The 144,179-nt window shown below is 41.2% G+C and overlaps 1 protein-coding gene and 3 pseudogenes across 3 annotated transcripts; 2 read left to right on the forward strand and 2 right to left on the reverse strand.

Moving 5' to 3' along the window:
• The first annotated feature begins 28,826 nt into the window (after positions 1-28,826).
• Positions 28,827-30,012, forward strand: LOC143641139 (methionine aminopeptidase 1 pseudogene; annotated as a pseudogene).
• Positions 30,013-62,151: 32,139 nt separating this feature from the next.
• Positions 62,152-72,862, forward strand: LOC143641140 (helicase MOV-10-like; annotated as a pseudogene).
• A 1,087-nt stretch (positions 72,863-73,949) lies between these two features.
• On the reverse strand, positions 73,950-76,476 carry LOC143641136 (rho-related GTP-binding protein RhoC-like). Of its 3 annotated transcripts, none has more exons than XM_077108522.1 (4): positions 76,342-76,476; positions 75,300-75,381; positions 74,905-75,035; positions 73,950-74,069 (listed from the first exon to the last, which is right to left on the reverse strand). In XM_077108522.1, the coding sequence occupies exons 1-4, from the start codon at positions 76,474-76,476 to the stop codon at positions 73,950-73,952; spliced, it is 468 nt and encodes a 155-aa protein (XP_076964637.1). The 3 variants fall into 3 exon arrangements, with proteins under 3 accessions (XP_076964637.1, XP_076964636.1, XP_076964639.1); XM_077108521.1 differs by having other exon boundaries at positions 75,300-75,420; positions 76,321-76,476; XM_077108524.1 differs by lacking the exons at positions 74,905-75,035; positions 75,300-75,381 and having other exon boundaries at positions 76,321-76,476.
• A 3,271-nt stretch (positions 76,477-79,747) lies between these two features.
• Positions 79,748-88,577, reverse strand: LOC143641130 (protein phosphatase 1J-like; annotated as a pseudogene).
• Between the last annotated feature and the right edge of the window lie 55,602 nt (positions 88,578-144,179).

Consider the following 144,179-nt stretch of genomic DNA (forward strand, 5'->3'; position numbering starts at 1 on the left):
GCTAGGGCCTTGTAAATGTGACTTGACTATCCCCTCTCATCAGCCCATAGGCAGCGGGCCACAGACTGAGTAGCAAGTATATATCTGCTGCAAGTTTGGTCCTCAGGGAGAAGCATCCTTGCTGCTCCATTCACCTGCCATCAATAGAGAGAAATTCAAGATTGTATTTTCTTACAGTGTTTGCTCCTATTTCCTTTTTCCCAGCCTTTCTGCTCTCCATATGAGAATAAAATATCTCTTGGTGCAGTTTTGCATATTATTTTATAGTGTTATAGTCTCCACTGAATTTTTTTCTAAAAGAATATCTGGTATCCATTAAATTTTGTGAACTAGTTTTCTCTGCAGAAACTATTGTTTCCTCTTATGCTAATCTGATGGATAGAGCACAGTGTTGAAATAGACTCTTGGAGAAGGAAATACTATACAAAATGAATATGATCATTTTCTTTATTTTCTTAAATTTTACTTTATAGCAGGCATGAATGTGATTGAATCTCCTCATTGCCATGACTTGCTTCAGGTCTAGGGAGAACCTCGAAGCTGTGCTTCTCAGGCAACTCTCTCCTTTCCACCTCCCCATGTTAAATAACCAGTTAAGACCAAAAGTGTCCGATCAATTCCCATTCCCTTAGCCTGGCCTTCAACAGCATACATCAGCCCATCTCCCTGTTGCCATCATGCCAAACTCATTAGTTCTTCAGTATTTCTTACTTCAGCAGGCTCACATTCTCTGTGTGTATTATACTTTTCTTATTTTTACAGAGCTACATGATATAAACAATGCCAGTTGCTTTCACTCAACATGGTTTTGCAGCTCAGTCATATCATTGCATGTCTCTTGAGCCCATCTTTTGAATTGCCAGGTAGTATTCGACTATGTGACCATTCCACAATTTGTTTATTCATGCTTCTACCAGAAACATTTGGGTTTTCTCCAGAGTTATGCTATTATTAATATAACTACTATGAACATTCCAGAATGGTCTTTCATGGACATATGTTTTCATTTCTCTTGGGTAAGTTCCCAAAACTGTTATTGTTGACTTATTGTTTAGGTATATGTTTAACTTTATAAGAAATTATCAGTTTTACAAAATTTATTTTGTTCTCTCATTAGTAATTACAAAAAAAATTATAGTTGATACATATCCTTTCTAACATTTGGAATTGCTACTATATCTATGTATGTATGTATGTATGTATGTATGTATGTATTTATTTATTTATTTATTTATTTATTACCAGGCATTGAAATCAAGAGCACTCAACCACTGAACCACATACCCAGTCCTATTTTGTATTTTATTTAAAGACAGGGTTTTACTGAGTTGCTTAGTGTCTCACTGTTGCTGAAACTGGGATTGAATTTGCCATTCTCTTGTCTCAGCCTCCTCTGCTGCTGGGATTACAGGCATGTGCTATTGCTCCCAGCATGTTTAATTTTAATTAGTTATATGAAATGGTCTTCTTGTGGCTCTAATTCACATTTATTTCAGGAAAATATGATTATCTGAAGCTTAGTTCTTACCCAAGCAGAAGCTCAAAGGTCATAGCCATGAGGAACAAGATTTAGATTCAGCATACCCTACAGGTTGCAAACGAGAGGGGAAGGAAAAGGCAACTTGTTAGTACTCAAATCATGAAGTGAATAGCTTCTGGATGACATCATGAGATAAAATGCATACCAAGCTTCAACAACACATTCTTTCCCTTTCTGTGACCAGCACTGTTACATGCATGCATTCATATACCTTCCACATGTTCACACAGGATACATGTTATATGGCAGGCTTTAAATCTTTCCTCACATAAATCTGCAGTGACATAGTCTATTAAGAATTATCTAAAATATGAAAACTACTAGTAGTAAAAAGTGATTAAATATAAAAATTAAAAGAAATATGCTCTACTAAATATTCTATGGTATATTCATACTTGCAAAGGGAGACCTACAGGAGCTAACATCTACTTCATTTATTAAGCTAACATTGTCAGAATTATATGCAGTTCCCCTTCAAAAAATGTAAATCCAGTATCAATTAATAAACAAATTAACTACAATTAAGCTCGTCAAACTGCATGTACAGAATATGTTGAGAATAGTGAAGTGGTATCCTATTTTCTTTAGAAGTTCATTATGATTTCTATATCTCATTATGTGCCTTACTAAATAAATTTTAAAATTAAATTTGATTTTCAAATTGTAAAATATTTGTCTTATGAAATTTTATTTGTCTTAAAGAAAAAGCAAATATTCTACTCATCCATTTTTAAAAGTAGAAATGAGAAAGCCAGGTTTGGTGGCACATGCCTATAATCCCAGCATCTTGGGAGGCTAAAACAGCAGGATCATGAGTTTAAAGCCAGCCTCAGCAAAGGTGAGGCACTAGTCAATTCAGTGAAACACTGTCTCTAAATAAAATACAACATGGGGCTGGGGACGTGGCTCAGTGTTTGAGTGCCCCTGAGTTCAATCCCTAGTACCAAAAAAAAAAAAAAAAAAATAGGAGTTGCTGCAGTAATTCACGTGCAGGGCAGCATGAGAAAGAAAGAAAAAGTAGAGTAAGCAAAGCAACAGCAGAAAAAAGTCCTTTATTCTATACAAGCAATTTTTTTTATAGTATTATGAACACAGAAGACAGCCTTCCAACAGCAATAAATCAGGTCTTTCAGCTAATTAAACATAGCATACAGAAGTTTTATTTTCTAATCAGAAGTGGCCCGCTTCTCATGACTAATCTACTCTCAGCCTGGAGCATGCCGAGCTCTGTTCTTGTTTATAACAGTTAATAAATTTTTTCTCAGTGCCCTCTTAGCCCACTTGGCAGAACATCCCGTTTGCAGGCAAGTGCTCCCAAGAACAGCAGACACCTCGTTTTCAAGCATATCCGCTGTTATCTAAACCTTGAAGGAGCCTCTCATTTCGAGTAGGCCCTCCCAAGGACAGCAGACATCTCGTTTTTCAAGCATGTCTGCTGTTACCTCCCTATACCTTGACAAAATATCCCATTTGCAGGCAGACTCCATCAAGGACAGTAATAGTAATGCAGTCACATCTGATTCTCTACAGGAGTGAGTAATATAATGGGTAATATGTCTCATTTTCATTATAGAAAAAAAAAACAAGGTGAACAAGTAATCACAAATGTGAATAAGAAGAAATGGAAATAAGAATAGGTGGGTCAGAAATGGATAAGACACCTGGGGTTGTGGCTCAGAAGTAGAGCACTTGTCTAGAAAGTGTGAGGCAGTTGGTTCAATTCTCAGCACCATGTATAAATGTATAAAATAAAGATAAAACTCCATCAACATCTGAAAAATATTTTTCAAATGGATAAGACAGGACTGGACGTGGTGTATGTATTCCACACAACGTTTGGAGCTCTAAGCCCAGCACTGAAAAAAAGGATAAATATGTTCTCCTGTCCAGAGTTAGCTGGAGAAAAACACCGATGAATCAGACCAAAATGATGGATGTGATCATAGGTAAATCTGAGAACATGAACAGAGGACACAATGATTAGAAGCCAAAGAGCAGTTAAAATCATCTTGGGAATTCATGTTAATATAACAAAGGAATCAGGGCTATCAGAAGATTCACAGAATGCCATTGGCTTTTGAAACACCACTTATTCACCCCAATTTTCTTTGGTTCTTGTACCTATTACAGAAAATTGCTGTTTTCTGTCTTTCATTTTGTGAGTAAACATATGGGAAATGCTCATATTTCATATTTCAGAGATTTATTTTGGAAACTCAGATGTATAGGTTAAATTTTTATATGCATAAGTCCTCTGACATCTAGAATTCTGACTACCTTACTTATGTGCTCCTAAAAGATTAATATTCAAACATTTAATAAAGCACTTTGTCATTCTGACATTTAAATAAATTAACAGTTTTTGATCTAGTTAAGTCCCAGTAGTGAGAAGACACAGTGAAAATCCCTTAAATAATGGTAGAAGAAACATTCAGAGATAAGTAAGTCAGCACTCATCACATTTTACAACTGCTCTTTGACAAGCTATTTCAAAGAGTAAGATTCATCAGTCTGCTTTAAAAGAAGTCTTGCTCCAAGTTAAAGCAAATTTTATATAGTACATGCCAGAGGCCTCAGAAATTTGATGAACAAATAGAGCTATTATTCCACGTGTGTGAAGTCTTGCAGAATTATGTATATAACTCACCCATATATAGAAGACACATCCATTACAACATCAATCATGACACAGCAAAGTTCATAATACTGCATATACGTGGGGGGACTGTCTGCAGCAATGTATACATTGGTGAAAAGATTTTCCAATACCCGAATTCTTGAAAAAACAAAATTGTGGAAGTGTTCAGTATCTTTTAAGAATCAAAGTTAGCAAAAAAGTCAAAGACCAAAAATTATTAAATAACATATAAGTCTGTACAACACAATACCAAAACAAAAATAGTACTTGTTCCAGAAACACTTCTATTATCAAAGAATAAAAGTTGAATTATATCTCTATTTTACTAACATAATTGCATATGTTAAATGTTTTTCTTATTCCTCTTTGATTAAGTGAATCATTTTCTAAGAGATCACCAAAAAATTTAACAAAAAATTATCCAAACTCAAGCTATACATAATTATAATCCATCTCTGATTTGAGTGATCATGCTACCAGAAAGTTCTTATGTGGGCAATCAGTATAACACAAAAGATTTACAGTTTGATGTCAACATCTAGCATAACACAAAAGCCAAAGAAACCACTGAACACTGAATAATTTCAAATTAATGTTTGGAAAATATAATAGATACATATTAAATTTACTGGGATGGGAGAAGTGATCCTTTTTTCTTAAACTTAATCTTCAAAATAAGAATACAAAAATATAAAGCTAAGATTACATTTGGTGGCTGGGTGTGGTGGCATACATCTGAAATCCCAATGGCTCAGGAGGCTAACGCAGGAAGAGCAAGAGTTCAATGCCAGCTCAGCAACTTATTGAGGTCTTAAGAAGCTCAGGTAGCTCCTCTCTCCAAATTAAATATGCAAAAATGGCCTGCAGATGAAGCTCAGTTGTTAACTTCCCCATACCGAAAAAACTCCCCAAAACAAACAACAACAACAAAACACATTACAGTGGGAGAAGAAAGGAGGATACTTTTTAGAGGAAGATAGTTTGAATTTATTTTTTAGAATGTTTTAGTGGTAAATGGAAAAAATACCTTTATTTTATTTATTTATATGTGGTTCTCAGGATGGAACCCAGTGCCTCATATGTGTGAGGCAAGAGTTTTACCACTGCTCCACAACCTCAGCACTGAATTTTATGTTTTAAGCACTAATTTCCTATAAATGATTTAAAAATTTAATCCAGGCAAACTAGAAGTCAATGAGACTTTTTTGCATGGTTTTCTAGGGGAGTTACTAAAAGCTCTTGGACCCTGAGGCCCAGAGAACATTATTGAGCTTATAGGAAAGACACCATAACAGACTCAGGATAAGATAATTACTACATTGGGTTGCTCCTCTGCTTCCCCAGTAATCTGTTACTATCATTAAAGAACATTTTCTTGGTATGTTTAAATGCTCATTTGTATCAATATCACAAAAAATAAGATGGGCAAAGTTATTTCCTCTCTGCTTATAGAAAGCAAATTCAAAATCATTAATCTTAATTAGCAGGTGATCTTTAACAGTAGTTTCTTAATTAAATAATTATAAATAAGCATACTTTCAACTATTTCAAAGAAAAAGGGTGCAAACTTATAGAATAAATCCACCTAGCACAAAGGATAGAGTTTCATAAAAGTAAAGTGTTTAAAAACTAAGAAATATTAGAATCAGTCCAGACTTGAAAGTGTACCACATTTACAAAAGACCCTTGCTACTATTAAAGATAGTATGGAAATTCAAGCTAGACTTTAACACAAACATAACAAGAGATTATTTGCCTAAGGCAACTAGAGGTTGGGGTGGAGCAAAAGCACCAATTGATACATGTCACATGAATTCAATCACCAGGAAAATGTGAAAAGAAAGAAAAATAACTTCTCAATTTCACCAAGGTTACAAGATAGCTTGGAATTCAACAAAGAAGAGACCAGAATATTTCAGAACTAGGAATGGACCTATCAGTAACAGAAAGCTATGAGGTTGTAATGACAGAGATGGGAATATATCTTCAGGGCTCTCATATCGAACACACATGTTGTTTTTTGAGGGAGGGATCTCATTTCAAATATACATATTTTTACCTAACATGGATTTTTTTCTAGTCCAGCATCTGCAAGGTCATTACTGGCCTTCTGATGAATGTCCCTCTTTGTTTCTATTCTGTGAGAATCAGACAGACCATCAACTTTGGGAATAAATCCCTCAAAATTCATGTCTGGTTTAACTTTTTAGGCTTTTTTTTAAAAAAAAAAAATATTTATTTATTTATTTTAGTTGTACACAGTACCTTTTATTAAAAAAATTATTTATTTTTATGTGGTGCTGAGGATCAAACCCAGGGCTTCACACATGCTAAGTGAGCACTCTACCTCTGAGCCACAACCCCAGGCTCAACTCTGTAGACTTTAGAAACAGTAATGTGAAGTCTTGTTGAAGTCTCCCTGTAGTTATCCTGTAAGTCAGAAAAATCATTTTATAAAAAGAATCTTATAAAGGTCAAGGAGTTAAGAAAGTGTCAAACTAACTCTTTCCCCAACACAGAAAATATATTACACTATTTATTCAGAAATATCCAAGTATTCAAATATGCTAATAGTTAGTTCTTCCATTTCTCAAGATAAAAAATTAAAATCCCAAATTAATGCCTCAAATTTTAATACTGATAATATAAAGGAAAGGGGAAATGAACAATTCTTCTAAATAGTTTTTTAAAGCAAGCCCAGCTCTGCCATTTAATAGATGTGTGACTTTAAACAAGTTGCTTCAACTCTGCGATTTCTGTTTACTCATCTAAAAAACAGGAATTACAATATTAACTTCACAATGTTGTGAAGATTAAATTAGATCATGTATGTGAAAGTTCCCAATATATGGTCTACTACTCAGAATGCATTCCTAAATAATATATCAGCTATGAAAAGTAAGATTCTTAGGAATAGGGACAAGTACCATTCATCTGACGTTCTGGCACACAGTAGGCCCTCAAAAAATGCTTGTTGGACTAAATTCAATTTGGACACTCAAGGAAACTAATCACTCTAGTATATATTGACTCAGTTTTTTCTCATAGTCCATCTTATGGGCACTGACAGGATCTTTTTGATTAGTTGTAGTACTACTATAATAGCTAATAGTAATGTGTAGCAAAATTTACTGGAAAGCCAATGCTAAGTGTTCATTAACTAGGGCTCAGGATGTAAAGTAAACCTCCTAACCAAATGATTCTTTCAAATTACAAAGACATGCCTGTTCCAAAAGCACCTCTGCAATTGCATCAAATACTGTTATGGAATCTGGTGGTAAAGAAATGAGATGCAAACAAATGAAAATAAGATGAACAATTTTCCATTGTTTCTACATATTTTTGCCACCAGGGAAGACAAGTAAACATAATTATTTCTAACTATCTGTGCATCAATAACATATATCAATGTTCTTGTTCCCCTGAATATAATCTTGCTGTCAAAGGTTGGGTCAAAAAAGTCCATCGGCCCAGAAAAATCCCAAATTTGGAAATTCACAAAGTAGCTATTGAAAATGTCATCTTTATAAATCTTGTTGGTGCTCTCCAAATAGAATGGGTAACATCTTATAAAACACTACCTGCTAGGAGAAAAAAAAAATGTTATGTGTCTTCAACTTCAGAATTTAAATTTAAAACTCCATCCTGGATTACCATTAGAAAACTTGATCTTTTGGCATAAACAAACAAACAAACAAACAAACAATCTAAGATAAATACTTAATGTTTATAAATGCATTGGTACTATCTTTTTACTTAGAGCTCAGGAAAACACTAAATCATTTTCCATTCAATCTATTTTAAAGCTGAAATATTTTATGCTATTTTCTCTGCAACATACTCATTACTAGCTTTAGCACTCTATTGTACCCACATTGTTGTTGTTGTTGTTTGGAGGTTATTTTTTGGTTTTGTTTGTTTGCTTTTATTGGGGATTTAAACTTGCCCAACTCTAATATAATTTAATGAAACTTTTGTAGCAAAATTTCCAGAAGTTTGGTCATTCAAAAATTACTCCAATGCCTACCCCAGGCTCTGAGGAATAATAAACAAGAAATCTTCCCTCATTAAGTTTGCACTGTTGTGGACAAAATAAACAAGGAATATAATTATACAGAAAATGTCCAAAACATAAGGGGGACTTGTGGGAGCTGACAGGTTAGATAGGCAATTCTCTTGAGAAAAGAAATGGTAAATGCAAATAATAAGAATTACAATATTCACAATCCATACAGTCATAACATTAAATTAATTTGCCTCACCGTAACACTGTAGAAAAGAAAATGATTTCCAAGGTTTTGTAACAAATGGGAGGAGCTAGAATCAGTTTGCTAAAAACCTATCATAAATACACCCAAGCCTTTGTAGAGGTGAGAAGCAAAGTAAATAAAACACAGTAAAAAGCAAATTCAAGAGGGTACTTTTAAAAAACATGACAACTATAAAATATCACACATTTTCTTGCATAGACTTTTTCAACAGAGTTGAAAGGGGGAAATACTAGGTGTGCACAATAATAGTTTAGAAGTTTGTTCTGTGTGTAATGAGGGTTATACAAAATTACTTACAAGAGGAAGCGAAGGGAAAGGAAAAATAATACAAGGGGGAGAAATGAATTACAGTAGAGGGGGTACAGAGAGAAGAGGGAAGGGGAGGGGAGGGGAGGGGGAGATCGTAAAGGATAGGAAAGGCAGCATAATACAACAGACACTAGTATGCCAATATATAAATCAATGAAAGTGTAACTGATGTGATTCTGCAATCTGTATACGGGGTAAAAATGGGAGTTCATAACCCACTTGAATCAAAGTGTGAAATATGATATATCAAGAACTATGTAATGTTTTGAACAACCAACAATAAAAAAAAGTCAACTTTGCCTTTATTTTCCTCTTTACCTAATAGTAGATAGTCCTCCATTCATTTCTGACAGACCCAAAGTGAAAACAAATTGACAAATATGTATCTGCAAAACATTTTCAAAGTTTTCAAAGATGTTTCTAATTACAATCTACAAGGCGAATACCACCAGTAACTACACTCACCATGTCACTAGGATTTAAGTAGATGGAGTGACAGTACCCAATTTCCAAAAGTGTTGGAGCCAAGACTCTTCTGGAGTAGTAAAGTATTTAAATACCTGGTGCCTTACTCACAACCCTTTTGGACCCTGCTCCCTAGGGCTTGGCTGGGAATCCCTGCAAACTCAGGTCACCTAAAGCAAGCAAGGGCAGGAGATGGAATCCAACAAGTTCTGCTTGTGAGATCTGGAGAGTGTGTTTCCCCTCGTCAATGTCCCAGGACCTGTGTCCCCATGGGAGGTTTCGGTCTGTCTCCAGTCAGTTTTGCAAAAGTTCGGGATCCCCGTGCATTTGGCTCCATGCCCACTTGTGGGAGTGTGAGAGAAAGTGCGCTGTGACCCAGGTGTAGGCCAGCGTGACCATCACCCTCCTCTGTGCCTCCAGGTAGCGGCCACCTGGGACACTGGAGGGGAGCCAAGGGACGACAGAAAGACCCAACACCACCAACTCACCCTCTGAACAGAGGACTTGCAGCTGTGCAGCTTCCCCAAGAGCGGAATCCTCAGCTGTGAGCTGTTAGCGGGCCAGGGCCATCACCTCATCCTTCTGTCAACCAGAGAAGAAGTCCTTTGGGAACCAATCCACTCAGTCGGAACTACATGTCAGGGGGTCTCCTCCACCCCATACTGCAGGGACACGGTGGCAGAAACCAGAACATCACCGCCTGTGCCTTGACAGACCAGGACAGAACAAGCAGTGCCACAGCGCCCCACCTACCCACAGGCCTGCCGCCACCGCAACCGCCACTCCCACTGTTGCTGCCGCCAATGCCTCTGACCTGCCTGCCGCAGCTGCCTCTGCCTCCCACCCGACTGCCTCCACAATCACCTCCAACCCACTTGCCGCCACTGACGCTGCTTCTGACCGGCCTGCCTTGGCTGCTGCCTATCCACCTGTCACTACAGATGAAGCCCTGCACGCCACCACCAAGGAAGCCCTGCTGCCGACGCCCCGCCTCCTGCTGCGGACGTCCCGCCTCCTGCTGCAGACGCCAGGCCGCCTGACGCCCACGCCCCGCTGCCTGCAGCTGTGATACCTCGCTGCCTGCTGCCACCGACGCCCAGCCTGCCACCGACTCCAGTTCTGCCACCGCGGCCCCGCCTGCTGCTACCTTTGCCTCGCCTCCCGCCACTGAAACTACCGCCCCACCTGCCGCCAATCTGCCTCCTCAGCCTCCGGTGCCGCCACCGCCGCTCCACATGAACCCGCGCCCGCCACTGCTGCCTCCTTCCCGCCTTCAGCTGCCGCCTTCCCACTTGCCAGCGCCCCGCATCCAGCGGCTGCCCCGGCTGCCAAGGCCCCGCCTCCCGCCACCTCCTCGGCCTCGCCTGCAGCAACCTTTGACTCGCCTCCCGCCCCTGGAACTATCGCCCCTCCTGCCGCCAATGCTGCCTCCTCAGCCTCGCGTGCCGCCGCCGCTCCACATGATCCCGCGCCCGCTGCTGCTGCCGAAGCCTAAACCACCGCTGCTCCACCTGCAGCTGCTGCCTCCTCCCAGCCTTCAGCCGCTGCCGCCCCACTTGCCAGCAGCCCGCATCCTGCGGCTGCCGTGGCTGCCAAGGCCCCGCCTCCCTCAGTCCTGCTTCCTGCCACCTTTGCTGCTCCTCCTGCTGCCGCCACCGCCTGTTGCCGCTGCGGTCACCGCCCCTCCGCCTGCTGCCTGAGCCGCTTCTTAGGAGCTGTTGAGGTAGGTGTTGCCTTGCACGTGCCCCGAATCGCCTGACTCATGGTAGTGGGGCTGGGATGAGGATTCTTGAGGAGTGTGACCCTGCCTCAGATTCTTGCAAATCTTAGTCCCTCTACCCTTGGCCAGGCCCTTCACCACCCGCACCATGGTCCTGCCCTGTAGCGCAAGGCTCCTCAGAGTGTCTCTACATTCTTCCCAGATCTTGAGAGCACCCACAACTGGAGATGCTTTCTGGGATTTGGGGGAAGAACTGATTGTTCTGCTCCTCTAATTATACTCGTGGAACCAATAATTATTGATGCCTTGATACTGAGTATCCAACAAACGTCTTGAAACTGGAACGGATTTGGCCCCTACCTGCCCTCAAAACTGCTTTAAGATTAAGAGATGTCAGACCTCTGAGAAAATTGCCTCCAGAGATTAAAAAAGAATAAAAATAATTGGAAAGCAAAAATTCCAGAAACTCCTCAAAATCAAAAATTCTAGAAACTCCCCAAAAGCAAAACTTGAAATGACTACATCCTACATAACACCCTAAATGAACACAAGTGAAGTATTGTGTAGGCACACTATTGGATGTTTATAAGTAGTCTGGAGATGATTTAAATTATATGGGAGGTTGTAGGTAGGTCCTATGCAAAGTCTATCCCATTTTATGTGAGTGTTGAGCTTCCACAGATTTTGGTAATGGGTTAGGAGGGTCATGGAGCCAAACCTACACAAATACTGAGAGACAACTTATGTTGGTTCAAAGAAAATCTGATATTTCAGAAATGCAGAAAGTCAAAAGTAGAAGCCCTACTTCATTTTGGGGGCCTGTGAAGTACATCTTTTCCTAATTTTTCGTCTATGTATTGAAATATGTATGCGTACATGTTTTGGCTTTTCTACAAATATATTCACCATTTCTATCTCTTCCTTCCATTTGGGTCTTTCCTTATCATGACAGTGACTGTGTGTGAATGTGTATGTGAAATGAGTCTCATTTCTTTCTTTCTGTTATTGGTACTGGGGATTGTACTCCGGGGAGCTTAACCACTGAGCCAAATTCCCAGCCTGTTTTAATATTTTATTTAGAGACAGGGTCTCACTGAGTTGCTTAGGCTCCTCACAAGACAGGCATCTGGCATTAGATGGGCAGCATCAGGTGAAAAAGGTGGCTGCCCTGCCAAGGCCTCTGCTCTTTGGCTCAGTCCTGGTCTGTCAAATTCTGCAGAGGTTTTAACATTCTGTGTCTCAGGAAAGTCACTGCCTGGTATTACTAATGCGTCTCCCAGTCGGGATAAGGTAGGACTGCTGTAAAAACAGTTGCAAGGGACAACCCAGGCCCTGAATCCAAGCCACTGCTTGCACAGTTGGCTGTTTGTGTCTGTGGGTTCTAGTACCTACACACTAGAAATATTCAGGGAAGAGGAGCTGCACGAACATGTAGCCTTCTTTTCCTTATCATTATTCCCTAAGAATACAGTCCAACAGCTATGTATATAGTTACATTTTACTAATCATGATGATTAATATAGAGGTAACTTATATGGGATGATATATGTAAGTAATGTGCAAATGATGTGTCATTGTATACAAGGGACTAGAGCATCCCTAGATTTTGGTATCTGCATGGGGCTCTGGCACCAGCCCCTCATGGATACCAAGGGATGAGAGTCCAGGGGCAGTACCCAGATATACTCTGTATTTCAGTGTCACAGGGAGAGCACTCTACAGAGGTCGTTGTTTCAGTTGGTGGAAGTTATGAGCGCTTGCTGGGCTGAAGGCTGAGCCTGTGAGAGCTGCTCCTCTAACATGGTTGCAGATGCTGAAGGACTGCTTGCTGGGAAAATGTTACTAGAAAACAGGCCCATTTCCAGCTTTGTGGTGGCACAGTAATAACCCATCTTTGATAGAAAGATTGTAGCATCAACTCTGTCCATTCTGTTCCTAAGGCTTATTGAGACTTCCTAAGCAGTTTCTAAACTGGGGAGTCTGTTCCAATTGTGTGTCTGAGAGATTCAGGCCTTTTCCCAGAGGTTGATATTCACAGTATCACATGCAGGCAGCCCAAGCTCTGTGTTAGGTACAGTAAAGGACCCTGGAAAATTGACAGTGAAAGCTACTGGGACACCTGGTCCACCTGAGATGGGTAGGTGATGCTTTCATCAGGAAAAGCAGTGCCTTTTTGAAATCAAAATCTGGGTTGACCTACTTACTAAATGAAGAGGGGAGATGCCTACATTTCCATCTAGTACTCTCTCTGAATTTGGTATTTAGTATATAAACAAGAAGGTCTGGCCTGGTGTCCTTTTAATTCTAGAAGAGTGTGTCTCTTAGATACTATTTATAGTACAGTAAACCAGAGCAAGAATTTTCCAGAATAATAAGCAACATAGAGAGATTTAGTATCTGTTCACCAAGGCTGTTTTGAGGTTAAATTTCTAGTTTTTCAGAAAACTCTTAACCCTGCATGGTACCTAATTCAACTGTTGGGGTTTGCTTTTGTTTTCTTTTTCTTTCTTTCTTTCTTTCTTTTTTTTTTTTTTTTTTGGCTGTGATCAAAGTAATGTACATTCTCTAAGTACGAGATTTGCTTGATCATGGGCATGTGAGCATGAAAGACTCATCTCCACTAACAATGTGGCATGTCCCCAGACTTTTCTTTGAAGATGTTTGGTGGGAGAGCGGGACCTCACATGGGTCTGAGTGGGTGGCCTGTGCGGGGATGGAGATGAGCTAGAAGTGGTTCTGATCTGGCTTGCTCTCTCCTTCAAAACCCAGTGGCCTTCTGGTGTGCAGTGACTGCAATGCTGACATGGACAGTTACTCCAAGGAGCATGCCCAAAATTCTCAGCCCACATCCACAGACAGCAGACAGCACACAGCCAAGTGCACTGCATGGCCAGGAGCCCAGTCAGCCTGATGGAGGAGAATCTCCACTTCACCCTTGCAGTGGTGCCTAGGGATAGATGGAGTGAATGTTGCTAATCCACCACACACACCATGGGTCAGAACAGTTAGTCTTTCTTCCTTCTCTGAACCTCACTTTTTGTTAAAAGCAAATGTGGTCTTGTTCATGTTGCTGGATTGTTAGCTGAGGCTTTTTATTAAGGCAAAGGCTGCTGGTGTTGGGAGCTGTGCATTTTTCAATAGTGACATTTTAATTCTGCACCCTTCCCTCACCCAGATGGAACTGGGTGTGGACTACGTAAGATTTAGCCCTAGACCTGGGTGAGTTTTCACTTTGAGACCTGTAGCTAACCATCTTATGAGTGCCAATTCACTGAAAATTACATTGAAACAAATAAGGTCCTTAAAAAAATCTCAAAGTACATTTCTTTAGCCAAAAAGCTGAAGGGGAGATATTAGCCAAATGGCTACCTGTGTAACATGTTCCGATCAGAGGTTATCATTGTTTCAGAAGGTAAGCACATTTAGAGTTTGGTCCTCAACAGTTAACTTATTAATGTTACTTTCACAAAATATGTGAATCTGCTGCTTCTGAGAGGCAAAGTGAAACAGGAAGTATTACTTTTATGTACATAGTTACTTAGTTATAGAAATTTTGGTACAATGTACATTGAAAATCATGTAAAATATTGAAGTGTCTAACAAATGGCATTGAAGTGTCTATAATAAAGGTTGATTTATAAGTTTTGAGCATATGGCTGGGTTCGTTCCTTCTTTTACATAGATTACCTTATCAATTCAGTCATTCTGCTTTTAATATTTTTCCCAGTAGGGGAAATTTAGGCAAGACAGGATCATGTCCTATGGCTCCAGGGTACACATGACACTGTTAGATTCCTATGATTTCTCTCTGAATTTTTCTACACGTGCACTTTATTAGTAAAGCCATAAAATCCCAAAGTATAGTGACTTTTCCATCTCATCTTCTCACCTTCCAGGGATGACTCTCCTAAGAAAGAGGAAGCATTGCTGTTTCAAGCACTGGTCCAGGCCAGATCTGAGCCTAGAGGCAGAGCAATGGAGTAGGGATCAGCTTTTCTGAGGGACTGCATGCCCCTATTTAGCCACTGGGTCTGCAGATGCCCACTTCCTCTCACACACCACAAGGGTCACTGGACCATGAATTGGTAGGTGCCACCTGAGGGTCAGCCTTCAGAATCTAACCCCTGATCTATTTAGTCAATACACATTTTAGACCTAGGGGACTGTTCCTATAGGGCACTTCAATTCCCACAGGCATGGAATGCAGACTGGTCACACTCACCTTGGCCTTTTCTTTTATGCTTGATGGCAAATCATACTCAACTGCTCAGGCATTGGTAGATGTGAGTTTAGGGGCTACATGACACAAACACCACTGGATGAGCCACAAGGGTCTTCTCCTCTAAGAACAACAGGCAGGTTTGATTTCAACAAACTACTCTTGGATGGAGGATTAGAGGAGAACTCGTTGCTGGCATGACCCTGATTTAGTGAACAGACGCTCCCCCTCATAGGAGCCCCCACCTACAAATTTAAGCTTCATGGAGCCTATGACAGGAATTTAAACAGCGGCAGGTCAAAAACGCAGTCCATAACTCGAGAAATTCCGAGTTCCTCCATGCGCAGAACCCTGCCCGCAGAACAGCAACTCGCCACACATGGGAGGAATTGAGCCCTGCAGAGATCTGGCAGTGTAGAGACGCAGAGTCTCAGATCCTATGGAGGTAAAGCACACCAGACTGTGAACTGCGTCTCCACAGGGCACCAGACCCAGGACTGATGTTTGGACTTAGGAGAGAAATAGCCCAGTTCCCTCCTCCTCACTGGACATGAGGAAACAGGAGGTCATCATCTTGGAAAAATCTACTTCATCAACTTTTGGTGGATCTAAAGGGCAGTGAGATCGGCGACAGAAAAGGTGTGTGACCCCCAGCCCCCTCTTCCACACAGCTGTGATAACTCAGAAACTTTTCTCGCCAATTCTCGATGGGCATGAAAATCAAAGGAGTAAAACCTTTGTTGTTCACCAGTGTACACTTAAAAGATGACTCGTGGTCTAGCACATGGTAGGGTGCTTAATAAATATATATTGGTGAATGAAGCAAGCTCCATCTCCAGCACAAATGATGGCACCTGACCCTTGGGCAGCTAATCCACAGCCTTCTAGGTGACTGAAGTTGCAACCCCCCAAAGAATGAGTTGTATCCAATTCCCTGCTCAGGAAGTTTACTATTATAAAATTCACCCCAAGTTGCCCCTTGTTGTCCTCTTACCTGATGGGCACACACTCTGTTGATCTTACCCCTAGTGAGATGGTATGGGAGCTATCTAGCTCTGGCTCCATTCTGTACAGATTCATAGAAGGCCAGCAAGGAAAATCAAGGCTGGTCCTGGAGAAGGGAGAGAAAATGAAAATGCAGGAGTGAGTGCTAAAGGACTTGGTCTCGTGCTCAGCATCAAGAGCCCACTCCATGGTAAAAATGAAAGGGTCAACTGCCAGGCCAGATTGGTCCTGGGAGCCTCCCCAGCCCAACCTCATCTAGGTGCACTTGGGCAACTGGAGGCCCAAAAGAATGAGCCCTGAAAAAAGTCAGCAAGATAGACCACACTGCCAGACTCTGGGGCCCAGGTTTTCCTACTTTTGAAAGGTCATGGAAACCTTCAATGAGGAGCTAACATGTGAACTTGAATGTGAAGGAAGAATAATATTTTTAACAGCATAGGAATACAGAGGAAAGTTAATGTATGGATATAACTCATATATACATCTCTATGTAATAGCAGCCACTTTCTAAGAGCTTGAAAACCAGATACAATGGTTGTGCAGGACTAATCACACACACCTGGGATAAGAAGCTGGTTTATTATCAGGAGCTGACAAGGCTGTTCTGCAAAAAAGAGAGTGACAGCAGCAGTAAGGGTGGAGAGAAGCCCCAAATCCTCCTTGAATGTAACATTTTATACGCTAGAATCGTGGCCGCACACTAGGGGTGGCTTTAATTTTGACTGATATAGTAAGCATCCATTGATCTTAGAGAAAGCAAGTTTGTTTCTTGGGAAAAAAGACAGGCAAGCTGTTTTTCTGTCTCTCAGAGGGAGAAGAGGGATAGCATGTCTGTTTTATCTTCTCAAGGAGAGAACAGGGAAAACCAGTATGTCCCCTTCTCAGGGGCTGGCAAGTTGACTTGGGAGTCTGAGGCAGGAGAGTTGTAAGTTCAAGGCTAGCCTCAGCAACTTAATGTGGCCCTACACAGATGTGTCTCAGCATTTAGACACCCCTTAGTTCAATCCCTGATAAGAAAAAAAAGTCTCAACCTGTTTGAACCACTTTTTTTGTAATCAGAATGCAAATCATCATCATTGACATCATCACCATCATCAATGTCATCATCACAGTGGCCACACAGGGTTGTGAAACTACCAACTAAATGTATAGCCATCCTGCTTTCTCTCTTTAAATTTTGTGTAGCATTCTAAGAACAAAAGGCAGTGTTTTGGTCATAGGAATGGGAATCAGTAAATACATTATTGCACCACCAAGTGAGTGCTTTTTCTATTTGTGAGTGGAATTCATCTCTTGCTGCAGTCTGGCTGCAGCAACATAACTGGGAGGTGACAAAAACATGTATACATTGAGTGGCAGCCATTTATTGTACGACAAGAGGGGTATATATACATTACACACAGCTTATCTTAATTAACATAAACTAGATACAGCAGTTAGCCAATAAGGAATGTCCATGTTTAATAGCTTGTTGGTGTTACTTCACAAACTACTCCCTCTGGCAAAATGCCAGGCGCCATCTTGACTTGTTTACAGACTCTACCCATCTCTGTAGGATTGGCTCTGAAAACTTCATTTGCTTTTTTTTCCCCCAAATTTGATCAAATTTCCACCACACAGTTTCCCAGTTCCTTTCCTATGAACATAATATTAAAGCCATTAAACCACAAACAGCGGGCCATGTCCCAAGGGCTTGCCATTGCTGACTATTTTCAGGAACAGGAAGAGTTCTGCTGTTTTAAAGGTGAAAGACAAGGTCATGTATGAAAGAACAGGGAAATCTGATTAAGGGGAAGAGAAAGAAAAAATCAAAGCCAGGATCCTTTGGCATTCATACACCAACAGTATCACTCTGACAAGACACTTGACAGGAATAAAGAGAGTTATAGTGCTTCACTAAAAAGGGTGATTTGATATTTCTGTCCTGGGGATATTTGGAGATGAGGCAGGATTGAACTCAGAGGCACTCAACCTCCAAGCCACATCCCCTAAGCCATATTTTATCTTTTTTAGAGACTTTGTCTCACTGAGTTACTTAGTGCCTCACTTTGCTGAGGCTAGCTTTGAGCTTGTGATCCTCCTGTGTCAGGCTACTGAGCTGCTAGGATTACAGGTGTATGCCACCATTTCTGGCTTCTATCATAATTCCAATGTGAACTATATATTGACATTTAATGCCAAGCATAATTACTTGCACAGAGTTAGCACTGAATTATATTTGTGGAATAAATGATAGAGAAATACATATAATGTTGAAGAAACATTTGAATGTCTTTTTTGGTACTTAATAGTAATATTTGAAGAATGTTATTAGATGATGGACAACATTTGTGAGAAACAAACAAATTAGGCACTCTAGATATAGCAAATCACTTCTGTAGTTGTACCCTTAGGGATGAGAAGGAGTATGTCTGTGAAATCTTCTGTTCCCCAGCAGAAGGGAATTGACGATTGCTGGAAGGAAAATAAAAATAGAAAGCTGAGAATGGTGAAAGACATCAAACACTAGCCTGGGAATTGTGCCCTATTCACCAGACACTATAAATTTCCAGAGTGAAATAGGGTAATGCTTCATTCAGTAAAGCACTTCAGTGAGACCCTGTCTCTAAATTAAATATAAAAAAGGATTTCACCAAGAGTTCTCACATTCACTCTCCACACTCACATTGAACAAGATAAATTGAGAACTATTGAGTTCACGAACCAAGTAAGGCAAATACCTTGGCCATTTCTGACTCATTCCCAGGAATCTGCAGAACATTTTGTCGTAGACAGGCACTGGATCTCCCTCTGGGTTGCACTCAGAGGCACTGTGGCACTTAGTTCATCTGAAAATGGTGAACTTACCTCCTGGCAACACAATGAAACAATTACCAGGGGAAAAATGAGCCAGCTTCCTGCTAAAACCATGAAAGTCTGTAGGTAGCAGAAGAAATGACTAAGAGGTAGAATCCTAGCTACATTTCTGAAAAGATCAGCAAATAACTCATTGTGTGGCTAAAGGCTTGAGCTCTCTCTCTTTCACCTGGGCATTTTTTTCTATCATTAAAATGAGATTATACACATCTCTTGGTATTAGATTTACTTGTAATCTCCCATTCACCAGGAGGATAGCAGATAGACCTGTAGTTTAGTTCTGGTGATATCACTTAAGGGCTGTACATGTAGAAGGGAATTTATCTGATCATTATGAGTTTTAATTTCCTCATCTGTAAAATGAAGGATAAAAATACTAGAAATCTAGAGTTATCACATGGGTTAAATAAGAGCATAAGTAAACAATTTAGCACAGTGCCTGTGATGCAGTTAAGACTATGGTAGTTTTGATACTCATACAAGGGTTTTAAAGGGTTTGTCTCTAATTCTTTGTGACTTCTGGATGTAAGAAGATTTTACACATGAGGCAGAGACTTGCAGGACCAAGGTTCTGAATTACTCATCTAAACAGGTTCCTCTCACATAGATCTCTTTTCAATGGAGGCTCCTACCTAAACCTCTTTGCCAATGCAGCATAAATCAGTGACTCTATTGTGCTCCCCAAGGGCATCCTTCTCCTTGTGGATTCATCATTTCATAGTTGCTAAATCATTGCCACGCCACTCCCTTTTTAGTGAAGAAAAGTTCCTGGCTAACTTACTAAACCTAAGGCACAAATTGTCAGACACATCATGGAGGGATTTATAGTTTTACCTGCATAATAACAAGGAGTTTAATTATTTCTGCATACCTACAAGAACTTTTATCTATAATAGTTTAATTACTTATTTTTCTTCATGCTAGACTCTAACTTCCTCAAGGGAAGGGGCCATACCCTATTCAGTTCTGAAGGACTTGTCCATGGAAGGCATGATAGTTCAAAAGAGGAAAGAAATAATGACTTCAGAAGAGCTGAGTGACAACCTGTGAGATTGCGTGTTTTCAAACATGTTCATTTTTTGACTCCAAGCTAGTGATGAAGCATAAAAAACTGAAGGCCTTTCCAGCTTAATTACAGCAGCTGAAGGCAAACTGCATGGAAATGTATGACCACTAAGTGGCTCCAAAGGGCAGCAGCAGACACAAAGGCCCTAAGTTTACTTTTTAGGAAAAGATAATAACATTTTATTTCTCCAAATGTTAGGAGATTCAAGAGTGAAATAAATATGATATTGAGGAAGATTCTTAGGATGAGGGTCCTGAGAATGAACTACCACTTAATTAAATAGAGTGATAAATGAGAATGCAATTTAAAATCAACTAGCAAGAGGTCCCTAAGCAATTTCTGCTTGGCCTACAAAATTCAGTTACTTCATTATTCTAGAACTACAGAGCAATATTCATTTGTATACAGCAAACCAGAAAAAGAGCTAAAAGGGAACAAATGGAAAGAGAAAGGGATGCTCATAGCACCTACCTAGACAGAACTCAATTCCATCCCTAAATTTACAGATTCACACACATGTGTATATGAGCTCTAAAGTCAGAAGTGGGGGCAAACAGGTACACCTACTGAGAAGGGATTATGGTCTCTGAGGAGTTAAAAAACATCAATACTGGGTGTGATCTGTGCTATGGGAAGAGCACATAAAATTCATGGAAAATCGGGGAAGAAGGCTCACCTCCAGCAGAGGGCATTTCAGTGGAGCAAAAGAAACTGGGAAAGCTATAGACCAAATTTTATGCAACTTCAGGAATTTACAGACCCCTTGAAGCTGTATTTTAAGTCTTTCCTAGTGCTCCTAGTTTGGAGTAAAATGCTCAACCTAATACATCTCGCTTGCTTTGTTTTACCAGATGGAAAAAAAAAACAACCTAGGAGAGGGAAATCTTCCAACTCAGGACACTCCCAGCCAGGTCTCTCCAATCCTTGTCCCAGTACTTTTCCCATGAAGCCACAACTATCTATATACTTTAGTTTCACTTCTCCACATCACAAGGTCAATGACATCAGAATATCTCTTCAAGTCCAGGAACTAGAAACTCAGCAGTGGTTGTTGTGGGGCTTCATCACCAGAAAAGCCACATGCAGAAACTTTTTGGCTTGAAGTAGTTCTTCCCATCACTACTGCTGTCCACTCACAAGTTCCCTTAATATTCCCTTCTGAAACAACCTTCCTCTAAGCCTCCCTGGCTCATGGACCTTCAGTGAGACCCCTTGCCTGAATAACACCCTTTCCAGCAGGCATTCAAGACCTTTCATGATGTAGCTCTAGTATGTTTCTAGGTCTTATTTTCCTTACTCCCTATCACCAAGTTACGTTACACTCTTTACTTTTTTTCATGCCCATTATTAAATAGGACTTCCATATTCATTCAGGCATGTCCCTTTCCCATACAGTGGCCCAGGAGACTGGACATAGCCCCTGTGCAGGGCTGCTTCTAACGTCCTCTTTTCCACTCTACACTTCCTAGTGTTTCCTATTCCTCTGATTGTCTCCTGGGAAGGAAGCAAGAAGACTGGATCAAAGTTTGGCCACTTGATCAGCCCAAAAGGATTGGTATATAAATATTAGTCTCAGCTACTCATAAAATTCAAAATTGGATAAAGCTCTGAATAATATTTGTACAGAATTGTGTAACAAAACAATCGCAATGTGCTCCAAAATAAGATGTTATTCTTATGCAGCCAAACAATAATCTGTTATCATAATTATACAGAGAAATTTCATAAATCATGATTATCACAATCACCATCCTAACTGTGAAGAATACACTGTGTTGCTATTTACTATTATCTCAAGTCATATCCAGAGCACTTGCCTATTTCACTTCTCACAGTGATCTTTGGATGCAGGCTTTAATAATATATGCCCTTTTTGAGCATTCACTAAAGAATTGGTTGCACAAAAAGATTAGGATCTGAGGAAATGAAGGTGGGATTCATGGTGTTAGACATTCTACTGGCAAAGTACACAGAACACTCCATCACCAAAACGGAAATGTACAGATTACTCACTTGCAATGGCCCTCAGGACACATATCCATACCTATATTGTTTCTCCATACCTATATTGTCTGAAAGAGAAATTTTCCTTGAGATTTCTATTCATTGAGTGGAAAAACTACTACTCTTCAGAGATTGTTCACAGATGCTTAAATTAATGAAGAGAAGCTTTTAACATTTATATGCCTGATCTGTACATTTCTATGTAATAATGTTTCTACATGATCCAGCATCTGGCTCTGTGTTAGCTTCAAACTTTAGAAATATCATAATTATTTTTTACTCAAGAGTTTAGTAATCTTGACTTAAAATTTGGATAAGTGTTCCCAAAAGTTCTGTGTAATACAAAATCTTGGTCCGAGGGTGGTACAGGGAATTGTAACAAATCTTCAGGAGATGAGGCCTAGTAAAAAGTCCTGAGGTGTTTGGAAGCATGGTTTGAAAAATAGATTGGGAAATACCAATCTCCTCCTCCATCATCATCATCATCATCATCATCATCATCATCATCATCATCTCCTCCTCCTCCACCTTTTCCTCCTCCCTCCCCTCTATATTCTCCTTTTACTTGAGGTGGGAGAAATCCCTTCAATATTTTCTCCCTTAATAATGTGCCACCTTTCACAAAGGCCCAAACCAAGGGGCCACCAGATCTTGGAATTGAAACATAAGTCTTAAATTAAGCCTCTCTTGTTGGAGCATATCCTTTGGTTTAAATGCTATGTATTATAGTTACATGATTTCACTACTAAGGCTTACTCCTTTGAACTTGTCTATGAATTTATGTCTTACCGTTCCTTCTCTATATCATCTTATCTTATTCCTATAGTCTATAACCTATGCCTATGGCATTGATTATATTGACCAGTTCACACCACAGCAGAACTGGCCATGGGGCCCAGAGCACTTATCCTCCTTGAGTCTGAAACAGTCCCTGAAAAGTTCCCCAGAGGCCGAATACACAGCCACACTCAGTCTGGCCACAGCCTGGTTCGCTCTGTTGCAGGTATGCTCCATGTGGGGCCTCTCCAGGCAGCGCGGGCTGAGTCTCTGCATCTGCGCCCTGGAGCTTGGCTTCTCCCCAAAGCTCTGGGTGGCTGCCCAAGGGGGGTTCATGCTGTGCATGTCCTGGTGGCATGCTCCTGCCCTCTGCGCGTTCAGTCTGTGGCATTGGCCCTCTAGAGGTGACGCAGGTGGGCCATTGCCTGTCTGGAGTGCAGGGAAAGGGCTAGGAGCAGAGGAGCTGCTGCTTCCACCCACAGCCCGCCGTGGCCTGCAGCGGAATAAGAAAGGAGGTGAAGTCCGAGGGACATTGGTGGGGCTAGGGGCCCAGAAAAAGCAGGAGTCAGAGAAACCCAGCTCCGCATAATAGAGGGCCCTGCAGGCGGCTGGAGTTCAGGGTTCCCGTGCTTCCTGGGAGGCGAGGGCCAGTTGGGCGCAGGAAGAAGCCCTGAACTCCTTGGCCACAGTCACGACCCAGGCTGGAGGCGGTGGCCTGCGACACATGTGGCCTGTGCTCTGCCTGTTTGGCCACCGGCCTGCCGCGGCTTGGCCACCATCCTGGCCCGGCTTGGCCCACGGGCTGCCCCAGCTCCACTGTGGGTACCTTGGCCATGCAACTGGTGCAGCGGAGGTCGGAAAGCTTCAGCAAAGAGAACCATCAGAAATGGTGGGGGTTGCTGGTCCTGGGGCTCCAGAAGGTTAGTGCTGGGCCGGCAGCCACCAGAGACCTGGGGGAGGGACCTGGCTGGCCCACAGAGGGCGGGGTGCCTGTCCGTCCCTGAAGTCATACAGGAAGCAGGGTCCTCCCTGCTCTCAGCCAAGGCTCAGCCATGTCCCTGTGGCTGGCGGCAGGGACTCTGCTGCCTGTTGGTCCTGGAGGGCATTTTCTCGATTTGGTATGTTTTGATTTTTTGGCGGGTCCTGGAAGGAAGGGTTGGTTGTGGTCATAAAACTGGATTCAGGTCACAGTCCTTTCTCAAACTCTGCTGCGATCCATATGTTGTCCCCAGGAGGGATTCAGGAGAGAAAAAGACTGCACCTGGAATATAATTCTTCATACATTAAGTTCCTAGAAAATGAATGCAGTAGTGTGTTTTAAAGGTAAAAACATTTTCTCAGGCATTCCGAATTTCAGATTTTCTAATGTCCTGATTCTTAAAAGTGGACATTGGCTCCCTTAGGGCAAATTTCAAGCCATGCTTTTTAAAACACTGGGTGGAATAATTGTCATCTCATTGGTGCACCAGGTTCTAAAGTATTAAACTGATCTTCTGACATGTGTAGTCCAATTCTGTAAGGAGACAAAATCAATGTAGAAGTGTGCTGAGTGGTGGTAATGAACTCTGACCTGAATTAAAGGCAAAGGGAGAAATGCTTAGATAGTACTTCTATCATGAAGTGTGAGTTCAGTTACCAGGTAGGTCTATGTTGTTGGCAAACATAAAGCAATATATGCCCATTACTACTTTGTGGTAGCAAATAGTATTTACGTGTAGGTAGTATTGACAAATCATCTTCATGTTCAGGTCCATATTTGTTTCTTCTTCAGGATATGTTAGAGCAAAACCAAGACTAGCATCTAATCCTTGTCCTTTGCTTTAGTCCTATTAGGTAGCATTCATATGTTGTGCTTGTTTTCTAGGTGCTTGGCAAATATTATATTGTAGAACTCAACAATTGTGGTATACCTTTTGCTTATAAAATGTGTGTAAGAAATTTGACCATTTTTTTGAAGTATAAAACCAATTTCTATTAATTTATTAATATTTTTAATAGAATTAATGTACATTCCCACAGAAACATTTTAAAAACCTTGGGAAATTTTTGGTGAAGTACTTTAGATTATATTCAGTTTTACGCTATTTGGGACATTGTCACATGCACGTTTGTAGTGCCTGCTAAGAGTTGGAGGTATTATACCTCTTAAGTTGCTCAAGATTGGCTCTGGAGGAAGTTTTTGATTAGAAAATTACCTTGTTTTCTTGTTTGTATAGTTTTCTATGTTTTGATTCTCAAACTCTCTACCAGTTTTCCAAATATTCTCTCAAGATTTTTAGTTCCCTCAGTCGTTGTATCAATTTTCTTTTCTGAGACAGTTTCTTCCAGGGCCTTCTGACCTGAATGTGGACTGGTGATATTTCTATTTTTCTGACCTAAATGTCGACTGGTGATATTTTTGTTTATTAAATAGTTCTCATCGTGTAATTTTCCTTCATTTCATTCTGGGCATTCTTTGGCCATTCTCCCATAATGGTTTCTTCATTTCTTATATTCCAGATTTTTCTTTTATTAATATTTATATTCATTTTACAATAGCAGAACCCACATAAGCTTAATGAGAAAGAATATATGGGAGATAAGATTGTTTACCTTGGTGTATATAGGAGTATGTTACTATGACAAGTCATTGATAATTTGTTTGAATGTTGAATTCTGTTTTGGAAATTAGTGTTGTTTAGCTTTTAGTATTACTATTAAAATCTGGAAATATTTCACTGCTACTTGTATATCATCCATTCTTTTTTCTCCCTAACCCCCAGTCTTGGAGGAGGTTCTCTGTCTCTGAAGCTGTGACAGTGTTTATATTTGTGTTTGTTTGTGTGTGTGTGTGTGTGTGTGTGTGTGTGTGTGTGTTTGTGTGTGTGTGTGCATTTAATTCAGGAGCACTGTACCCTTGAGCTGTATCCCAAACTCTTTGTTAATTTTTACTTTTTTTTTTTTTAAATTTTGAGACAGAGTCTCACTGAGTTTCTGATTCTGACCTTGAATTTTGATCCTCCTACCTCATTCTTCTTCTGAGAACCTGGTGTTATGGGTGTATTCTGCTATACCCTTACAGAATTTGAAAATTGTCCTTTTTTTCTTGGAACTGGGTACTAGAATGACCATTTAGACTTATTTTATTGATAACTTTACCCTTCTTTTTTTGTGCCTGATGATTCTTTTTTAAGTCCTCTTTATGGTGAATTGTAACCCAATCAGAAAATGTATATAAATAAAAAATATACAATTTACAGAACACCAGTATTTAACCATCACTGAGCATGATGTGTGTTGAAGTTAGCACACTGTCAGCAATTTTCTCAGCATATCTCTTTAAAAGATACCCCACTTTTATGGTAGTCACTGATTTTTTTATGATTTTCTCATCTAATAAGGTGTCCCTAAATACCATAGTTAGGTTTGTCTGATTTTGAACTTTTTAAAGAGATTAGAATGAGTTCAATCATATGTGTTTTTATTTTTTTAATCTGGCTTCATTATGTTAATAATATTTTGAAGATAGATCCATGTTTTTATTATTAATGCTATTTTTTGCTACATGTTGTATGAATATGCCACAATATATTATTACACTCTAGTAATAATTTCCAGTTTGGGAATTATAACTAATAATGTTACTTACAATCTTCCTGGTGCATGTCTTCAAGTATACATGTAAGTAATGTCTCTCAAATAGTGATATGTAATAGAATATAATGTGAAATATATATATATATATATAATTTACTTTTTCCAAGCTACATTTAAAATTAAGTAGACAGAGATAAAGTTGATTTTAATGATATATTTTATTCAGCCTAATAAATATATAATCATTGCAACACATGATGGATTAAAAAAATTAAGATAATTGTCATTTTTATACTAAATATTTTAACTCTGGCCTGTGTTTTATACTCTTTAGAGCCTGTATCAATTCAGTGGAGCTACATTGTAGATGTGCATTATCCATATTTGACCAATGTCTACTGTATTAAATGCTTAACTGTAAAGAATATATATGTATATGTTCATGATAAGACACATTCTGACAGATTGTTAGGTGATTTTGTCCTTGTTTGAACATCATAAAAATACATACACAGAAATAGATAATATTAGATAATCACATACTGTGGCCCACTGTGGCCTATTATTGCATATTATTTTATAGTAAACTTGCCATGTTTGATTTTTAAGAGATGGGGTCCTACTTTGACTGTCACCAATCCCCTGGATTAAAGTAATCTTTTTGCTTTAGCAATCCCCCTTTCTCATTTTCCAAAATGCTGTGACTATATGTGGATAACACCACACCTGGTTATGCACTTTTAAAATAAGTAGCAAGACTCCAAAATTAAAAAAAAGTATGGGAGAACAAATATACAAATGAATAACAAACATGCTCATTATAATTATCAAATGTTATTCACTTTTCAGAATTGTATGTGCTATACTTTGATATGACTGGAAGAACTGTAAGTTTGTTTATACTAAGATCACCACAAACACATGAGTATCATGTTGATGTCAAGACAGCTACGACTTCATTATGTATTAAGGATTTTTTTCAGTTAGATTATAATCTTTTTTGGTGGTACTAGGGATTAAAGCCAAGGATTCTCTACCACCAAGCTACATGTACAGCCTTTTATTGTTATTACTTAAAAAAATTAAAACATTGTCTTGCTAAGCTGCCTAGGCTGGTTTCAAAACTTCAGTCCTCCTATTAGCTCGAATTGTAGGTGTGCACCACTGCACCTGGCTAGCTTCATTATAATCTTATGGGATCACTGTCATATATGTGATGTGTTGCTGAATAGAATCTCATGTGACTCACGTATGTATGAAATTGTGAATTTGTGCCATTTAATGCTCCAACAGCAGTGTAAGAATGTTCCTATTGCTCCAAATTATCATCAATATTTGATAATAATTTTGCTGACTGGTTAGTGGATAATAGTTTTCAATATTGCCTGAGTTGCATTTCCTTATTTCCTAAAGAGTTAGAGCACCTTCGTATGTATATTGGCTATTTAAATGTGAAGTGCTTGTATTTTTTTCTTTATTTTGTAGAACATAGATCAATCCCAGGCCTTGCTCATGCTAGGCAAACACTCTACTACTGAGCTGTATCCCGTATGCATACCCCCATCTTCTTCTATTAGGGTTTTGATACCTTTTTTTCCTATTGAAGGTTTAGGTGTCCTACATATATTCTGGATATGAATAATTTTGTTATATGTGTCACATCCATCTCCACTTCTGAAAGTTAATTTTTTTCTTCTTTGAGGTGGCTTTTGATGAATCTGAGTTAAATGTGGTTAAAGTGTGTTATCCCTTCCCTGTATGATTAGTAACATATGTGTTCTATTTAAGAAGTCTTTTTTCTACCTAAGGTCATAAAGATATATGTTTACATTATCAGAACTTTAATAAATATGTTTAGTTAAGAGGTATGAAAGCCTGCAAGTATTGATTTGTATTTTGAATATGAAGTAGGGATTGAGGTTGATTTTTTTCCATATAGGTGTCTTTAATTGTTCAGTATCATTCATCCACTTTGCCCCAATTCTCCGTTGTCTACACTCTCCCATACTCTAATGTCACTTGTTGTAAACCAAGGGTATAAATGGTCTTGCTTCTGAACAATCTCATCTTTTCCATCAATCTATTTCTCTATCCTTATGCAAATATCATTAATTGCTGCAGGTTTGTAGTAAATGATAACAACTAGAGAAGAAAATAATTGTGCTTCTTTAAAGATTATGTTACTGATTTTCTTAACCTTTTGAATTTCGTATGTTATTTTAAAAATTATCTTGTCAATACAGGCTGCTTGATTTGACTGCAATTTTGCTAACTTCCTGTGGGGAATTAACATAGCCCTTCAGAAAATATTAAATCTGATAATAACAAAAATAGTATCTTCCTCTTCCTCGGTGAGGCGCTCCTCCGGCAGGCAGGCAGCATGGCGGCCGTGGAGACGCGGGTGTGCGAGACGGACGGTTGCAGCTGCGAGGCCAAGCTCCAGTGTCCCACCTGCATCAAGCTGGGCATCCAGGGCTCGTACTTCTGCTCGCAGGAATGTTTTAAAGGAAGTTGGGCTACTCACAAGTTACTACATAAGAAAGCAAAAGATGAAAAGGCAAAGCGGGAAGTGTCTTCCTGGACTGTAGAAGGTGATATAAACACTGACCCCTGGGCAGGTTATCGATATACTGGTAAACTCAGACCACATTATCCACTGATGCCAACAAGGCCAGTGCCAAGTTATATTCAAAGACCAGATTATGCTGATCATCCCTTAGGAATGTCTGAATCTGAACAGGCTCTTAATGGTACTTCTCAAATTAAATTACTCTCATCTGAAGACATAGAAGGGATGCGACTTGTATGTAGGCTTGCTAGAGAAGTGCTGGATATTGCTGCTGGGATGATTAAACCAGGTGTAACTACTGAAGAAATAGATCATGCTGTACACTTAGCATGCATTGCAAAAAATTGCTATCCTTCTCCCCTGAATTACTATAATTTCCCAAAGTCTTGTTGTACTTCAGTGAATGAAGTCATTTGCCATGGAATTCCAGACAGACGACCTTTGCAAGAAGGTGATATTGTTAATGTGGACATCACTCTTTATTGCAATGGTTATCATGGGGACCTGAATGAGACCTTTTTTGTTGGAGACGTGGATGAGGGAGCACGGAAATTAGTTCAGACCACATACGAGTGTCTTATGCAAGCCATCGATGCAGTGAAACCTGGTGTTCGATACAGAGAATTGGGAAATATTATTCAGAAGCATGCTCAAGCAAATGGATTTTCAGTTGTTCGAAGCTACTGTGGGCATGGAATACACAAGCTTTTTCATACAGCTCCCAATGTACCCCACTATGCCAAAAACAAAGCAGTTGGAGTGATGAAATCAGGCCATGTATTTACAATTGAGCCAATGATTTGTGAAGGTGGATGGCAGGATGAAACCTGGCCAGATGGTTGGACTGCAGTGACAAGAGATGGGAAACGGTCTGCTCAGTTTGAGCACACGCTGCTGGTAACGGACACTGGCTGTGAAATCCTAACCCGGCGACTTGATAGTGCGCGGCCTCACTTCATGTCCCAATTTTAATTTCTCCTAAGATGACACATCTCAGTAATGCCTTCTTACTGTACTATGCATTTTATTGAGAGTACAGAAAGGATGAGGCAATTTTTTATCACTTGTATTGTTTTGATTATAGATAAGGAAGGACACAGCATTTGATATGTCTTCAAGAGCTTGTCTTGGGTCTGAAAAAACTGAGAAGAATAAAGGAATCCTTGTTCAACTCCTTTCAGTACCCCCTCCCCATCCCGGCCCCTGTCTCATTCTCTGCACACCTGTTTTCTTATTTGCCCCTTGAGCACTTTTTCTTAGACCTGCTTCTATAGTTGCTTTAATCACTGCCACAAACTGGCTATCAGGAGCCAGCTGCTTTTCAGGCGATTGTTGAAGATGAGAATCCTTGAAACTTTAGCAACACATGTTGCTCCAGATTTTTTAAATTATATATATATGGAAATATATATGCATACATTTTAAATTCCATGTATGTAATTACCGAACACTATGTGACCTTGGTTTGGGTTGATTCTGCTCTGACAGGGTTTTTTGCTGTCATAAGTGGATCTATAGTTTGTAGAGATTTAATTCCTAGTTGGGAATTGGCCTCCTCCCTTCCTAATGCTAATTATTTATCCTGGTAATTGTGTGTAGGGAAGCACTCACTCAGTGAGACTTTCTTTCCAATGTGGACTCTGTGTCAGTGAATGAATGTGGTAAAATTCACTTTGGAAGAAGTTATCAGGCTTTTTAAAGTCTAGTTTATGACAAAAATAGCTATGCTCCATGTGGTGGCTGGCTGTTGCGGGGCACAGGAATTTGTAATACTCTATTTCAGACCTTTATTTGGTCAGAAATGGGAGGTAGAAAACCTCCTTTTTTCCCTCTCTTTTATTTCAAGGGCATACCTTGAAGATACTCAGAGAAGGGTGGAGGTTGTGCTGTAGAGGGTGATGGGTAAAGAGTTCTGAGATGTCTCTAGCTGTGAGCACAGTAAGTCAGGTGGGCTGTGAGAGTAATCCTGACAGTGAAGAGAAAGGAACTTCTTTGAGCACTGTAACCTGCAGTAGGGATGCAGCTGTCCTTGGTTTGCTGGGAATTAAAAAATAAAAATAAAAAAACCACCTCACCTATGCTTAGTTGACTCATTAGCAGTGACCTCAGCTACCCAGTGTGTGTGTTCCTTTCAGCAATTGTCCAAATAGAAGTTTATCCAGTGAAGACCAATCAGATCATCAAGTGCTTGTTAGCGTGTACTTGATTACTGGGTATCTGGTAACTTTCTGGTAATACAGTTTGATGCCACTGACACATATACTTGTAAGAGAACATCTTTCCCAGAGTGCCTCAGACCTTATTGCTTTAAGAGAATTATGATGTTTTCATTACTTTTATTATTTTAATGATTTACTAAAGTGACTGAATCTGGTATAGACTTTTTGGGGGTATGTGTGAAGTTTTTATCAATCTGTAATATTTGTGAATGGAATGCCTTGTAATATGGATGTTAATATAATGTGTAAAGGGAGATTAAACAGTTTGATTATCCCACCATGTAGTCATTAACTTTGTTGCATTTGTTTGGTATTTCATAGGGAATTGGTGTGAATGGGGAGGCTGATTTTATAATCTAAAATAAAACTCATGACCATCTGAGTAAAAAAAAAAAATAGTATCTTGTTCTTAGAACTTCAATTTCTCTTAATAGTATAATTTTCTCCTGAGGAGTCTTCTTATTTTAGATGATTCAGTCCAAAGTACATGATATTTTATTCTATTATAAGAGCTATTATTTGAAAATTTTATCTGTTAGCTTTGTAGCTGGTACATAAAAATGAAAGTTTACTTTTCATGAATTCAAATAACTTATCTGTATAACAGGTGTATCTTGTATGGGAGTATTAATCTGGTGTCTCTAGAGAAGCTAAACTAATAGTCTGCACACACAAATAGAGACATTTAAAAATACATTAACTATAAGGGAATTGGTTCATACAGTTATGGAGGCTAAGATGTCCAAAATCTGTATTGGACAAGTTGGAGACCTATAATTATATAGTTCCAGTCTGAGTCTGAAGGCCAGACTGAGGCTTTCTCCTGAGAGCTCATGATCTGAGTTCCAGTGAGAGTCATAATCCAAATGCAGAAGACTGACACCTCACTTCAAATACAAACAGAGAAAGATTTCTTTATTACTCATTCTTTTAAGTCTATTCAGGTCTCTAGTAGATTAGATGAGGCCACCCACATAGAAGAGGGTATATTGCTGTACTAATTTTGCCAATTTAAATGTTTATTTTATCTAGAATAACCCTCAGATACTCAGACACAATATATAACCAAATATCTAGGCACCTAAAATCAGCTATCACAAGGCACAATAGAATTAACTACAAATTACTTTCTTCCTTACAAATTCTGCAACTAAAAATATAAAATCTGTTGATTTTAACAAAAGTAGTTGTCTGAGAAAATGCTCATATTAAAGAAGAATGGTTAAACAACAATGAGTTAAGTATTTATCTCAGAAAGTTAGCAAAAGAACAGCAAGTTAGCAAAATAACAGAAAAACAGAAGAAATAATAAAAATTAAGCAGAAATAAATAAAAAATACAATTTATATCAATGCAGTCAAGAGGTGATTCTTGGAAAAATTCACAAGATTGATAAACTTTTGAGGTACTAAATCAAGAAACAGAATGGACATACAAATAACTAATATTAGCAGTGAGGGAAGGGAGTTCATTATAGGTCTTTTAAGACTTATTTTAATACTTATATAAGAGGCTATAATACTTTGTTAATGTTAAATGCTTTTGCACTGACTTTTTTCAAGGAAGGTCCACTCAGAAAATGGTAAATCCTAAATCATAAGCCATTCATTAATTGGTATTCGTTGGTTTCATAGTGGGTACATGATCCAGATATGAGGGAGAATGTTTTGCTAAATTTTGAGAATTTAAATGAAAGAGTCAACTTCATGCTTTTTCTTTGTAGGCTGAATTTAATTACCAACTGAATGTTAAAAATAACTATGAGATTATTAAAGATTTCAGGGATTTTTTTGTTTATTTCTTGGTCATTGGTACTAATATCCTTTTAATACCATGCCATAAAAGTTTAAGAAAATACATGCATTCAGTTAACAAGTACTGATAAGACACCTAATATATAATAGGGAATGTTACTTATGGTATTTCTTATATCCAAAAAAAGGGTTCAGCATAGTTATATGATGACAGTGAGCAACATTATAAAACTTGAGTAGCACCTACTTAAAAAAGCATCTGTATGATTTGTGTAGTAGTATGTTTTTTTCAGAGGCACCTTTATTGCTGGGATTTTTTAACCTGGTGGCAGTATTAATTGACTTCAAAGTATCCATGATTTTTTAAAATTATACAAAAATACCCACAGACAGACAGACAGACAGACACACACACACACACACACACACACACACACACACACACACAAACACACACACTTTACTTTTTTGTTTTAGGAAGAAGAGTACTCAATGGCTGTGGGCTCACTCGGTCCAGCCAAAGCCCACTGAAGAGCTAAGGAGGTTGTGGTGACAAAGTCAAAAAGAAGCCTCTGGTGACCAGTTTCACAGAATTTGTTCCACATTATTATTGCATAAGAAAGCCTTTTATGCATAGTCTGTTACCTAGTAAATTTAGCTGAGGGCCATTATAATTCAGTGAGCAAGCAACACACTTAAAAGTGGCATCCAATGGGCTAAAAGTTCCCTGACAAAAATCAGAAAGAAAAGGAACACAATGTGCACGTGAGGGTGGCCAGGTTACCATGGTGATGGGGCTGGTTGTGGTTGGTGTTCCGAACCACAAATATCCGGACCAGTGTGTGGAGCACTATGAGCCCTCACAAAGGAAAGTAGGCTTATTTCCAGCTTACATGCCCAATAAATGGCCTTTTCACATATTTTCAAAAGATCCAAAAAATATATGAAAAAAATACACCCATTAGATAGACTATGCCTGACACGTAGTTGAGATGATAGAAACCAAAGCAGATGTATGAATTAAGTGCTGAATAAATTTATGTCTTGATTTTCAAAGTTTTTAAAAATATTCTACACATTAGGAAATTCTTTTCTCTTTCTGCTGATACTAGTTGTTATCTTTGACAAGGAGAGAGAGAGAGAGAGAGAGAGAGAGAGACAGAGAGACAGAGAGACAGAGAGACAGAGAGAGAGAAAGAGAGCTGCCCCTAATATGAAGAGAGAAAATCAAAAGAACTTAAAGGTTTTCCAGCTGTCTATAATTCTTTTTGGTAGGAATAACAGGAGACATTTTTATTCAATGGGGAAATAAAAGCATTCAAACTGAAATGTAGGCTACTTTAAATTCCTTTAGGAATTTGATATTTGGGACATAGGACATTTTTACCTTTATATATTTTTAAATGTTCAGTATAATGACTCTGAAAATTTTTCATAAAATATAGAAAAAAGAATACTAAAGTTTTCAAAAGTACTTACATAACTATTAGACCAACCAAGAAATGATGGGTGTTTAGGAGGGGGGCAATTTGTAGGATAAAGTTGACTTACCATAAATATAATGTTTTCATAAGAATAAAAATGAGACTTGGAAAAATCAATATGAAAGAGAAATTTGACTTAATGAAAAACTGCTTTCCTCAATTTTATTTACTTGTTTTGCAAAATGTGATAACTATATTTTTTATAGTTACTCATAATTTTAATTCTTCTTTGGAAGGTCTTAATTACAGAGCATGGTGACCTGGGTAATAGCCGATTTTTAGATCCAAGAAACAAAATTTCCTTTAAGTTTGATCACTTACGGAAAGAAGCAAGTGACCTTCAACGAGAGGAAGTAGATGGAGGTTTGAAGTCTTGGAGAGAATCCTGTGACAATGCTTTAAGAGCCTATGTGAAATATCATTATTCCAACGGCTTCTCTACTGTTAAGTATCTGTCTGCCTGTTTCATTATCAAAGTGTTATATTTCTTACATTTACCATTTCGCTTGGGAATTTTGGCCAACCAAACATCACTTCTTCCTTAGTTATGGTCTCTGTATTTTATTCCCTAAATCTTTTTTAAAATATTTTTTTAGTTGTCAGTGGGCATTTATTTATTCATTCATTCACTTATTTATTTATTTATATGTGTTGCTGAGAATCGAACCCAGTGCCTCACACATACTAGGCAAGCGTTCTACCACTGAGCCACAACCCCAGCCCCCTAAATCATTTTTTAAAGGAGTATAAATACATGAAAATTTTCTTTATAAAATCACAATGCATAATAATTTTGAATTTCTGTATGTTCTATTTCATATTTATCTTATTTACTTATGAAAAAAATTGCCTTATATCAAAAATTAAGTTTTTAAATACTTTAACTTAGACTTAGGGAAATATGTTAAAATTGTTGAGAGATTTGTTGTCCACATTTGTGTCTTTTTGGCATAGGCATTTATATAAAAATCTACTTCTGCATAGTTAATATAGTTTTCACTAGATAATCAAAACTGTTTTGAAATAAACTTTAGAAACCCAGAGTAATTTTATTTTATTTTTTACCATCTCTTGGGCTCTAACTGATAAATTTGGCTCTAACATGATTTCCCCTTTATAATATTGTGACAAGAAAAAATATGTATGGAATGTTTAATTTTTTATTTGTTTGTTTGTTTGTTTTGGTGGTGCTGTGAATTGAACCTAGGGTTTTGTGCATGTGAAACAAGGACTCTACCAGCTGAGCTGTATCACCAGCCTCAGAATGTTTAATAATTTTTTATTATTGTATTTTAAACTTACATGAATTAATAAAATCATGATGTTTTGAAATATGTATACACTGTGGAATGGCTAAACTGAGCTAATTAACATGTATTAACTAACAGGTTTTTTTTAATGAGAATGCTGAAAATCTAATCTCTAAGCAATTCTCAAAATCAATATATTAACTAGACTATTTTAAATATGTGATGATGATGAGTTAAATAGCAATATAGAAAGTTAGTTAAGAGCACTTACATTTAAACTTTAATAACTGGTTTGAGTCTTAACCCTGCCACCTAACTAGCTGTGTGAGCTTAGGTAAATGACTTAATAGTTCTATGTCTGTTTTCTCATTTAAAATGGAATTATTTCTTACCACATAGTATTGATGTGAAGATTAAATGAGTTAATGATGCATTTACAATGCTTAAAACAGTGGCACAAAGTAAGGCCTGCCTAAATGGTAGATTTCTTTCTTTCTTTCTTTCTTTCTTTCTTTCTTTCTTTCTTTCTTTCTTTCTTTCTTTCTTTCTTTCTTTCTTTCTTTCAAACCCATCTTGGTTGATACCAGTACAGAATTCCTTTCTGGAATCCAGCATTGCAGTGGGAGACTTGATACACTTTCTTTTAGATATTGGCTGTTCAATCCTAAATATACTTTCAGTTTGTCATTTGTTACCTATTCAAAGTTTGTCATTCCCCATTCTTAATTTGGAGAGTTTCAATGGCAAATAACCTCAGAGGTCTTTTTTATTTCTCTTAGCTATCAAATGAGCAACACAAGTGCTGGAATTTTTCTAATGGTGTCTACTGTACACTAGTTTTCTATATTCTTATCTGTCTTGCTTAGTAATCTATTTTAGTAATTTCAACTCATTATTACCTATCACATTTTCTATGTGACATTTTCCAGATAATTCTTATTTGTCCTAGATGGGCATCTAATCCCCAACATTTTATTAGGTGTGAGTCTGACATAAAATCTTTTTCTCTTTCCTCCACATTGGAAAACTTTTCCGTTATACTTGAATTTGAGAAAGAAAGGTTCTTACTCTTGGTTTCATACTATCCTGTGTACTTTAAGACAATTTCATATGACTTTGTTTTCTCTTCTTATATAATTCTCATTACTTAGAAATGTTCTTATTTTTTCTTTACTTGAGATAAAACTTTAATCATGATAATACCTCTGAGTTGTTTCTCTTCATCTTGCTGTTTCTCCTCTGTTTTCTTCCTTACCCTCCAAATCATTGGGCCTTCTTCCCCTACAAGTGTCCTGTCCTCATTACTTATCCACTTATGAGCCTTTGAGTTTTCCTTTAGTCTCCATCCTATAGAAAGTGCTCTCTGACAGTATTAATGGTTCCTGAATCACTTGATCCAGTGACCATTTTTGTGGTCCTTGACTTCTGTGGCTGTTTCATACTGAGCCCAGAAAATAGAAATGATCTTTTGCTTAGACTGCTATTATCAATACCAATTAATTCTTTTTACTTTGTCTCTAATTTTCTAATATCCCAAAACTTTTAAAATACTCTTGAAAGTTCATAGCCCACTAAATATAGGGAAAGTAACACAGACTTAGTGTTAGAAAAACAATATGTTTGGGTTTTGTCTTCACCACTTATTCTCTTAAGAGACCTTGGACAGAAACCCTTATGAACTTCAGCTTTACCTTTTGTGGATGATAAACATGCCTTTTGTTTTATTTTGTTGTAGTTTTACCAGTTTTATTAGAGCAAATAGAAGATAATATGTGAAAACATTATGTGAACTCTAAAATTCGATGGCTTCTTTGCATTCCCTAGTAATTGTTTCCATTTATTTCTACTGTAAGGAAGAGTTGGTGTTTCTGTAACTACTGGCTAGACATTTCCATCTAGATTTCCCAGTTTGTTACTGATACCACCATCTTCCTAGTTATCCAGATGTACAAATACTTTGTTTGTTTGTTTAACCCTTCAGTTACAATATATTGCTAAACTTATGCATTCTGTCTGCAACCCTTCCTTTTCATTACCATTTGATAATACCCTAGATTATGACCTAAATTAATTTATGTGGTCTTCTTACCAGCCTCCAGCTTTTCTTCCATTTTTTCCTGTATAACAGTATTGGTCATTCTCCAAAAATAATAATGCTGGTCATATTCTCCCAAAATAATAGTTTTGGTCATGTTGTTTTACTCTCTTTCTGCTTCCTGCAGAATGAGATCCAAAGTTTTTACTTATATATACTACTGTATGGTCTAAATCTACAATTCTTTCTCCCACTAGTCTACTTTACACATACCCTCTAACCTGATGACCTAATTGCCATTCACTTAACAAATCCTTGATTTCATGCCTGAGCTGTTTATTGGTCTTTATTCTCAGTCTCTGCTTATCAGAATCTTATCTGCTTTGTAAAGCTCAGCTTAAATGGCACCTCCATTAAACTCTAAGCCAGGAGCAATATTTTCCTCTATTCATTGTACCTCTGTCTCTGTTAGAATTTAACAGAATCTAGGGCTGGGGTTGTGGCTCAGAAGTAGAGTGCTCATCTAGCATACACGGGGTACTGGGTTCAATCTTCAGCACCACATTAAAAAATAAAATAAGGGTATTGTGTCCACCTACAACTAAATATATATATATATATATATATATATATATATATATATATATATATATATATATATATATATATATATATATATATATTTAAGAATTTAGCAGGATCTGGTTGTGAGTGCTATGTTTTGCTTATTCTATCTGTCTCAAGGATTTAACACACTGCTTATGTGCATTGTATATCATTTAGATTAATTGTGTTTTTCTAGTCTGATTTTTTTCCCCAATAGGTTTATGCTAAAAGTATAGATGGGCAACAGACTATTATTGCATGTATTGAAAGACACCAGTCTCAGCCTAAAAACTTCTGGCAAGAAATAGATATTCTGTTTTGTTTCCATCTAATTATTTTGTAGAGAAATCAGCAATTTTTATCTATTTTGAGAATTTTTTTTTGCTGCAAACTGCACAGCAGTTAATTCAGATACCAGACCAGGTGATAAGGAGATGAAGACAAGACAAATAGAGAAAAAGATGGGGCCCCATGGTTCTCCATCCCCTGATGAGGGATGGACAACCCAGAGCCAGTTCAGCATGTTTATTATATAGGTTTTAACATCAAAAAGATTCATTGTGAGAAATTTTCTTAAAGATAAAAAGAACCAAAGTGGAGGGTATAAACAACCCAATTAGAACTATCAGCTTGTGCCCATAATTCTCCAACTGTCAACAGCTGTAATTAGAACCCAAGGTTAAGAACTGATAAGTCCCTGGCTAGCATGGAATTTCCCTTTGAACAGGGCATTGCCACAGCAGCTGGGCAGTCTCAAATCTAGGCCTTTGAGCAGAGAGTTCCCAGGAGGGACATCGCCAGACAGATCAAGGATTATATAATTCATTTGCTGCTCCCAACATTTATTAATTTATCATACATCCTAGTCCTTTTTATTTTTGAGACAGGGTTTCACTAGGTTGCTGAGGGTCTTGCTAAGTTCCTGAGGGTAGCTTTGAACTTCTGATTCTCCTGCCTCAGCAGGGTACATTTTTTTTACTTACAAGATTTTAGTTCTCCATCTATGAATTTAGACATTATTTAGATTCCTTCCAATTCTAATTTGGTTTGGGGGTTTTGTTTTTTTGTTTTGTTTTCTCCCCAATATGTGGGATTGAACTGAGGGGTGCTTTACCACTGAGCTACATCTCTACTTCTTGTTATTTTATTTTTTTTTTATTTTGACACAGGGTCTCACAAAGGTGCTGAGGCTGGTCTTGAAATTGCAGTTCTTCTGTCTTAGTCTTGTGAGTCACTGAGATTAAAGGAATGTGTCACCACACCCAGCTCCAATTCTAAGATTCTATAGCCATATCTTTTTAAAAATTACTTTTATATTGAGTGAGAACAAATGATTAATATAAAGTTGAAATTGAAATTATTGAGTTTTACTTGGGTAAGTGTTAGTAATACTTGAGTTGATTATGTAACTCAGCAGCCTGTCCATTTTCAGAAGAGCCTACCATGACAGGATGGGCATGGATCACTTCAAAGCAAACTAAGGAAAAGTGGAAATCCAGATGATTTAGAAAATGATTATGGTCAGGCCACTTGGTTCCAGACTTAGGTTTGAGTATGCCTTGGGTTTATCAAATTGGAAATGACTGGTCCCCTCCTCCCCAACCCCTCAAAATGTTTTTCAACTTATGTCCTCAGTGGTAAATCACCTATTTCTTGTGCCTCTTTCTAATTCTGCAGCACTGTATGTGTATGTTTTAATAGGAATGGTCGTTGGAAATCAGAGTGGAAGTTCACTATTACACCACCTACAGCCTAGGTGGTTGGAGTACTCAAGATTCAGGTAAGATTCCAACATGTTCATTGATCATGATAAAAAGTTTACATTTTTGGTTTGGGAGTATGACTCAGTGCTTGCCTAATATGCATAAGACCCTGGGTTCAATCTCCAGCACTGCCTAAATAAATAAAACTTCACATTTTAAAATAAACATGCAAGTTGGTCTTTTTTCTAGAATTAAAATAAGTACTAAATTATATGCAGATGCAAAGAGAGGTGGATGGAAGTGAGTAGAAATAAAAGCCTTCCTGGGGAGGTAGTTAAACAGAGATCTATTTTGGGTTGATAAAGATAATTATGTAGAGAATACTCTTTGCTTGTTATTTTTTTTTATGTGGTGCTGAGGAGCAAACTCAGTGCCTCACATGTGTGATGCCAGCTCTCCATTGCTTAGCCAAAACCCCAGCCCTGTTTTATACTTGTGTGTGTGTTTGGAAGGGGGGTCCTGGGGATTGAACCCAGGGTCTTATACATGCAAGGCAAGCACTCTACCAACTAAGGTATATCCCCAGCCCTATACATATATACTTTTTAATATAGAATGTCTGGTCACACTTTGGGAGAAGGCTTATTTCATTTTTATTATCTTTTAAAAGTCACAATGGAAATTATTTGAAAGAGACTTTAAGATATTTAGGCCTAGCAAGACACAGTGGCACATACCTGTAATCCCAGTGGCTCAGGAGACTGAGGTAGGAGGATCTAGAGTTCAAAGCCAGCCTCAGCAAAATGAAGGCTCAAAGCAATTCAATGATTTATTTTATTAGAGATAGGGTCTTGCTGAGTTTCTTAGGGCCTTGCTAAATTGCTGAGTCTGACTTTGAACTCAAGATCCTTCTGCCTCACACTCCAGAGTTCCTGGGTTTACAAGTATGTGCCACTGCATCTAGACTATGTCACACTTATTTTTATAGTGTAATTTCCCATCAAATATTTGGTTTTCAGTGATTTTCTTTTAACTCCCAAATAGATTTTTACTGCCAGTCAGATCTATGTACCTCCTGCATATTGATGATATTTGTATGGCCATGTCTCATGCACGTGTTAAGTATTAGGATCCATTAAAACTCCTTGGTTTTAAGAAAGAAACTAATTTTTCATGATTTTTATTATTTTTAATGTTTCTAAAGTGGAATCTTTTTTATCTTTGTCGTCACAATGTCTGGCCCAGTGCCTGGAATCAAAAACACAAATTTTTTTTTTGTTTTTATTTTTGTTTGTTTTTAAATATTTTTTTTAGTTGTTGATGGACTTTATTTTCTTTATTTTTATGTGGTGCTGAGGATTGAACCCAGTGCTTCATGCATGCTAGGTGAGCATGCTACCACTGAGCTACAGCCCCACACAAATGTTGTTTGAACTTAAATTTTATCTGGTAAGGAAAGAGGTTTTGTTTCTTCTTTCTTTTGTACAATATTGAACTCAGGTTCACTTTACCAATGAATTATATCCAGCCCTTTTAATTTTTTTGAGACAAGGTCTCATTAAGTTGCTAATACTGGCCTCAAATTTTTCATCCTCTTGCATTAGCCTCTCAGGTCACTGGGAATACAGGCATACACCATCAAGCCCAAAGAATTCTTAAATTGGGCTGCGGTTGCGGCTTAGTGGTAGAGCACTTGCCTAGCACATGTGGGGCACTGGGTTTGATCCCCAGCACCACATAAAAATAAATAAAAAATGGGGCTGGGGATGTGGCTTAAGTGGTAGTGTGCTCGACTGGCATGCGTGTGGCCCGGGTTAGATCTTCAGCACCACATACAAACAAAGTTGTTGTGTCTGCTGAAAACTAAAAAATAAATATTAAAAAATAAATCAATCTCTCTCTCTCTCTCTCTCTCTCTCTCTCTCTCTCTCTCTCTCTCTCTCTGTCAATCTATCTCCCTTTCTCAAAATATAAATAAATAAATAAAGATATTGTGGCCAACAACAACTAAAAAATAAATATTAAAAAAAGAATTCTTAAACTTAAATATTCTGTGAATTTTACTTTAATACCACTATGAATTATCATTGATTGTGTTAATTGTTCAGAATTGCTAAACATGGATTGTGAACTTAAAAGATAGCCTAAAGCATGAATCTGTGCATTAAGTAATAGGATTCTATATGAACTAAACATAAACATAAACTTGATCAAATACTTCCTCACACAGTTCACTATTATGAAGATGGCAATGTTCAGTTGATTAGTCATAAAGATGTATAAGATTTAGTAACTGTTTTGGTGAGTATACAATATTTGATGTCTTTTTCACTTTTGTCTTTTTTACTTTAAAACGTTTTGTTTTGGTCTGGAGTGCAATCCATCCATTATTTGTTGTTGTTTTGTTTGTTTGTTTAGTTATATATGACAATAGAATGTATTTTGACTTATACGTACCTGGAGCATAACTTCCCATTCTTATGGTTGTACATGATGTGGAGTTACCCTGGTCGTGTATTCATATATGAACATAGAAAAGTTATGTCCGATCTATTCTACTGTCTTTCCCATTCTTAAATCTCCTCCCTTCCCCTATTCCCAGCCGACTCCCTCCTCCCATTCAGTGAACCTCTGCCCCCACCCCCACAGTTGTGAGTCAGCATCCACATATCAGAACACTTGGCCTTTCATTTTTTGGTATTGGCTTATTTCACTTAGCTTGGTAGTCTTCAGTTCCATCCATTTACTGGCAAATACCATAATTTCATTCTTCTTCATGGCTGAGTATTATTCCATTATGTATATGTATTGAGTTTTCTTTATCCATTCATTATTTGTTGAAGTGCACCTAGGTTGGTTCCATAGCTTAGTTAGTTAATTGAGATGCCATGAACATTGATGTGGCCATGTCACTCTAGTACGCTGATTTTAAGTCCTCTGGAACATTGCCAAGGAGTGGGATAACTGGGTCAAATGATGGTTCCATTCCAAGTTTTCTGAGGAATCTCCATACTGCTTTCCAGAGTGGTTGTACCAATTTGCAGTCCCAACAGTAATGTATGAGTATACCCTTTCCCCCACTAGGGACTGAACCCAGGAGAAGCACTTAACCACTGCATCATATCCCCACCCCACCCCCCTTTTTTTGAGACACCATCTCGATAAGTTGCTTAGGGCCTTGCTGTGTCTGGCCTCAAACTTGTGATCCTTCTGCCTCTGCCTTCCAGGTTGCTGGGATCATAGGCATGCATCACAACATCGAGCAATAGAAACATTTTTTTTTTGTGGGTGATAACTTTCCAAAGCAATAAATAAATAAAAATAAATAACTAAATAAATAAATAAATAAATAAATAAATAAATGATTAACATTAATTTATGTCTTCGCAAATTGTGTAATATCTGCCTTAATAAAAGTCAGCTGGATTCTCATATCAGCTTCATAGAGTCTGTAACCCTCACGGCGATAAAGTCACTGCACATCATGAAGTTTCTAAGAAACTGTATTGTAGAAGCATGAGAGTAAGAGTGGAAAAGGCAGGGCTGGGGCTGTGGCTCAATGGTAGAGCATTTGCCTAGAATGTGTGAGGCACCAGGTTTGATCCCTGGCACCGCATACAATAAACAAATAAAATAAAGGTATTGTGTCCATATACAACTAAAAAAATATTTATTTATTTTTTTAAAAGAGTGGAAAATTCAGACATCGACCTGGAATGTAACTCAGTGGCAGAGTACTTTCTTAGCAAGCCAAGGTCCTGGGGTGTGGCCCTGATAGCATTATTCATTTCATCTTTTTTTAAATATTTATTTTAGTTGTAGTTGGACACAACACATTTATTCCACTTATTTATTTTTATGTGGTGCTGAGGATCGAACCCAGGGTCTTGTGTGTGAGTCAAGCTCTCTATTGCTGAGCTACAACCCCACCCCTGTTTATTTCATCTTAAAGCAAAAATATTTTTCAGGGCATTAAGATTCAAAGACACAGTAATTACCTTTTCAGGCCATATTGTGATAGACTGGAAAGTACATGGAGTTTGTTTGTCTGGTTCTTAGTTTTGGTGAAGACCTGGATTCAGATTCTATTTTTATCATTCAAAAGCTGTATAATTTTGGTCATATCATTTGAGAGGATTCTTTTTTTGTCTGCAGAATGAAGGTGATGATAATAAACTATCTATTTCACAGGATAATTCTAAGAATCAAAGTAGGTAATATTCATTGGAATGCTGGTAAACTAGGAATTATCATACCAGAGTTAGTTAATATGGATCAAGTTTTAAGCATCTTTTTACTTAGTGCTTGCTTGTTTGTTGTGGTACTAGAGATTGAGGCCAGGGATTTGCTCTATCATTGAACTATTATCTCCAGCCACTTGTATTTATTTTCAAAATTTTTATTTTGAGGCAGGGTTTTGCTAAGTTGCCAACGCTGGCCTTGCAGTTTTGATCCTTTTGCCTTAGCCTCTGGAGTTGCCATTGTATCCAGCATAAATAAATTTTTAAATATATAAGCACTGCTTGCTTCAGTGACACACACCTATAATCCCTGAAACTCCAGAATCTAGAGGCAGGAGAAATGCAAGCTCAAGGCCAGCCTTGATGACCTAGTGAAACCATGTCTAAAAATTTAGAAAAAGGGCTGTACTCAGTGGCAGAGAACCCCTTTTGCTGTACTCAACCAATAAACAAAGAACCAAATAATTCATTCAGGTTTTTCTTCCTCTTTCTCCATTAGAATGAAGTCCAAACAGCCAAGGAGTTTATTAAAAACATAGAGAGTGCAGAAAATGAATATCAGGTAAGACTTGGAACTAATTTTTATAGATCCTAGTGCCATATTTTTCTGTTAATATATGTGTTAGACCTTTCTCTCTTTTAACTTGAATGCCTGTGCTGTTCAGTCAGACCTTTTAATCTGGCATTCTGCTTGAAATTCAAGTTTGGAAGAGACCATAGCTCTAGTTTAAACAATATAGATTATCTTCTTGGCTCACTTCTGAAATTGAAGAGGAGCTCACTAGGAATAATATAATCTATCCTGTCTTTTAATTTAAAAATGAGTGCCCCCCAGAGAAGCTGGCTGTCATGGAATTTCCAGAAAACTTCCTTTGCCCCCCCCCCAAATGGACTTGAAAAGCCTCAGTTCAAACTTTTGAAAACTATAGTTATGAGATGCTATAAGTGATGATCAAAGCAGTCAGAGGGAGAAGGATGAATGTGTCTTCCATTTAGCTACAATTTGTAGCAGAGCCTCCTTGGCTGTTGGTGGATCAGTCAATAGCACTGAAATACCAGAAGTGCTTTGGAGCAAAGGGTAAAAGTACTAAGCATATTATCTGTCTAAATCAGTAACAGAACTTCATGGCTAGGAAAATTTTCTAAAGAGTATAATGACCCCAGGATAGATGGATCTTTCTTCAACACTAATTGTAGCAGAATTAACAAAAAGGAAAAAAAAAGATTTACAAGTAGATGCAGTGATAACAGAAAAATACAAGGCACAGAACACAAAAAGATGAAGTCAATGCTATAGGTTCAACAGTATTTCATGAGGCTACAAAAATCTGTTAACTTTGAAAGCCCTGGCAAAATATCACTCTTGTTTATAAATCACTTATTTATCATATGACCACATGTTGAATCCTTTTCTTTCTACATACTGAAGAATCCTACAGTCAGCCTTTAAGTATTCTGCATTTCTTTGCCAAACTTGTAGCTGAGTATCTTGTTCCAGTCAATTTTGGTGTGGGTAACTGGAAGCTGCTGGCGCAAGGCCTGCCCATAAAATATGTTTGCTTTCTTTATTCCCTCATTGTCTTCTTCCCACTTAGTACCATTGTAGTTATAGACATCTACATTTTTAGAAGAGTTTGATTCATGTATTATTTTTTAAGTATCCAAGAACTACGGACATACTGTGGATGTAGTAGAGTATAAAACTTGAAAATGCAGATGCTGAAGAAATAATACATATCTTATGCTTTAACACTTTGTGGCAGGATTATACTCTAGGCAAATGAATCAACTCTGTAAATCACAAAAACTTAAGATGAACCAAAGTGAAAAGATAACTTCCAGGCAGTATCTTTGTACTGTGACCTATTATTTAAGGGAATACTAGTGTTTTCTAAATAGGATGTAAAACTTGTTCCAAATTACTCTTCCTCAATCCTGCCTGCCAAGAAATAAAGTGTAACTGTGATATAGCAACCCTTCCCAGGTATATTAGCAGGTATGTATCTGATCTCAGAAAACACAGGTGACATAGATATGATAGGACAACTGGTAATGGTGGATTTATTTACATTGTTTACACTTCTATGAGCAGGCCTTAAGGAAAGGTCAGTTTTTTAAAATCCAAGTAGTTCTTTCTACCTGTCTCCAAATACATGTCAAATAAGATGGGTGTTTGTGCTTCAGCTCTGTCTTTGCTCAGTAATACAGTCAAGCAAGAGTTTATTTCCAAGTGAATGCTGTGTAAGAATTTTTGTTTATTTCAAATAAAATATATTTATATTATTTGTCATTCATACTATCCATTCATATCACACTATCTTCTGTATCCGGTAGTTCAATAGAAGTATTCCAATTTTGTTCTAAAAGTGACTGAGCCTCTCCCTTTTTCGATGCATCTCTTCAACCTTTCTTCTCCAGATAAGAAATTCAATGTATTTGATCTTGTTTTAACTTTCTATTATTTCTTCTGGGATATGTTTTTCTTCTGTACAACTTCCTCTTTTGATTTAGGAATAGTTTGTTCCTTTTCATCTCTGTAGTAAAGTTTATAATTAGGTTAATCTGACCATGAACTCTGGTGTGCAGCAATACATGTTGGGTGCTTTGTTCACCTGGATCTGTTCAGTGATCTAAGAATCTTCACCTAAAGTTCAGCATTACTTTCTGCATTTTGGGGATGCTGTGGGGGGTGCCAGGGATTGAAATCAGGAGCACTGAACCACTGAGCCACATCCCCAGCCTTATTTTGTATTATATTTAGAGACAGGGCCTCACTGAGTTGCTTAGGGCTTCACTATATTGTTGAGGCTGGTTTGAACTCGGCAATCCTCCTGACTCAGCCTCCCAAGCCTCTGACATTACAGGTGTGCACAACTGGACCCAGCTACTTTCTGTATCTCTGAGCATATCAACAAAATTTCATTCTGTTTGGGCCACCAACCCTGTGTTCAGCCCCACTGTTTGGCCTGAGCACACCTACCAACTTCACTGTAATACCAGAATATCTTTAAAGTGACAACTTTCAGATACTTGATGGCTTTTTGAATAGTCATATCCTTGATGGTTTGAGCAGTTTAATGGTATTCTTAAAGTGAATATGCAGATTTAAATCTCTTGGATGATTTTGTAAGATTTTCTAGGTCACCTGAGTAAGAAATCATTCTTACAGATCATTTCTGGTTGCTTGCAGAAAGAGCCCTACTTTCAACTATTATAAATGCAGTAAATATCAAAGACTTGGAAAGACAGCTTTTTTGTTGTTGTTGTTGTGTGTGTTAGCAAAGTAGGGATCACTCTCTACCCAAAAGCTACCAGCGAGTCAAAGGTTTTGTTTGAGATTTATATTAATGCCCAAAAGGAAAAGTTATCTTCTCTACCCATTATGGATGGCATAATGGAATTTGGGTAATATTTCACATTGCCTTAACTTTAAATGCTGCTTTCCTATTCTCCGGGTCTGGCTTAGCTACTGATGACCTGTGGGAAAGACTTTTTATCCTGTTTCCCAACAGAGGACCAGAGGGATTTTCTTCACCTTCCACCCAAGGTCATTTCAAATTCCCACCTTTTTGAGGGACATTTAATGTATTTCATTCTTGTGCTGCAAACATTTTCAAACATTCTTGCCTTTAACTTGATAAACCTTGTCAGCCTATCCAAACTATCTTATTGATTTCCTTATTCCAGAAAGACTTTAAAAATTGAAATCTCAGGCTATCTAAAACCCGTTGCTTGTGTAAATGCTAGGAAATCAACCCCCCCTTGTCAACTCATGCAGAGACCCCCCTGACTTTCTTAACCTTCTTCAGCAGAATAATTGCTTAAATTGTGCCTGTTTTAGCACACACTGATGAAATCACCCTATGGTATCCTGGGCCAAATCTTTCCATAAAGGAGTTTCCTATGAGGCCTCACCTTTATATCTGGGTTTGAAATGACACTGCTGAAGGCTATTTGTTTCATCTGAGCCTTCATGTTTGTCTCTATTGTTTGCCTAGTTCTAGTGCCAGTTCTGTTTTATAATCAACCAAAGCTCTAGATGCTAGAATTATCTAAGTTCATGAGATAACTTGGCAAACTTTGACACATTCTAAATTCAGAAAAGACCAATTTATACATCTGAATGCCAATTTATTAATTTAAATTTCTATATAGAACTACCAAGTTGATGCCAGGCATGGTGGTGCATGACTGTAATCCCAGCAGCTCAGGAGGATCCAGAGTTCAAAGCCAGCCTCAGCAAAAGCGAGGCTCTACACAACTGAGTGAGACCCTGTCTCTAAATAAAATACAGTATAGGGCTGAGAATGTGACTCAGTGGTAGAGTACCCCTGAGTTCAATCCCTTTGACCAAAAAATAAAAAGGAACTATCAAGTGAATCAGAAACTCATAACCACCTTCAAGTTGTTTGGCAATCTACCCTGAGGAAAATCAAAGAAAGATTGGGGGGCTGGGTTTGTGGCTTAGCAGTAGAGCACTCACCTAGCACATGTGAGCCTCTGAGTTTGATCCTCAGCACCACATAAAAATAAAGATATTGTGTACACCTACAACTAAAAAAAAATATTTTAAAAAAGTATTCTGTTGCTGGGCACAATTGTACATGCCTGTAATCTCAGCAATTTAGTAAGAACCTGTCAAAAAAAAAGAACTGCATATGTAGCTCACTGGTAAAACTCCCTTGGGTTTAATCCACAGTACCAATGATAAAAGTATTCTGTTATGTATATGGATATACAGGTGATTCTCATTATTCACAGTAGTTATATTTTATAATGTCTGTGGACTTGGAATGGGTGAATACTATGACTTGTGCCTGAATAAAGCTAATCTGAGGAATTTTCACTGGAAAGCCTTCCTGTACTTAGGAACACTAAACAGTACTCAGCACTATCCTTTGGGACCATTTTAAGCAGCAAAAAGCACAAAGTGGCAAAAAAGCATCAAATGTTCCATGAAAAGGACAACTTTTTAATAATATGAGGGCTAAAACAGGCAGAAAAGGACACTTTTTATAATATGAGGGCTAAAACAAGGAAGAGCATCACAGTGCTGTGCCTCAGTTGGGAACGTGTGTAACTGGGAACTTGCCAATGTTCCACTGCTCTACATGTCCATGAAGGACCAGAAGATTACTGAAAGATGATGTGAGCCAGACTGGGTTCCACATAAATTTTACTAAATACATGAGTTTGTAAATACAGGAACCTGGAACAATGAGGCTCAACTGTTGCAGCTTCTCCTTTGGTCTATGGTAGACTGACCAATTTCAGAATTTTAGGTTTAAGAGCTATTTCTAGTTGCCTTAGGGAGTATAGTTTGAAAAAGATTGGAGAATAAATTCTGAATTATTCAAACCAAGTAACAGTTCGAATAATGAAAAAACAAAGCTTCTACCTGCAAAGCAGTGTTATTAGGAGATTTACTCCATTAGTAATGTTTGCCAAAGTTAATTTTCAAACTGTCTTCAGTGCTGTTTGGACTCACTAAAATAAACTGTAACTACTTTGAAGTGCAAATAGATTTAAGGAAGGCTCTGCAGCAGCTGGATGTGAAAAGTGAAAACTTAATGAAAGAAGCTGTCTGGATTTTTCCATGTGGTGGGTTTTTATATTGACCTGAAAACCTCTCACCTCAGTATTATGTATTTGTGGCAGTTATTGAGGTTTCTCTATCATTGGCTTGTGCAATGTAAATGATATTACAATGAATCTGGGATAATCCAAATGATAGTGCCCTCAGTGCTCTGTGCATGCTTCAAAATTGAAAAAGTCCTTTAATCTGGTGACACTCAGTTTTAGTTTGTTTTTGTTTTTTTAGTTTTAGATGGACACAATACCTTGATTTAATTTTTATGTGTAACTAAACGCCCAAATATGTGGCTCAAGGTTAAGAATCACCAGCCTTTAATGAATGAAGCCTGTACAGTGCCAGGGATGAAACCCAGTGCCTCAAACATGATAGGCAAGTGCTCTACCACTGAGCCACAACCCCAGCCCCCAGTTTTAGTTTTAAGAAGGTAATATTTGACCCTGAATGAGGCCATTTAGTTTGTGGGTGGGGTTTTCCTTCACCTGAAGTAGAGTGATCTGTGCTATAACAAAAAACATTCTAGACATCTAGAGCCCCCTGTGTGAAAATAACAATTACAATTTCACCTGAAGTAGACTTTCCAGATGAAACTGATTTTTAAAAAGTTCCACTGTAACAAAGCCACATAGTAACAAAATTTTTACCAATTTTAACTACAAAACAATTGAATTAAGGACATCCAGAAGATTGGTTTTCCCAGAGAAAGAAGGTTATGTGTTCAAAAGTAATGGGGACTTAGATTTGCTGGTCAGAATTGAGCAAGACCTTGGGTTTGGGTATGGTAGATAGTAGGTTAAGTTTTTGAGATGGTAAGCAATAGCAATTTTTTGTTCATCATCCGTACTCCTCTGGGGCTTTACCGAGTAGTTGGGGGAGGAAAAAAAAAAAGGGTAAAATCTTTGGCTGCACTCCCAGGTTTTTCTCTACTTTGCATAATCAATTTCTACAACATAATGTTTTCCCCTGCTTAATCTTCCCCATCCTTGTGCTTTGATTCTCACTGACATTACATTTCCTGTTGCTAAAGCCTGTTATTCCTTTTTCCTGGCTTTCCTATACTGTTGGCCTGGAAGAAGGTACATGGTTAGCCCAGCTGGAGAATGACTTGGGTTCTGGACATTTCCTCACACTAGGTTAGATTGTGTGGTCTCCTATGGAAAACTACTTGAGAACAACACAAGCTGTGATGTATTTGGAACTTCTTTATGGTGTATTTGTATATTTGATTTAATTTTTTATTTAATTATCATTATCCCATCCTATTGTGGGTTTCTGTTATTTCTTTCTAGAGGATAAACACGCAAAAGGCTTGTTATATTTGTTTTGGTGGTAGCTCCACCCCTTTATTCTTCTAAACAGTTTCTTTTCCTGGTACTGAAGCTGTTGCTGTTAACCATTTATTGCCTAACATTGTTATGTTATGTACTTTTCTCTCAGGGACCTAATTTTATTTTTTTTTAAGGGGCAACCCTTACTTAAATACTACTAGCAATTAAAGAGCAATACAGACTGAAGTGTAATTAAGTGCCCAAATATGTGGCTCAAGGGTAACAATCACCAGCCTTTCAACATAATGAAGCCTGTGCGGTGAAGAAAATGACTGTTTGTCCTGGCAGAACCCCTTGTCCCTCTCTCCCACATAAACGCACCTTTATCTCAGAGACTTCTAGTTCTTTCACCCCAAACTTCTTTGACTCATGCCTTCCTCCCTGTATCTAAGCCAGAGCAGGGAATATGGGGGAGGGGGCGTGACGACCACTTGGCTGGCATGCTGGTTTACATCTCTGCCAGTCTGGGGGAGGTGCTGGATGATCTGCCCTAGTCCAGCTGCAGCCGACCTAGGTCCCAAACCCGCCCAGAGCCCAATCGTTCTGCAAGGGCCAGGCCCCTGTGCGGAGTTTCCATGGAGAGCCTCGAGGGCAGCCCGCCCCTTACCCCCGGACCTGGCCCAGAACGGGGTCCAGTGCTCATGCGCTGTCGGTGGCCAGGCACAGTGCTCACCGTGGGGGAGGGGCGCCTGCCTAGGGGCCCAGCCTCATGCGAGGGCAGGAAAGGCGCTGTCTGGCTGCGCGGGCTTGTCGGGCACCGCCCCCTGAGTGTTGAGGGGCTGCGGTCCTGGGGGTCCACTGTCTGGGAGACCCACTGTAGGAAGGAAAATCTCAGTGAGCCCTGTAAAGAGAAAAGGGGACAAACTATGTAGGCACCAAACCTCCATTAGCACCTGTGGCTTCTCCACGGAGACCAGTGCCAGGGACAGCCTCCTAGAGGCCCCTTTTACCCTATGGCTTAAAGGTATTTGGTCTCCTTTTCCTGTTACCACCCAAGTGAAAATCAAAAAGACTTCTGTCAAACCACCTCTAAAACACCTCTATCAACAGGCTGCTGCCTTGGGCAGAAAACCAAGAAACAGTTTAACAGGAATGCATATGAAGAATTGTACAAATAAATACGGGAATGATATTGGGGGCTTAAGAACAGTCTCCTGAAAAAGACTGCATTGTAGCCGACGGAAAGGCCAAGATGGGTGAGATAAGGCTGCCATGGTTTTGTGCAGGACTTAGACTGACTTAATAGGAATATGGTTTGGGGTGGGCGAGGAGGTAGGGATTCATATTGACCAAATAGATCATATCTGGAATATTGTTTTTCATAATGGATGTCACGTTTTTAGAGGAATATTAATGGGTGTGAGCATCATCTGGGGAAGGGACAAAAATGACAAGGACTGCTGCATGCCCTCATAGGGTGCTAGGCACTTTAGGGATTTCAAAGAAGAAAAAATACACAATCCCAAGGGGAGCAATAAAGGCTGTGATATGCATGTAATATCAACTTATGCAATATACTATGCTATATGATAAAATTAAAAGAATGAAAATAGAGATAGTAAAAGGCTGGAGGCCACACACTTTGGGCCACACTTGTAATTCCACCAACTCGGCAGGCTGAGGCAGGATGATGGCAATTTTGAGGCTAGCCTCAGCAAGTTAGTGAGACACTGTCTCAAAAAATAAAAAGAACTGGGGATGTAGGAGCAAAACTCCCCTGGGTTCAATCCTCAGTATAAAAACAAAAGAAAGAAAGCAATTACCTTTGGATCACTTCATATCAATACTTTCTATACATGAATTAGTTTGTTTCCACAAAGTACATGGCTTTAAATACAGGTTAGCTACTTCTTTGGCAATAGAACTGTTGCAGAAGGGGAGAGACATCCGATCTCATCTTCAAACACTGCCAAGCACAGCTGGGGATTTATAGTCAGTGAGCAGATGAAGGGGTCAGTGTATAGGAATTTACCAAGAGGAAACATCAAGAGTTGCAGAGGTGGGAATCTTAGTAAAATGACCTATAGGATTCTTATTAAAGGCAGACCAAATACTTATATATCAAAGGTGGAGAATAAGGAACTGATCTTCAGCTGTGAAGTGTGATTTTATATCAAGTGTGAGAGAATTCTCACTCAGCCAACTTAGACTTGTAGCTAAAACTGAGATAGTCTAGAATAGGGTTCAGAGGAGTTTGGCTGTCATTTCATCAAGGAGAGTCTTTGACACTTTAAACTGAAGATAGACAATATGTTTCACTATAGGGAGAAAACCAGCTCTGTTGGATTGCAAACTGAAAACCATGGATGGGTGAATTGGGGGATTTTTTTAAGTAATGTTTAGGCTTCTGTTGTTGCTGCTGAGATGGGGTCTCAATTCAGGCAGGCCTCATATTCCTGGGCTTAAGTCATTCTCTGCCTTTAGCCTCCTAAGTAGCTGATACTACCATGAGCACTATTTATTTATTTTGCAGTGCTTGGGGTAGAATCCAGGGCTCTCCTGTTTTGCTCTTCCTCTCAGTGATATATTGTATGCACTTGTTTTTATGCAAATAAGATAGTACTCCCTTTAAATATTAGAATGTGATGTAGATGGTGACAATGACCTCGGGCTTGAAGGATAGATAAAATTTCAGTACATCAAGGAGGAGGAGGAGGAGGAGGAGGAGGAGGAGGAGGAGGAGGAGGAGGAGGAGGAGGAGGTTCATATCCTATTATAAGACCCAGTCAAAGAAACAGAAACGTTTGCCCTAAAAAGAGAAAAAAAAAAAAAAAACAGAGAGGACAAGGTAGTTTTTATATTCTTGAATTTTTTACAGACTGTCAAGGGAAGAATGTTATTCTCCTTTGTCACTCCAAAAAGAAAAATAGACCTTGTAGACCTTCTCTTCCTGCCCACCAGGAAGGGAGATTTCTGTTATGATTAAAGAGAACTTTTCTACTCATTTTTTTTAACATTTATTTTTTTAGTTTTAGGTGGACACGATGTCTTTATTTTTTATTTTTATGTGGTGTTTAGGATCGAACCCAGCGTCCTGCGTATGCCAGGCAAACGCACTACCGCTTGAGCCACATCCCCAGCCCTTCTACTCTTTTTTTTATTTATTTCATTTGTCCTGGGGATTGAACCCAGGGGTGCTTTACCACTGAGCTGTGTCCCCAGCTCTTTTTTTATTTTTTGAGACAGTATCTTGTTGATTTGCTGAGGCTGGCCTTGAACTTGCAGTCTTCCTGCCTGAGCCTCATGAGCCACTAGGCTTACAGGCGAGCCCTCTGTCTGACTTCAGATTTTCTGTCTTTGAGAATATTTGCATCTGCCTTCAGTTCTCAACATAGACTTTGAATATAGTAGATGCTCATTAAATGCTTACAGGAGAATAGGTAAGAGGGAATAGTATGCCATCATTGTCAGTAATTCTAGGGAATGTAGGTCTTTGGTAAAGTGCCCCTGGGTTCAATCTCCAGTACTGGTGGGCGGGGTGGAAAAGTTTTCTGTTCATGAGGAGAAGGAGTATGTTGTATTTATCATTGTTATCATGGAAGATCTGAGTGTGTCTTATGAAACGGCGGCTCTGGAAGCTGAGGCAGGAGAATCTGGAGTTCAAAGCCAGCCTCAGCAACAGTGAGGTGCTAAGCAACTCAGTGAGACCCTGTCTCTAAATAAAATACAAAATAGGGCTGGAGATGTGGCTCAGTGGTTGAGTGCCCCTGAGTTCAATAGTTCAATCCCCAGTACCAAAAAAAAAAAAAAAAAAAAAAGTTAGATTTAATTTTGTAGAGTGTGGAGTTGTGAATTGGGAAAAGAAATGATTGGATTTGTGTTTGATGATCCTGCCTATTTAGGGGATGAGTCAGAGAAGGGATGCAAAGCCAGAGGTAAAGACAACAGTCAAGAAGTCCTCAAAAAATGAGCAAAGGATATGAGCAGGCAGTTTGCAGAAGAAATACAAATGACTGATAGGCAGAAGGAAAGATCATTGACTATATTAGTGTTAGAGAAATACAAACTTAAAGAAGCTACCAATTTTTGTTACCAGAATGTACAAAATTTTACAAATTGAAAATTTCTGGGATTAGAGACTTGGAAAAGGGCATTCTCAAACTCTTGTTAGAACAGAAATTTGTACAATCTGTTTAGAGAGCATCTTGGTAGAACTTATTATCTAAGTTGTAAAGTCTCTTTGACCCAGGAGTTCTACTTCAAGGAATTTGTTGGTTATATTTGCCTGTAAGTACAAAGATTTTTGTGCAAGGATAATGATTGTAATGTTTTGAAAATCCAAAAAATTATAGGCAGCTTAACTGTGTATTACTGCAAAAATAAACACATCACATGTGTTTATATCCTGCTCTCCTCTGCAGCTGTTCAAAAGAACCAAGAGCCTCTAAAGGGTGGGGTCATGGAAGGGCACCATGTTGGTGGAGGTCTTCTGCAGAATTGTATGGTAGATGTATAATCTCATTGTGTGTGTGTGTGTGTAAAAAAAATCTATTTTTATATATGTACAAAAAATGAAATTTGTTTGATTTACCTCTCAGTTAAGCAAGCAGTTTGCAGTGAGGAGATGAAGGCCTTTATCATTTTATCTTAGGCATTTGTCCTGTTTAAATGTGCTGTTTTAACACTTTTGGTGACTGACCATTCATTTATCTCCTTATGCATTCATACTTATTTTACACCTATGAACCTCATATATGCTTTTTATTGTGGGCCTCTCAGCGTCTCACATCCCATTTCCATTTTCACATTCTACTCTACACTCAGGTAGTATCAACCAGGGTATTTTTTTGATCATTGTTTTTATTAAAAAGGGATTATGGGGTTGCAGATGTGCCTCTGGTGTATAGTGCTTGCCCAGCATGCAGGTCTGGATATGGTCCCAGCACTACCAAATAAATAAATAAGATAGAATAAAAAGGGATTATGTGATGCATATTTTCAACATCTCACTTTGCTTTTCTTACCTCTCTTTTTTTTCCTGGTACTGGGGATTGAACCCAGAGCCTTGCACATTTGTATTCTACCACTACGCTACATCCTCAGCCCTTTTTAAAAATTTTATTTTGAAGCAGGATCTTGCTAAATTGCCTAAGCAGACTTGAACTTGCAATCTTTCTGCCTCAGTCTCCTAGTAGCTGGGGCTACAGAGTTATAAGCACATGCCTCACTTTTCTTAATTAGCATTTTACATGTCTGCTTATCAATCTATCCCTCTATCTTAGTCTTTCATGATGCATTTCTAAGTAATTTATAACTATAATTTTCCCCTTAACACATAGGCATGATTATCATTGAGAGTTCAAATTTTATTGTGGTTTTCTCCCTGCTTTTCTCTCCCTCTCCCTTTCTCTCTCTCTCTCTCTCAATCCCTTTCTCTCTCTCTCTCTCTCTCTCTCTCTCTCTCTCTCTCTCTCTCTCTCTCTTTCTTTTTTTTTTCGTAGTGTGATTGAACTCAGAGGCTCTGGCTAAGTTGCTTAGGGTCTTGTTGAGTTGCCCAGGCTGGCCTTGAACTTGGGATCCTTCTGCCTCAGCTTCCTGAGCCTCAGGATTACAGGTGTGTACCATCATGCCCATCAGGGTTCTTCTTTTTTATTTTAAATTGTAGCACTGGGGTTCAAACACAAGGCCACATGCATGCTAAACAAGCACTCTACCACCAAGCCACTTTTTTTCTTTTTAGTAAAATTTACATTCAGCAAAGTGGACAGAGTTTGCAAACTCATAGAATGTAACACTTAAATCCCCCAGATGGAGATACAGAACATCTATTCACCCCAGAAGGTCCCTCATATCCTTTCCTAGTCAGTCTTCACGTTTACCCACCCAGAGGCAACCCTTGCTCTGATTTTTCCCACTAATTAACTTCATATAATAGAATCTTATACTTTGTACTCTTTTGTGTAAGGCATCTTGCACTCAGCATAATATTTTCTTGTTGTTATCCAATTTCATTGTCTTAATCATCAGTTGGTTTTATTTATTTAATCTATCTATCTATCTATCTATTTATTTTAGTTGTAGATCAAAACAGTATCTTTATTTATTTATTTTATGTGATGCTGAAGATAGAACCTTACATGTGAGAGGCAAGCGCTCTAGGGCTAAGGCACAACCCCAGCCCCTAAGGGTAATATTTTTGAGATTCACCATGATGTGTGTACCAGTAATTCCTTTTCTCACTGAGTTCCATTGAATGATTATAAATGAGTTCTGTATTGTGTATCTGTTCCTATTTTTGCCTTTTTTTATGAGAGAGAGAGAGAGAGAGAGAGAGAGAGAGAGAAATTTAATATTAATTTTTATAGTTTTTGGCGGACACAACATCTTTGTTTGTATGTGGTGCTGAGGATCGAACCCCGGCTGCACGCATGCCAGGTGAGTGCGCTACCACTTGAGCCACATCCCCAGTTCTGCCTTTTTTTGAGGTTATTTTGAATCTAGCTGCTATGAACATATTGAACAAATAAAATTGTTTTGTGGGCATAAATTGTAATTTCTTTTAGAGATAGATGTAGGAGCAGAATTAATGAGTCATACAGGGTAGGTATATGTTTAGTTTTCAGGAAACCATCATATCTTTCTCCAAAGTGATTGTATGATTTTGCATGCCAACCAACAGTGCAATGAGAGCCCCAGGTTTCTTGTCAGTGTTTGCTGTTGACATCCTTTAAAGTTTTAGCTGTGTGACTGGTTGTGATGCATTCTTCATAATGACTGCATAATATTCCACAGTGTGAGTGTTTACAGGTTAGTCAGCCACCATTACATTAATGGACATTGGTTTCATTTCCAGTATGAAAATAAATGTGGATGACTTCAGTATACCTGTGCATGTGGTCTTACGCATTGATATTTTTCTTTCTGTGGGATACTTTCCTAGGAATGGGTTCTGGATCTTAAGAATACCTATATATATATATTTTTTTGTTTTTGCTTTGTTTTTAATCTAGTTTTTTAATAGGATACCTGTATTTTATTTTATTTAACTGGGATGCCCTCAAACCCTTGGGCTTCAGTGATCCTCTTCCCTCAAGGTAAGGAGTAACTGGGACTACTAGTGCTCCTCATGCTTGGCTAGGATCCCTGTATTTTTATTGATCATAAATGTTTCCATAGAACTACCCCCAAAAAGCTCATAATACTTTACATTTCTACCAGCAATGCATCAGTTCACTTTTCCATAAACCATAATAGCAAGTAATATTAGAACTGTTTTTCACTTTTATCAGCCTAATTGGAATAAAACAAGATCTCATTTTTATTTTAGTTTGCATTTCTCTACATTTGGGGCATATTCATACTCTTTTGGTCACCTAAATTTGTTCTTCAAATTAAATATTCGATTTTTCTATCGAATTGCTCAGCTTGTCAGTTTATAAATTAAACTTAACCCTTTGTCAACTGCATTTCAATATTTTTTGGTTTTTATCTGTTGAATTTGTTTATATTACTTTTTTTTCATTGCTGGAGATGTAACCCAGACCCTTGGGCACTAGGCAAGTGCTCTACCACTGAGCTAGACCCTTAGGCCCTGTTTATCCTACTTCTTGACATACAAAATATTTTTTAATATTAAAAAAATGTTTGTTTGTTTGTTTGGAGGGTAGTGGGAATTGAACTTTAGTATCTGGCTAAAAATGTGTATTTTTTAATAAATTTAAAAACCAAGGTTTTCAGTCTTGGCTAGAAAGTTATCCCTAGAAACCTAGGTGACTAGATGTATGTAACACAAAGTGTGGGGGTTTCAACAATAATGTGTTTCCAGATGCACCTGAAATCTTAGCAGCTCAAGATGGTAAGGCAGGAGGGCCACAAGTTCAAAGCTAGCAACTTAGTGAGGCCCTTAGCAATTTAGTGAGAGCTTGTCTCAAAATAAAAAGGGCTTGGGATGTGGTTTAGTGTTTAGCCCCCCTCCCAAAAAAAAAAGAAAACAATAATATTAAGTTTGTGATTTAAAAAATAATAACAATGGCTATCACTTTATACCAGGGATAAATTAATTTGAGAAGGAGTAAGAGAAAATTATTTGAAAAGTATTTAAGGGCTCACATTGATACTAGAAGTTGTAAATATGAGTTCTGTATACCTCTGTGCTCATGCAGAAGTTTCCAAAAATAAATTTCACATTAAAATTTCAATTTTGTCTTGTCCCAAAAGACAGAAGATCAGATAATCTTGGGCCTCTGTCCTCTGCTGGCCACATGGTGGCTGGGGGTGGGGAGCAGTTGTTCCCCTGTAAGGCAGGCATGCTGTTTCCATTTTGTTCAGTCCCACAAAGCCCCCTTTTTTCCCAGCACTGATTGAGGAGCCCAAAGCCACATTTCAAAGTGCCTGCACTGTTGGTTTCTTACACCATGACATATAGTCATTCCTACAGGAATGACTCAGAAATGGGACTGCAGACGCTGTGGGCTGGGGCTATGGGTGTTAAGATACCTGGCTTTTGTAAGAATTTTAGTTTGTGTCCCAACCCATGAACCTGGTGATTAAAAGACTCAGGAGCCCTGGGTAAAGTTCCTGATGGTCTCTAGATTCCAGTTCTTTTATTACTGGTCCCCTCATTTGGTCCTGACATATAATTTTGAGAAATTTCCTGATTCTCCTCCCTCTATTGAGGGTTTCTTCTGTTTTCCCTTCCTTCCTGGAAAGATCCCAAACACTTTCTGGGTCATAAGTACCACTTGAGGACTCCCTAACATTAGGCACTGACACTGACTTTGGCCTGAATTCTCAATTTCTGACTCATGGAGGCAGAGCTGCCTTTGGACCAGAGGAATCTCAAACCCAGCATGTCCAAATCCAAATGTCATGGTCTGTTCCTCCACCACCTCCTCCTCCTTTCTTTGCCTCCTGTCTCAGGGATGTTTCCCAAAGCCAAGCCATTGATCTGGGTATCCTAGACTCCTTCCTCTTTCCAACCTCTATTGTCCCTCCTGGTAGTTACCTAATTCTGCTAATTGACATTCTAAATCTGATGGATATGGCCCCTCTTCTGTTCCTATTACTACCTTGTTGAGGCCTTTTTCTTTTAACCAGACAATTGCAATGGCCTCCTTCTAACTGGTCTCCTAACCTACAGTCTTGCCTCCAGCAAATCCATCCTCCAATCCTGATGCCAGAGTGATCTGAAATGCAAATATGTTCTTGCCACTCCCCTGCTTAAAACCCACCAACTGCAGTGGTTCTGTAACAGCAGGGTAGTCTCTGATCAGGGCTGAAAGTAAGCTGTTACTACTCCTACTACTGCCACTATTAGTACTACTATTACTACTAATATAAATACTAATAATAGTAGCTAACATTTATTGATCATTTTCCATTATGCTTTCAAATGATTATCTTTTTAAAACAAATTATAGCCAATTCACAGTTTTCTGAATGATACTGCTCTCGTTTGCCTGGGGTGAAGGATAGGGGCAGAGTTACAGGCAGGGGGCACCAGGGAACTGTTCCTAGCCATCAGCAATCTTATCATATGCCCTAGAAAGTGACCATGCTGATTTAGCTTCAAGAGTTAATAGGGATTACCATAAATCTTAGGAATGAAGATTTGCTTTCCATCCCTACAAAACATCAAGGGAGGGTGTCTGTCACCTCGATCTTGAACGTGTCCATCAAGTACACCACACGTGGGAGTGTCCTTGGGCTCCTGGGGTGTACCAGGAAAGGGGAGTGAAGGACTTCTGGCATTCAGGGTCAAAAATGCTTGATCTGGTCCCTGCCTACCTCTGCTGCCTCCTGCCACTCCCCTCACAATTCTCACTTTAGTGCAACCAAACTGTATGTGATACTAATCATCACTCACTATTCCTGAGGTCTCCTATTTGCCAGGTGCTGGGCTAAGTGGCTTGCCGCAATGCTATTATCTTGGGTGAGGCTCACAACAACCTTTAAAAGAGGCAAGCCTTGTCATTTCCATTTCATAACGGAGGGAAGCGAGGCTCCCAGAGCAGTAACGGCCCAAGTATCGAGGTCACACCCCTCACCTTGACTCACTGTGCCCTCCCTCTTTTGCCTGGGTAGTGCCCATTTATCTTTGGGAGACCTGTCCCCTCCCCTAGGCTGCCCTGGGAGCCTCAGAGGTTGCACTGCAGTCACACACTGGAATCTCTGGCTCAGACTAAGTGCTTCTCAAGGCAGGGTTTGGGCCTCTTGCATCTTGGAACCCCCAGCATCTAGCACACTGCCTGGCACCTAATAGACCTCTGTAAGTGCTTGTTGAGTTGACTAAACTGAATTCCAGACGCTGAACCTTGAGGTCATTGTCCCGCTGACCAGTTTTCCCTGTCTTCACCTCTCTAGGCACAAAGCTATCTGATCTTTCCCTTCCTGCTTGGGTCCCACCTGCACCCTTTGACTTCCGGGTGAAACTCCTCTCTCATCAGCCATGCTGCCCACACTCTGGACATCTCTACTCTCTCTCATCCCCTCTCTCACCCACAGGCAGGACCCCGTATCTACTCCTCTCAATCAACTTATTTGGCTCCCCATTGGCCTTAAGTCTTTCCACTGTTTTTTTTTTTTTTTTGGTTGTTGTTGTTTGGGTTTTTTTCCCTGTCCCAAAGTTCGCTCCCCACCCCCACCCTCCAAAAAAATCTGTTTCTTTATGTCTCTTCACTAAGTCCTCCCAATCAACAGCCCACAGTGGGGTTTTCTCCTCAGAAGTGCATAACCCACAATGTGCTATTTAAACCAGTTTTATTTTGCCTTGGGTAGTCCCATTGCCTTGCCTGAAGACGTTAAAAATTTCTCCTGTCCCCAGCCTGAATCTCTGTGTCCCTGAACCCCAGCCTGCTCTGCGGCAGAGCTGGTGTGTCCAGGACAGAATGACCCTCAGAGACCCTTGACCCCCCCTCCCCCCACACCCGTCTCCTTGCCCTGCCTTCTCCTCAATTACCTGTCTCCTCTTCTTCTGGCAGCTTTGGGATTCCCGCCCCTGACTTCACCTTCATGCTGTATGGAATGAAGATTGCAAATCTGGCCTACGTCACCAAGACTTGGGTCAAGTTCTTCAAACTCAACTGCTGGACTGACTCGCGGCTCCCAGAAAAGAGGAGAATGAAGCTGAGCTCAGATATCATCAAGCACCGCAAGTCACTGCTAGCCAAGAACGTTGATAACAGGTGTGTGTTCATGTGTGTGTTTGTTCATGCACACACAATTGCTGGTGAGGGGTGCTCAGGGCATGGGGGAAGGGCTGTCTAGCCAAGAAAAGAGTAGTTTGCTCAGGTTGTGGGGAGGCCTCTTCCTTAAGGAATGGGGGAAGCAGGTGTGGGGCTTGGTGGGAGCATGGCTGGCACTCTCCCCAGGGCATCCCCCAGCCCAGGCCGCTCCTGCCCTGGCCCCCACCCTTGACTCCCACTCTACCCAGGGCTGAGTATCTTCACGGGAAGCATGGGGTAGACATGTAAGTCCAGGGGCCACATGAAACACGAGAGGGGCAGCTCCTTATCCACCTGGATTTGAACTGCACAAAGGTGCTGACCCTGAGGCTCCAAAACGGAGGAAAAAAACCTGTTACCTTCACTCACCTATTTCTACTCTGCCGGACACCCCATTTTGCCTTCTACGATGGTGACCAGGAGCTTCCCTGCCCACCGGGCCCAGGTGAGTAGCTTTCCAAAGGGAAGAACTCTAGTGGGCAGGGCTTGTCCTAGCAGGGCTGCAGCTTTGGAGCACACACTCTGGCTGTCCAGTGGTCTTCTCTCGTGATGGGGCCGACTGGGTGAGTGTCGGGGTCAGCATGTTGGTGGGAGGGTCCCTGCCTTTCCTCCCCCCTCCCATTCACTCAGCCTTCTTCCTGCAGGTGAATGCTATGAGTTGCATGTGCACTGTAAGACCAGTTTTGTGGGCTACTTCCCAGCCATGGTGCTCTGGGAGCTGCTGGGACCTGGGGAGTCAGGTTCAGAAGGAGCTAGCACTTTCTACATTTACCATTTCTTGGCTGCCGTCACCCACAGCCATCTGGATGCACAATTGAAGCCCATGACTCCCTTCAAGTGCACCTGTATCACTAGAAACCCTGTGTTGACCCACCAGACAGAGGAAGGAGAAAGACCTGACCCTCCTCTGGGCTCAGAACCTTTTTTTGCCTAGGAAGCAAATTTCAGGAGAGTAGCAGGTCCAAGGACAGTATGAAAACATTTTTTTAAGAAGTGTTTTCACTGTGTAATGGATTATCAGGCAGCCCATTATAGACCGACACACCTCTCTCTCTCTCTCATAGCATTGGGGATAAAAACCATGCATGCTAAGCCCATGTTCTACCCAGCCCCCTCTCTTCTCTTTTTAAATTAAACAAAAATTTGTGGTACTGGGAATTGAAATCAGGGACAATTTACCACTGAGCTATAGCCCCAGTCCTTTTTATTTTGAGACAGGGTCTTGCTAAGTTGCTGAGACTGGCCTTTAACTTTTGATCCTCTGTCTCAGCCTCCTGAGGTGCTGGGATTATTGGCATGCACTGCCACACCCAGATCTCTCTATTTTTTAAAACAACTTTACTGAAATAATTCGCATATTATACAGGTCAGTGATTTTTAGTATGTTTATAGATATGTGCAATCATCATTACAGTCAGTTTTAGAACATTTTATTATGCCAAAGGAGAGACCCAATACCCTTCAGCTACCACCCTTTTATCACTTACTCACCTGCTCAGTGCTTAGCAGCCACTCACTTTATCTCTGTCTCCATAAATTTTCCTATGCTGGACATGTCATGCAAGTTGACTCATGTGTAAACATCCTTTCGACATAGCTAGCTAGTTACAAAATACTGTAGGACCTTCACAGTTAGATAATTGTTCACTTTTTGTTAACAATATATAGGTGCGAGGTGCAGTGGCATATGCCTATAATCCCAGTGACTTAGGAGGCTGAGGCAGAAGAATTACAAGTTTGAAGCCAGCCTCAGCAACTTTGTGAGGCCCTAAGCAAATTACTGAGACCCTGTCTCAAAACCAAAATTAAAAAGGGCTGGCTGGGGATGTGGCTGAGTGGTAAAGTGCCCCTGGGTTCAATTTCTGGTACCCCAAAACAATAACTATATATATACACATATAATATAAATTAATCTGGAAGCCTGCATACCCCCCAAAATTAACATTGGCTGTCCCAGGATGGTAAAAATGTTATTATAATTTTTTTGCCAGATTCTTTTTTAATAATGAAAATGTATTATAAATAATATTTTTTAAATATTCCAAGTATTGGGTTTTCCAAAATTGGTCCAGCCTTGGACAGAGCAGCCCCATGAGCTAGTGAGCTCCATGTCCTTGGGCAGAAGCTGCCGACCACCCTTTGGCAATGGCATCACAGAGGTCCTTGTGCATCCTCCATGGAGGGGCATTCCCAGATTTTTGAAGGTGACAAGTTCAATGTTTATGACAGCATTTCCCCCCACTTCTGCAGTACTAAAGGCTATGACTTGAAGCTAAGTATGGCACTGGGGACAGACTACCCACCCCCACACCTCAGGCAGCTGCTCCCCATCCTTCTTCAGGGAACAAGTGTCTTCACTGCCCCAAAGGAAATTTCTGAGATAAAGTAAGTGCCTCCCCTCGGTACCACACTCCCGTCTTCTCTCTCCCTGCTGGCCTCTTCCTGTTGCTTTGGATGTCTGTCCAGCCTCCCAGGCTCTAATCCTTCACCTTTGCTGAGCATGCCCACTTGCCAGGTGCTGTTCCAAATGGGTCTTGCCCATTCTGGTGGGGAACAGTGAGCACTGATCATTTCTTTTATTTTATATTGTACATTCCATATTGTTGTGAGTGCTTTGAATAACTCACATAATGCTAAAGTAAAACCAAAGCAGGACAAGGGGATGAATTGGTGATGTTTTACAGAGAGCAGTCAGTCCTGGCCTCTTTGAGGAGGTGACATTTGAACAGAGAATGACATTTGAATGAGGTTAGGGTGTGAGTCATGGAAGGAGGATCTGGGGGAGAATGTTTCCACCATAAGGTTTACCATGGATACTCAAGTCAGGTCTGAGGTTGGGTCAAGGACATCAGAGGAAATAAGAGTTGGGGCTCCCTTTTTCAAGGCCTCTTACCCCATCCATTTCTCTGTCCTTCTGGTCATCTCTGCTTCCTGGTGTGTTCCTAGTTGCAAATGGGAGAGGGTAGATACTCCTGGTGATGGGGGTGCTTGACCTGTCCCTTTCCTGCCCTTCCCACTTCCTCTCCCAAACATCATTGCCAGGGCCCAGCTGGAGACAGCCCTGATGTGGAGGAACTATGAGGTGAAACTCTGCTGCTGTACCTAGAGGAGCTGCGAATGGAGCATGACATCCGGCACTATGACCTGGAATCAGTGCCCATGACCTGGGAACCTGTCAACCAGAACCCCAGCCTGCTCACACTGGAGATTGGGGCTCAGATCAGGTGCAGAGAGGGCAGGCTCAAGTTAGCCAACCTGTATAGGCCATTTCTAAATACAGGGCAAACCTAGAAGAAGGATGAAATGGTTCCTGTCCCAGAGAGGTCAGCAAGGGGTAGGGTGGGCATCTTTTGTCCAAAATGGTGTCAGAGAAGGACATTGGGATTTTAATCTAGACTTTGCTACTACTCGCTGTGTGATCTTGGGCAAGATCCTTGCTTTCTCTGAGCCATAGGTCCCTTATCTAAAAAGCTTTGAGCTAGACTGGATAATTCTTAGGGCCCTTTCTAGCTCACAGATTTTGAATGTGTGTACCTTAGACCAGAATTACCCATGAGAATGAATTTCTGCACACAAATGCAGGTGGGAAGAGAGAACAAGGATGATCAGGGCAAGATGACTATAGAAGATGAGTTTTAACAAGATTTTAAAGGCAGTATAGAACTGAGCTGGTGAGAGGGCAGCTGAGTAGAGTGGGAAGTAGCTGCCAGGCCTTAAACTAGCACCCTGGAGTTCTGCACCTATGAACAGCTTGGGAAAGTTGTCTCCTTCCTCTCCCCACAACTCCTGTCTGGTGGGAGAGGAAGGGGAACAGGGAAAACGCAGTTCTCTGAGTCTTGGGTTAGAAGGTCAGAGCCTCAGGTTTCATCCCTCAGAGGTCTGGAGAGCCTGGGGGTTGGGTCCTTCAGTGACCATGCTTGGGACAGAAGCTTGCTAAAGTTTACACCCTGTAGGTTCCTGGTGTGACTGAGAGCTGTCCCTCAGTTCTGTGGGGAGACCACCTGTTTGCCCTTCTGTCCTCTGAGACACACCAGGAGGACCCCATCACCTATAAGGGCTTCGTGCACAAGGTAGAACTGGACTGTGTCAAACTGAGGTTTTCCATGAGGTGGGTGTGGGGGGAATGCTTCTTCAGTCTTCTCCCTCAGGCCAGGGGAGACGAGAGGCTTTCTCCTAAGATGAGTGGATCCCAAGCACAGGGCAGGGACTTTTCTTCCAGGGAACTTTGAGTTAGAGAGAGCTTTTATGGAAGTCTTGGAAAGAGGGAGTGGAGCAGAGGAAGGTGGAGGGAGGTCCTGGCTTTTTACTGCCTGGCCCACCTAACTGGAGCTCCTCTACCTTTCTCCCTATCCAAAGCCTCCTGAGCCGATTTGTGGATGGGCTGACCTTCAAGGTGAACTTCACCTTCAACCGCCAGCCCTTGTGGCTCCAGCATCAGGCCCTGGAACTGACAGGGCGCTGGCTGCTGTGGTCCATGCTTTTTCCTGTGGCCTCCCGTGGGGTCCCGCTGCTGCCTTCAGAAGCGAAGCTCAAGTGAGACTGAGGGCAGGGGACTTCAAGGCTGGTTGGGTTGTGGGCATTGGGGATGGAGTCCTAGAGGCCTCTGGGATGCTAGATAAGTTGAAGTTCGGATTTCTGGCCTCCCTGCCAGGCTGTATGACCGGAGTCTGGAGTCAAACCCAGAGCATCTGCAGGCCACAAAGCACATTGTTATGGGCACCACACGTCTAGCCCCCTACATCATCTTTGGGCCTCCAGGCACTGGCAAGACCATCACATTAGTGGAGGCCATTAAGCAGGTGAGGCTTGATTATAAACCTGGGACCTATATCCTTGACTCCCCCAGGTGGAGTGGTTCTGGCCAAATTCTGCTTTCTTTCATCACCCTGAAAGTTCTTACTTCTCAGCAGCCATCAAAAGGAGGTGGGGAGGGCTGGGGCTGTAGCTCAGTGGCAGAACACTTGCCTAGTATGGGTGAGGCACTGGGTTTAATCCTTAGCATCACATAAAAATAAATGGATAAAATAAAGGCATTCTGTCCATCTACAACTACAATTTTTTTTAGAGGTGGGGTGCTAGAGTCAATGTGGCTGTTGAGCACTGTTGGGTAGGTTGGGCACTGTGTGGCTCTTGGAGTGACCTTTTGCATTTTGGTCTTCATAGACTTGTGTGTTTATTGCAGTTGTTGTCCCACGTCAAAGTGTTAATTTGAGTAGCAGGGCTCCAGGATAGAACTTGTCTTTTATATCACTGCCTCCCTTAGCTGTGGGAGGCAGATGCTGCACTGCCCCAGTGTGAGTCACCAGAGTTTGTGAAGGTGCTTCCCACACTCTACCTGTCCGCATCTCAGGTGGTGAAGCACTTGCCTGAAGCTCATATCCTAGCCTGTGCTCTGTCCAACTCAGGTGCTGACCTTCTCTGTCAGCGGCTCCGGGTCCACCTGCCCAGCTCCATCTACTGCCTCCTGGCCTCAAGCAGGGACATCCACATGGTACCTGAGGACATTAAGGTAAGGGAAGTGCAGAGGGTCAAGGGATGGCAGATGTCTGGGAGACACTAAGGGTAAACCAGAAAACTAGGGAGACTTGGATCCTAACCCTTGGGTGGGTGAGAACCCTCCCTAGGCCTCAGTTTCCTTGTCTATAAAGTGGCCCATTGCCAGAGTGAGGGTGGGAATTGGTAGAGCCAAGCTGATGTCTCATGTTGCTTCACAATCCACAGCCCTAGTTTAATGGGGATGCGAAAAAGGGGGAGTATGCGTTTCCTGCCAAGAAGGAACTGCAGGAATACCTCATCTTAATTACCACTCTCATCACAGCCAGCAGGTGGGAAGTGTGTTTGTAAATAAAAGGGTAGTGGGCTGGGAAGATGGGGAAGGGTTCTCAGTGGGTGAGTGAGGGACCAGATTGGGTGAGCATTCAGGTTTGGTAGTTGGGTGCCTGGGGATGACCAGCCTGGCCTGACACCTCCCAGGTTGGTGTCGGCCCAGTTTCCCATCGATCACTTCACACACATCTTCATTGATGATGCTGGCCACTGCATGGAACCTGAGAGTCTGGTGGCCATAGCACGTGAGTGGCTCAGGGTGGGCTGCAGGTGTGCCACCCTGCATGGGGAGATCCCACCACTTACCTTTCTCCTCATACCACCCTTGCCTTCTAGGACTGATGGAAGTTAAGGAAATAGGCAATTCAGGAGGGCAGCTGGTGCTGGCTGGAGACCCGCAACAGTTGGGACCTCTGCTGTGGTCCCCACTGACACAGAAGTATGGGCTGGGGTACTCGCTGCTGGAATGGCTGCTCACCTACAATGTCCTGTACAAAAAGGGCCCTGATGGCTATGACCCTCAGTTCATAACCAAGCTGTTACGCAACTACAGGTATCCCCACACCCTCATCTCTTTCCACTGCTAACTCATGCCTTTGCACCCACTATGCCCCAGCAGGAGGCTCTGGTCTGCATTCCTCATTACTGGTGCTCTGCACCTCTGTGATGCAGAAAGGACTATAGACTGGAAGGTCAGAGGCCTCCTTTAGCTAGTGGTTTCATTCTGTACTAGTGAGATTATCTAGATATGGGGGTGGTCAGACACAAGGATGTTTCTGATGTCTGTCTCAGATGGCATTTCTAAGCAATGCAAGGAGAAATGAGAAAATGAATAGTTTTTCATAAACATTATCAAATTAGAGGGCTAGGCAGGATTGTTTGTTTTGCAGTGGTGGGGATTGAACCCAGGCTCTCACACAAGCTAGGCAAAAATTCTACCACTGAGTTACATCCCCAGCCCTGTTTTGTTTTGTTTTTTTAACAGTCTCTTTGTTGCCCAGGCTGGCCTCAGGCAGTCCTCCTGCCTCAGCCTCCTGAATGGCTAGCTGGACCTACAAGCACACAGAACCACACCCTGTTTATATACTTCTTTTACTGAATAAGTTTAGACATTAAAAATGCTTGGATGAGTACCATATAGGACAGTTGCAGAAAGGAAATGTTATTGTGTCATTACTTCTTTTATTTTTGGATTTAACATATTATATCAAATAAGGGTAATGCTAAGTGATACATTGTTTTTGCACTGCCCTTCCCTGGCAAAATTGAAAGCTGAGTCCCTAATTTCTTGGTTTCTTTTCTTTTTTTTTTTTCTTTGAGGGGTAGGGTGTGCCAGGGATTGAACTGGGCATGTGACCACTGAGCCACATCTCCAGGCCTATTTTTGTCTTTTTTAGAGACAGGGTCTTACTGAGTTGCTTCAGTGCCTTGCTTTTTGCTGAGGCTGGCTTTGAACTGGTCATCCTCCTGCCTCTGCCTCCCAAGCCACTGGGATTGCAGGCATGCACCACCATGCCTGGCAAATCTTTGTTTTTAAAAGTAATTTGAAAAAAATAATAATAATTTCACTGGTCACTAGATCCCTATAGACCCACAAGTTCTGCTTTATGTGGTGTGCAATGCCTGGCAGGAGAGTTTGCAGGTGAATGTGTCCTGCTATGCAGGAAGCAGGAAGCAAGATGGTCATGTGTGGGCCTAAAACCTGTCCCCCCAGGGCAGGACAAAAGTAATGCAGGTCTTGGTCTAGCTCTCCCTCCCTCCTTCCTCCCAGGTCCCATCCCACCATCCTGGACATTCCCAACCAGCTCTACTATGATGGAGAGCTGCAGGCCTGTGCAGATGTGGTGGATTGAGAGTGCATCTGCTGCTGGGAGGGTCTGCCTCAACAGGTGAGGCTGGACAGAGCAGGGCTCAGGCCCCCACCCCCATATCTTGACTGTTTACTGAAGGTAGGAAAAGGCTCGACTGGACACCAGGGTTCCCTCCAGTTGTCACCTTGGCCTGAGCTTCCTTATTCCCTGCAAGGTTTTTGGACTGGGAGGGAAGGGAAGCAGGGAAGTCCAGCTGAGGGTTTCTTCTGACCCTGTGACCAGGGATTTCCTATCATCTTTCATGGTGTGATGGGCAAAGATGAGTGTGAGGGCAATAGCCCATTCTTCTCCAACCCTGAAGAAGCTGCCACGGTGACCTCCTACCTGAAGCTGCTCCTGGCCCCTTCCTCTAAGAAGAAGAAAGCCCGCCTGAGCCCACCAAGTGTTGGAATCATCTCACCATACTGGAAGCAGGTCAGGCCCTCAGTTCCCAGCAAGGATGGGTCCTCCCCCAGGTGATACCTCTCGAACACCTCTGGCTTCTGCTGGCCCTATATCTCAGAAGAGTGCAGAGGTGAGCTGCCTCCTCCCTCTTTGCTCCCTAGCTCCTTGGCCTCCTTCCTGCCTGGTTCCTCTTGAATTGAGGTGACTCAATAAGAAAAAGATGCCTTTCCCTTCCCTCCAGGTGAAAAAAACCCCCATTATTGCATCACCAAACTTGACAGGGAGCTTTGGGGACTGGATGACATAAAGGACTTGAAGGTGACACACTACTCCACATTCACTCTCACCTTTGTACCCTTCTTTTTCCCAAATCAGAGACCTCAGCTCCTATGCCACTGCTTTAGTCTGGCCCATGTCCCTGTCCTACCTCCACTGCCTTGGGACAGAACTGGGTTTTTCTCCAGCCTGTTGCTCCTCAGAGCTCCAGCTTATAGTTCTGGCATGGAATCAGAAAGCCTGCATGTTTAACAAGCTCCCACATCACTGTGATAGGGCAAAGACTCAAACCTGCCCTAAGAATGAAGTCCAAATGCCACAGCCTACTCCCGCCTGTCATGTGATATTGTTGCCTCATCTCCACCCTCAGTAGCTTACCACTTGCTCTGAGGTGGTGATTTGAAGCTCTTAGTACACAGAAAAATCACTTGGAGGGCTTTTAAAACTGCCAGGGCTCCTTCCAGCCAATTAACACTGCTATGGGGGGAAGCTGAGCCAGGGCACTAGTATTTTTTACATCTCCTCAGGTACAAGCCTGAAACCTACTCTTTTGAGATTTGGAGACCTCTGCCTTGAAAAGTTCTGATCAGGAGGTCTGGGTTAGGGCCCAAGGTTCTATAGTCTTAACAAGTACTTGCTGATTATCTCCAGAAAGTTTCAGAAACACTGTTTGTGGTTACTGTGTTCTTTGCAACACTGTTTGCTTTGTTCTGATGGCTTTACAGGCCCGATCCCAGAGCTGGCTTCATTCTTGAGGTTTGTGCTTCCACAGCATGCCTCCTGTCCCCTGTGGCAGCACTCACATGTTAGAGTCTGTAAACAAGTCAGGATATCACCTGGCATTTTGCCAGAGAAATGTTAGAGTCTGTAAACAAGTCTGGATGGCGCCTGGCAAAATGCCAGAGGGAGTGGTTTGTGAAGTAAGGCCAGCGAACCATTAAGTTTGGAGATTATTTATTGGTTGACTGCTGTATCTATTTTATGCTAATTAAGATAAGCTGTGTGGAATGTATAAATACCACTCCTGTCCTACAATAAACGGCTCCTACTCCTGCTGTATCAAGGTACACAAGTTGTTCGTCACCCCCTGGTTATTTTGCCCAGCCAGCCGGGCTGTGGCACTCGCCCACTGATCGACAATTGCCCAGTGTACCCTCCTTGCAGCTCAAGCTCCATGGGGCAGACATTGCCCCTTAAGTTCCCCTTGAACCCACCTATTCTCATGCTCTTCCTCTATCTCTTCTAGGTGGGCTCTATGGAAGAATTCCAAGGCCAAGAACACAGCGTGGTCCTGATCTCTACTGTGCAAAGCAGCCAGCTGCTTTTGTGCACTTTAACCTGGGTTTCCTTAAGAACCCCAAGGTTGGAGGGCTGGTGGGTGTGGCAGGAATTCTTCCTTCCTCTGGCCCTTCCTTCCCATGACCACACCACTTCTTCCTTCCAGAGGTTCAACATGGCTGTGACCCAGGCCAAAGCTTTGCTCATCATAGTGGGAAACCCCCTTCCCTTGGGCCATGACCCTGACTGGAAAGCTTGAGCATTGCTGCCCTGTAATCCCTCTTGGTGGCCACAAGTCCCAGCTTAGGCAGGTATATCTTCATTAGTACCTACTTATGGCTCAATCCTCAGGATCAGTTAATCTTCATAAAACCTCCATCTTATTTGTAAGTGAGCTGACATTCAGAGCTTTAGCAACCAAGGCTCAGATGTGGCAGGCCCAGGCCTGGCCTCCAGCCTGTGATGGTACTCCTCATCCAGGCCTGCGCAGCTCTGTGTGCCAACACCTCTGTACCCCACAGATTCCTGGAGTTCTGTAAAGAAAATGGAGTGTATACAGGGTGTCCCTTTCCTGCCCAACTGGACCTATAGAACGGACAGAACTTACTTCAAGATCTGAGCAGGCTCAGCCCCTCTATCTCAGGTATGGCTGGGCCAGGGTGGGCCAGGCAGGGGACAGTGGTGAAAGAGAAGGTAAAGAAGACAAAGCATACGTCCTTTCTTTCTAGGGCCCCATGGTCATGACTACCTCCACCAGGAGCAGGAGAGTGAAGGGGGCCTGTCCCTGCAAGTGGAGCCTGAGTGGAGGAATGAGCTCTGAAGACACAGCTGCCTGCCTTCTCACACCAAGCCAAGCCTTAGCCCGCTGCACCCAACCCTGAACCAGAACCCAGCTGAGCTGCCCCTCTAAGGGACAGGAAGGCTGGGGGAGGGTGTTTACAAACAAGCCATTCCACCCCTTCCCCTGCTGGGAAGAATAACACATCAAGCTGCTTGTTAGCATTGTTATGGGGGAAGGGCGAGGAAGAAAAACTCTGAAAAAAAATCTTGTTCTATGCAAAAGCCTCTTGATCATGTCACCTCAGCTTGGCCCCAGCTTCCTTTCTCCCCAAGCTGACGTGCAAGAGGGTGAGACTGTCACACCCAGTCCAAGGCCACATCTCCTCACAGCCTCCATGTCCAGGGGAGAAAACTCAATAGGCAGGGAAGCCACCCACCGTTTTCTAAGTTTAGTCCAGGCTAGAGACCATGCTCCTCACTTGTCTCACAGACCGAGCCAGGCATGATCTCATCTCTGCTCTAAGATTCCACCCTTCCACCCTAGTCATGCCTTTGCCAACAGGGGGCCAGTCTGGCAAGCAACTTGGAAATTAAGAGAGAGATTGTACTCTGGGCTTGCAGCCAAGATAGGAACCAAACAAAGGAAACAGAAAGCTGCCACAAATGTGTTGGAACCTGTGGCCTTTATTCATGCCCCCCAACAAGTGCAGTCAGAGACAAGGCCCCTGCCCAAAGGAGAAACTCCAATCCACCAACCTTAGAAATGCTCCTCTGAGCCAGAAGTATATAAAGTGCTGGTGTGTGACCATCCTCTGGGGAAGGCCAAAGGGAGCAAGAGCCCTACCCCTGGACCAAGGCAGAAGGTTGAGGGACTGCTCAAGAAAGGCAGGGCACAGACCCAGCTCCCAGAGGACAGGGAGGGAGGGCAGGCCCGCCACCATTCTGGGGGCTAGGGAAACGATGCAGTCCTGGGCAAGAGGGAACTGGAAAAAGGAGCCTTCACCATGGAGTCCTAAGGGTGGAGCTCAAGTGTGGGTGGGTGATCCCTAAGCCCCTGTGAAGGAAAGGGGCATCCGGAGCCGTGGGGATCTTAGAGAATGATCTAGCCCCTCCGGCACTTATTGTTGCAGACCTGGAGGCCAGCTCAAGTGGCCATCTTGAAAACCTCCAGCACTCCCTCCTTGGCTTTGGCAGAGCACTCAAGGTAGCCAAAGGCACTGATATGATTTGCCATATTCCAGCCTTCCTCAGATCGAACAGGATCCTGAGAAGACAGAAGATAAGGCAGAGGAAGCTGGTGGCTAGGTGCACCTCTCACCTCATCACCCATAAGTATAGTAACTCCTCCAGCCCTGAGCCCACAAAGCATCCAGGCCCTGGCTGCCCCAGGCAGGTATCTAAACCTCATGTTTACATTCAAAGTTGTTCCCAGATTAGCCCCTCCTCTCCCACCTAGTCGCAGACCCTATGGTACACATATGATTTGCCTGAATGTGTGTCGGCTACCTCCTAAATGACCTACCTTCTCCATCATCCCTCGAACCCATCCTCTGCCTGCTGTCCCAGTTTAATACCTGCCTTATATAATTATCCTCTCAAGATAGTCTCTATTCCATACCCTGGCAGCTTCCTGTAATAAACTCTTCCTCTGGTCAGTGGGCCACTAAGTGAGACCCTGAATAAGCCAGCTCCCTCATGCCCTAAGCCTTTCTTCAGACATTGATGATGCCCTTCCTCCCCAGGTACCCTGATGGCGCAGTCTGCATACCCCAAGTGAAACATAACCTGTCTCCCTGTGGACAAGGACTTCCTTATTCATCTTAGTAGCCCCAATTCCAAAGACAGAATAATAAACTGGAATAAATGAAAATGCCAAGCGACCTTGGACAAGTCACTTCATTCTCTGATCATCTGATTTGATACTGAGGTTTCTTCTGGTTCTTAGCAGGGCACACACATGGGAAAGAAAGAGGTAGATATCACTATCACTGCTTAACACAGGACAGTTGGCTGGAGAGAGAGCTCCTTTCTGCCCCAGCCTGAAACCCCTCAGAGGGCACCTTCCTCCCCAAAGTTCCCCATCACGTAGCCCCACCCACCTTCTTCATCTTAGCCAGCTCTCTCCTGGTATGCTCATCTTGCCTCAAGTCCTTCTTATTTCCCACTAAGATGATGGGCATGTTGGGGCAGAAGTGCTTCACCTCCGGAGTCCACTTCTCATGAACGTTTTCTGCACAGACATGTCCCAACAGGTACCTCAGCTTTAGCACGTGAGCCCTGGTCTTCCTTCCCATAGAAGTCTGAGGCTGATGGTCTCCTTCATACCTCAAAACTCCATCCCTTGTAGCGTATCCTCCCCCAAGCCCTTCCAAACACCGTAGATGCCACAACAAAAGAGCCAGCAGGGCCTGAGTGGCCCTTGTGACTCCATCCCCACAGCCTCAGAAATGGCTGACTCCAAAGGGTCTCCACCTCCTCTCTTCAAAGTCCTCACCCAGGCTGTCAGGGCTGTAAATGGAGATGCACATGAGGATGACATCTGTGTCAGGATAGGAGAGGGGCCACAGACAGTCATAGTCTTTTTGCCCTGCTGTGTCCCACAAAGCCAGCACCATCTGACAAACGGGCAATGCATAGCTGACCCCAAGGGCCCCAACATGCTACCCAGAGATCCTCTCAAACCACTGGTCCTTCTGTGTGCCAGGCACCATATTAATCACAGTCACAACAAACTCAGATGAGTTTTTCTTAAATGATCTAAGATGTAAACTGGATGTACTCGTGCATACCTATAAACCAGCAATGAGGGAGGCTGAGGCAGAAGAATCGAAAAGTTCAAGGTCATCCTGGGCAACTTAACAAGATGCTGTCTCAATTTGTTTAAAAACGTAAAAAGGGCTGGGGATGTAGTTCAGTGGCAAAGTGCTGCTGGGTTCAACCCCTAGTAATCCCTCTCCCACAAAAATCACTAAAATGTGTTTGACTTTTGTGATCTCAAATGAATTGCTATCATGAATACCACTTTAATCCTCACACTCCTTTGGGGTAAGTCATGCCATCATCACCATTTTGTGGCGGTGGGGAGTTTAAACCCTGAAGCAAAGGGATTTGGCCCTGATTACAAAGTGAGTATGTGGTAGAACCAAAAAATATATCCAGGTTTTCTTTGGGTACTGGGTATTAACTCAGAGCCTCACACATGCTAGGCAAGTATTCTACCAATAAGCCACACTCCAGCCCTTTTTATTTTAGATAGGGTCTGGATAAGTTGCCTACACTGACCTCAAACTTGTGATCAATCTTCCTGCTTCAGCCTCCTGAGTAGCTGGCATGATGGGCATGTAACACCACATGTGACTATATCCAGGTTTTCTAAAAGAGCAGTTTCATTTCTCAAATTTTACTTGTTCCCACAGGAAAATAAAAAAAAGATGTGAGTGGGTGGTAAGGAAGGACATACTACGTGACCAGGAACAGGGTTCTAAGGCAGGATGGAAAAGGGCTCTTGGCCTTACCTGCTTGCCATCCACCTCAATGTCTGCAATATAGTTCTCAAAGACAGTAGGGAAGTAGACCTCTGGAAACTGATCTGTGCTGAAGACGATGAGGAGGCAGGTCTTTCCACAGGCTCCATCCCCCACAGCCACCAGCTTCTTTTTTATTGCAGCCATGGCTGGGATGGGCAAACAAGAGGCATTAGGGATTTGGGAGAAAAAACAAACAAACAAACAAAAAATAGTAGTCCAGAAACTGCTCTGTGGCCTCCAAAACCTCTTCACAAACCTGGGCAAAGAAAGAGAAAACAGAAAAGGGGGTTGTTTCGGCACATTCTTGCCAAGCACCAATTTTGTAGGAAATAGAGTTTAAGATTCCTAATTTCTGGGGCAGGGACAGGTCTTCTCCAATGGGTTAAAATATAGCAGTGGGAGGTGGAAGAACCCACTTGGGAACCAGAAAACATGACTTTCAATGTTGTCCACTCAACTGAGGGGAAACATTCAGCAAGGTGTTCAGGGATGCCTCCAAAAGAGCCAGCTTTTATCTGCTTTGCATATTGGAGTCATGAGACAGACTTCATTTGTAACAAGATTTTGATACATTTAAGGTTTAATAATTGCTAAGGTGTAATCTAGAACAGATTGTCCCTCAGCTTGAGACATGCCTGCCTAGTCACAAACAAGGAGTCCCTGTACAAAACCAGATACTAGCAGAACCACTTACTGGGTGACTGATAGGTAAGAGAAGGAATATTTATAAAGCCCCCAGGTGCCCTCTCTTTGTTGGGTATTTTGACAAAAATTATTTCCCTCAGGTTCCAGTGGCTTTTTAGGTGAATGGGGCACTTCCCATTTTGACCAACAAGGAAAAACACTAAGGGTTAGATAATCAGAGTGTCAAGGACAGCACTCAAAGCAGGGATGTATGCCTTCAGAGTCTCTGCCTTTCTACATGTCACCTCAGATGTGTAAAGAAGAGCAGGAGGAGGAAAGCCCAGACAAAAGACAGAGGCAGCAGCCAGCAGCTTCTCTGACCCATCCCACCCGGTCGGTCCCCAAAGCCTGGAGTCACACAAAGGAGGTTCAGTCCAGGCAGTGCCCACAACTCACATTCAGGCAGCCTGCCTTCCTCCCCACTTCCTCCTGGGCCTGGTGGCAACACTAGGTTACTCCGCCCTCAGTAGGGAACAATGACTACACTATAGGGAGTCACTCATCCACCACAGCAGAGCGACAGAATAATCCACTAGAGAATCACCTTTACCCACTCTGGAACAGCCCCTTCCTCCCTCTATCCAGCTCACTTTTATGCCCTGCCCACCCCTCCCTGTGACTCAGGGCAAGGAGTCAGCTTCCCAGTGTTAGCATTTGTCCCTAGTCACCAACACACATGAACAAGCAGTTAATCACACCTGCAGTTCATCACACCTTCACAGCTCCCCTCACTTCCTCCTTCCCCAGGGAGGGAAGCCAAACTCCACCCAGCTAGATTCCCCAGCGCTGCAGTCAGGGAGAAAGAGAGGGTGGGCTCTGGAGCTGAAATGAAATCTAGGCTGTTGGGAAGAGCGAGGGAGCTAGAGCCTGGGCTGGGAGGAGCCACAAAAGAAATGACAAATGAGGACCAGTGCCTGCACCAACTAGGCAGGGAGCACAGAGTATGGTAAGTAACCTGATCTCTGCCTCAAACCTAGGTTTTCCTCAGTCCCACATCCTGTCATGCTGGGCTGAGCTCTTCTAGTTCCTGCATCCCACCACTTCACACTATATAGCCTGGGTCTGCTTTTTGGGAAGCAGGATACTCCAGCCCCAGGCTGTTTCTCTTCTACAGTGGGATGCTAGGTGGCCCCTCCCTCTCCTCCACTTACACATTCAGAAAACTGGGATGTGGGGGAAGAGGATATGAGTCACTGAGAATTTATAGGAGCCACTCTCCAGATCACAAAGGGGCTCTTCCTGATTCCACAAATGACAGGGAAGATGTGCCCTGCCAGCACATCCCTGTCTACCTAGGTGACTGACTCTAGGATTTCTTCCAACTCCCCCACCTACTCCCATTAGTTCAACTCATTCAGCTGTGTAAACACGGACTGGGTTAACTCCCACCCAGGCAGTGCGGATACAGAGCAATCACTAGTGATCTACCAGTTACTTAGGCAAGAGTGCACCACTGCCATCCCCCAGCAAGGCAACTGGCACCAGATGGTGGGAGGCAGAGGCCAGAACTTCAGGACAAGGACAAGAATTAAGTGACCAGGAACCCACAGCTCAGAAGACTTTCCCTCCAGGCTGTGGTTGGGTCAGAAGAGCAAGCAGTCCGGGCCAGGCCAGGACACAAGGCCCAAGGCAAGAGGGCATGAACAACAGTTCCCTGTGAGAGACTGCCACAGAGGAACTGCCCCACTGACCCTAAAAGGTGCAACTAAACCCCACGCAGAGACTGAAGTGGAGCTGGAATGGAGGAGCCTGGAACTTCTGGCTCCTCCCCTGAGACAAGATATGTGGATATGTAGCTCATTCTCTTGATTTTCCTGAAGATCCAGTGGGCCTCCTACCAGGCTCACTCCCCCTGAAGTTTGGGAAAGACTCACTCTTCAGTGACATCTCTTTCTCAACTTTAAAGCCAGAACTGAGAGAACTCTGTGCCCCGGACTCCCCAGCCGACACCCCTAAAATAAATCTTTAGCCTAGCTGGGGAGTGTGGAGGGTAGATTTCTTCACACACTCACATGAACAAACACACTAACACACACGGGCTGGATCCTTCCGGGTATCCCCTACCCCAGGCAATCTCCAAGGACTGTCGATGGCAGCGTCGTCCAACCTCCACCGAGCAGTGGCAGCCCCCAAGGGTCACACTGTGCCCTTATTAGAGCCATTCCACCATCCGGGCCTGGGAGAACTCCCAGCCCATGCCCAGCAGCCCAGGCCAGGTCCGCGCTGGGCCATCCAGCCTGGACTAGCCAGGGCCTCTGGGCTAGCCAGGGAGGGAGATCAAGGCCGCCCCCTTATTCCGCGGAGGAGACTCAAGGAAGCCCGGAGGGAAGGGAAAGGGCTCTGTTCTGGACCTCAGCAAAAGAGAGCCCCTGCCAGGCCGCTCCCGGGGCCCCTCGCTGCAGTCCAGGGAGGAGCCCAGCAGGCCTGACCCCAGCGCAGCCCTTCCAAGGGGAGGGAACGCGGTCCGCACTCCGGCCAAAGCCCCCTCGCCTACCCCGCCTGAGCTCCCTGCGAGTGGAGAGGAGGAAAGTGTTCTCCCGGGAACTGTGACACCCTTCTCCCCCTGCCCTGACCCCAGTACCTTCCGCTCTATCGCCTCCAGGTGCGCGGGCCGGTGCTGGAGTCTGAGACTGACCCTAGGGGCCAGGGCCCGCCCCGCCCTCCTTCAGCGCCAGGGCGGGGAGGGCGGGCCAGCAGGGGGAGGGTCGGCCCGGTGGCGGCCCTTGGCCCATCACCGGCCCCAGCCCCAGGCGGCCACAGGTCGCCTTGGCTGCGGCTGGAGGATTGGGGGCGCCTGTCCCGGGCTGGGGGAGAGGCTGGAAGGAGAGTCGCAGTGAGCTGCCAGGACTGCAGAGGAGTGGGCGGTGACCGGAGTGGGTGGGACCCCGGAGGACTCGGCCTCTGCCCCGCCTTCCAGCCCCTAGGGGCAGATGGGCGTCGGGAAAGTTGAGAGGCGCTTGGGGTGGCCTCAGGGAGGGCAGCTGCTGCCCTCCCGCGGCCAAACAGCACCTGCTCCTGCCCCACCTGGGCGGTCGCGGGAGGCAGGACAGGGAAACCCGGGAGCCCACGCGGGAGATGGAGTGGGATGTGGTGTGTGCAGAAGACCACTCTCTGCCACTAGAATCCTTGCGGAGCAAGCATAGCCTGACTTCATTCCTAGTCTGAAGGTCCTCCAGGACCTTCTGGGACCTGCAGACCAAGATCACTGTTCTGCCTCATATTCCCTTCCTTCCACTGCCCTGAGTCACAGGGAGGGGTGGGCAGGGCATAAAAGTGAGCTGGATAGAGGGAGGAAGGGGCTGTTCCAGAGTGGGTAAAGGTGATTCCCTAGTGGATTATTCTGTCGCTCTGCTGTGGTGGATGAGTGACTCCCTATAGTGTAGTCATTGTTCCCTACTGAGGGCGGAGTAACCTAGTGTTGCCACCAGGCCCAGGAGGAAGTGGGGAGGACGGCAGGCTGCCTGAATGTGAGTTGTGGGCACTGCCTGGACTGAACCTCCTTTGTGTGACTCCAGGCTTTGGGGACCGACCGGGTGGGATGGGTCAGAGAAGCTGCTGGCTGCTGCCTCTGTCTTTTGTCTGGGCTTTCCTCCTCCTGCTCTTCTTTACACATCTGAGGTGACATGTAGAAAGGCAGAGACTCTGAAGGCATACATCCCTGCTTTGAGTGCTGTCCTTGACACTCTGATTATCTAACCCTTAGTGTTTTTCCTTGTTGGTCAAAATGGGAAGTGCCCCATTCACCTAAAAAGCCACTGGAACCTGAGGGAAATAATTTTTGTCAAAATACCCAACAAAGAGAGGGCACCTGGGGGCTTTATAAATATTCCTTCTCTTACCTATCAGTCACCCAGTAAGTGGTTCTGCTAGTATCTGGTTTTGTACATGCAGTAATGGGGATTAAACTGAGGGGTGCTTTACCACTGAGCTACATCCCCAGCCCTTTTTAATTTTTATTCTGAGACAGGGTCTTGCTAATTTTTTGAGGCTGTCTTTGAACTTATGCTCTTCCTGCCTCGGGCTCCTGAGTTGCAGGAATCACAGGTGCACCACACTGTATTGGCTAGATGTTATTTATTATAGCAGACCTTTAAGTATAGTTCCACATGCTACACACTATTCTGATACACATATTAACTCAGTTACTCTTCAAAACAACCCATGGGTTAGGAACTATAACTGCACACAGAGGTTAAGGAATTGCCAAAGGTCACATAATTAGCAGAGAACAACAAACCAGGATTCAGTATCCAGGCAGTCCAGTTCCAGAGCCCAGGGGCCTTTTCTGTTCCCTCCCCCACCTATGATTTTACTTCCTTCCTCAGCTGGGGCCAGAGTGGGTGCTCCAAGCCAGCTCAGGCTCCTTCCTGTAGCATTATCCCCTGGGCTCAGCCCTGCACTCAACAGCCCACACAGCCGCCTTCCCAAGAAGCTCCCAGTAGGGAGTGTTCTGTGTTTGCTGGTGGTGGTGGTGGTGGTGGTGGTGGTGTGTGTGAGAGAGAGAGAGAGAGAGTAGGGTTGGGGGGGGTATTCTCAGGGACAAGAGTGCAGAGAGGCACAAGAACCAGTAAACAATGGGGGTAGGAAGTTTGGTTCCAACTTACAAGCAGCTGAAGACGCTGGTGCTCAGTCTCCGGGGTAAACTCCCGGAATATTGGAATGATTTTACCATTCCAGACAATGATGGCCCTGCCCAGAGACAGAAAAGACCTGGCTCTCCTCAGCCCCCTTCATGGATAATTCCAGAGGGAAAAGGCCTTCCACTTAGGACCCCTTATCCAGGACTCCATCTTTCCTCTCCTTGTGGATATATCAGGCCTTTCTTTATATCTATGGTCCTCCAAGCTCCTTCAATCTTTGGGGTTTCTTTAAATATTATATTTTATTTTTTTAAAGTACTGGGGATTGAACCCAGGGCAGCTTTAGCACTGAGCTACATCCCCAGCCCTTTTGATTTTATTTTGAGACCCAGTTTAATATAGGGTCTCACTAAAGTACTGAGGTTGATTTTGAGCTTGTGATCCTCCTACCTCAGCCTCCTGAGTTTCTGGGATTACAGGCATGTGCCACCATGCCAAGTCCAATATTTGACTTTGAACCCCACCACCTCACTCTTCTATCCCCCCATCCTAGAGAGTATGGTCCCTTGTAGCCACTTTTAAAGCCCTTCTCCTCCATACCTGGTGTCACCTCCAGTGGCCACATATACCTTGCCTAGCAGGTACACCACAACCAGTGCATAGCAGCCCCCCTCTACTTGGTGGCCATGACACTCCCGCTCCCAAGCCATCTGCTCATCCTGCCAAGTGAGTAAGGGTTAAGAGGGAGGAGAGTAAAAGAAGAGTTTGCAGACACTGGGCCACCCTCCAAACTCCCATCTGCAGAAATCATCTGGCACAGCCAGACCACAACTGAAAAATAGTGAAACACTATCCCTTTTGCCTCCCCTCAGAACCAAACTCTGCTCTGGCTCTCAATGATGTTGTAGGTTCTCAGGGTCAGTCCCTAAGGCCACCTGACTGTCACACAGTTGGCCAGAGTGTCTGCCTAGCCAGCCTTTGGCCCAGGCCTCCCACTCACCATGAGCTGGAAGGCATTCTCAATGGCCCCTACCACCAGGCTTTCATGAGTCACTTCCTTCTGTGAAGACCGGCAAGACTGAGGACCAATCAAGTGAGTAGAATCAGAGCAACCTGGGGTCCCTGAGGTCCATGGGAGGCAGAGGGGAGGTGGTGAGGGGTCTTGAAGTATTTCTATTAGGTCCTTTAGTTGCTTCCGGAGCTATGAGGCCATTTCGCAGCTCCACCACAGGCATGTCCATCAAACAGGCCCCAATAATAGAAGCAGAGTCCCTGGTGGGGGGAAAAGTTGAAGGTGAGTAAATCTGTGTGTGTGTGTGTGTGTGTGTGAGTGTGTGTGTGTGTGTGTGTGTGTGTGTGTGTGTGTGTAGTATAGTATAGGGAAAAGAAAAAGACTGTAGGCATCCAATAAATATCAGAGAGGTTGGCATTACAGGCTAATTAGATTTATTCACTTATTCACCCAGGGCACACTATGTGTCAAAAGAAAGGAGAGCCTCAAAAAAGCCAAATTCTGAGGATAAAAGATGCAAAAATCAGCATCAGTAATTAATTAAATTATCCCTAATACACAAACATCTACATTTGAAGTAGAAAAGTAAACAATCATCTGACATGGCAGGACTTAATGATTCAATGCCACATAAGGGTTCTGTGGCAAACACAGAAAGCTAGTGAGTTAGGAGGCAGTCTCAGAAAAAAAACCAGATGCCTGATATCCCTTAGGATGAGTGTCTGTGTCTCTGGAGGCTAAGAGAAGGGGTGAGGTCTTACTGGGCTTTAGCTAGGCTCCCTAGGGGCCCCTGTAACACTCCTCCATCCTTCCACATACACCACTTCACAGCAAGCCTGGTCCTCATTGTGCAGGTTCTTTCCAGCATTGATGACCCTGCCAGGCCAGAGTGACCACATCAGGTTGGACACCAGATGAGGTCCTGGAATAACCCCTACATTAGACATATACACATCCTCCCCTGTCGGCTGGCCAAGCTGAGAAAGGTCACAGCCACCTGAGATTCAGGCCAGAGAGAAAAGGAGCAGGTAGAACTGATGAGGAATACTGTCTTGGTGGCAGGCCCTACTTCATAGAAAGGTAGACAGTAGCACCTGCCTGCCTCAGATCCCCCCTTAAGTGGCAAAAGTGGCTCCCTCAGGGGTTCTGCTGGAGTAGCCAAGATGAGGGTAAGAAGCTTTACTTCTCTGTTCACCAAGACCCTTCATTCCACCTCCAACCTCAATCAGTTCTCCCAGTACTTTGTCCCCAGCAATCCAAAACTGATGGGCCCACTCACCCTCACCCTAAAACTACCCAGCAAAAGTTTCTGCCTGTTTGGCAGTGAGGAAGTGCTTCAGCCCAGATCCGGAAAGAGGAATTGAAAGTAGAGTAAGAGTATAGGCCCACCTGGACTGGGAAGGAGCCACTTAACCACAAACTTCTCCCTTGTAGGAAGTTAAAAGAGGTGATGTTGGGGCAATGAGACCACCAGCCACCTTTCTCAGCAATCTCAGTATCCCCAACTCCCTCAGGGTTAGGTTTTCTGGTAGATACATTAAAAAAACCATGTAGCATAGGAGCATGCCCGCCGTCCTGATCAAGGGGTCTATTTCCTTGATCTGCTGCACCAATAGGTCCACCTGGAGAATGCAGTCCAAAGGGTACCCTCCCACTGCAGTGGGCTGTCCCCTCCCCCACCCTGGGAGCCGGTGGCCTTCTGGTGTCAGGCTATTTCTGGGTGTGGAGGGTGAGGGGAACGGTAAGAGGGACAGGGAACTGGAGCTCTAGGGCTGGGAAGGTGCTGATAGTCTTTCCAACCACTATCCCCTGGTTAGAAGGAACTCCGCTCCTTTTTGAACAACCGCCTCCACCCGGCAGTCCCTTAGCCTTTAAACTGCCAAGCCGCCATTAGGAACTGGCGAACTCATCTTTGGCAGGGGCCCCCATCCCCCACCCCCCAGCTCTGGGAGACAACGGGGTTTTGAGGGGAGAGAATGAGGGTGATCAACGAGTTACAAAGTCCTGAGGAAGTTGACTCAGGCTGCACCCAATTGAAGAGAGGGCCTGGAGTGGGTGGTGCCCGAAGCCCAGAGGATAGCAAAGGTCCCGGGAAAGGGGGGTTCATGGCTCCAAGCGCAGCACAGGGGCGGGGGGGGCGCATCCCTGGTGCGGGGATGCAGAGTTGGGGAGAAGTGGTAGTCCCATCCAGATTTGGGTGCGGGGGTGGGGAGGGGGGGCGCTCACTCGGTGTTGCCAGTGCTCCAGGGAAGGCTGCGGCCCCTGTCCGGAGGGCTTTGCACAGCCCGGCCCGCGTGGTCCTCTGTGCGTAGCAGCCCCCCCCCTTCCCCCCGGACTCAGCTGCAGATAGGTCGGTCTGGAGAAGCTCGCTGGAGCCTCTACGGTCTTTGCTGACGCCCCGCTTTCGCTCCCTGGCCTGGCTGGAGGGCTCTTGGGCGTTTCTGGAGCGGTGGCCGGGGGCCCCGAGGTCATGCTGGGCAGGTCTGGGGATTTGGTGCGCGGAGGTGAAGCACCCCTAGAGCTCACCAGGTGCGCCACTGCCGAGCGCACCAGGTTTAGCAATGTGCTTCTTGGCCACGGCCTAGGCCCTGCCCCTAGGGCTTGGCGTGGGCGGTGCTTACCCCTGTTGGTCCTTTGAGGCCATTGGCTCCCTGCCGGGTTGGGGCTGTGCCAGGTAGAACTTCCCCTAGCTGTAGGCCACCCAGGAAATCGCCCCACTGGCTCCCGATCTCTTCTCCACCTCATTCTGGCTTCGTCCTGCAGCAGTTTCTCAGAGGGAGAAGGTTTGTTGTGGGAAAGGTCTGAGAGAAGGAAATTTTACTTCAGTCGTTCTGTAGGAGAGACATCAATTAGACCTTCCTTATTGTGACGAGGGTGGTGGAGGTGGTCTCCCCGCTCCTGGTTCAGGGTGGTCAGGCTGCCTTCAGGGCAACGAAGCTGATGACCTCAGAGCGAAACAGATGCTTCGGGGCCGCTGGGTGTGAAACAGCTGGTGTGACAACACCTCTGGAGATACTGGAGTGAGAGCGAGAGCAGCCAGCTGGTGCAGAGTGGAGGCAATGGTAACCATGCAGGTCACAGCTGATCACCTTGGATCAGAGAGGCGGGGTAAATTCCTGGACTTTTTACGCTACTGTTATCTCTGAAGGTCACTTCCACGTGTGGGAGAGCGGTTGCCACTCCTACCCCACTTACTTTCTCAGAACCTTCCCCGTACACTCAGATTTAGACTTCTCATCAGTTAATAAGAATAACAACGTAATATAATAAACAAATAAATACCATTTATAGAAGACCTACTGGGAAGTAGGCCTTTTACAAAGCACACTCTATACACCAATTTGTCACTCCCATTTTACAAATGAGACGGGACTGGAAGTACCTGTCATTTAATATGACGTGTCAGAAGAGATCATATGGCCATTGAGAGATTCATAACCACATCAGTCTCCTGATACCAAAACCTGGTTCTGACTTGAGAATCAAGTTGATTTCTCTAAATCAGGGAGGGAGAGTTAGGAAGAAGATGACAGCAGTTAGAGGGATGAGGTTCCTCCTCTGCCTTTCTCTCTTTGCTCAGAGGCTGGGGAATCCTGGAATGCTGGGCAAGTTCTCTTTCACCAGGGGGATACAGAGGCCAGGTTAAACTCCTGCCTGGGTGGATTAAAAGCCCACTTGCTCCAGGACTAAAACTAGACCAAGTACCAGGTGGGATGCTTATTCTTTCTGCTTTCTGCCTCCTGGGGGAGTGTGGTACTGACCTGACCTGGGAAGAGCTCTATTCCTAAACCTGGTATCAGGGAATAGATCATTTTAGGTCCCAGGTATGCCCACACAACACACAGTTCAAATGAGGCCAAGGTCTCTGTGCCCTAATGCAATTTGGGCTAGCCATCATGGGCCACTAGAATCAAGTTCATTATAGGGACCCTACCTCTCGGCTCTGTCCATTGAGTGCTTCCTGACAATAGCATACTCTGTACCCCAGGCTAAACTGTGCTCCCAGAAGGGTTGACTTTCCTGACCTACAAAAGTCACTCAGGTGTATGGATTTTCTGTAATTATGCCCGAGATTTTGGCAGAAAGCCAGAGCAAATGAAGTCACAAGAGGGAAAAAACATCAGACCCCACAGAGCAGCAAAGACTGGGATAAAGAACACGCTGCTGCTTGTTATGGGTGTTCCTCTCCTGTTTTAGAAAAACGGGAACCAGCTCTCTGATAAATGACATAACATCACTGCCAGCTCAAAGACTGAAGAAAAATATGACTCCTGGCTATTTTTATTATTCAGTGTTTCTGGGATAGTTTACTTATCACTTCTCACTGTCACACAGCTCCTTATTCCCTGCTCTTTCCAGCATCTATGGAGTGGCTGCAAAATAGGCCAAAGAGTTAGGGCCTGGAGACCCCTTGCTTCTGTACCAGATGATCCCCAGGGAAGTTGGCAGCATCTGTGGGCTGTTGAACAGCACCCCAGCCTGCCCAGACCATAAGAATTTCATCTCCCTGAGCTACCCACCCATTCCTGACATCATCACATCTCCTCCATCTTCAGACTGCCCCAGACCTGGTAACATGGTCATTGCCCCTATATCAAGGTGGCAGAAGGTGAGAGGAGAAAGGTAGCAGGCTGGGAAGAAGCAAATCTGTGGGATGTTTTCCTTAGTTCAGACTGATAATGTCTAGCCATAAAGGGGGACTGGAGAGCCTCAAGCCAGGCCCCTTTTTCACAGTCCACATGCAGGGGTTCAGGGCCTATTATTTTTATTATTTGGTGTTTCAGGGATAGTTTGCTTACCATTTCTTCATCCTTGCCTTTTCCTTCCATATTACCCCAACCCCAGAGCCCTATTTCAGTAAGAGGTATGTCCCTCCTATGAAGAGAAAAACTCACAGAACCTCTGTGCCCTTTATTTTCCTAGTACTTTTCACATACAAAATATAACCTTACAAAGAATTATACAATTGCCAGGCATAGTGGTGCATGCCTATAATCCCAGGGGCTTGGAAGGAAAATGGCAAGTTGGAGGCCACCCCAGCCATTTAACAAGGCCCTAAGCAACTTAGTGAGACCCTGTCTCAAAATAAAAAAAAAAAAATTAAAAAGGACTGGGGAATGTATCTCAGTGGTAAAGCACCCCTAGGTCCAATCTCCAGTACCTAAATAAATAAATCTACAGTGGAAATTTATATTACAATTTTTCTCTGATGCAGACACTGGGTCCCAGAATTTGGTTCCCAAGTTGAGACTCACACCCATCATCCATAGGGGTATGTGTATATATATACACACACACACACACACACACACACACACACACACACACATATATATCCCCTTCATAAAAGACCTCCTTTCGAAATAAAAAGGATCAGGGATGTAACTCTAGTAGAAGGCCCCTTAATCAAGCCCTAGTAGGAGGAGGACATGGAACAACTTTCTGCAACCATGGGAATGTTCTATATCTGCTTTGCCCAATACACTTTTTCCTAGTTTCTTGTGGCTACTGGACACTTTAAATATCATTTGAGTGCTAAGTAAAGTTTTAATGAGTTTAGATTTAAATTTAAATAAAATGCAGCTAGCGACTACCCAACTGGACAATGCAGTTCTGGAATCTTCAAAGCTCAAAGACACCTTGCAGGTCCAGGCAATGACTCCTCACTTCCAGCACCCCACCACCACCCCCATCGCGCTGCTTCCCTTCACCTCTGAGCATCACCTCCTTCCCCTGTGCCACAGAACTAGGCGTCAGGAGACCTGCAGGTTTTGGAGGACTTCCTCAGGGTTACCTATCTGACCAAATCCATAGGGGCCAGTGGTTCTCCCATCCCTCCTCCTGTCCTGAGCCTTTGTGCCCGTCAGCCCGGCCGAGCGCCCCACACTGCCCTGAAGGAAGCGGCGGTGCTGGCGCAGGGCTGGAGGAGTGGGGAGGCACCTGAGCCTAGACTGCAGCATCCGCAGCATGCTCCCTGGCCTTCAGGCGAGAGGATCAGAGAGGATCCGACTGATTGAAGCCAGGCCCAGAGCTCTCATCACTGCTGCATGGGTGATATGGGTTTGGCCAGAGCCTCGCCATCCTGGGGGTGCAGCAACTTGGTGAGGGACGCAGACATAGCCCTGAACTGGACTGCATTCAAACTGGAGGCACCCGACAGTAGTCTGCTTTCTGAGTCTTGGTCCCAGGTTCAGAGGCAGTGCGGACCTCAGGCCAGCAGGTAAACAGTGGGCACTGCTGTAGGGCAGGTAGATCCCTGTGAAAGTGCTCAGAATTATGGAGGACTGAATGGACACTGGGGGTGGGTGAGGGTAGGTTGTGGAAGGTTGGAGCTTCTTGTGATTCACGTCTTCAACTCCTTGTTGGTGTGCAGGCTGCTCACTCAGTCTCACTATAGCATGGGTTGGATGAGGGGGGAAACAGGTTGAGAAACTGAGGTAGAGCATAGAAGTTGAAGAAAAATTTTCAGGAGCTTTCTGCAGCTTCCTCTATCCCCAATCCTCTCCCCTCCCCCAGATCTTTTGAGTCTTGGGGTTCATAAGAGAGACCAGGTGAGTGGAACTGAAGGGTCTGGAAGCTCAGAAACAAGATCACATGAGAGAGGTTGAGCATGTAGCTAAGAAGTAGAGCCCTTGTCTAGCATTCCTGAGGCCCTGGGTTCAATCCCCAGCACTCCTCACCTGGGAGAAGTTGCATTTCTAATAGTTGAAATGAGGTTTCCTGATAGGGGTGGAGAGAGGAGAGACCAATTCAGGAAAGAGATACATCCAGACAGGTGGGAGCTTACCTATCCCCAGGATATTGCCATTACTTCCTTTGAACACCTTCATTCCCCCTTTGTAGGACGCTTGTTGCTGGGAGCTAGAAGGCAGTGTTCTCTTCCTTCCAGGGCCTCACCATCCTGCGTTTCACTTCTGCCTATGTAGGAGGCTGAAAAAGAAAAAGTAGTTAGGAGAAGGTGTTGGGGAGCTGTGGCCTGAAGTTCAGAGACCTGCTGTACCCCCATTCTAGCTCTGTGGGGTGAAAGAGGGTGACAGTGGCAGAATTGAGCCAGCTGTATATAAGTCCAGGAAGCAAGTGCCATGGGACATTGGTGGTACAGGCAAAGAGGATTCAGGGCTCGGGAATCCTCCCCAGAGGTCTCTCCCAGCAGGGATCTATCTGGCAGATTCTGCTTAGAACCCTCCCCTGATCCTCAGCTCTGTTCCAAGATCAGAGAGATGACAGTGCTGATTCTTAGACTCCTCCCAACGCTGCTTCACTCCTGCCTGACAATGGTCCCAAGCTCATGCTGACTCTGTAAGGGTCATTCCCAAGCCAGAAGAAGAGACTCAGCCCCTGCCTAGAACAGCTTCAGAACTGGACTCCAGCCAGCCCACCCCCTTGCCTTCTCCCAAGCTTTCCTTTACCCTACCAGACCAGGGCCTGGGCTCCCTCTGGACCTCACAGCTCACTGAAATCTTTCCTACTTGTCCAGGTGGAGTGAGTCTGAGACCAGCAGATGAGCAGACTGAATCTAAAAGATCCAAACAAAAGGTAAGTTAAGAAACAGTTGAAGATATGAAGTGTGAGGGGTGGGCAGAGATCGGGCATTTTATTCTAAGAGAGCAGCTGGGTCCTGGCATTTGTTTGATCCCTGATACTCTCAGAATTGTGCTGGCACTTGAGGGAGGTCAACAGTGACCCAAGGGGCTAGGTGAGCAACAGAGGTAGTGACCCGGGTCTGTCCCTGAGCTTGAGACTCTGATGCCTCCTGAGACTGCTTTTGCCCGATCTGCCTGGGCAGCTCTCAGCCTTTGTGTACCTCTACTTCCCAGATGGAATTCCCTCCATTTCTAGCCCTCTCTCTGGAACAGATTTGGGAGTTTGAACCACCAAGGATGGAGGAGGATAAGGAAAGGGGAAGAGAGTTTGGCTCAGAAGCAAGGTGGGCATAGGGAAGATTGCTGGGTTCTGGCGCCTGCCACCCCCATGCTGCCTGACCTTGGCAAATCATCTGACTTCCATTAGCTTTCTTTTCATTTTTAAATTTAAATATTGTTTAAATTAAATGGCCATTACATTCCCCAGGTTTGAAACTCATAAAATGAAAAAGAGCCGGTATAGTGGTGCACACCTGTTATCCCAGCAACTCCCTGAGGCAGGAAGATGCAAGTTCGAGGTCATCCTCAGCAATTTAACGAGGCCTTAAGCAATTTAGCAAGACCCTTTCTCAAAACAAACAAACAATAGATATAAATGGTGGGTCAGGGGATGTGGCTCAATGGTTAAGTATCCCTAGGTCCAATCCCTGGTACAAAAAAGGAAAAAATAAATAGGGAGTAAAAAAGAAATTGGTAGAAAAATAAGTCATCTTCTTTCTCAGCCAACCACTTTTCCTTCTAAATGGCAAAAAAATGTTATTCCTGTTTTTTCCATAGCTAATTTTTTGACATTTTTGTTTGGTGATGTTTGGTTTTGTTTGGTTTGGTGTTTTGTGTGTGTGTGTGTGTGTGTGTGTGTGTGTGTGTGTTATTAGTGATTGAACTCAGGGCTACTCTATTGCCAGCTACTTTCTTGGCACTTTTTATTTTTAATTATTATTTCTGAAATTGTCCTTTATTTTGTTGTACTAAAACTTTCTGATACAAAGAAACATTTTAGTAGAGAACATCCCAGGCTATCAGATCCTGTATCTGCCTGCACACCACCATCACAACCCAATCTGCCTGCAATATAGAAAAACAATGTGTAACCAATTCCTCAAGAATGGTCTATAGTTTTTCTCAGTTGTCTGAGCTAGAAAACTTGTACCTGAATAAGAAAGGTCAGCATTGAGAACCGAAGCTTGTTTCTCTTTTGAAGTGCTGTGCAAGAAATCATATCCCTTTTTTAAAAATATCAGTAATGGCTAAACTAAAATCTTGTTCCTAGAATTACAAAGAATAAAATCAAGTCAAAGACATCTTGCTATTAAATGCAATGTTAGGAACAGTATTAAAATATGGATCCTACATCAATGACATGCAGAGCCTGGTATAGAACCTACTAACAGGACACTGCAAGACACACCATTTAAGGAATCTTCAGCCAGACTTATCTGGCCTCCAAAGTGCATGCCCTTTTTTATTGTATTCTGAGACAAGCTCTCACTAAGTTGCCCTGTCTGACCTCCAACTTGCAATCCTGCCTCAGCCTCCAGAATTGCTGAGATTTACAGGTACAGACCACCACATGTGGCTCCAGATCTAGTTTATGCCTATTCAAGCAGCAAAAATAATCGCTTTCTTTTATACATTTTATGCACATGATCCCACATGTTGCTGCCCCCTCTTAACTGTGGATAATCATTGGAGATCACTGCATGCATCATTATATAAAGCATTTTCCATTGTGTTTACACAGCTGTTTGGAAGAGACTGCCCAGATTCTCTTCAATGCATTTAGCCAGTCCTTCACTGGTGGCTGTTTGGGTTGTGTCCAGACTTTTTGAGTTTCCATTTGCTCATCTATAAAATAGGTAATAACTATCCTACTCTTTGGAATAGTCATGAAAAATTCAAGAGCATTCCTGGGTTAAGAACTGAAAAAAAAATGGGAGTTAGCATGATTGTTCCTCTCACACCACAGCCCATTTTTTTTTTAATTTTTGGGGGATACCAGGGATTGAACTCAGGGGCACTCAAACACTGAACCACATCCCCAGCCCTATTTTGTATTTCATTTAGAGACAGGGTCTCACTGAGTTGCTTAGCGCCTTGCTTTTTGCTGAGGCTGGCTCTGAACTCTGGATCTTCTTGCCTCAGAATTACAAGCAGCTGGGATTACAAGTGTGCCACATTGTCCAGCTCTAAGACCCCTTTTAAATGTCACTTCCTCCTCAGGTTCTCCCTTCTTGCTCCCCTGTTCTCTGTGGCATCCATTGCTTCCTACAGTGACTTTGTGCCAGGCTTTGAGCTGCCAGGGGACAAGGTGAGCATCTTACCCACCCTTGCCTCCCAGATGGCATAGCACAGAGAAGCGACTGGGGTTGGGCACTAGGAGAGCCCCTTCTGCCTGGAGCTATGCCAAGTGTGCCCTTCTCTCCACACGATGAGTGAAAGGGCCCTGCAAAACTGGAATGCAGGCCACTGGCTGCTGGCACTGTGCCTGATGTGGCTGTGGACCCTCTTGGCCTCTGCTTCCTCACAGCATCCAACTGCCACAGGTTAGGGGGAGGTGGCAGGGACTGGGAAGGAGGTTTTCCAGCACACCTGGAAAACTGCATAACACCCCACCCTGTTCCACACAGCGAGCAGATCTCAGAGGCAAAGTAAAATCCATAGATTTCAGAGTTCTGACTCCTCCTCTGTTTATCACCCAGGCAACTGCTCCCTTCTGCTATCCGCACCAGGAGGATGCCTGGGCAGACACACTGTTCTCTGTCCCTTCCAGGCCAGAAGGTGTTCTGCAGAGAGAGAGGCCCTCAGGTGGGGGCTTAAGTCTAGCCTCCTGGCCTAATTCTGGGGTTTTCCTTCTGGGATTGCTAAAGCCTATATAAGCGGATGATCCTCCCCACGCACTGTAAGCCCTGGGGCCCTTGTCCTCACCCTGAGAAAGCAGGGAGGTCAGGGCAAGACCTGGTGCGGGACTTCAGCTTTCTTCTGCTCAGACCCAGGGTCTACCAAAGGGTGATGAGTGCGGCTTCACTGGGGAGGAACAGGAAGATTTCATCTGCTTCTTTCTCCCCTGCCACTGGATTTTTCTGTGTGTGATGCTGGGGATCAAACCCAGGACTTTATGCTGATGGGCATGTGGTCCATCAGTGAGCTAAAACCAAAGCCCTGGAAATTTCTTAAATAACCTTCCCCCTGCCAGGTGTAGTGGTTCACACTTGTAATCCCAGTGACTTCTGAGGCTGAAGCAAGTTGAAGCCAGCCTTAGCAACTTAGCGAGACCTGGTTTCCCAATAAAATATAAGGGGCTGGGGTGAGGCTCAGTTGTAGAGGGCTTCTTGGCTCAATCCCTAGTACTTCCTGCCCAACACACACAAACAAGAAAGGAAGGAAGGAAAGGCCTTCTCCCTAGCAGGTAGAAGGGGCTCAAGGACCAGCAGGTGGGTGGGAGGGGAGCAGAGCTGGAGGCCTGGGCTGGGGACTTGATCTGATGTGGCTGGCCCCATCAGTCCTTGTAAAGCAGGGCACCTGTGAGTTGATTGCTTCTCACCACTGCTGCAATAGGAACCGTATTGATGAGCACTCCCAGACTGTAAAATGCTCTTGCTTTTCCGGCCAGGTGGCTGGTACTATGCGGGCAAACCCCTCCTGTGTGGAAGGTGAGTGAGAATCTAGGCCCTGGTCAGGAGGACTCTGAGCAGAGAGATAAGGAGGTCTGGTTGGGCCTTGCCATCTGCTGGGGATCCAATTTCATACCCATCTCAGGGCTTTCATGATCAGAGTCTCAAATGATGGGGCACCCTCTGGGGGACAGGAGGGCAGATATGACTATCTCTGTGTCGTAAACAAGGAAAGCTCTTGTTGTGTGCTGTCCCTCACTGCCCAGCCCACACCGACAGACACGTTCCCTCATACTTTAGGCTATCTGGCACACACAGCCTTTCAGACGTGGGCTCTTCACCTACTGTTCTCTCCCCAGCCTCTTCCACATGCTCTACTCTCAACCCTGCCTTTACTTGGACACGTGTGTTCCTTCACATCACCCTTTCCCACCTACCAACTCTGGCTTCTGTTCTCATGCTTAAGTGGCATCCAAGTAACCATGCCCAGCATGATCACATGCATGCCAGCTTGTGCCCTCCTGGTCTGTGGACCTCTGCACATGGTGCATAGTTGCTCACACACACCAAGCTGAAGATTGGTGCCTCTGTGCCAATGACATTGTTGCCTCAGAGGCAACTTCAACTGCCTCATTTCCCCCTCAATGTCTTTGATGAGATGCTGGGACCTATAGGATTAAAGTTGGTAGGGGTATGTCCCCAAATCTCAACCGTTCTGCCTCTCTGGGGAGCCCAGAGTAGGCAGAAGACAAGGGAAACACGGAACTTCATGCCAGGGGTGTGTGGAAATGTATGCCTCATTCGTAGATCCCCCCTCTTGACTGCTGGCTGTGCTCACAGAGAGCTTAGAGCTGCACTCCTGCCTCTTGCCCCAACAGCCTCCATCGTGCTGCAGAGGTGGTGGAGCCCTGCCTGCCAGGGGAGGAGTGTAAGGTGCTCCCGGACCTGTTGGGATGGAGCTGCAGCAGTGGACACAAAGTCAAAACCACTAAGGTATCTAGGTGGACACCTCATTCTACTCCTCTTCTTCCCCTTTCACCTGGGGCAGCCAAGGGGGAACAGGAGCCCTGGGGATGCAGGATGGCATGACCCAAGGTGGTATCTGTGAGCAGTGAGATACTCACTGCGTCCCCAGGTGGTCCTTCCACGTACAGTCAGACTCTGGGGACTGGCGTTAGGGCTCTGGATCAGAAATCCAGGTGTGTCTTTTTGGCAGATTTTTTGATGGTCCATATGCCTTGATTTCTCTTCTTTGCCTACAGAGAGTTTGCTTCTGGAAAACATCAAGTCTATACAAACAAAGTGGGGAATTGGGGAAGCTATCTAGGTAATTCAGGGAGGAGTCTCTCCTCCTACCTGAATTCCAGGTATAGCAGCCACTCTGCCCATCACTTCTCCATGGACTGTTTCCCCTTTCTCACAATTCTAAACTCCTTACAGTTCATACTTCCCTTCCTCTAGTCAAATTGCTCTGTATGCTGTGACAGCACCCAAGAGGATTATTATTTTCATGGTTTGTTGCCTGTCCCATGAAACAAAGGGTAATTAAAATTTTATCAAAGTTGTTAGCAATTCCATGTGTGTCATAGTTAATTAGTTGCATCTCTTTGTCATCACCATTTGTACAGATTAGTGACACTGCGGGGCAAGCCAAGGCACTGCCTTCTACATTCCGTGCCCATCACCACACACATCAAACAGGCAAACAAACAAGAAGAGAAGGAAAGGCAGCATCAATAGTTTTGAAGAAAGCAACCATTTTCCCAGAGCACAGAACAAATGGAGCAGGGAGTTTGACTAGATATAGAGCATGTTATCTGTAGGCAGAGAAAGGAGACAGCCATTCTGAATATACCTAAGCCTAGATGAGAATGAGACCCACCACAGAGCTTGTGACATTTGTCAACACATTATATGTTTAGGTTTGTAGCCCATAAAGCCTACACTGTGCTTGCAATTTGTACAGTGACCTGGAATCAAATAGTGGGTAAAGTGTGCCTGATTTATGTTTGCATGGTCCACCTGGGCTAACTTTCCCAGCCTGGCCTGCTTCAGGAGCCAGGGGCCAGCAGCACTGTGACCTGCATATCCTGGAGAGTCTCTGGCACACTGGAATGGATCCATCTTACCTTCCTCTATTATTTGTTGTCTAGGTCACGCATAGCTCTTAGGGATCACAGCCTGAACAGGAGATATTTGATTGAGCCTTGGACTGAAGAATGGCATCCAGTCATCACCCAGCAAATTTAAGAGATTCAGTCACCTGGACTCATGCTCCATGTCAAATTCAGCATTACCACTCTTGATTTTAATCAAGTCGCTAAGCAGATATGGAAGGATCTCCAACCACATATCTAGAAAACTGTGCTCTGCTAGAGACAAAGAAGGTCAAGACACAATTCCTGCCCTTAAGGAATATCCAGTCAGGCTGAGGAATTGAAGTCAGATACTTTGGGTCATTGAGAGTCTATGGCACCATGACTTCTGAACCACCTGCTGTGGGCATGGTAGGAGTTTGGGGATGAAATTTTTGAAGCTCTTTGGCTACTCCCTGATCACAAGACACAAAGATAAGAATTCACACTCATCACCTTTCCATGCATCCTGATTCCCTGGTAAACTGCTAACAAGTTGAAGGAAAGCTTTCACCCTTATGCCAGGCCAGTGATCTCACATTTGGATGGGATTGGATTGATTTAAGAAAGGAAAGCAATGATTGTGACAACTTTTCCAGCAAAGCATCTGTGCAGTCATGGCATATTTGAGCTGTTTGTTGGGTATGGAATGCGCAGGTCCTTAGAATCAGCCTCATCCAAGCCCCTCACCTTTCTGTTCATTTGCTTATTGTAACAGATAAGAAAGCTGGGTGTGGTGGTGCATACCTATAATCCCAGCAACTCTGGGACTGAGGCAGAAGGATCACAAGTTTGAGGACAGCCTGCGAAATTTAGCAAGACCCTATCTCAAAATAAAAAGAGCTGTGGGTGTAACTCAATGGTAGAGTACTTGCCTAGCATATGTGAGGTCTGGGTTTGATCCCCAGCATTAGAGGGAGAGAGAGAGAGAGAGAGAGAGAGAGAGAGAGAGAGAGAGAGAGAGAGAGAGAGAGAGAGAAACTGAGCCCCAGAGTGCTGAGATTGAGATGATTATCCCATGAGCTCACAGCCTAGTCTTTCGAATCTCTAAGACTGTAGCCTTTCACTAGTGTTGACATTGGAATTCCAACATAGACATTCCTTATTACACCTGACCCTGTAAAGCATTGGCTGGACAGTAGCAACATTTTACTTGGAACATGATAGACACTTTGACCAAGTTTTCTGTTCTCCTATCTGCAATAACCCAGAATCTTCACACACCAGGATGTAGAGTCACTTTGTCTCCACTCTGCCCTAAGTCCCCCAAATTCCAAATAGACTCCATGATAACACAGAGGACACTCAGCCCACTTGCAGTGGGGCATCCCCACATCCCCATTGCCTGCTCTGACCCATGTCTTTTATGGTCTTTAGCCTGTGATGCTCTCAGAGGTTCTGGGTCTAGGAGAAAGTCTGGGAGGAGTGAATGGCTGGCCAAAGTCCTGTCCCTTCAAAGTCACCTGGTGAGGTGGTAGGCTGGAGCCTTCGTCTAGGGCTGTGGGTCAGCTGGCACCATAAGATATCTTGGATGGAGCCTCTGTGACGGTGGGGATCAACAGGGCATTAGGGGTAGGGTGTCATCAGAAACCAACTGGGATGTTGCCACTTTCTGATCCTCAAGAAGGCAAATAAGATGTTTTGGGACTAGTTTCAGTTCTTCCCTCTCTGCCTACCTCTTTATACAGTAGAATCAAGACTGATGTCTCCCTCACCCCACCCTAGTGTATTTTTTCTTTTTCTTTCTTTTTTTGTTAATGGGGTGAACAATGGTGCCAGCTTCTTGCTGGACTGTAAATATCAGTGCTGTGACAACCATAATCTCTGCATACAGTGGGCTCCTGGGTGGGGTTATCAGGGAGCTGATCAAAGCCATTATTGCCTCCTTTGACCTGGAGGAGGGAGTAAAGGTTGATATACTATTCCTGGAAAGAGTTGGAGAGTAAATATCTTAGGCTTTGCAGACCACAGAAGTCTCTGTTGCACATTCTTTGTTTTTGTTGTTTGTGTCATTTGGTTTTAAAAAAAACTTTCAAAATTGCAAAAAATTTTAGCTCAAATACAAAAAGCAACTCTTGGTCTTTTTCAGAAGGTCACTAACCCCAGTGAACCTCTGAAATCAGGCCACGTTTGCAGCTTGGGATGGCTTCCCAGGCTCCTGGCCTGCCCTGGGTGTCATGGAAACCTGAACTTGAGGGCAGGGGTGGGTTTTGTTTTTCTCTGAATGCCCCTTTAGGGATGGATAAGTTAATTATTTAGACTACAAGTGAGACAACTTTAGCAGAGTCAGGCAATAAAAGCTCTTCTGGAGGCCAGAATGTGGGCTCCTCCATTCCCTCCTCACCCTCAAGACTGTGTCTAGACAGTAGGGACAGAGCTCCAGGCCCCTGCTCATCATAAGCCAACCAGTGCCAGCCTCTACACCAGCCAACCTCATTCTCCTACCTTCCCTGGCCTCCCTCACCCCTGCTCAGAGGAGACTGCTTTCCTTTGACACATGCTGGTATCTGGTAGTTTATTTTATTAGCTCCTCAAGGGCATATTTTCTTCAAACCTATTCATATATTTATCTGAAGGGCTTTGAAGGGTATCCTTTGCATGGCCATAAAAGCCCCACATGAGAGGATCTGATGGAGAAGGTGTCCCACTTTCCAATAGTAGCTCCCTGGGATCTTGTTTCCAACTAAGTCAATATTTGTGTGTATTTTGAGGCTGTACAATGAGAGCCTAGAATGTAAATTGGTTTCCATGGATTGTCTTTCTCGTCTCCCCTTCATGTGCTGGGTCTCACATCCTCTGAGTTCACAGGCACCCTCTGCCCCTCAGCTGTGAAGGCCTTAGGAAGGTTGCTAGTTACAGATCACGTAGCGGATTTCTTTGCCTCCTGCCAGTTTCCTTAAGGTCTGTGAGTGACATCTTAATTAATGGCCCCAGACAGTTGCACAGAGTTGATGCTGTAGCTTGCTAAAATCACAAGCTCACAGGTGGAAGGTATTTCAGGGGCCAGTTAGTTAACTCGCTCATTTATTAGATAAGGAAAGGGTGGCTTGGAGAGCTTAGGTAATTTTCCCAAAGATACGCAGCAGACTGTTGGCTTGTTCTGCCCAATGACCCACCCAGACAAGTGATCTTTTCATTACTGCACATCACTTCTTACCCCAGAACTGATGAGGGACCTGGAAAGTAGTTAGCAAGAATGTATGTGAAGCTAAATGTAATCTGTAGTCCCAGAAGCTCAGGAGGCTGAGGCAGGAAGATCTAAGTTCAAAGTCAGCCTTAACATTTAGCAAGACCCTAAGCAACTTCTTGAGACCCTGTCTTTGAATAAAATATAAAATAGGCTGGTGGTGTTGCTCAGTGGTTAAGCACCCCTGGGTTCAATATCCAGAACAAAGGAAGAAAAAGAGGAGGAGGAGGGAGGGATGAAGAAGAAGAAGAGAAAGAAAGAGGAGGAGAATTATAAACATGAAAGAGTCTGGACACTTTCATGGCTTGAGTGCAAGATGACAGAAGAAAAAAAATGGAAACATTAGAGATACACACACAGAAAGAGGGAAGAAGCAGCCAGGTGCAGTGGGCACACATGTAATCCCAGTGACTGGGGAAGCTGAAGTGGGAGGATCACAAATTTGAGGTCAGCCCAGGCAACATAGCAAGACTCCGTCTCAAAATAAAAAGTAAAAAGGGGTGTGGATATAACAGTGGTCAGTGCCCCTGGTTCAAGCCCAGTACTGCATCACTTCACCACAGCATCAAAACACCAGAGCACAGGACACAATAAAACAAAACTAATGCCATGACAGAATTCATTTTTGCCTTTTCTGGAGGAAACGGGATGGAGCCCCTGTCAACCCCTGAAAGATGTAAAGCCAGCCCTGATGGCTTCTAGGTTCTTACACTCTGCTACAGGAGTCTGTAAATGAAACTCCTTTCTCACCTTTTCTTATTAATAAAGTTTTATTGCAACAGAACCATGTTTATTTGCTTATTATTGCCTACTTATTATTGGGTGCTTTTGTGCTATAACAGTAGAGTTGATTTTTTTTAAAGAGAGAGGAGAGGGAGAGAGAGAGGGAGAGGGAGATAGAGAGATATAATTTTTTTAATATTTAATTTTTTAGTTTTTCAGCAGACAAAACATCTTTATTTGTACGTGGTGCTGAGGATCGAACCTGGGCCGCACACATGTCAGGCGAGTCCACTACGGCATGAGCCACATCCCCAGGCCCAGAGTTGAATTTTTTTAAAAGAGACCAGATGTCCCCCCTCCTCAAAAAACCTGAATAATTATCTGAGCCTTTATAGAACAATTTTGCCAATCTCTGATAAAGTGTTTTTTTTTTGTTTTTTTTTTAAGCTTTCTTAATACGCACACTTCACAATCTGGAAAATGAGACTGCATTGTATTCCTGCTTTGAGGGGGCTGTTTGTCTGACACTGAGTGTGCATGTGTCCTCTTTATTCCCTTCCATTGTCACTTGTGATACCTGAAAAGAATTGAAGACATCAAGACTAAGAAAGAGGGACTGAGACTGTGGCCCAGTGGTAGAGCGCTTGCCTAGCATGTGTGAGGCACTGGGTTGATTCTCAGCACTACATACAAATAAATGAATTTTAAAAAAAGAAAGAAAGAAAGACTAAGAGAGATGCCAAGAGTAGACTTGGAGCAGATAGAGCCTTCCCTAAGGTTTTGTCACTCCATATATCAGTTCAGTTCATGCTTTCCAAGTTCTTGTTGTTTCTACTTTTAAACTTAAAGAATATAACTGCAGGGGCTGGGATTGTAGCTCAGTGGTAGAGAGCCTGCCTCGTGTGAGGCAGTGGGTTCGATCCTCAGCACCGCATAAATATAAATAAATAAAGATATCGTGTCCATCTACAACTAGAAAAATTCTTTAAAACGAATAAACTGCATATGTAGCTTGGGGTAATGATATAATTGTACATGCATGTATGCTGCTGGTGTTTGGGGTATCTGTGGATTTTTGTATTTCCATATCTACAAGCAAGGATGATATTCAAAATACGTACAAACTAGTTCAGCACAGAGATGATTAATCAAGACAGATGGCTAGACCAGGGCACACTGGCTGCACACAGCCCAGCACATAATTGTACATTGCTCCTCCACCTGCTGGGGCTAAGATGGGACTCCATTACAGGGTAGAGAGGACTCATTTCTCTCCTCCCCCAAGGCAAGTAGCTGAACTGGATCCCGTTATCCTTAAGCTTGTGGTTTGTCACTAAGTGTGGTTCTGCGGTGGACATGGGCACAGCAGCTACTGGACCCAGATGGCTATTCATGTATTTGGAATAGACTTGTAGAATAGGTAAAAGATAGCCCCTTTTAAACCATTCATGAGAGTACTAACTCTGAAAGGGAGTTCAACTTTTGAAAATGATTATGCATTTTCAAAAGTTGGATTGACCTACATGCTGGGTGATTGGCAATGTACCATCATCACTGCTATTAATGAATGTCTACCATGTATCAAGTACCATGCGAGGTAACCATATATTAAACATATGAACTAAAGATCTCCAAAGAGCCTGAAGACTGTTTGATCTTGAACATCTAACATATCTTGAGTGGAGAGATGGAATGTTGCAGATCAAGAGCCAAGTTATTTTGGGCTATCTTTAATCTCTTTTAATAGCTTTTTATTATTGATCTGTGTATCCGACCCAAGCATTCTTGTGACTATGAAATAAAACTCTTGAAATGAATACTAAGCTTGGTAAAAATGTGATAACATCTGAATCTTGTACAAGATTTCCTCAGTTAATGAAAGATAACACCAGAATCTTCTAGAAGAGATTTCTCCATCTGTTTGTAGTCCCCATCTACTTTCTTCTGTTACTACAAAAGCCCATTCAACTTCTTCCACAGGAGAACCATGTTATTCCAGGAAATTTGAATCTGTTCCCAGCCCATGGTTACTTATGTTTGGCTCAGAATAAATCTTTTTCTTATTCCTTAGAGCAGAGTTGTTATTTTTGGTTGACAAATGGAACCCTCCTGTCCTAAAATTTTGAGAGAAATCTTAAAGGTTGGAAAAAGAAAGTGGGGTATGAATTATTCTCAAGCAACCCTATATTCTAAATCAAGATGCAAGACTATTTGTTCAGACTTATAAAGTGGGTGGTCAACAGCTCATTACCTGCCTCCTCTCAGAAGGCTAACAGTTGAGGCTAAAAGGTGCACTTGAAGAGCTGTCTGCAGAGAGATGTCACTTTCTACCCCCTTTAGCCAAGGGTATTGATTCTTTCTTACGATAACCCTTAAGGTGGGTATTCCAGAGGGAATAACCCTGAGAGTTTGACTGGCATCATTGGTATATGTGTGGGGGTTAAGGGACTCAGGCCTAAAGATGATCTAAAGGCAAGTGGCTGTGGCAGGATTGCTGCTCTGATAGTGAGTCCAGATGACTGCCTTCAGGGTGAGTGCACCCCTGAGAGCTTAGTAGAGCAGATGTTTGCATTTTCCATGGGCCAGATGCAGACTTCTTGGGAGTGCCTGGAAAAGAGAGGTGACCCTAACTAGGGAAAGACTTACAGAAGCCACATGGCCAAATGGTCTTAAGTGGCCAGTGGAAGGAGGCATTGCCCACATCAATTGCAGAGAACCTCTTACTTATACCTATAAGTAAGAGATCTTCTGCAATAGGACATCATCCAGAAACCCAGGACAATGTTCCTCGAGACAATGCCAAACTTTGATAAAAAGAGAAAGTTTCATAGACATTAAATAATTTACTCAATATCAAGAAGCTAATAAACGGTGTATGGTGGTTTTGTATAGGGTCAATTTGGGTAAGCTAGAACTACATTTTCCAGAATCATCTTCTTGTCATGGTTAGGGTTGGCTAAAAAGATATATTTTTAAATTATGTGGAAGGCAGAGAAATTTAGCAGAAGCAGCAATTACTTCCAGCATGTTCCAGGTTGTACTTATTCTGCCCCATGCCACTACCAGATGTAGTAGCAACTTCCAGCCCTTTTGACCCACAAAAATACCAGTCCATATTTCAGACGCAGAGACAACAAGACTTCTATTGACTTTCTAGGATCCTGCTCTAGTAGCTGGCCTGCCTGAGCTCAAAATGTTTGAAAGGCTTTCCTCTGATCTTCCAATTTCTCTATGCAAATCTTATTACCCCAGTGTCTCCAAAAATCATTGCTATTGCTTGATTATGGTTAATTCCCTTCAAAGCTCATGTTGTAATTTGAAGTAATGTGAGATGGAACCTCTAAAAGGAGATTTGGTTGTTAATGCCTTTCTATTAGGAGTGGGTTTTGCCTCTTCTGCACACACCCATATGCCCTGCCACACTGAGGCCCTCACAGAAACTGAGCAGCTGGTGGCTGTGCTCTTGGATTTCCAGCCTGTAGATCTAAAACCTCATACGGCATCTTGTTCACAGGTGTTGACCTGGCAAAATGCTTATTCTTTATGCCTGTTAGGAAGGATCACCAGACTCAGCTTACTCCCAACTGGCAAAGCCAGCAATATGCCTTCATCTTCCTTCCTCAGGGCTTTATCTACTATAGGAATGACATGATGCTGAATGGACCCGGTAGGTAGCAAGTAGCAAGTAATTCAGAGGCTTTGGTAAGACACATGCATCCAGATGGTTGGAAATAAGTACCACGGAAATTTGGGTAAAATTTATTGAGGCCCAGAGATTTGAGGTACTTTAAAGTATCACATCTAAGGTGAAAAACAAATTGCTACCTCTCACTTCTCTACACTAAGAAAGGGGTGCAGTGTTTGGTGAGCCTCTTAGTTTTGGAAAGTAACATTCAATTCCTATGGTCATGCAACTTTAATATATCAAATAACTCAAATGTCTGGCAGTTTTGAGTAGGACCCAGAATGTGCAAACTTATCTGCTTCCTGAATCAAGCTGTCAGGTTCAATGGCACTTCAAGTGTCTGGTACTGTATAGAACTATGAACAAGTGTATGGAAACTTCAGCAGATGCTAAAGATGAATCACAGAACAAACCTTTAGGATTTTGGATGGAACTATGCCATTCTCTTCAGATAATACTTTCCCTTTTTGGCTTCATTGGGGAGGGGCTACTAGAAACTCAATGTTTGACTCTGGATTACCAAATTACCATGAGACCTGAGCTGCCTATCATGAGCTGGATATTATTTACAGCAATATTCTACTATCAAGTGGAAGTGGTATGTATATCTGTTAAAACTTGAGCAGGCCTTAAAGGTGAAAAAAAAATTGCATGAACAAGTACCCCAGATTCCCTAGGTTTCTAACCCTGCTAAACTGTCTCTTCCCTGTCATGTGCTTCCATGAGAAATTCTCTCTGACCCAGTTGACCTAAAGGAAAATATTTGCACTACTACTGTCCCACTCAGAGGGGACGCAGAAAGATAGCTGGAAAATCCTCCCTTTGTTCAGAAGTTTGAGCAATACACATAGTTGCTCATTTTTCCTGAAAGGCCAGATAGCCAGTGATAAAAATATATACTTAAAAAAAGTTTTTGTGTGGGTGTGTGGGCTGTGGCTGAAAGTTTTACCTGATACTCATAGTATTAGAGGGAAATACACATTTGGAAAATCGGTAATAAGGAAATCTGGGGAAGAGGTATGTGAATGAACCATGATGAACTGAGACAAAGTGAAAATATTTGTGTCTTTATGAATGTCCACTGAAGTGAAATCTTAGTGGAGGATGATCTTCATAATCAGGGCACTAAGATAGCAAATTTCTTTCTCCAGCTGTTTTTATCAGTCATCTCTATCTTTGACCAGTGTCTCATAGTTCCATTATATAAGTTAAGGGACAGAAATTGTGCATGGCTTAGTAATATGGGCTTCTATTCATTAAGTCTGATCTGTCTACAATCACTGCTGAGAGGCCAACTTGCCAACAGCTTAGATCAACACTGAACCTTCAATGTGGTGCCATTCCCCAGGGTGAATAGCATCAGTGGATGTCCTCTGGGAGACGCCGCCAGAACCCAGATCTGCGGGCTCTGCAGCTCCCCGAGGGGTACTGACAGAGCCTAGCCCGATCCGGTTCAGTTCCGACGGTCCTCAGTCGGTGCTGCTTCATTGATCAGAGGCATCTGCCCACCTCTAAGTAAAATAGAATTCCTGGGAGTCACTGTCCAACCAGAAGGGGATGGGGGCGACAGGGAAGCAGAATCTGTCTTGGAAGAGCTGTAGCCCTGCTTAACCCAGAGATAACCTTCCCCCCATCTTGTACATATCCTTCACCCACTCCCCACCTCCACCTTTTCAACCCCCCACCTATCCCTCAGACGTCTAATTGACTAATGTCCATGATTGCAACCAATAGTTTCTATGTAAACATAATTAAAAGATTTTTTTTCTGGAAGATTATTGTTGTGCAATCAGCTTACCAGCAGCTTAATCTTTAGCAATCAGCAAATAAAAGCAAACGATGTTTGCATGTCCCCTGGCTTGTGTTGGACAACCCAGACAAGGGGCACAAGCTGGTGGAGAACAGCAAGGAAAAACCCCCTCAGGTGGGAAAAAGGGAGCTATCCTCGACCTCCAGCTATGAAGACTTTCCCAGATATCACTCTTAAGCAGAAAACAAAAAACAAGAACACTTTCTATTCCTCTCAGCTGGATGCCTTGGGCTCAGTCCTACATAAGAGCTTACGGACGGTGCAGGGTGGGACTTGGATACTGAGCTGCTCACACTGCTTCTGTTTTTGACGGGTCATTGATAGGTCTTGCAAGTCTAAATGGGCCACGTTTTCCACATCTGTCACTCCTTTCTTATGGAAAAATGCATCAGAGCAAATGTTCTATCATGTGCCTCTCCAGCTCCATCCAAGCTCTGGCTGGCATGTAGTGATCTTGTTCTGGGAATCCTTGTGCCTTAAGAGAACTTAAGGAGAAACTTGACGCTGTGTCAGAATGAGAGGGAAAAGACAAAGCTCAAAATTCCTAGAAGCCAAAGGGCAAAAATTATTTGTGTTCAAGGAATCCCCTTCCCACCCCAGCAGTCCATCCTTCCGGGGCAGAGTGGACTCTTTTCTTTCTTGGGAATTCCTGGACATCTAGTCTTCCAGAATGGCCATTCCATCAAAACTTTTGCATTTCAGTCTTTCCTCACAGTTGGTTCAGATTCAAATGGTAGCTCCTAAAGATGTCATTAAACAGTTCCACCATGTTTGCTTGTTATGAATAGAGCTGTAAAAATAAATAAGTAAATAACTCACATGAAGGGTTTATAGGCTCTGCAGAAGGCAGTATATTGGAATACTGAGACTTCAGTATGTAAGCAGCCACTCATCTGCCTAGTAGATGGAATTAGGGCTGCCACTCATCAGTTGCGAAGAGAAAACACACACACACACACACCCCAAGCATTGACTATAGAAAGAGCCTGGAGATGGAAAACATCTTCATCTTCCTCTCCCCTATCTCTGCACCCCCAGGCAAACTTTTGGTTTAAGGGCTTATCATTTCTTTCCTAGATTATTGTCAAAACTTCTGATCTTTCCTGTGCAGTTTCACCCCTCATCTGGACTTAGCAACTCTGTCTTTGATGTGCAAATCTACTTTGGCTCTTGCTCCTGAGTTCTTGTGTGGTTCTCCATTGTCTTTAGTGTAGAATTCAAACTACACAGTGTCTAGCTTCTTCCAAGCTCACCCTTGGCCAACTGTCAGCTTCTACAGCTGTCAGCTTCTACTCAGCCTATCCCTAGGCCTTCTTATCTTCCCTAAGCATTTCTTGTGGTGTATTTGGACTATGGAGAATTGGGTCCCCAAGGATATGACCAGGACACAGCCCACATGTTATAAAATGCTACAAACTCTAGAGCTGGGCAGTCCTGGGTAAATCCTAGTTCTTTTGCTGGTGGGCTCTGTGATCTTGGGTAAATTAGTTAGCCTCTGGGTCTTAGATTCCTTGTCTATAAAATGAGAATAGTAAGAGCTACCTTATGGAATTGTTCTGAGGATTAAATGAGACAACTCACATTGCCTGATCCTCCCCCACCAATTCTCACTTTCCATATGCATTTTCCTGGTCTCTCTCCCAGTTAGTATGAAAGCTAATGAAGGCCCAAAGGCTTTTTTTCCCTCTCTGCATCTGTAAAATGGTGTTAATAGCACTTACCTCATAGGTCTTGAGCGGATTACATGTTTCAAGGTACATGTAATCAGTTCACTGAAAAATTTTTTCCAGTTGGATGAAGTATAATGACTTGGGGTGGGGGCTCAAGCAGGAAATAGTTTCATTATTTACCACACCTTTGTCTTTAATCCCAACCTATGCACTCATTTTTGTGGTTCTGGATGAATCTCAGGCAGCTTCTGTATGTATTTCTGGTTGCTTTCAGATAATAAATTGCCCTGATCAATTTTATGAGTTTCAGAGAAGAAAATAAATTTTAGTATTTATGTTAATATATTGTATTCATATAATGAATTATGTTATAATTGTATAATTATGGTCATAATAATATTCATATTAATGTAAAGAAAACATTTTTAACTATTGCAGTTCTCTTTTTTATAGGTAGTTATGTGGTCATAGTTGGTGTTTTTAACTTCATTCTCTATTATTCAATCTATATTCCCTTTGCTTCCAACACACTAAATGTCATAACTGAAAGATATCTGTATTATTGGGCTGGGATTGTGGCTACTGGTAGAGGGCTCCCCTAGCATGGGTGGGACCCAGGTTCGATTCTCAGCACCACATAAAAATAAAGGCATTGTGTTGGGTCCATCTACAAAAAAAGATACTCTCTATCTCTCTCTCTATCTTAAAAAAGAAAGATATCTGTATTACATGTTTTACTTACATGCCATTAACCTAGGCAGTTATATTTTTTTCTAAACCTGAAAAGAACAAAGTTGTGAGGTTGGAATGAAAAAATTTTCCTGGTGGATCACTAAGAATGACAATGATAGGAATCATTCTCATTTCAACCTCTTGATTTTCAGACCATGAATCCTGACTATGGGGGAAAAAAAGCTCTACATATTGATCATTGCTTCAAGACATACACAGCTTCCTGGAGGACTCGGTTGACTCAGAAGTGGAACACGGCGGCGCTCAGTGCAGGAGCGGGTGCGAGGCTGAGGCATGGCGGACCCAAGGAAGGATCCACTACCTCCAGGGCCATCAGGCCTCCACGCATAGTCAGGGGAACGCATTTTGGTTGGGTGTTCAGGTCCTCCAGCCTCAGAAGAATCAGCGGCCCCAAGCGATGGGATCCGGTGGTGCTCCCGGCGCCCAACCCGGCGGGGGCGACGAGGGAGCTCTGCATCCTACCTCTAGCCCTTCCCTGGCGTGTTCGCTGGACCCAACCCGCGCCACCTTTCGCTGCTCCACTGTCCGGAGTTCACCTGGGCTGAAGGTATTAACTAGAGTTCCTCTCGATGTTGGGCTCTGTGGCACCCCGACAGTCTCCAAGCAGAAAACCTGGGCTCTGTAGGTGAAAATGAAGATACAAAGGTGCCAGAATATTGCCTGTCCAGGTTGAAGCTCAGTAGAAAGCTGTCTCCTTTTTCTTTTCTTTTCTTTTTTTTTAAACTCTACTTCATCAAAGTACAGTTTGCATGCAATAAAATGCACCCATTTTAAGTGAATATTTAGATGAGTTTTGACACATTTACATACCACTGAAATGATTATTTATATACCACGTACATCTCCTTAAAAGTTGCCATGTATCTTCAGTAACACACACACACACACACACACACACGCAAAAAAAAAAAAAAAAAAAAAAAGGTTATCTGTGCGGTATCCCAGACTACTCTCAGCCCCCACTCCAACCCATCCACGCATCTGGGTTCCAGGCAATCAATGGACTGCTTTCTGAACACTATAGATACATATTTATATTTAACTTTGCGTAATTTTTTTCACTTAGCATAATGTTTTTGAGAATCATCCATATTGTTGTATGTCATTAATTTACTCCTTTTTATTGCTAATATTGCATTGTCTGGTTGTATAGCAAGTTTATACTTTTCCTTGTCTATAGATATTTGGGTTTTCCCCACAGTTTTGGCTATTTAAATTAAGATGTTATGAATATTCAAGTGAGTCTGTGGGGAATAAAACTTCATTTTTTTGGATGGTTATCTAGGGATGGAATTGCTAGGTCATATCAGAAAATGCATTCAATTTTACAAGAAACTGTCCAACTATTTTTCTGAAGTGGTTGGAGAATTTTGCCCTCCCACTTGTAGTATATGAAGTTTTGATCACTTTCACACATTCACCAACATTTGTATTTTAGTTATTCTAGTAGGTGTCTTGTGGTATCTTACTATTTTTTAAAATTTTAAGTCTCTAACTATGTGGGGTTTCTTTTTATCTGCTTATTTTAACACCTCATATATCTTTTTAGTGCAATGTCTGTTCAAATATTCATTTGCTTTTATAAGGTTATTTGCTTTGTATTATTGAATGGAAAAGTTCTTTGTATATTTAGGATATAAGTAAGTCTATGTTTTTATGTATTTTCTTAAGTCTGTGACTTGTCTTTTTTTCTTTCTTTCTTTCATTTTTTCTTGGTACTGGATACAGCGGGCTCTCTACCATGGAACCATATTTCTAGCTTCTTTTTATTTTTTATTTTTTTGGTACCAGGGAATGAACCTAGAGGAGCTTAACTCCTGAGCCACATCCCCAGCCCTGTTTATATTTTATTTAGAGACAGGGTATCACTGAGTTGCTTAGGGTCTCACTAAGTTGCTGAGGCTGGCTTTGTAATCTCGATCCTTCTACCTTAGTCTCCCCAGTCGCTAGAATTACAGGGGTTCATCACCACTATTTTTTATTCTGAGAGGAGGTCTCACTAACTTGCCAAGAATAGCCTCAGATTTGCAAGTCTCCTGCTGCAGCCTCAGTAGCTCAACTCTGAATTGCAAAGAATAAAGTCTTAATTCTGGTGAATCCTATTGATGATAATTTACCCTTATGATTTGTGATGTTTGGATTTTAGCTGAGACATATTTTTTTAATGAAATTATTTATTTATTTATTTTTATGTGGTGCTGAGAATTGAACCCAGTGCCTCACATGTGCTGTGCTAGGTAAGTGCTGTACCACTGAGATACAGCCACAGCCCTTAGCTAATAAATCTTTTGCCTTAAATTAAGTTGTGCATATTTTTCTTCTTTTTCTTATTTTTTTTACAGTTTTAGCTCATATCGTTATGTCTATGATTTATTTTACGGTAAATTTAATATGTGGTGTGAGGTACGGGTTGAGGACCATTTTTTTTTTCTACGTGGATGTCCCATTGCTCCAGCATCATTTCGTTTGTTGAATAATCTTAGCACCTTGGCAGCTAGATCTTAAGATGGCATCAAATGAACACCTATATTCAGGCCCCTGTGTAATCTCCCACTACCTTGGTTGTATTGCAATCAATAGTGTATAATTTTGAAGAAATGGAGGAGTAAGATTTACAATGCTAAATCATAAAACCATTAGCTTCTACCTTGCCCTCTTGGATCACTTTCTCTGGGAGAAACCAGTTGGATACTCAAACTACTCTATGGAGAGTTTTTTTTAGCAGGGAACTGAAGCCTCCTATAGCCCACATCTACCTACCAGACAGGTAAGTGAGCCATTTTGGGAGTAGCTCCTCAAACTGCACTCAAGCATTCAAATGCTTAGTCTCAACCAACATCTTGACTGCAACCTCAGGTGAGCCTGAACCAGAACCACACATCTAAACTGCCTCTGAATTCTTAACATACAGAAACAATACTTCTGGAATCTTATAATTTTCTGGTCCTTGGATTTATGTCTATCCTTACATCAATATCACATTGTCTTTATTATGGTGACTTTATGGTGAGTACTGACACCCTCTAATCTTGTTTTCTTTTAACATTGTTTTGACTATTTTAGGCTTTTTGTCTTTTATACCAGTTTTAGAATTAGCTCATTGATTTTTTTAAAAAAACTTGCAGAGATCTTAACGTGGCTTGCATTAAATTAAATTTTAATGTGGGGAAAATATTGAAACTTCTGGTCTATGAACATGGAATGTCTCTGCATTTACGTAGGTTTTCTTAAAAAATTTTAAGCAATATTTTGTAATTTTGAATATTCAGGTTTAGGTCTTGCAAATATATTTTGGCAAATTTATCTCTACATATTTTATGTTTTTTAATAATAAAATGGCTGATACAATGTTTTAAATTTCTGCTTTGATTGGTGGTAGTAGTAATGATAAACAATTGATATTTCTATACTGACTTTTTATCCTGTGAACTTTTTAAACACCCTTTTTACTTATAGTAGCTTTCAAAAAGATTCATTTGGATTTTCCACATAAATGATCATGTTGTTTGTGAATAAAGATAATTTTACTTCTTGCTTTCTATTATGGAAGATTTTTATTTATTTGTCCTGCCTCACTTTATGGATTGGACACTCTGATACAATAATTACTAGAAGTTGTAACTACAGACATATTGCTCTTATTCCTGATATTGGAGGAAACATTCAGCCTTTACTCTTCAATATGACATTAATTGTAGGTTTTCTTAAGTATTTTTTATCAGATTGAAGAAGTCACTTTCTATTCTGAGTTTGCTGAGAAATTTTATCATGAATGGGTGTTGATTTTTACCATGGGATTTTCTATATCTCTTGAGATGATCATATGATTTTCTTTTTTTCTGGTAAGGAATATGGTAAATTAATAATGTTTATTCTTGAATGTTAAACTAATTGTGCAGCATTCCTAGAATAGATCCTATTTGAGCATAATGTAGTTCCTTAATATATTGCTGGATTTTATTTGCTAAAATTTGCTAATATTTGGTTAAGAATTTCTAACAATCTGTGTTCATGAGTGATATTGTTCTGAAGTTTTCTTTACTTATAATATCTTTGTCTTTGTTTGGAAAACAGAGTAATGCTGGCCTCATATAATGAACTGAAAAGTATTCACTCTTCTTCTACTTTTTAGGTAGAGTTTATATTATTTTGTTTCTTCAATTGTAATGATTATTACTCACTAATGAAGTCATCTGGCTTAGAGTTTTCTTTGTGGTTTGATTACTAACCACAAATTAAAATTCTTCAATACTTATAATGAATTTTCAAGCTATTTCTTCATGAATAGTCATCAGTCTTTCAAAATTATTTTTTTTCCATTTCATTGAGGCATTTAATTTGTTGGCATCAACTTATTCAGAATATGCCCTTTTTATTTCTTGAATAACTGTACAAACTGTAGTGATGCTTCCTCTTCCACTCCTGATGTTCATAAGTGAATCTTTTATCTTTTTTCACATTCATACTAGCTAGAAATTTTTCTAATATTGTCTTTTCAGAGAATCAGCTTTTCAGTAATTGATTTCCCTACTTTCTGTCTTTTCTAACCAGTTTATTTTGTTCACCTTTATTTTTGCTTTTTTTAACATTATATTGGATTTATTTTGTCTTTTGTTTTCTAGTTTCTTAAGGTAAAATCTTAGAATACCAATTTGAGATTTTTATTCTTTTTTACTGTCAATATATAATGCTCTCAATTTCCTCTAAATCTTAGCTGCTTCCTATAGATTTTGATATGTTATATTTTATTATTATCCAATTAAAATATTTTCTAATTTTTCTCTTGATGGCTTCCTTGGCAAATAGGTCATCAAGAAGCATGTTGCTTCATTTCCAAATACTTGGGGATTTTCCACTTATTTTTCTGTTATTGATTTTAATTACATTTGTAGACAAAGAATACTCTACATGGTTTTAATTACTTCATATATTTAGGGACTTATTTTCCAATAAGTCTGTGGTAAGTGTTTCCAATATGGTCTATTAGGTAAATGTTTAGTATTCACTTGAAAAATATGAAAAATTTTTCATTGTGTAGAAATTCAATTAAATACGTTGGTTTGTAGGATTGCTCAAGTCTTTTATGTCTTAACTGCTTTTGTATGTAAGGGGGGGGTCCATTTCCACAATTACTGAGAAAGGATTGTTGATGTCTCCAATTATACTTGTAGGTTTGCCTATTTTTTCCTTTTTATCCTATGAGGTCATATTTTCTGTGTTTCAGTCTACTTTGTGTGATAATATTATAGCTATTTCAGCTTCCTTGTAACTGAGTCTTCAGATTGGAAGCATATTTCTTGTAAAGAACATATAGTTGGATCTTGCTTCCCCCCCCCTTAATTTGATCTGATAGTTTCTTCATTTTAATTAGTATATTTACAGCATTTTCATTTAAGGTAATTATTGATATGGTTAAATTTAAGTCTAACATCTTACTCTTTTTAAAAAATACTATTTATTTTTTTAAGAGAGAGAGAGAGAGAGAGAGAGAGAGAGAGAAAAAATTTTAGTATTTATTACTTCGTTTATGGTGGACATAACATCTTTGTTTGTATGTGGTGCTGAGGATTGAACCTGGGCAGCACGCATGCCAGGCGAGCGCGCTACCACTTGAGCCTCATCCCCAGCCACACAAAACATTTATTTTTTAGTTGTAGATGGACACAATACCTTTATTTTATTTTTTATATGGTGCCAAAGATTGAACCCAGGTTTTCCATATTTTTTTAAATTTTTTTAAGAGAGAGACAAAGAGAGAGAGAGAGAGAGAGAGAGAGAGAGAGAGAGAGAGAGAGAGAAAGAATTTCTTAATATTTATTTTTTAGTTTTCAGCTGACACAACATCATTGTATGTGGTGCTGAGGATAGAACCCGGGCCGCATGCATGCCAGGCGAGCGCACCACTGCTTGAGTCACATCCCCAGCCCATCCATATATGTTTTTTGTGTTTTTTTTCTTGAAGTGCAGACGTTGAATGCAGGGCCTAATGCATGCTAGATAAAACACTCTACCACTGGGTATCCTCACAGCCCACCATACATGTCTTTAACTTATTGTAGTTTACCTTTTCATAATTGCATACTCCTTTAAGTATCTGTGACATCCTTACAAGAGTTCAGTCAGGTTTCTCTCCTCTCGGTATTTGTGCTCCCCTCTGTATCTGCTGTTTCTGGAGCTCTTTATTCCTTGGTGTACATGCAGATTTCCATTAACATGATTTCTTTTCTGCTTAACATGTTTTTTTAAAATAATGTTTTTTGTAATTCTGCTCAAAATGAGTTCTCTTAGCTTTCATTTGTCTGAAGAAGCCTTTTATTTTGCCTGCATTTCTGAAACATATTCAGAATTGAAAATGTGGGTGAAGAATTATTGACAGGTTTTCTTTGTCTAATTTCTTTCAGTACTTTAAAGGCGTTGTAATATTGTGTTCTCACTTACATGGTTTTTATGACGTATTGTTGTCATACTTATTTTTGTTTTCTTAATCCCTCTGTAGTGTCTTTTTATCTCTGATCGCTTTTTAGATTTTTTTCTTTGTTACTGATTTTTAGTGTTTGGTTATTATTTGTCTTAGAATGGAATTTTTTCTTTTTCACCAGGGATTGAACCCAGGAATTGCTTAACCTTTGAGCCACATCCCCAGCCCTTTTTATCTTTTTATTTTGAAAAAGGTCTTGCTGAGTGGCTTAGGGCCTCACTAAATTGCTGAGGCTGGCTTGGAACTTGTGATCCTCTTGCCTCAGCCTCCTGAGTCACTGTGATTTCAAGCATGCACCACCATGTCTGGAGGTATGGGATTTTTAAGATGTGTATCATGCTTAGGATTTTTTGAGCTTCTTGGATCATTAGGGTTATAGTTTTTGTCAAATTTGGAAAATTATCAACTATTTTCTCCCTCTTTCTTCCTATGCTTCTGGGACTTCACAGGTACACCTTGCACATATTACACATGTCTAGTCATACATAAAACTAGACCACTTGTTATAGTTCCTCAGGTCACAGATGAGTAATACCATTATTTTTCAGTCTTTTCTGTCTCTTTGCTTGTGATTTTTTTTTCTGTAGTGTCTAACCTGTTGCTCTTTCTATCCAATGTACTTGTCAACTCAAGCTATTATCATTTTCATTTCTAAAAGTTCCATTTGAATTTTTTATACTTTTCTTTCTCTCATATTTATGTTCTTCTGGACCTAATTAAGCAAAAGGAACATATTTATGATAGCTATTATAACATTTGTGACTGCTATATACATTATTTTTGTCATTTGAGGGTCTATATTTTTTCTACAGTTTTGGAGATCAAACCCAAGGGCACTGCATCAATGTTACATCCCCAGCCCTTTCTATTTAGAGGTAGGGGCTTGCTGAAGTGTCAAGGTGGGCCTCAAACTTGTGATCCTCCTGCTTTGGGCCCTGGAGTCACTGGGACTACAGGCATGTACACCATGCTCATTTATGGAATTGAAATCTATTTTTATGGACCGATTTTCATCTTTGGGCAAAATCAACCAATCAACCAATCTTGATTGGTTGCTGTCATAGTGAATTTTCTGCCTTTTTTGGGACTTTGCTGGCTTGCTGCATTTTGTTGTACTCCTTTAAAAACTGTTGGGTTGTTACTGGTAGATAGTTAAGTTACTCGTGGGTTAATTTCATCCTTAGAAGAGTATTTTATTGTGGTCCTTGAGAAGCCTTTATTCCAGGATTTATTTAGCCATACTTTTAAAATTCAGCCTGTGCATGGTCTCTCCATGCTGTCTGGAAAGAAGTTGAATGGCACACAGCCTGGTGTCACCTTTGCATATTGTTGGTTCTCTAGCTCTTAGGTAGGGGTGGTCCTACTGATCTCAGAGATCTGATCATGGAGTCCTCAATTTTGTGAGATTGCTGAGCTTTCTTTGGGTTTCTTCTCCACTGTACCCTGAAACACTGTCTGGAAAGTCAGTGGATGAAATCACACGTCTCACTCCATTTCTTTCTTTTCTTTCTGGGCTCTCTATTGTTCTGTGGTTACTCCATTGGGGGGGATTCAGTCCCCATCCTAAGTGGGTTTGGATGTCAAAGTGAATGACGCCACATATGGACCTAAAGGGTATGAAAACCTTTATTGCTCACACAATAAGACTTTCTGGGGAAGAGAACAGCAGGCTAGTGCTAAAGCTTTTGGGATAACTTGAGCAAGAGGAGGAGTGAATGACCTTGGTATTTAATGTGGTTGGAATCAGGATAAAAGTTCTTGCACATAAACCATATTTTGTTTTTCCAGTGGAGATCAAACCCAGGGCCTCCCACATACTAGGAAAGCACTTTTCTATTGAGTTATGTCCCCAGCCTGAGCCATGTTTTGAACTACCCCTGCTGGTCCCAAGGAAGGAAGCATGTGTCCTTTTGGGTTTGCTTAGATGGATCAAAAAAGGAGAGAGAATGAATGGGGATTGAAGGTTGTTAGCAGTGAAACATCAAATGATGCAGTCAAACACTTTTTTCAGTTGACCTGCACTGTTACCCAGGGTCTTAAAATAGTTATTTTATATATTTAGTCTCTTTTTCTTGTTTTTTTTTTTTAGCATTAAGTCAATTGTCATAGCAGTTAATCCTTCACAAAGGAAGCAGAAGTTTTCTGTGCTGCAAAAAAACCTTGGTTTGCAGTGATGTGCTTATCCAGGCCAGGAGACTGGGGAGTACCTTATTTTGAATGGTTGACATTATAGAGCCTGGAGTAGGTGCTGGGCAGATCAGAGGCCCTGGTGAGGTAGGCCTTCTCACAGGAGGTCTCCAATCTACATCTGGCAGGGAAGGCAAATAGAACTCATTGATTTCCTGAAACTCCTAATAGAAAAGGCTTGTACAAGTCTAGGTATGTTTTCTACATTTGCAAAATATACTCTCCTTTACCCTCTACAACAAATGGAAGGGAGTATGGGTAGAGGGTAGGGGAAGTGCTTTGTTGTTGGGTACATTAAAAAATGACACCTGCGTCTTAGTTGACAGGCCAGTGGAAATGGAGGAGAAGAGAGAGTCCTGACCCAAGAGAAGAGATGGAAAAGACTGGCAAAACTAGAGATCCAGAGTGAGTGTAAGCACACAATTTTCTTTGATATGATTCCATTCTTCTGATAATACATATCTATTAAGCATCTGGACCCAGACCCTGGTGCTCAGCACTTAGCTAGCCGGATCTTAGGGACAGGTGCAAACTTTAGCCTTGTAAAAACCAGACTAGGACTTTCTGTCTCCAAAGATCAAGGCACCTGGGACATTCATTCAGCAAGTGACTCTTTCTCTGTACCCCAATTTCCAGGGCCTTCTGGGCTGGGCTCCTACCAAGTCTTTGTCTGGGTAATAGCTTGTCTCCCCCTGATCCTTCAGATCCCAGCTCACCTCCTCCCCCTGAGAAGTCAAAGTGGTGCAGGGGTGGAGACTAGAGGGTTGAAGGGCAGTTGTCCCACATTGATAGAGCTGCTCCCCAGTCAAAGGAAGCAATGTGAAGGAAGAAAAGAGCAGTGATAAAGAAACCAAGGGTCAGAGAGGATCCTAGCAGACTACCCTACAATTATATTGCCCAGGGTCATACTTTCCCTCTGCATTGTCTCTTCACAGGTAATAGGCACACATTAAATAAATATTGTCATGTTTTTCTGTTTCATGAACTGAGCACAGGCCTATCTATGAGTAGGAGGAATATGTACGTGTGTGAGGGAAAGAAGGTCTGACTTGGGAGGATGCGTGTGTGGCAAGCAGCTGTGTGCAGATGGAGGTCCGTGGGGCTGTGTTTTCTCTGTGGGCTAAGAAGTCTGCATTTCAACCATGTGGTGGTGTGTGCTGTGGCCCAACTACTCAGGAAGCCAAGGCAGAAGGATGGCTTGAGCCCAGGCATTCAAGACCAGTTAGTGACACCAGGTCTCAAAAAACAGAAACTAACAGGTTAAAATGTTCAGTCTTATTGTAGAGGTCTCCAGATGAGTGTGGGCAGATCTATCAGAGGGGATTCCTCAGGGGTTGTCTGGCAGCAGTACCCACCCTTTGCAGCAAAAATAGTTCTTGGGCTCCCATTCTTATGCCTCTATCAATCCCTGGTGACCTGTTAAAAGACTTTAAAGGAGAAACTTCAGACTGGGAACCTCATTTGCCATTCACATCTTTTAACATGGAGGACTTGACCCTAAAGACCACATCTGTCTGTGAGTGCTAATTAGTCTCTAGAGAGAAGGAAGGAGAGAATAATACACAGACCCAGAGCTGTAGAAGGCCAGAAAAATGCTGCCAAGGCAATGGGGAAAGGGAGTTACTTCCCAAATTCTGTAAAATAACTTCAAGGATCCACATGCTTCATGAAGGTGAGGAAGACTAGGGGTGAACAATTACAGAAGGATCTGGGCCCACAGATGAGTAAGTAGAAATAGAGGTGAAGCCCAGCTGGGGATCTCCCTGTACAAAGAGGCACAGGGAGTGGCCTGGCTGCATTGTCCTCTCACAGAGAGGACAGAGGCCCCACAAAATGGGAAGCACTAGGCACTGCAAATGGGGGGGCACTGCAGTCTTCACCCCTAATCTTTCTTACCTATATCTATTAACTAACCACAGTCACTTCTATCTAAAGTCCTACTTTATTAGGAAGAAAAAAATTAGCACCAGAAACATTCACAAATACTAGGCTTATTTAATTCTGACACTGTCCATAGTAAGTAGAGAATTAGGTAATAGGACCTCCAATTTATAGATAAGTATTTTTTTAAACCAGAGATGGAAACCAGGGGCATAAGACAAGAAAATTGAACACCAAAAAGTTATGTCTAGGGGCTGGGGAGATAGCTCGGTTGTTAGAGTGCTTGACTCAAGTGCACAAGGCCCTGGGCTCAATCCCCAGCAACACACACACACACACACACACACACACACACACACACAAATGAAATGGCTGGGGTCATGGCTCAGTAATAGAGCACTTGCCTAGCAGGTGTGAGGCACTGGGATCAATTCTCAGCACCACATGTAAATAAATAAAATAAAGGCCCATTGACAATTAAAAATATTTTTTAAAAAATATCATGCCTGGTCAGGTGTGGGGGGCACACCTGTAATCACAGGAACTTAGGAGGCTGAGGCAGGAGCATTACAGGTTCAAAGCCAGCCTCGGCAAATTAGCGAGGCCCTAAGCAACTTAGTGAGAACCTGACTCAAACTAAAAAAAAATAAAAATGAGCTGGGAATGTTGCTCAGTGGTTAAGTGCTCCCTGGGTTCAATCCAACAACAAATGTCATGCTTGGAAGTAATGCCTGAGTCTGGCTCCTAATGGTGAATTAGTCTGCTTCTATGTTAGTCACCTTTCTATTAATGTTGTAAAATGCCTGATATAATTAACTTATAAAGAAAGAATGTTTACTTTGAAGTTTTTATTCTATGGTGTCTATCTATTGTTTTGTGGCTGTGGTGAGGAAGTACATCATAGTAGCAGTGCATGGCAGAACAAACCTATTCACCTTATGTTTGGGAAGCAAAAGAGAAAGAAAAAGGAAGGGGCCAGAGTTCCACTATCCCTTTTGAGGGCATGTCCCCAATGACCTAAAAACCTCCCTTTAGCACCTCCTAAAGGCTCCACTGCTTCCCATATTATCTTGCTGACTACCAGTCCTTTAACAGTAACACGTGGGTCTCTGGGGGACATTTAACTCAAACTACAGCAACTTCTATCTTTTGGGTCTTGAAAGTTTAGTTTGTTACTATTCAATTTTTCAATCTTCATTTCCCCCTGGTTTCCAGGTAAAGCATGCTTACTGAAAGGCATTTTTAAAATACTGAAAGTTACAAAGAAGTATATAAAAATCATTTGTAATCTGTAGTGATTTCTATTTTCTTCTTTATACTTTTAATAATTATTATAGATAGACGCTGTTAGTAATGTTTTCAGTTGAAATACAACTTGATCACCAACACAAAGATAAAAGGTATTTTTTAAATAGAGATTTGTTTTACTTATGTAATAGAAAGTCTGGAGGTAGACAGCTGCTGCTGCTGATTTAATGGCTTGGGAACAAATCAACATGTTGAAAATGATTTTGGTTTTTGCCTCATACTTAATAAATAACTGTTGAAGCAGCTCCAAAAATTATTGTCATGTTCAAGTGTAGTAAGAAGAAGGAGGAAGCACTGCCATTAATTTTCCTTTTCTTTGGTACTTTCCAGAGATACTTGACAGACTTCTGTTTATAACCTACTGGCCATGGATCATGAAGCCACTTTAAGTGGATTAAGTAGAAAGGGTTGGGAAGGGAAGTTACTTGCCTATCAATGATGTCTCCCATAGATTGACCAGGTCTGATTCACACCCACCTCTGAAACTGAGTAACATGGACTGAAAATGATGGAGGAACATGTGATACTTTAAGCATAAAAGGAAAATGGATGCAAGGGAGGCAAAGATGAAAGATAATGGACGTTACATTTTATATCACACTTACTGCTCAACAAATCACTCCCAAACTCAGTGGTTTAAAAGAAGCATTTATGATTTCTCACACCTCTGTGGATGCATTGAGCAGTTACTCTGTTCTTGAAAGTGAAATAATAATGGCTACTATGGACTGTTGTAATTGTCAGCTTTGTGTTACCAAGAGAAATGCCTGAGGCAATTAATTTTATAAAGAGAAAAGGTTTATTTAGCCCACAGTTTGGGAGATTCAAGGTCCAAAGAGCCTAACAGAGTCTTGATCAGGGGTGCTCTTGGAATTCATCCATCTCATGTAAGGGTGGCAGTGGTGGTGAATGGGTGCTGGAGTAAAAGGATCACATGTCTGACAGGAGCTGAGAGAGAGAGAGAGAAGGGACATGTTAGGTCCCACAGTCCCTTTCAAAGGCACAACCTCAATGGCCTAAGGACTTTCCATAGGCCCCACCTCTGAACAGTACTACCCTGGGGTCCAAACTTTTTTTGTGTGTTTGGTGCTGGGGATTGAGTCCAGGGCCTTGTGCATGCGAGGCAAGCACTCTGCCAACTGAGCTATATTTCCAGCCCTCCAAGCTTTTAAATGTGGACCTTTGGGGGACATTCAACTTCCGCAGTATAGCGATTGAATACCTGCTACTTAAATTCTTCCTCACACTTTCCCCCTCTCCCACTCCCAGAATCTATGAGGATGTTGGAAGGATTTGTATTCTAGGGCAGATTACATTCAAAGGCAGTTAGCAATTCTTGGCCATTCAGCATTAGGTACTGTACATGGAGTGTTTATAAATTTTCACCCTGAACCTGGGAGGCTTGAAGCATATCTATTTGAAGCCCATTTTTTTCATGACATAATTGCCAGTGTATAACAAGTTAACAAATGAGTCATTGGGCTGATATTGTCTTCTCGATGGTTAACATTTAATGTGAGTGGAACAAGATTTATCTTGTATCAAAATAAAGAATGTTAGCTGTTGTTGAATATTGTTGTTGATTTTGTTTCAGAGGAAAATCTCCACTATTATTTGAAAGTTCTGAAATTAGTATCCTCTAATTACAAGGTTTATAATATTGCTATGATTTACAACTATTTATTTGTGGAATCAGAATTTTTGTTCTGAGTAACCAAAATAAAATTAATAAACAGGATACATGGGATTGTAACTATCAATCAACATGTCAATTTTAAAACTTTGTATTTATGAAAGCAACATCTTGATTATTATAGTTATTAAGATGTTAATATTAGAAATTTTAACTTATGAAATGTATTTATCCATATAAGCATTGTTTTAATCTGTTTTAGATATTGAAGTTCTGCATAAAATTGGATTTTGGAAAAAGTTGTTCTGTTCTCCCCTTATGTCAAATGATCTCACAATAACCCTGGGTAGTCAAGATATGATTATTACTCTCACTTTACAAATAAGGACCAGACAGGTTAACTGATTGGTCCAAGATAAATCAAACAAACAAGAAGGTGGCAATTCTGGAATTGAAAACCAGTTCTTCCAACTGCAAATTCCAACATCTTTCTCTTGCACCAAGCTGCTCTGGCTCTTCTCATTTCCAAATTCCTAGGAATAATTATAGCTGGTCCTCACCCAAAGAGCTCTCAAGTCTGCCATTGGCAAAATGGTCCCTTTGAGTTGAGGGTGGAAGGATGCAAAAGCAGCAGAGGAAAAATAGCTTCTGGGCCCTGAGAATTCTCCCCAGGCCCAGCAAGGCTATTTAGGAAGTGTTAACAGGTTTTCTCCCTGAACCTAGCAAACCCAATATTCCATCCAGGACTCTGCAGGGGTGAACTCAGAGACATTTCCACCCTGCCAAGAGCTGACTGGGAGAGAGAGAAACCCGGACTACTCTCAAGCAATTCCGCAAAAGCTGCTCATCCTCGCTTCGGCTAAGTGTCTTGAGGCTGCTGGAGAGAAACTATAAGCAGAAACCTCTTTTCCAGGGTGGGACATTAATGCTTCCTTTGGTTTTGGAGGTTTGCGTTGAGGGAGGAAGATATAACGTCAGTCCCATGAGCTTTTTGAAATTTTCACACTACTCATCTTCCAGGATGAGAACCATTAGATGAGTAATCAGCCACTCCCACGCACGTTTATGTCGTCCACCCATTCCCAGGGAACTATTTATGGGTAGTAATTAATGGGTACGCGCTGCCCCTGATGATTCCTCTTCCAGAGCCTGGGACCCCTTGGCTGGAGGAGCGAACCAAGCAGAGGCACTCACAGCCCCAGGTCTCCCTTCCCGGTGATCTCCCAGGTTAGCGCTGGCTAATCCTTTCTGCTTTCCTTCAGCCCCCTCCCACTTTGCCTCATGTGGCCTCACCACTCTTGGCAGTTAAATGCCACCTCTTTCCTGGCCCTGAAGCAAAAACCCAGGAAGTCACACCTCCTCTCCAAACCAACTAGCTGTCCATTAATACTGTCCTCCCCTTGGGGCTTCCTTCCCCCAGCATTTCTCTACTTTCTTACCAAATGCAGCTGCAAGGTTTTTGCATAATCACCTCCCCCCTGCCACCTGCGAAGGGACCAGAGGGTAGCAGTCCCTGGATGGTCTCCCCACACCCCCGCCCACCTGCTGTTACAAATTGGAATTCACGCTTGGAATAGGAAGCTCTAATATTTATGGAACACTGTTCTGACACTTTACTGATATTAACTCACTATCACAATCATGAATTAACTACTGTTGTTAGCCTAATTTGCAGATTAAAGAAACTGAGGCACACAGAGTTTAAGTAACTTGCTCATCTTGTTTAGAAAGTGATAGAGTCAGTATGCAAACCCAGGTTGTCTGATGTGTACCCTCCTCTCTCCTTCTTCCTCCCCTCCCTGTCCTTTCCCTCCCCATCCCCTCCGACTCCTCCCCATCCCCTCCCCCTCCTCCCCTTCCCATCCCCCTCCTTCTCCTCTTCTCATTGTCTACTTTTTTCTTCTTCACTTTTATAAGTATTTAAACAGAAAGAATACTATAATTAATCCCCACACCCATCACCTCAATTTAACAACTGTTACTGCCATACTGTTCATCTATTTTTTTTAATTCTCTGATAAACAAGGATTTTTCAAAATAGCATTGCTGCAATATCACAATCACAGCCAACTACATAAAAAATTTCTTCATATTGCCTAATATTCAGTCCATGTTCAGTTTGGGTTTTTTCCCCTGGTTTATAAAAATACAATTCTTATATTTAAATGGATATGTAAAGTTCACACATTGCCCTTGGTCCACCTGCATCTCTTAAGTCTCTTTTAATCTATAACACTCCCCTCCCCCAGTTATTCCCTAAAGCAACTAACTTGTAGAAGAGACTTGGTCTTTTATCCTACAGTATTTCTCACATCCTGAATTCGCCTAATTGTACTCTCATGGTACTGTAAACCAGCCATTAGACCTGGAGTGCTGATTTATGAAGAACACACAGCTGATGTGTCTTCATTCCTCTGGGCATTCATTTCTACAGGTCAAAGGTTAGCATCATGCTGCCAAAGGGCCTTTTTCTCAATGTGAAGCCCACTTACCTGTACTTGGGGTAAGTCAGGAAGGAAGGAAAAGGAATATCATTAGGAACAACAAGATAAATACTTCATTGACTTTTTTTTATTCAAAAGTGAGTTGGTATCGCAGTAACCTCCAAAAGTGATAAATTATAGCTTTTCATAAGTAGAATCTATTGTACTCTTAGAGTTTATATTTTTGACATTTTTACATCATTGCTGTCATTGTTTCTGATGCTCCTATTTCCAAGCTTTGGTTTTTCAGAGCCCCACCAAGTTGACTGCTATGTCATTTTTTGTTTTTGGTAGTAGGGGTTGAATCCAGAGGCACTTAACCACTCAGCCACATCCCTAGCCCTTTTTAATATTTTATTTAGAGACAGGGCCTTCCTGAGTTCTTTAGGGTCTTGCCCAATTGCTGAGGCTGGCTTTGAACTCAGAATCCTCCTGTCTCAGCTTCCTGACCCTCTGGGATTAGAAGCATACACCACCATGCCCAACTTGCTGTGTCATTTTGACATTACCTCAAAGGATTCAATAGCATGATTTTAGACAGGACAAGAAGACCCAGATTTTCTTGAACATTTCCAGTTCTACCTGGAATAAACCATTTCTAGGAACATCCCTGGGTGTTTGAGAGTACAACATTAACAGTAGCAGTTTTTGTTGCTACCAACTCGTCACCACTTCTGGATCATTTTACTAATTAGAGATGAGGAATACACATTTCTTAGAAAGAAAAATATATATTCTGAGTTCATACTGTTATTTCCAACTCCAAATAAATTTGACAGAATTTGCAGTTTGGGATTGGGGTATAGCTCAGTGATTGAATACTTGCCTGGCACAAGTGAGCTCCTGGGTTTTTTCCCCAGGAATACCAAAAAGGAAAAAAAAATATTTTTACTCCTTTGGTTTTAATATTTGTATCTTGTTTGATTCCCATGCCTTGTCACTTATCTTGAAAATTTTAAATCTTAGAAACATGAATATAATGACTTGTTAGCTTTATTCTATTACATATACATGTGTGTACACACATGTGTGTATGTGTTTGTATATGTGCACACCTACACATGTATACATAGATACACACATTAGTGTGGGAGACTGCATTAATGGCTTTAATTCTTTACTCTTTTCTACAACTATACCCTTTTTCATATGTCTTTTTAAGTTTCTCACTTAAAAAGTTCATTTTGTTTTACCACCTCTTGAGACCGGGTTGGGCTTGTGCAGAGCTTTGGTTAACAGAATGAAACAAAATTGATTATGTGCCTGCTCCAAGTCCAGACATCCAAGTTTCTTGGCCACTTCTATGTATTCACTTATACCTCCATCAGGATCCTGAGAACACACCTGAGCAAACCAGATCTTCAATAGATTGATGTGGAACAGAGCTGAGTAACCTGCCCCTCAGTTATTCCAGCAAGACTAACTGAGATCACCCATCATCTAGTTGTTCCTTCTGTTGTTAGTATTTAGAACATAAGCAATCCCATGCATGTATTCCTATTTCCCTGTCTATTACTTTTCTAAGATACTGGTAATGAAGTACTACAAACAAATTGGCTTGAAAAAACCAGAAATTTATTATTTCACCTTTCTGGAGGCTTGAAGTCCAGAATTGGTAGGTGTTGACAAATCACATTCTCTATGAAGGCTCCAGGAAGAATGCTTGCTTGCCTTTTCCCAGTTTTTGGTGGTTGCTGGCAACCATCTTGGTTTGTAACTCAATTATCCCAATCTCTGCCTCCATCATTCCATGGCCTTTGACATAGTTTCTGTGTCTAAATTTTCCTCTTCTAATAAGGAATTATAAATCATTGGATTCAGGGCCCATTCTAGTCCAGCATGACCTCATTGTAACTTGATTATATCTACAAAAACTCTCTCTCCAAATAAGAACTTGAACATATCTTTTTTGAGGGACACAATTCAATCCACAACACACACTGCCGTTTTTATACAAAATAGTATTGTATTGTTCTTGCTATTCAGTGCCTTGTAGAGTCCACATGAATCTGGCATGACCTGATTTCTGCTTTTCAAGATCTATTGGGCTGCAGTATAGAGGCTGAATTGGAGGCAGCAAGTCTGGATGCTTTCCTGTTAAGGGACTTTCCTCTGCCTCACAGTGTTCCCAGTTCCCCATTCTTTCACTCTCTTCTCTTCCCTCCAGACCTGGGGCACAGCCCAGTGACTTTCCTGTATGAGAAGAGACTTCCCTTATTGAACTGTGGCTTTGGACTCTTTTCTGTAGTTTTGAGAGTGGGCGCTGGTGATGTTGAGAATTATTAATCAGAGTTATTTTACCGCCTCAGGCTGTCGGGGCTCACCCCATTCCCCCATTTTTCAATGTGTTTGGGGCTAGTTTAGGGTGAGTCACTTCCAGGTCAGGGTGGACTCTTAATATCCTTTTTGCTCTTCCTTCCTCAGGAAGTGATTTTGCTGTCATGACTTCTCTACTGGGAGAGGTCCCCAAGTATTGTCCCTCTCACTACACATCCACTTATTTTCTTCTGTATTGTAAGCTGAACAAATTACCTACAATAAATGTGTAAGCCTCAGGGCATTTACTTCAGAATTTGAGCACCGCTTTTCTCTGCAGATGCTCTCATGATTGTTTGCATGTGCCTACGGCCCCCTAAGTGACTCTCTCCCTTGCATCTTGCAACCTCTTAATGATAATTAAAAAAAAAATAGTTCTCAGTTTCTTGTTAACCAATCCAGAATAACCAATGAATTTTTTTTTTAACTCTAGAAAGGTTTGACGTAATGCATAAACCTTATGTTAACATAATCAAGTCTGGACAAAGCATCCTACCTTCTTTGATGCCCCATGGTGGTGTCTTTGGTTATTGTTGTATTTGTCAATGTGCAATTTATATACTTTTTTTGTTTAAAAGTGTCTTTAAGTACAACAGCAGGACCCGAGTGAGGTAGAATAACTCTTTTCCTGACAACTGCACACATTTTTTAAAAAGTTTGTCAGGGTTTTTTACTAAATACAGCATTTTAAGGCTTGTAGAAATTAGAATATTCTCACCAGATAACTCCTTATAGAACAAGAATTGTGTCTTTTGTTTCCAACTGTGACTGTTAGTTCCAAATGTGCACCCCTGAGTGTTCTGTAAGTCTATCCAGATTTATCTTATTATTAATATTATTTAGATAGAGATTGGAGAGAAGAGGGGAATTCTTTATGATCCTGGAGTTCTCTCTACAGAATAATTTGATATATCTACATATGGCATGCCATTTTGAAATGCAGAAGAAGGTACTCAACACTTAAAAGCAATTGAACGACACTTTATAATTAGGTTTTCTCTTACTGGAAATTTATTCTCATAAGTGTTAAAGGTTTAGAGAAAAAACAATACTGGAAAGAAAACAATAATGTTTATTGTAAGGCAAATAGTTAATGGTGCATATATATTTTAATTATATAAAAATTCTGGGATAAAATATTTGGTAATTCAACTGATGATCCACTTATTTTAAGCAAAAAATTGTTACAAAAGGTTTCACAAGGAATTTAGGTAAAAATAAACTTTTAGGTTAATTGTGTTGAAGTGATACACATTTAGCCAATATTGGATTTTTGTCTTTGCCATTGGGCAGCAATGCCTTTTTAAATAAACTTGGAAAAATATGTATGTATTTCAATGGGCAAATTAAAATGTCTTTAGATATGAAGTGTGTAAATCATTAACATTAATAGCCTAGATATTATAACAAATCCAGGACTAATTTCCTCTTCTAGTGTACTTCTTTTGTTGCTTAATTCTAATAATGGCATAATAAGCAAACCATAATTGGTAAATATGCCAAAAAATTTTGTTGAATTTCATTCATATTTAGTAAATTTGTTGGGGGGGGTACTGGAGATTGAACCCAAGGGCACATAACCAATGAACCACAGCTCTTTTCAAAATCTCTAGACAGGCTTTTGATAAGTTACTGAGGCTGGCCTTGAACTTGTGATCCCCCTGCCTCAGTCTCCCAATGATCACAGGCATGTTCTACCATTCCTGACTTTAAAGATTTTTTTTAGATTAACAACATTGCCTTCCTTAGGGTGTATAATTAAGTTATAGCTGATACTATAAAAATCCATATGATTTGAGATTATTAAAATTTTATTAGGTTTTTATTCCCAGGGGTGAAACCTATTTATATCTATGAACCTGAAAGATTATATGAGTCCTCCTAACTTGTTAGCTTCTTCTAGACTTGAGGTAACTTTTTTTAGTTGTTTATGGGCCTTTATTTGTTTATTTATTTATATGTGCTGCTGAGAATTGAACCCAGTGCCTCACACCTGCCAGACAAGTGCTCTACCACTGAGCCAAAACCCCAGACCCTTGAGATATCTTTTAACTGAATTAAAAAAAAATGAGATAGTATTCTTTCTAACAGGAATTGTTGACATGAATGCCTTAGAAGTCATAAACTGTAAATAATGAGATTTTTGTCTTATAAGATGTATACAAACCATAGCACTATTAAACTGATTTTTTAAAATCAAGATATTTTCATCCTTAATTTGTATTTTTAATTATTGTTAAAGCAAGTTGAAAATCTGCCCTTCACTCTCTTCTTCTTTCTTCCCCTCCTAAGACTCAACTGTATTTGGTTTGGGTTATTTTAAGACATCTAAGCCATGATGCCAGATATGTTTTAATATTGCTGACTTTATATTTAAATATTGTATTAATATATTTTTAATTTTTAAAATATTTTTAATATTTTATTTTTGTTACATGAAAACAATGGACCTGTAGGTAAATTTGTTGATGATGGTCTCTGATTTTCTTGCAATCATTTCTATGAAAAAAGCTAATAAAATCATTCATTCTTATAACTAACTGCTGAGGGTTTATCACATTTATAAAGAGGAAGCTGGTTTGTTAATTCTTTCTTTCAATACTGGGAATTGAACTCAGTGGTTCCTTACCACCGAACTACATCCTCAGCTCTTCTTTTTTTCTTTTTATTTTGAAACAGAGTCTCCCCAAGTTGACTAGGCTAGACTGCAACTTGGGATCCTCCTGCCTCCGCTTTCTGAGTCACTGAGAGGTCTGCACCCCTGTGCCCCACCAGAAGTTGGGTTTTTAACTTCTTCATTGTTACCTGAAATGGTCATAATGAGTTTTCTAGATAAAATAGAAAGTAGAAAATGTAATAACATGCAGAAATATATGCTTTTAGCTTTATCCTGAGTTCTTTTCTAGGTACCCTACTTAGGGTATCTTGGTTTTCTAGGTACCCTACTTAGGGTATCTTGGTTTTTAGGAAGCTTGAAATGTGGAACGAACTACTTGCTTGGGTTCTTTGAATTGTTTCCTTCATTTCAAAATTCATCATTTTTTAAACAACTACAAAGAGAATTTTAGGGCTGAAAAAAGGTGGGTCCCCCTCCCTTTAGCCTTACTAGTAGAATATTTGTATATAACTTCAAAAATAAATTTACTGTTTTTAGTTTAGACAATAGTTTCTCTTGTAAGCCTTTTTTTATCTCTTTTGGGAAACAGATGTATCAAAATCACTAGTAGAGATGTAAAAAAATGTTATAAATACAATCAGGGATTGAGGGCTCTGATGGAGCTCATGGAAATATATTAAACTAGGTTTCCTTGATTATGTATTCCCTCCTCAATTTACTAGAGTCATTACTCTTGTACAATGAAGTAAGCCCTAAAGCTATTTGCTATGACAAGTCATCAATTAGCATTAACACTTCCTTTCTGGGGTTTCTTTTTGGGAAGGTGGAGGGCAGTAGGTTTTTTGTAGTACTGGGGGTTGATCTAATGCATTCTAGGCAAATACTGTACTACTGAGCTATATCCCTAACCCTTTTAAAATTTTTTAATGATACAGGATCTCGCTAATAACCCAAATTGGCCTTGAACTTTTCAGCCTCTCTGTTTCAACCTCCATAGTAGCTGGGAGTAGTAGTCTGGGCTACCACACTCATTACAGTACTTTCAGTCTTTATTTTCACTTCTTTTTAGTTAGCTTTGCTGAGTAGTATTCATAGAATGTCTTACAAAATTCAGGGTCAGGAGCACAAAGCCTAAGCAGGTACAATCCTTGTTAAGAGTACAGGTTTATCATAATTTCTTATAAAGCATTAAATTATTTTATTACAATCAGCCTTAATGCTAAACAAAGTAGTATAGTTAGCCAGAAATTTAAGACCCAGGTTTGTATGATTCAGACCCATGCTTTTTTTCACTACACTTTTTTTTTTTCACGTACCATGAATGAAATAACAGAATAGGTATATCCTTTTAAGGAATTACAAGTGAGGTGTTGTGATGTAGTGGAAAGAATGGTTTAGAGTGTTAGAAGACTTGGGTTCTCCCTGGTGTTCATTTAAACAACTAGATGTGTGGTTTTGGAAAAATCAATTAAATAAGTGGGCCACACGTTTCTTTCTAAACTAGGGAAGTAGGGGGAATTGAATCAAACCGGCCCAACAAAGTTTGATGAAATTTTTCAAACTCCAATAAAGAAATCTCTATTTTAAAAATTGAAACATTATAATGTTCTAGGAGATTCTTACATTGTCTGCTTGCCTATATTTCCCTGATAACAAGACTGAGTTCCTTAGTAATTGGACCATGTCTTTTTATCTAGTGCTTAGCACAGCATCAAGAACACAGTGTAGACACAGCCTATTGATGCAAAAGAGATCACAGCTTCGATAATTTTTGTATTTCCTCAGATCTCATGCCGGTACCCCCCAATAAAACACCCCTCTTCAAATTGTTTCGGATAATCTCTAGGTATCGTTTTCAGGAATATGTCTATACTTTGGGTGCCTTTTTGTGCATTACAGTATCTAAATAAATACCTGCTGCCATCACAGGTGCTGTGCAATACCACTGCTGGGAACATTCAACCCCCCTGGGGCCTTTTCCTAATAGATCCCATTTAGTCTTGTGGATACCAAAATGACTATGTATATATATATATATATATATATATATATATATATATATATATATATATATATATATATATATATATATATTTGCCAGCAGCCTTGCAAACAATGAAAGTATTTCTTCCTTCTACTGTAATAAATTCAGAAAAACATGTTGTAGGACCAGGCATTATTTTCTCTTTTCTCTCTCTGTTTGGTGTATAAATTTTTCCCACCTCCTTGCCAAAAACAAATAAATCCTGAAGTTGATCACAAAATTTAAAACTCTGAATGGGGGAAGTTAGTCATGATAGTGAAGACAAATGATTGGGCATTTTTAACTTGCTAATTTCAATATCTGTGTAGTGTTATTATCTTCCTCTCTTACCTCCCTTCATTATATTTCCTTTCTGCTCCTTTGGAACTCTTCATTTCTATGCATCATACCATGAGTCTTCTTTGGAGAGGTGTAGAACATTTCCTATCATCTTTTACACCTTTAGCCTCTACTTTTGTTCATTCAGTATTTATTCCTGTAAATTCTTCCTTCTTGTCATTAGATTCTGCTCCTCCATCTCCATTAATTTTTAAAAACTTTTTATTTTATGCATATGAGAACTATAATTACATGCTTTAAGTGGTGGGAAAGGGTGTGAGTTAAAAGTCCCCTCTTATTTATCTTCTCCAGCCACCCAGTTCTGCTGAAAGTCAGCCAATATTAACAATTCTTTTTGTATCTTTTCTATTCTATGCATATTCAGACAAAAAGATATGCTTTGTACTTAAAAGTTTCTCTGATCTGTTCACATTTCTTCTAACACTGTCTTCATTTGGGACTTTTTCTTATTTGAATTTTTTAAATAACATTCTTAATTATTCTCTCTGCCTCTACCCTCTCCTTTCTTTCTACATTCTAGCTGATTTATTATAAATTCTTCACAGTTATATTAATGAGTTTTGAGGAGTATGTAAAATTTGTCTTTGCTACATATGTATTTTAGGGTGATGTCCTTTGGATGTAATTTTCAGTTCTGTGAATCATATTATATCACCACAATATCAGTCAGGGTATAGCATATAAATAAGAAGTTAGTATAATACTGTACTGCAATAAAGAAAAGTGGCAGGATCTTTTTAATGTGAGAGAATTTTGACTTGTGGATTCTTTGTTTTGTATCTATGTAACATTTAAGTACTTTCTGTGTGCTAGGTACTTTGTATTATACCAGTAGGACAGATACTTACTTGTCCTCATTTTACAGTTTAATAAACTGAGGCACATTTAATGTTTTTAAAAAGGCCAACTTTGTAAACTTTGTAGAATAATTAATAGAGCAGGGTAACATAAGTAGACTATTTCCAGAGCCTATGATCCTGTTTATTTTTATTCTTTGGGGTAGATGGTGAAGATAGTGAGCAGTTCTATTGATATAATAACATAGTCTTAAACAGCAACCATGTTAATGGTGTAGTAACATGAATGTGTTTATTGAAAATAAAAGATTGAGGCTATCAGGAGATAACTGCATATATTATTACTTAATTAACTTAATATTTTTCTGGTTTTGTTTTTTTGGTACCTGGACTTGAACCCAGGCAGGGGCTCATTCACTGAGCCACATTTCCAGTCTTATTTTTTGAGACAGGGTCTCACTAAGTTGCTGGATCTAGCTTTGATTCATACTCCTCCTCCTAAGCTCAGTTGCTGGCGGGGGGGTGGTAAGGAACGACTTTGGTATTATTTTTTATTGTTCTTTCTCTCACTCTGTGTGTGAGCCATTAACATATCTTGTAGCTCCAGCTTTAAAATTAGCTCAAAATTTGACTGTTTTTCACCACACCTTTATTCCACCACTCTTAAAGAAGCCACTAAAATCTCTTAATCTAGATTTTTACAAAGCATTCTCTGATTCCCTGTTTTTACTATTGTTCGCAACTCCTGTTCCAACCCCTCCTCTCAGGAAAGCATCCAGAATGATCTGGTTAGAATGTAGATAAGAATATGTCACTCCTGCTCACAACCCTCCAGCAGAATAAAAGTTATTACCCTGACATCCACCTCCTACCCTGGAGATTGTACCCAGGATCTCTGCCACTGAGCCACATTCCTAACCCTTTTTATTATTTTATTTTGAGACAAGGTCTTGATACGTTGCCCACACTGGTCATGAGCTTGACATCATCCTGCCTCAGACTCCCTTACAGGAGTGTACCACCATGCCCATCTGTCTTGGGATTTTTACCTCTTTGCTACTTTTCTTGAGATCATCTCCCACCATTTCTGGTACTCTGACACTCTCTGTTCCATCCGTACATTCTCACTAAGGGTCTTTTATTTTCTCTCTTCTCTGGAGTTCCCTTCCTTCTGTATCCCTTACTTCATTCAGTTATTTTACCTGAATTACCTCCTCTGTGAAGACTTATCTGGTTACGCTGTTCAATTCCGAATTCTGACATTTTGCATCCCCTTTCTTTGCCTTATCTTTTACTCTTTCACATTTATTACTAACATACTATGCATTTGAGTTATTTTTTTGTTATCTGTTGTCTCTCCACCTAATAGAATGTAAGCTCCATGAGGACAGCATGCTAATGAATAACTATTGCCTAAAACATAGTAAGCCTAGATTTTTGTTGAGTGAATGAGTGAATGAATGTTGCTTTAACAGTTTGTCTTGATTTTTCATCAGTTAAATTCCAGAGAGCATTCTGATTTCCAGGTTTTGAGAAGCTCTAGTGCTAATGCCAGTACTTTCTTATTAACTGACAGATATTTTTTATCAATGGAGCTTTGTAGGCAGAAAGTTTCACCAGGTTTCCATAACCTACAGAATAAAAACAGGTTTAATATTAGCTTACTACTGCCATATGACTCATCTACCCTTTTCTTTTATTATCTCCCTATAAGTCCTCTGATCACCCAAACTGATCCACTTTAAAAAAGTAATTTCCTATCTTTTTGTTCTTACTACTCATTTTTCCACCTTTTTGGTTCTTTCTATTTCACTCTCTTGTAATGGCCCTTGGAAGTATCTGAAGCACTTGGCAGAATATAACTTAGATCCTTTCTCTTCCTTCTAAAACAGGGTTCTGTTTTGTTTTTGTATTGTTTGTTTTTTGGTACAGGAGATTGAACTGAAGGGCACTTTATCACTGATTTCCATCCACAGCCCTTTTTATTTTTTATTTTGAGCTGAGGTCTCGCTAAGTTCCTTAGGACCTTGCCAGGTTGCTGGGGCTGTCCTCAACCTTCGATCTTCTTGCCTCCGCCTCCTGAGTTGTTGGGATTACAGGTATGCACCTCTGTGCCTGGCTAATATTAGTGTTTTAAATAAAGACAATTTATAAGAATATATGCCACAGAAACATGTGTGTGGGACCTAAGAATGACTAAGGAAATACAGATTTGGCCAAAAACATTTCAAGCTTCTGTGACTCACCGAATATTAAATTTATATAGTGATTGACACAAATAATGAGAACTACTGATATCTGAATCAAACATCAACTTGGCAAAGTTCCCTACTTTTAAAATTATATTCAAGGGAACTAGGGTTGTGGTTCAGTGGTAGAGCATTTGCCTCACATGTGTGAGGGCCTGGGTTTTAGCTTTACCATCACATAAAAATAAATTTTTAAAAAATGTATTTTGTCTACCTGCAGCAGTTGCACTCTTATATATATATATATATATATATATATATATATATATATATATATATATATTCAAAATGCTTTAACAACTTTAGCCACTGAAAGTATTCTTTCATTGTATTTATTTTAAGTTCAAATCTTATAGTGGAGAATATGGAAATAAATGAATTCCAAGGGTCCTTGAAAAAAATCTATCACTACAAATTAAGATTTTTTTCCTTCATACTGGAAATTGTTAATTTATTATATAAACAATCTTTAAAAGAAAGAAAATGTAAATAGTATTGTACAAAAGTAACTTTCCAAAGCTGTACTAGTATTTATACAATTCTAAAAATTCTCCAATGTACTTAAAGCAAAACAAATATTTGAACACTAGTGCACACATACTTTTACAGGTAGATGTACTTTAATCATTAAGCAAAAATACGTTGGATTAAAGTTTATCTACTGAAATAATATTTGTATCCAATAAAATGCACAGATCTTCAGTTTAAAATTGCATGTGTTTTGTTTAGTTTTGTCCTGGGAACTTAACTCTAGAGCTCTCTACCACTGGAGCTACTTCCCAGCTATTTTTTATTATTGTTAAATTTTTTTATTTTGAGACAGGCTCTCACTAAGGTGCTTAGTGCCTTCATAAGTTGCTGATCCTTGAAATTGTGATCCTCCTGCCTAAGCCTCCCAAACTGTTGGGATTACAGGCATGTACCACCATGCCTCTTCAATTTCATGAGTGAAAATATTTTGTAAACATTTTCTACATCACCCTATAAACCATTTCTATAATTGAATTTCATCCTTCATAGGCAATCACAATCCTGATTTCTACCTCCATTGGTTTTACCTGTTTCTAAAGTTCTTAAAATGAAATCTTATAAAAAGGTACTCTCTTGAATCTGGCTTTTTTTTTTTTTGCTTTATGAATTGCAGCTATGTTATAGCATGTATCAATAATTCGTGATTATGTATTTTATTTTGTGAGTCTACCAGTCTTAAGAATTAAACTGGTTAGACATTGACATAACAGCCTCTTCATGAACATATATTTTCTTTCTCTATGGTAAACACACAATAGGAGAACTGATGAGTCATACAATAGATATTTAACAATTTCTTAAATTTTGTAGACTACTTATATACTCCCACAATCAATATAAAGAGTTATAATTGCTCTATATTCTCACAAATACATGGTATAATTAATCCTTACTTTTATACCTTTTGTTGTTGAAATCATCTCATTGTGATTTCTTTTGTTTTAGTTTTGCATAGTAGAGATTGTACCCTGAGTCTCATGCTTGCTATGGAAGTGCTCTACCACAGAGCTGCATTCCCCACTATCATTGTAATTTTAATTACTATTCCCCAAATGACCTCTGAGCTTTAGGACTTTTCATGTGCTGTCTAGTCATTAAATATGCCTCTTTAATGAAATTTCTGTTCAAGACTTTTCTCCATTTATTAAAGCACTTTATGAATATCTGTTATTATTTGGCAATTTGAGATACATCAATCCTGATTAGCAACCCAATCCTTCTATAGCCAGCAGTTTAAAAATATAAACATGGGCTGGGGATATAGCTCATTGGTAGAGTGCTTGCCTAGCATGCACAAGGACCTGAGATCAATCCCCATCACCACCACCAAAACAAAAATGAAAACAAAAACACAACAACATGAAATAGAAGAAAACATAATAGCTAACATTAAATTTTGCTCTAATAGGGAGAATCTGGACAAAGACAAAAATAAATTGGCATGGTGGTGTGCACTGGTAATTCCAACTTTTCAGGAGCCTGAGACAGAAGGATTGTAAGTTTGAGGCAAATTAGCGAGATCCCATCTTAAAGTAAAAAAAATAAAAAGGGCTAGGAATGTAGCTCAGTGGTAGAGTGGCCCTGGATTAAATCCCCAGTACAGCAAAAATAAATAAATGGATGAATAAAAAATAAGTTCATATAATAAGCTTCAAGTAAGTAAAGAACATTTGTGGGGCACATGTTTTCTCTAAGAAAAATAAAAAGACAAATTGCTTTATTTTGAAGTATTTTTAAACTTAGTTTCCAGGGTGCCAATTTCCCCAGTGTTAGAATAATATTGTATGTGGATTTAGAAAAGACACTTACTGTGCTGTTCCTTCCCTGAGGAGTTGTCATTGTTAAGTAGTAGCTGGACATCTGAGGAGGAAACCGTGTTGAAAGGTTAAGTACAGGACAAACTTAAGAATTTTTAGTAGACTTCTAGAACAGATATTTAAAATTCAGGCTTTGACTTGGTGTGGTGGTGCAGGCCTGTAATTCCAGCTACTCAGGAAGCTTAGGCAGGAGGATTCCAAGTTTGAGGCCAGGCTCAGCAAATTAGCTTGGTCCAAAGCAACTTAGTGAGATCCTGTCTCGAACTAAAAAATAACAAGGGCTGAGGATGTGGTTCAGTGGTAAAGCACCCCCTACTTCCCAAAACAAACAAACAAAAAAATTCAGGCTTTGCAGAAATAAAAAATAAAAAAGAAGTAAAACTGTGATTATCCTAATTCATGTTAGAAAAAATGACAAAATTCAACAGTCATCCCACCATCATAAAACAACAAAAACTACTAGGCTTTTTTAGGAATAGAATAAATTTCCTGGACATGAGAAAGGGCCAAAATTCTATAACAAAATTCATAATGAAAGATAAACATTGTTAATAATTTTAAAGGCAGGACAAGAATGATTCCTACTGCCTCTACTAAATACACTGTACCTATAAGTCCTGAAAAATGTCATGAAAATATCTCTTTTGTTAAATCATCCAGACCTCCCTTTTCTGTCCCCCAATAGCTATTCTCCTCTGGATAACTTATTAAAAATGGAAATTAAAATGTTAGAATCTCCTGTTTTTTGTTTTTTGTTTTTTTTTTTTCTTTGTTACGGGGGTTTGAACCAAGGGATGCTTTACCACTGAGTGACAGCCTTAGTCCTTTTTATTTATCATTTTGAGATAGGGTCTTGTTAAATTGCTGAGGCTGGCCTTGAACTTGTGATTCTCCTGCCTCCGTCTTCTGAGTAGCTAGGTTTATAGGCAGGGCCACTGTGCTCAGCAAAATCCTATATGAGTTAAAATTTTAAGTACTGAAAGACAAAATTTGACATGTGAACTACTTAGCAACAGGCACGAGGAGTACATACCACAAACACACACCTCAGAATATTCTCATGTACATGAAGTTTGAGAACCCTGCGATGATGAAATAATTAGATAAATTATTATTTTTCTGAGAATAGTGATAACTGGTAGAGATCAGGATGGGGAATATCCTATATTAATTGAGGAAAACAAAAAAGAAATGGGTTCTGATTAGGAAGAGTGTTCATGAAAATTATACAAAATGAGCTACCTGCTACAATATGGATTTCCCACTGTTTATTTTCTTTGATATATATACTGAATAATGTTCTGTATTCATCACCTGTTTGTGTCAATCACTTAGTTAAGAAATTAGTAAACCTGCTGGGTATAATGGTGATGCCTATAAAAAAAAATCCCAGCTACTCAGGAGACTGAGGCAGGAAGATCATAAGTTCAAGGCCAGCCCAAGCAACTTAGACCCTGTCTCAAAAAAAAAAAAAAAAAAAAAAAAGGACCGGGGATGTAGTTAATTGGTAGAGTATCCCTGGGTTCAATCCTGGGTACTGGAAAAAAGAACCTAGCAAACCTATTTTGAATAATAAACCTTTTTTCTAGCTCATTTGTGGGAAATATGCCAAATGGCAAATGGGCTATAATCCATACCATTTTCTATGAAGCTGCATTTCCTGTAGTTCTTACACAACTGTGAAAACTCAGCAAAGTGTTTGTAGTGGAAAACTAAACATATACATATCCATTCATTACAAAAGATTTCTGCAAAAGAAAAGACACAAGCCATAGTTTATAGACAGCCTCATAAAATAACATCTAAATGTATAATAATAAAAGTTACCAAACTGAGGGCTGGGGTTGTGGCTCAGTGGTAGAGAACTTGCCTCACATGTGTGAGGCACTGGGTTAGTGCTACATAAAAAACAAATAAATAAAATAAAAGTACTGTGTTCATCTACAACTAAAAATATTTTTTAAAAGTTACTAAGCTGAAAATTCAAGATACTTATATTTCTGAAGTCCCACCAAAATTTTCCAAAAAGTTACAAAATCTGATGAAATTGGTACAATTGAAAGAAAGAAGATAAAATAATGGATGAACTGTACCTGCATATAAAAAAAAGTAGTTCACCAATTCAGTAACTAGGAAGAGAAGTATCAATAAAAAGAGATTGAGGACTGAATAATATACTGTTACTACCCTAAGGATCTAAAACCTAGAAAGGAATATACCAAGCAGGAATTAAATGCAGAACTAGACACAAAGTAAGGTCCAATGAGTTCTATTATGTATGTAGGAGGGGCAGTGGTCTTCAAAGTCAGTGATGTTTGAGCTGGATTGAAGTAGGTAAAGCCAGGAGGACATCTCAGGCAGAGCAAACAATACATACAAACTCAAACAGGTCATAAAAACTGAACTAAGCCTCTTTTAAATATCTAACATAATACATAGAAGCCACATAGATTAAATATTCAATTTTTAAGATTGTAAAGAGGTTTCTAGTGCAAAAAGTTTGAGAAGAGCTCTATACACTGATGTGGTTAAATGTTAATGATATCTCTTAAGTGAAAAGGATTTACAGCATGATGTATAATTACTAAAATTTTATTTACACAAATATATAGCTACTAAATATTAACAGGGACTATTCTCTAATAGTTTTATTGGAAAAGATATTTTTCTTTCTTTTTATGGTTTACCTCTACCCAAAAGAATATATTACTTGCATAATGAAATTTTAAATTTCTTAAAAAAATAAAAACAGAAGAGCATGTCAACATCTCTTATCCTTTAATTAAAAAAAAGAATGAAAGGGAGCTAGGCATGATAGTGGCAGCCTATAATCCAAGCTACTCTATTCAAGACGCTAGGGCAGGAGAGTCACCAAGTTCAAGGCAAAAGTAGGCAACTTAGCAAGACCCAGTCTTAAAAAATCAGAAGAGCTGGGGATATAGCACAGTGGTAGGATGACCACTGGGTTTAATTCCCACTACCACCACCACCACAAAAAAAAAAAAAAAAAAAAAAAAAAAAAAAAAAAAAAAAAAAAAAAAAAAAAAAAAAAAAAACGGGGCCATAAAGATAAAGGCTACTGAAAGACATTTAAATTTAAGAACCACCACAAGGAAGCAAAGGACAATAAAGGAGATTGTCAAAATGCTAAAGGCAACAACGAGGGCTTTTTAAAGTTACAATTCCTGCCCCCAAAGGGGTGGTGTTGCTGCAGATGAACCCAGGGTTTCACACATGCTAGGCAAAGCCTCTACAAACACATCCCCCACTCTACAGTTGGCTTTTTAAAGTTACTCCTTGACAGAAGTTTTTGTCTTATTCACAGCATGTCTACATAATGTCTTATGCTTGAAAATAAAGGTCGACAAATTGTTTAATGAGGTGATTGCATTGATAGAGACAAGTAATCTAAAAGCTAACTTCCATTTTTCTAAAGAAAACAAACGAAACTGAAATATATGAAAGTCAGAGAGGGGACTGGGGTTGTGGCACACTGGTAGAGTGCTTGCCTTGCATGTGTGAGGCCCTGGGTTCAATCCTTACTACCACATATTATAAAATAAAGTATTGTGTCCATCTACAACTAAAAAATATTTTTTAAAAAATCAGAGCGGAGCATAAAAGTAGTATTATTTGAAGTCAGATTCAAAATGTTAAAGTTATCCCAGTGCATCTGATAAGATAAAGAGCAAAGGAAAGAAATATTTAATTATAGAAACCACAACATCTCCTAGTTTTTAGGTGAAAGTGGGGAGATCTGAAGATACATGCAATGGCAAGAGTGAAATGCCAAATGAGTGGTAAGAAGGAATGTGATCATCTGCATATGCCAATGTGGAATCCTAAAACATTTTCATAGCAAGAAATACCATGTTACTGAGAAAGTCACTGAAATGACAGATTACTAGGTATTAAATATTTTACAGTCTTTGAAGTGTTAAGCTGATTTATGACTAAATACAATGATTATATTAATAATATTAATATTATATTAATAATATTATTGTAATTATAATAATAATCCGAAGGAGTAGAAGACATAATAATACATTTCTACACTCACTATAAAATCTATAACATGTATGCTTCGTGATTTACAAGTCCCTTCATAATTTGTACCCACCTCAGCAACTCTTTCTTACCACATATTTCCTAGTCCTACAGCTATACATTTTACTCAGGGCTACTGAATCTTTTATCCCTTTTTGGCAAAAATACTCTTCTACAGATGGTTATTTCACATTCATTAAGGTCTCTTTTAATATCACTGAATAAATAATGATTTATTGTATATAAAAGCTATTGCTGCACCCTTCCCATGCTTCACAATTCTAGCTTCTTTAACTGTGCTATTGTTTCTCAAAGAACTTGATTTTTGTATATAAAAGCTATTGCTGCACCCTTCCCATGCTTCACAATTCTAGCTTCTTTAACTGTGCTATTGTTTCTCAAAGAACTTGCAGCCATTAGATATAGAATTATAAGTTTACTGTCCAACACCGTGAAAAGAATTTCAAGAACACAGAGCAGGAGTTAACAAACTGTTAATGTAAAGAGTAGACAGTAAATACTTTAGGGCTTGGTGGGCCACATAGTTTGTCTCAACTGTTAATAAATAAGCATGATTGTGTTCCAATGAAACATGATTTTGTATTTCATGTAATTTAATGACAGGGAATATTATTATTCTTTTAATTTTGTTTCAAATTATTCAAAAAATTAGCTCATAGAACTGATATAATCAGGTGGTAGACTGGATTTAGCTCATGGGTCATATTTCACCAATCATAGGACATAGAACTAGATATGTTTGTTCACTGCTGTATACCTAACATTGAGACCTGGTACACATCCTATCGGAATGTAAATAAATGAGTACTTATTTTATTGTTTATAAAACCCTTTATAACCCATTTCTCTTTTAAAAACTGTTTATTAAGGTACACAGAGAAGACTATTTTCCCCATTTGAAAATGAAGAAACAGGTTCAGAGTATATTTTGTCCAAGGTTACATGCTTATAAAGGATGGAGCTACAATCAGAACTTACATACTGAAATATATAATGTATTATTTACAAGAAGTAAAACTCCAGAGGATAATCTTTAGTGTGTCACATGGATTTGGCTTTGTCCTTTTAGAATATTAGTTTTCTAAAACCAGGAATTGAGGTAAAGCTGTGTTTGTGAAAGGTACAATTTTCACGAAGTTGGGAGGGCTAAGTAAAATGATAAATATTAGGTTTAAAGGTCAAAAATGTTATCACCCACCTGCAAAAGTGGGTCAAAGGGGTTTGTTGGTGCATGTCTAGAATCTCAACTACTTGTGAGACTGAGGCAAGAGTACTGCAAGTTTGAAGTTAACTTGGGTAACTATCTCAAAATAAAATTTTTAAAAAAGAGCTGGGGAAGTAGCTGAGGATGTGAAGCCCTGAGTTTAAATCATAGCATTGAAAAAAAAGTGGGCCAAAACTAAGATAAAAATTAAGAGCAAAAGGAAAAACAAAATAGCTAAACAATTAGTAATTGTAAAAATGTTTGTTGCAGTGTAAGTGAGAGATGACATTTAAAATTTTTTTGCTTTATAGTTATACAGGACAGTAGAATATATTTTGACATTACACATACATGGAGTACAACTTACCATTCTTCTGGTTGTACATGATGTAGAAATATATTGATTGTGTATTCATATATGAAAATAGGAAAGTAATATCCAATTCATTCTACTTTCTTTCCATTTCCTCCCCCACTTGCTTCATTCCCCATTTTCTAATCGAAAGCATTTCTATTACTCCCTTCACCCCACCCCTTATTGTAAGTTAGCATCCACATATCAAAGAGAACATTTGGCCTTTTGGGGGGTAGTGGCTTATTTCACATAGCATGATAGTCTCTAGTTGCAAGGAATGGCATTTTCTTTATGTCTGTGTGTGTGTATGTGTGTGTGTGTGTGTGTGTACACATAGTAGATGTACACAATACATATATTTATTTATTTATTTATTCATTCATTTATTATATGGTGTTGATGATTGAACCCAGTGTCTCACACATGGTAGGCAATAGCTCCACCCTGAGCCACAATTCCAGCCCCCAAGGTATGACATTTTCAGGAACAGTAATTTTGTTAGTCTTTCTCAAGATTTTGGTAGGGATACAAAGCGGAAACAGATATTTTCTATAGAGTGAAGGTATGCCAGCACCCCTACTTGAGAATCAGTAACATTGGGGTTTTAAACAAAAACAAAAAAACCCTGCTGTTTTAAAATAAAAAGATTTAAAATTGTCCTTATTTCATAAAGTAATGGTTTAACTATACAAAGCATTCATTACTCTATATCTGCAATAAAGGATATAATTGCATTTGTATCATTTTTGTTCTTCATTAGAATTTTATTATTAATGAAAGATTACTTTCAATGGCATTGTATTCAGACTAAGGTATAAAGCTCAGGCTCCTTCACCAATGGGATGATGAAAAAAATATTAACCCACCTGTGCTTCCGTTTTTTTGAGGGCCACAGCCAAGTTGAGATCACCCATGACATTTTTGCCAGAAGTAGTGGTTGAGAGATGACGCCAAGAAGCCATTAAGATGATTTTTGAGTTCTCCCAGAGTTCCCATTGAGTTTCGGTTGAGTGCTTGTGGGGATTCCTGAAGATTTCACGTTGGTTGGTGAAGTTCCGGGGGGTGGGAGTTCTGGTTGGTGTGTGGTGTGTTCCTGGAAGAGCCATGTGGGTGGCATTCGGAAAGTTTCTGGGGATTGGTGTGTGGTGTGTGCTGGTGGAGTTCAGAAATAAAGTTTTTTCCTGCTTCAGTGGCTCATGATTTATGCCCAGACAGACTGTGGCATTTGGTGGCCGGTGCAGGGAAAGCCTGATCGTGAAAATTCTCGCCCCTGAGGAAAGGTGAGAGAATGGGTGACCATTTCAAAAACCAATGTGTTCTTGTTTTGATTTGTTTTGTTTTTGTTTCAAAGTGCCTATCCCTAGAACTTTCTCTGGCAAACTGGGAAAAATGGTTGGCTCAAGGTTTGAAGTTGTTCAGCCCTGAGGAAGAGATAGAGATAGACCACGAAAATACATTTCAGGAAAATTGATACAATGATTTTTTGTTCCTTTTTTTGTTTCATTCTGTTTCAGTTTTGTTTTTTGTTATCTTGTTGGGTTGCATTATCTTTATAGTAGATTAGAAATTAGCAAAAAACAAACCAAAAGAGTGTTAAGTAAATTGTTAGCTGTTCAGACTATGGAGAAAGACATTTTAGGTCAACTAAAAGAGAAGGTCTCTCGAACTAGTCAGACAGAGGAAGAAAATTTAAAGAAGGAAGAACTATCAGAAAAAAAGTTACAACAGGAGGCTGCTACTAACACCTTTCTATTGCCAGAAGGCATAAGTGTCCAACCAACAGCTCCACCTATAGAGACAACATATTCTATGGGACCCCCAAACCCAGTAGTTGACAGATGGGATCCTGAGACAGGACCTCAAAGATTAGCATGCCCTGTACTTGAGCTGGCAGGAGGGCAGCAAATTCACCATGCTTTAGGTTTCAAAACAGTGAAGCAGTTAAAGGAGGCTGTAACAACCTATGGTCCCCAAGCACCCTTCACTGTAAGCATGGTCGAATCCATTACCAACTTGGACATGACGCCAGCAGATTGGGCTAGCA

Source organism: Callospermophilus lateralis, unplaced genomic scaffold, assembly GCF_048772815.1.
Source record: "Callospermophilus lateralis isolate mCalLat2 unplaced genomic scaffold, mCalLat2.hap1 Scaffold_86, whole genome shotgun sequence".
NCBI classification, from domain to species: Eukaryota; Metazoa; Chordata; class Mammalia; order Rodentia; family Sciuridae; genus Callospermophilus; species Callospermophilus lateralis.

Bases quoted from the DNA above. Each gene is read 5' to 3' on its own strand.
- LOC143641136 (XM_077108521.1), bottom strand. From the start codon at position 76,476: ATGGCTGCAATAAAAAAGAAGCTGGTGGCTGTGGGGGATGGAGCCTGT. The intron at 75,421-76,320 runs GTAAGGCCAAGA...CCCGTTTGTCAG, and splicing joins TTGAGGTGGATGGCAAGCAG to ATGGTGCTGGCTTTGTGGGA. The intron at 75,036-75,299 runs GTGAGGACTTTG...ATGTCTGTGCAG, and splicing joins TTACAGCCCTGACAGCCTGG to AAAACGTTCATGAGAAGTGG.